The sequence below is a fragment of the Macaca mulatta genome, chromosome 10 (genome assembly GCF_049350105.2).
Source record: "Macaca mulatta isolate MMU2019108-1 chromosome 10, T2T-MMU8v2.0, whole genome shotgun sequence".
Classification (NCBI taxonomy): Eukaryota; Metazoa; Chordata; class Mammalia; order Primates; family Cercopithecidae; genus Macaca; species Macaca mulatta.
Genome location: NC_133415.1, coordinates 21,096,121 through 21,218,393, shown reverse-complemented (window position 1 = coordinate 21,218,393; position 122,273 = coordinate 21,096,121). Strand labels below are relative to the sequence as shown.

The 122,273-nt window shown below is 51.5% G+C and overlaps 6 protein-coding genes, 1 long non-coding RNA gene and 1 other non-coding gene across 29 annotated transcripts; 5 read left to right on the top strand and 3 right to left on the bottom strand.

Moving 5' to 3' along the window:
- Nucleotides 1-5,460: 5,460 nt before the first annotated feature.
- Nucleotides 5,461-28,898, bottom strand: SF3A1 (splicing factor 3a subunit 1). 2 transcript variants are annotated; one of them, NM_001257699.1, is given in 16 exon segments: nt 5,461-7,673; nt 8,443-8,514; nt 8,629-8,730; nt 10,027-10,181; nt 10,691-10,898; nt 11,796-12,041; nt 12,137-12,258; nt 13,230-13,415; nt 13,728-13,845; nt 14,724-14,917; nt 15,235-15,385; nt 15,840-15,914; nt 17,981-18,238; nt 19,333-19,540; nt 25,475-25,596; nt 28,718-28,898. In NM_001257699.1, coding segments are annotated over 16 exon segments (2,382 nt in total). In that variant the 5' UTR covers nt 28,781-28,898; the 3' UTR covers nt 5,461-7,571.
- On the top strand, nt 22,560-25,153 carry LOC144331821 (uncharacterized). The gene is made up of 2 exons (XR_013399342.1): nt 22,560-22,833; nt 24,661-25,153. It is a non-coding gene; the product is annotated as an uncharacterized LOC144331821 (long non-coding RNA).
- Nucleotides 28,619-47,926, top strand: CCDC157 (coiled-coil domain containing 157). Of its 9 annotated transcripts, none has more exons than XM_077950058.1 (13): nt 28,619-29,120; nt 34,556-34,707; nt 38,846-39,104; nt 40,128-40,235; nt 40,684-40,855; nt 41,545-42,166; nt 42,855-42,932; nt 43,279-43,469; nt 44,770-44,937; nt 45,071-45,245; nt 46,622-46,806; nt 47,377-47,465; nt 47,551-47,926. In XM_077950058.1, the coding sequence occupies exons 3-13, from the start codon at nt 38,857-38,859 to the stop codon at nt 47,843-47,845; spliced, it is 2,331 nt and encodes a 776-aa protein (XP_077806184.1). In that variant the 5' UTR covers nt 28,619-29,120; nt 34,556-34,707; nt 38,846-38,856; the 3' UTR covers nt 47,846-47,926. The 9 variants fall into 9 exon arrangements, with proteins under 9 accessions (XP_077806184.1, XP_015005625.3, XP_001109143.4 ...); XM_077950060.1 differs by lacking the exon at nt 40,128-40,235 and adding an exon at nt 31,117-31,236 and having other exon boundaries at nt 28,973-29,120; nt 45,041-45,245; nt 46,601-46,806; XM_015150139.3 differs by lacking the exon at nt 40,128-40,235 and having other exon boundaries at nt 28,940-29,120; nt 46,601-46,806.
- Nucleotides 47,927-49,852: 1,926 nt separating this feature from the next.
- RNF215 (ring finger protein 215) lies at nt 49,853-58,427 on the bottom strand. Of its 5 annotated transcripts, none has more exons than XR_013399340.1 (9): nt 58,034-58,427; nt 57,622-57,765; nt 57,072-57,143; nt 56,906-56,991; nt 55,337-55,493; nt 51,296-51,415; nt 51,063-51,219; nt 50,725-50,827; nt 49,853-50,636 (listed from the first exon to the last, which is right to left on the bottom strand). XR_013399340.1 is itself a non-coding variant. In XM_015150143.3 (9 exons), exons 1-9 carry the CDS (start codon nt 58,319-58,321, stop codon nt 50,614-50,616), a joined length of 1,137 nt encoding a protein of 378 aa, XP_015005629.1. In that variant the 5' UTR covers nt 58,322-58,427; the 3' UTR covers nt 49,853-50,613. The 5 variants fall into 5 exon arrangements, 4 of the variants coding, with proteins under 4 accessions (XP_015005629.1, XP_077806200.1, XP_015005627.2 ...); XM_015150143.3 differs by having other exon boundaries at nt 51,076-51,219; XM_077950074.1 differs by having other exon boundaries at nt 51,076-51,219; nt 51,296-51,412.
- On the bottom strand, nt 58,405-64,975 carry LOC144331820 (uncharacterized). Its single transcript, XM_077950075.1, has 3 exons — nt 64,824-64,975; nt 62,652-62,710; nt 58,405-58,688 (listed from the first exon to the last, which is right to left on the bottom strand). Exons 1-3 carry the CDS (start codon nt 64,926-64,928, stop codon nt 58,541-58,543), a joined length of 312 nt encoding a protein of 103 aa, XP_077806201.1. The 5' UTR covers nt 64,929-64,975; the 3' UTR covers nt 58,405-58,540.
- A 3,857-nt stretch (nt 64,976-68,832) lies between these two features.
- On the top strand, nt 68,833-96,553 carry SEC14L2 (SEC14 like lipid binding 2). 8 transcript variants are annotated; one of them, XM_077950069.1, is made up of 13 exons: nt 68,833-68,995; nt 69,572-69,691; nt 71,211-71,286; nt 78,105-78,148; nt 78,874-78,933; nt 79,197-79,385; nt 80,962-81,057; nt 81,199-81,259; nt 82,361-82,444; nt 87,488-87,594; nt 87,677-87,816; nt 87,964-88,133; nt 94,269-96,553. In XM_077950069.1, the coding sequence occupies exons 4-13, from the start codon at nt 78,137-78,139 to the stop codon at nt 94,397-94,399; spliced, it is 1,050 nt and encodes a 349-aa protein (XP_077806195.1). In that variant the 5' UTR covers nt 68,833-68,995; nt 69,572-69,691; nt 71,211-71,286; nt 78,105-78,136; the 3' UTR covers nt 94,400-96,553. The 8 variants fall into 8 exon arrangements, with proteins under 8 accessions (XP_077806195.1, XP_077806196.1, XP_015005633.1 ...); XM_077950070.1 differs by having other exon boundaries at nt 69,386-69,691; XM_015150147.3 differs by lacking the exon at nt 69,572-69,691.
- LOC114670652 (U6 spliceosomal RNA) lies at nt 92,718-92,821 on the top strand. Its single transcript, XR_003720350.2, has one exon. It is a non-coding gene; the product is annotated as a U6 spliceosomal RNA (small nuclear RNA).
- Nucleotides 96,554-97,597: 1,044 nt separating the features above from the next.
- MTFP1 (mitochondrial fission process 1) lies at nt 97,598-100,971 on the top strand. 2 transcript variants are annotated; one of them, XM_015150151.3, is made up of 4 exons: nt 97,598-97,890; nt 98,662-98,789; nt 99,119-99,351; nt 100,382-100,971. In XM_015150151.3, the coding sequence occupies exons 1-4, from the start codon at nt 97,824-97,826 to the stop codon at nt 100,452-100,454; spliced, it is 501 nt and encodes a 166-aa protein (XP_015005637.3). In that variant the 5' UTR covers nt 97,598-97,823; the 3' UTR covers nt 100,455-100,971. The 2 variants fall into 2 exon arrangements, with proteins under 2 accessions (XP_015005637.3, XP_015005638.1); XM_015150152.3 differs by lacking the exon at nt 99,119-99,351 and having other exon boundaries at nt 97,686-97,890.
- Nucleotides 100,972-122,273: the final 21,302 nt, after the last annotated feature.

Below are 122,273 nucleotides of genomic sequence, written 5' to 3'. Positions count from 1 at the left end.
ATTCTCCTGCAGTCTTTTCCCCAGCAGTTTTATGGAACATAAACATACCATAAATTCACGTTTAAAGTGTACAAGATTTTTAGCATATTTACAAAGTTGTGCAGCCATCACAACACTCTAATTTTAGAACATTTTCATCACCCTAAAAGAAACCCCTACCAGTTAGCAGTCACTCCGCATCCTGGCTTCCCCAATCCCTGGCAACCACTAATCTGCTTTCTGTTTCTATAGATCTGCCTTTTCTGGATATTTCATATAAATGGAATTATACAATATATGGCCTTTTATGTCTGGATTCTTTCTCTTGAACATTTTCAAGGTTCATCCACATTGTAGCATGTATCAGAGCTTCTGGATTCACATCTGCCCCAGGTATGTCTGGCTCCACCCCTCCCTTTCCTGGGATAGGCCCACACTGCCATGAAAGACCCATACTGCCCCTCCTGGGAGCTGGGACTAGACCAGATTTTGTTTTTCCATTCATCAGTGATGGTCATTCGCGTGTTTTCAGTTTTTAGCCATTATGAATAATGCTGCTCTGACCATTCAGGTACAAGCTTTTGTGTGGGGGCCTATGTTCTAATTTCTCTTGGATAGATAAGGAAGAGTGAAATTGCTGGGTCATATGGCAACTGTTTAACCTTTTGAGGAAGTGACAAACTGTTTTCCAAATTGGTTGCAACATGTCTTGTAATCTCTTAGCAATGAGATATACACCATTATTAGTCCCATTTTACAGCTAAGGAGACTGAGGTAAAGTCAGGTAAAGTCAGTTGCCTAAGGTCCAAGAATTGGCTGTGAATAGAGCCAGGGTTCGAACTTAGCTCTTTTTTTTTTTTTTTTTTTTGAGACGGAGTCTCACTCTGTTGCCCAGGCTGGAGTGCAGTGGCACGATCTCAGCTCACTGCAAGCTCCGCCTCCTGGGTTCATGCCATTCTCCTGCCTCAGCCTCCTGAGTAGCTGGGACTACGGGCGCCCACCACCACGCCTGGCTAATTTTTTTGTATTTTTAGTAGAGTCAGGGTTTCACCGAGTTAGCCAGGATGGTCTCAATCTTCTGACCTCATGATCCACCTGCCTCGGCTTCCCAAAGTGCTGGGATTACAGGCGTGAGCCACTGCACCCGGGCTCGAACTTAGCTCTTACCAACTGCTTATATTTGGAGGGATAGGCCAATTTTATCTGTATGGGCTTAGCCCCTAGCAGCTAACTTCTGACCCTAGAGATTGTCAACTCTTGGATCTATAATGATAGCTCCTCACTTATGTCTAGTACTTTATGGTTTACAAGTCACATTCTATTGTCATCTGACACTCCCTGTAGACCTGTGGGAGAGACAGGCCTAGAGAGGGGAGGGGACTGGAAGACTCAGGCCTGGCTGCAGGGCCTGGGACAGACTGCTCAGGACCCCAAGGCAAGCCCCAAGAGGGGGCCTTGAGCCTTGAATGATTTCACCTTGATGCCATGTGGCCCGGACATTCTTGATGACGTCATCGTACAATCCTCACATTCCATGAGCTTCTGACTTTCCATAAACAAGGCAAGAGCAGACATGGGAGTGGGCACAGGCTATTTTGGTCTTAAACCCTCAGTCTGGGAGGATGTTCCTTCTCTTCAGTGACTGCAGACACAGTGGTGGGCTCCTGGTCCCAGCTCCCGGGAGGGGCAGTATGGGTCTTTCATGGTGGTGTGGGCCTATCCCAGGAAAGGGAGGGGAGGAGCCAGACATACCTGGGGCAGATGTGAAGCCTCAAGTACAGCAAAGAAAAGTATCCATGACCCTTTGACTTCATAATTCTATCCCTAGGGTCATATCCTAAACATGTTCTTACTCAGCTCTGTGAGGGCACAAATATAGAGACGTTCACCCCAGGGATATTTGGGGAGGGGGCAGATTAGAGACCCTGAGTGTTCATCTTTAGGAGATTGTATAGATGTTACCCCACTGATGCTTCAGCTTCTAATTTTCTTTAATCAAACCTCCAGGATTTGAATTTATGCTCTGTGATCTTGAGCAAATTACTTCTCTCTGAGCCCATTTCCTCATCTATAAATTGGAAATTGTGAAAAAATTCTTCCTTGGAAGAGCTGTTCTGAGACTTTAGTGGGACAGTATGCGCTAAACACCTGACACATGGAGAAGCCCAGTAAATAATGGCCAGGAGCTAGGCTCATGCCTGTAATCCCAGCACTTTGAGGCTGAGGCGTGTGGATCTCTTGAGATCAGGAGTTCGAGACCAGCCTGGCCAACATGGTGAAACCCTGTCTCTACTAAAAATTCAAAAATTAGCTGGGCGTGGTGGCAGGCACCTGTAATCACAGCTACTCAGGAGGCTGAGGCAGGAGAATCACTTGAACCCGGGAGGCGGAGGTTGTAGTAAGCTGAGATCATGCCACCGCACTCCAGCCTGAGTGACAGAGCGAGACTCCATCTATAAATAAATAAATAAATAAATAAATAAATAAATAAATAAATGCCAGGAGTGGTGGCATTTGAAGCTTGCAAAAGGAATTGCAAATTCATTATTGTCTTGCGTGTTCCCCAACACAGCCTATGGCTGCACCGGGGGAGTCTGCCCAATTTAATCTATGGCACATGGCTTGGGAGACTTCACTTCGTGGCTATGCCCCTCAACAGCTGGGTGTTCTTGTGTGAAATTGCTAACTTTTGTATTTTTTTGTAGAGACTAGGTCTCACTATGTGGCCTAGGATAGTCTTGAACTCCTGGGCTCAAGTGATCTTCCCACCTTGGCCTCCCAAAGTGTTGGGATTACAGGCATGAGCTTCCATGCCTGGCCAAACTCCAGAGTTCTTCATTTAATACACCTATAATGAGCCAGACATTAGTGCAGGGGTGTCCAACCTTTCGACTTCTCTGGCCACACTGGAAGCAGAATTGTCTTAGGCCATACATAAAATACACTAACAATATAGTTGATGAGTTGAAAAACATTGCAAAAACAAAAATCTCATAATGTTTTAAGAAAGTTTACAAATTTGTGTTGGGCCACATTCAAAGCTGTCCTGGGCCGTGGGTTGGACAAGCTTGCTCTGGTGAATAAGAGATGAAGTCCTGGCCCAACAGAGTTTACAGTCCAATGGAGGAGGGACATCATGAATAAGCATAGAGCATCTATCAGGCAGTGAGAATAAGAAAATAAAGCCAGGTAAGGTGTGGAGAATGCTGGAGTAGGGGTTGGGGAGGTGGTGAGGGCCGAAAATGAGGGAGACCTTCTGCAGGACTGAGAATAGTGTACAAGAAGCATGGCAGCGGATGCTGTTTCCCCTTGAAGGAGAAGCAGCCTGTGTTGTTAGATTGGAGTGAGAAAGCAGGAGGAACAGTGAACCAATGAATGAACGATCAAAAAGCATCTCTGCAGTATCACGTGGCTCACTGGAATACACAATTTCAGAGGCCTTAGGCAATGCTGTGGAACATCCTGGTGAACGTGCTGTTGTAGACATTCTTTTGAAGATAGAATGTGTTGATATACCAGAGTCTCATCCTGCTGGGGTCATTCCCAACAGCTGGGCTTGAGCAGCTCACATAGGCCCCTCTCCTGGATCCTGGAATGTGCAGTTGGCATGTACTCAGGAAACCTGTGAGCACTGGCCATGAGCCAAAAGTCCAGATGCCATCTTTTTTTTTTTTTTTTTTTTTTTTTGAGACGGGAGTCTTGCTCTGTTGCCCAGGCTGGAGTGCAATGGTGCGATCCTGGCTCACTGCAACCTCTACCTCCTGGGTTCAAGAGATTCTCCTGCCTCATCCTCCCAAGTAGCTGGGATTACAGGCGCCTGCCACCTGTAATGACAGTATTCTCTGTAATGCTCTATTTTAATTTTAATTAAAAGAAACTTTTTTAGAGATGAGTTCTCACTATGTTGTCAAGGCTGACTTTGAACTCCCTGGCTCAATCTTCTTAGCCTCCCAAGCAGCTGGAACTATAGGTGGGCCATTGTGCCTGGCAGCAGTTTATCTTGTCCTGCTTCATGGATTGTAGCATCCAAAAGTACCTAGAACTGTTGACTCACATGCTGGGAGCACTGGCAGGGCATGGTGTCAGGGAGTGGCAGTGCTCTGGTGGCAGGGCACTCACCAGGCGGAGTGTTCTTTTATTTAACAGTGCAGAATGTGTGTGTGTGTGTGTGTATATTTTTTTCTTTTTTAGACGGGGTTTCTCTCTTGTTGCCTAGGCTGGAGTGCAATGGTGCGATCTCGGCTCACTGCAACCTCTGCCTCCCGGGTTCAAGCGATTCTCCTGCCTCAGCCTCCCAAGTAGCTGGGATTACAGGCATGTGCCACCATGCCCAGCTAATTTTGTATTTTTAGTAGAGATGAGTAGGAGCTGGGATTACAGGCATGTGCCACCATGCCCAGCTAATTTTGTATTTTTAGTAGAGACAGGGTTTCTCCATGTTGGTCAGGCTGGTCTTGAACTCCCGCCCTCAGGTGATCTGCCCACCTCAGGCCTCCCCAAGTGCTGGGATTACAGGCGTGAGCCACCATACCCGGCAACAATGCAGAATTTAAAAAATGTAACAATGCCGGGCGCGGTGGCTCAAGCCTGTAATCCCAGCACTTTGGGAGGCCGAGATGGGCGGATCACGAGGTCAGGAGATCGAGACCATCCTGGATAACATGGTGAAACCCCGTCTCTACTAAAAATACAAGAAAATTAGCCGGGCGAGGTGGCGGGCGCCTGTAGTCCCAGCTACTCGGGAGGCTGAGGCAGGAGAATGGCGTAAACCCGGGGGGGCGGAGCTTGCAGTGAGCCGAGATCGCGCCACTGCACTCCAGCCTGGGGCACAGAGCAAGACTCCGTCTCAAAAAAAAAAAAAAAAAAAAAAAAAAGTAACAATGCAGAATAGTTACGAGCAAATCTCTGTATCTGGTAAGAGTTAATGAGCTGAGATCCGGCCACTGCACTCCAGCCTGGGCGACAGAGCGAGACTCCGTCTCAAAAAAAAAAAATAAAAAAAATAAAAAAAAATGATTGTATCTCCAAGATCTTACATTTTGCTTTTATTTTTAAAAAACTTCTAAAAATCTTATACACTGGTATGCATACCCATGAGTAGAGCTATATTATGCTTTCTTGTCCAATTACAGGATAAGTGAAATATGACGATTGCTAATAGTACATGTATTTCCATTCAAGTATATATCCTAACATAACCCAATATAACCACTTAATATATTCTCTAATACAATATATTAATTTTAAAGTAAAAGGGTTCTGATCATTACTGGCCTCCTCTAAGAGTACATGACAAGTACTTAAGTAGTGGGTAGAACTGAAATTCCTTATCGTCTACAATTCCTGGAGCCCTCTGTGTGCAGGTCTTCAAAATTATGGTGACTTAAGTGCCACCCCACCCATTTTCCCAGCAGTCCTGCAACAGGAACATTTATTCCTATTTCATAGTGTGGTCTGGTGGAACACAGCAGACAGTGTGGTCCCCAGAGCACTCACTGGCTACATGACCTTGGGTATTCCACCTCATTTTAAAAATGGGGCAGATAATCCTCAGGAGATTGCAAGAATCCGAAAAGCTGCTGCGCAGAGCAGCTTTGTATTATAAACACCAGGATGCTACCTACATGCTGCAGGTCCTAAACTAGTACAGTGCCAGGCAGCATACTGGGCCTGTGGCCACTGATGTTTGCAAGGCCTCATGGTCAATGGAGCTTCTGCGTCTGAGCAAACCAGGACAGATGTTCATTCAGAGCTCCAGGAAACGATTTGCTCTCTAGAGGGCAGCTCAAAGGGCCCATTCACTCACATTCCACCCAACAGCATTCCTGGCCTCCGGTCACAGCCTCAGCCACGGAAGTTCTGCAGGGTTTGCCAGTCTGTGGGGGTGAGTGCCCTGACACCATGACCTGCCCACTGCTCCCAGAAAGAAAGAAGAGCTTGGAGTATGAGACTCCCCAGGTCTCCTGACCCTGTTCCTTCTTGGAATGAGACCCAGTGGTGCTCAGGGGTATTTCTGGTGTTGGCCACTGCCGGGGAACCACAGTGGGCTCACTTTAGGCACCCAAACCACAAAGCCCACCTCAGGAAGCCAAATTTCAACTCTGGCCCCTGGGACAAACTTCTAGCAACCAGGCCAGAGGCAAATGTCAGACAGGATAAGGGGTGACATCCCATCAATCAAGTTGAAAATGGGAGGGACCCAGCAGTTGGTAATAAAGCCATAAAACTGGTACTGACTCTGGGTGAGAGGGAGAGGCAGGGGTAGGCTGGTGACTAGAGAGCTGATTCTGTGACCTTGGGAAATGGTCTCACCCCTCTTGAGCCCTGGAGATGACCTGATGGGGCAGCTAGGAGGGCCAAATGGAAGGACTGCAAATAAAAGGCACTGGAAATTCTCAGGGGCTACACACACGTGAGATCTTCCCAATGAAATCAGCCTTAGCTTTAAAACCAGGAAATTGTTAGCAACAGGCTCTCACCTTCCTCCCTCAACACCCACAGCATCGCCTATCTTCCTGTGATAGTTTGATTCTAAAGATAACAGCCTGCCTTTACTCAGAAACCAAGACTGTGACGTGTTTTGCACACATTCTCTTTTCACTTTCATAGTGTGTGACTATGGGCATGCAACTTATGTTCTCTGTGCCTCAGTTTACTCAAGTGTTAAGCAGGAATACTCACATGAGGGTTACGTGAGTTAAAATGGATAAAATGCTTAAAATAGTAAATTATTTAAATTTTATCCCTTGGCACATGACCTTAGTACAATTAAGTATCTGTTAAATACATTTTAAAGAAACCGCATCATATCTACACACCTATGAGGCACCTGCGCAGGACCACAGAGCCAATCAATCAGGTGATGGGATTCCAGGCCGACAGGAAACCACCGCCCACTGACACAGGGACTGCACCATCTATCCTTGGTTTTCGTGGTGCCTGCCATGCTTCCTGTATTGCTGTTAAATACAAGGGGCAGGCCTCTGCAGGATCCCAATGTTTTAAAAGGGCAATACGAATATGATTCTAATACATAAAAAGCATGAGGGCAGCAAGAATTTAGTTACAAAGCCCAAAAATCCTCAGAGAGAAGCCACATGGCACTCTGCACTGTTACCACTGCATCGAGTCTGGGCAGGGCACAGGTGACCAAGGGACAAGTCTTATTTAACTGATTTCACAAGGGTCCAAGAGTTTTATTAGACAACCCATGTCAAGGTACAAAATGATTAATGACAATAACAGCCATATTCTATTAGCCAAGTGCCACTTGTCACTATGAAACTATCCTGTAGGACATCCCTGGGCTCTCAGTTGCTAATTGGCTGCTTGAAGAAATGAATGTCCTCAAATCAAGACCCTAACACAAAGAGATTCCAGAGAGTGGCTTAGAAAGCCCAGCTACTCTTACCAAGGTGGGGAAAGGGTCAGGGGAATGAACCTCTGCAGAACAATTTGAATTCCCAAACTGAATTAAGAGGGAAACAAATATGCAGGCAGGGCAAGGCCTCAGGGGGGCTCCTGGGTCTGGGACAGGGGGTGGGAGACAGGAGAGGCAAAATGGCAGGGACTTGACAGCAGGTTCCTCTTGTCTACTTCTTCCTCCCGCCTCTCTCCTTGAGGGCCAGGTGGATGACTGCGCCATTGGCCATGTTGTAGTAGGCCAGTGAGTTGGAATCTTTGATGAAGATACCCTGGAAAACAGAGAGCATGCCTTAGCATGGGGCAACCCAGCCTTGGGCATACTGCTGCAACCTTACAACTGTGCACCTGGTCCGTTTGCGCTCTGGACTGAGCAAATACAGGAGCTTGCGAGAAGGTAAGGTGTTGGGGATTAGAGGCCTCTCATTCCTCCCACTGTTTCCTTTCTTCCCACCAATTACGCTCCTCCCCTTTGTCAACATTTGACTCAAAAGCTCAACTCCCCAAAAAGTTGGCCCTGACCAACTCCATGGAGCACTGACTCTGAAATCACAAGACCTTTAGGGATCACTTAGCCCAACAGCCTCAATGTATAGAGATAATTGAGGCCCACAGCGGGGATTTGTTCAAGTTCAGAGAGGAAGAACATAACACCTCCGTGTGACCTGGCATCAGGTGGGGTTACACTATCACCTCCAAGTCAGGCTGCCTGAGGTCGCACCGGCAGGGATGGCCCAACCACTGGATCAGGAACCCACCAGAGCATGCCTAAGTCTTGTCCCTAAATCTCTATGCCCCGTCATTGAGGCAAAGAATCTTACAGATCCCACACAAAACTCTACTGTGACCCCACCAGAGCCCTGCATTGTTGGGCACACCTGCCCCAGCACTCCCAGCCACCATCATGACTTCTAGGACGGATTCAGATGGCCACACCCAGATACCACTTCACTCCCCTTTTGGCTTCCATGAGAGATTTAGCTTCTGTGAAAGCAGAGGTGTCAGGACGCAAGGGGCAGGTCTGTGGACAAACTGACTCACCTCATACTGTAGCTTCTGTTTCCCTGCAGGCATGCCTGTGGCTTCATGAATCTTCACCTTAATGACAGAGACCTGTGGGATCAAGCAGCAGTCATTCAACTCCTTGGTAAGGCCAGCTAGAGGAAGCTTTCCCCTGACTGCTTGGTTCCCATGCACCCGATGCCAGTTTGTGGCAGCAACCCATACCTGGTCCGTGAGCGGGAGAGTGAAGACCAGCACCTGCCCATTCAGTTTCCATTCTGTCTTATCCTGCATGTTGGGCACCTGGACTTTGATAGACACTGGACCCTATAAAACAGGAGGTGGTCATTATGCCGAGGGAGCCCTGAGCCAATCAATAACTATCCTCTGCTATCCCGAGACCTGTCCAGACAATGTCACCCGTGCATCTGGGCTCCTGGACTCTGGCCTGATTCACCACTGATACCACTTGTACGGTTGTACAAGTCACTACCCCCTTGCAAGATTAGGTTTCTTTTCTTTAAAACAATCTCTATCTTGTCTCCTGCTGAGTCTGGAGCTAAAGTGAAGAACTTTGGTGAAAATACTCTGCACATCCCAAGGGAAAAGAATATGACCTGCAGGGTCAGAAGACCTGGATTCCCAATTCAGCTTCCCAGCTAACAAGGTCTGTCTGAGCCTCAATGTCATTATCCATCAGAGAGAATTAATGACTGTTTTGAGTATTGAGTGGAAGTATCTGTAAAGTACTTAGCTCTTTCCTGGTACTTGAGTTAAGCATTTAAGAAATGGGAACTATTATTAAAAAACAAACAAACAGGGTGGGCGCGGTGGCTCACGCCTGTAATCCCAGCACTTGGGGAGGCCAAGATGGCGGATCACTTATGGCCAGGTGACAAGCCTGGCCAACGTGGCAAAATCCCCTCTCTACTAAAATACTAAAAATACAAAAAGTAGCTGGGTGTGTGATGCACACCTGTAATCCCAGCTACTCAGGAGGCTGAGTTATAAGAATCACTTGAACCCGGGAGGCAGAGGTTGCGGGGGAAAAACAAACAAACAAACAATTTGGTCAAAGACATTGGGGGAGCAGAAGCTGGGGCTGTTTCTGTATCCTCACTGCAGCCTGACAGCTTCTCTAGGGACTGGCAGTGACAAGGTCCCCACCTCCCCTTATTGCAGGACCCCAACAGGATCCCACCCAACAGGCAGACCTCCTAAGGGCTAGAGCTGGGGAGGAAGGCCACAGTAAATTTTAAAACACCACACCCAATTTCCTCCAGGGGTCTAGGGTCCCTCTCACACCTGAGTTGTGCTGTCCGTGCAGCTGGGTCTCCCTGTTGGCCTGTTAAGTCTACACCAGAGGGACCACCACAGTTACCACCTCTGCCACCACCACCATCACCACCACCACCATCACCATCACCACCAATGCTCTCTGCTCCTCTAATTTTTGACCCCACATTCACGGTGTGCTCAGAAGCCCTTAGATGCCTCCAGCGGCTGACCTACGCCCCAGAAGCCAAGACTGGGAGTAAAATAGGGTCAGTCTGGGAAGTGTACGACAGGGGCGAGGCTGAACCCTCCAGCTAGAAACTTGAGCAGCATTCTGGGATCACATACCTTGTTTCTGCGCAGGAACTCCTCCTCTGGCATGAGGCTGTCTTCTGTCTTCAGTTTTTTGGAGGTAGGCTCATCTTCCATGGGAGGTGGGGGATGAACAGGGGGCATTGGGGCTGGAGCTGGGACAGGTGCCACAGGTGGAGCAGGCACAAAGGCTGCAAAGATAAGAATAAGCAGCCCCATGAGAGGGCAGAATGGGCCCAGGACTCAGGGCTGATGAGAAGTTGAGAGAGGAGGTTGCAAAGGTTTCCTCTAGTCAGAGGTGTGAAGTGCTGTTCCCTGATGAGTCTGGCAGCCAGCAGGTTCCCCAGCAGGGGGACCTGGGAGGCTGCCCAGATTGGATAGCAGAGGACTGCAGGAGGGGCAGGACTGACGGATGGAGCTAGTGCCAGGCAACAAGCAACTCTCAGGCCTCTGAGCCTGTTAGGGACCTGATCCCTGAATGCAGACACCGGCTACATCATTTTAGCCTCCCATTTCTACCAGGAATGGTAGCTCCCAGCTCTAGGGTTGCGGATCTTTCACACAGGAAGCCAGGGCCTCTCCTCTGGGCTGGACACCCTGCTGGAACAGCTCGCACTAGCATCAGCCACAGCTCTGTTGACAGTACTTGGCCTGTGGTCCCTGACCTAATGGCCTGGAAAGTGATGCAAGAGATACTGACCTGTTGGCACAATCATAGGGGGTGGGCGGGGGGCCATGATAGGAGGGGCCGAGGGAGGCATGGGCACCACGTTGATTCTGGGCGCGTGGATGATGGGCGGCATGGGGGCGATCACTGAGCCTGGGGGCAGCCGAACCACAGATGCCATTGGGGGCCGGGGCATGACAGGTACTGCAGAGACAACTGTAGTACGAACTGGAGGTGGCATCTGTGCAGGAAAGAGACCCACAAGTTACAGGAAGCCAAAGTTGGACTCCAAGGGCACACACAGTTGGCAACTGGCCGCCTGCAGCTCTGAGGATGAAGGTTAGACAGCTCCGTCCTGGCCCCCTGGGACTGAGAAACTGTGGCCTCACACTGGGCGTCCAACAGGAACTGAGCTACTGAGAGCCTGAGAATGACACTCTCTCTGCTTGGGACTTGGCAGGTCAAATTCGACCAGCTACTTTGGCAATCACTGAAAGAGTCACTAAAGAGGCTGAGACCTTGGCTGGGCACAGTGGCTCATGCCTACAATCTCAGCAGTTTGGGAGGCTGAGGTGGGCGAATCACCGGAGGTCAGGAGTTCGAGACCAGTCTGATCAACATGGAGAAACCCTGTCTCTACTAAAAATACAAAATTAGCTGGGCGTGGTGACGCATGCCTGTAATCCCAGCTACTTGGGAGGCTGAGGCAGGAGAATCACTTGAACTCGGGAGACGGAGGTTGCGGTGAGCCGAGATCGTGCCACTGCACTCCAGCCTGGGCGACAAGAGCGAAGCTCTGTCTCAGAAAAAAAAAAAAAAAAAAAAAAAAATAGGGAGAGGAGCTGAGACCTCGACTAAATCTCCTGGAGACAGGCCAGCAGTCCTCACAGACCCAATAAGCCCTGCAGCCCTTCTCTGACGCTAACTGGTTTCTCACATTTGCCTCTCACCTCCCTCCTTGTTCCAACCCTCCTCCACAAACAGATTAAGCTAGAGGTTCCCACTTGCATTTAAAGGGCTCTTTCTCTTTCAAACTGACCCACCCCACACTGTAAGGCAGTTGCCCGTCTCAGCCAACACTGTCCGACCTCAAGAACAAAGCTCTAAAAAGTCAGCTTCAGGGTAGATGCTGGCTTACTGTGGGTGGTCGGGGCACTGAAGTGATGGGTGGGGCCGAGCTGGGGATGTTGGTGGCTGAAGATGGTGGCGGTGGCTGTTGAGGGATTTCATTGGGCTTGCTGGGGCCAATCTTCTCTTTGGTGTCATCCTCTGGCACCAGGCCTTTGGCTTTGTGAATGGCCTCAATCTGCTCCTGGAGGGTGATGTTGGCCTGGGCAGCCTGCTGGGTCCGGGCCATGCTGCCTGAGTGGCCATCCCAGGTCACCTGCAAGTGAAAGCAAAGCCACAATGCTCCTGGAACTAAGCCCAAGTGTGAAAGACTGGGGGCAGAGAAGACACTAGGTTCCACTTTAGCCGCACCTTTTCCTCTGGCTTCTGGATCTCCTCCTCACCGATCTTCTTACCAATAGCTGTTTCCTCTACACCGAAGATGTCAGTACGCCGCTCAGCCAACTGCTTCAAGCTGCTCTCAATATCCAGACCTGTACAGTCACAAAACAGAGGTAGAGGATAGAAACAGAAAATAAACCAGGTTTCCTGATAAGAGAGCAGCTTTTCTGGTGTGCAGGGAGGAGGCCGGTTCCATGGAATGAGGGTGACTCAGGGTCCCAACACAGCACTCTTGTCCTCTGGGCTCGGGGAAGGCTACCCAATCAGTACTAAGCCTACAAACCCAGTGCTTGTGCAACCCCTCTGACTTAGAAAAGAACAGTAGGCCGGGCAAGGTGGCTCATGCTTGTAATCCCAGCACTTTGGAGGCCAAGGCAGGAGGATCACACCTGAGGTCAGGAATTCGAGACCAGCATGGCCAACATGGTGAAACCCCATCTCTACTGAAAATACAAAAATTATCTGGGTGTGGTGGTGCGTGCCTGTCATCCCAGCTACTTGGGAAGCTGAGGCAGGAGAACTGCTTAAACGTGGGAGGCAGAGGTTGTAGTAGCCAACATGGCGCCACTGCACTTCAGCCTGGGAGACAGAGTAAAACTCCGTCATTCATAAAATAAATAAATAAATAAATTAATTAATTAATTAAATAAGATGGTGAGTCAGAGAGGGCAACTGTGTGGAAAGGGCCACATGGCCTAAGTGGCAGAGTCAAAACTAGAAGTGCAGTCTCCCACCTCTGGCACAGTCCCTGACGCATTCCAAGCAGCTCAGGGTACTCCAGCCATCAGTGCTTTCCTTCTAAACAGCCACAGGAAGCCCTCCCAGCTAAAGCCAGAGCTTTCTCTGGGATTTTAACAGGCACATGTCCTCTCCTTCAGTGTCTGCCTTTGGGGAATTTCTATGGGGAGTCCTCTGGAAAGTGGGGAGTTCTCTTGCAATATCATAGGGTACAACTCTCCTCAAAAGCTTCTGTTGATCTCAACTGTTGCTTTCTATGTTTGCTTAGAAGAAGTTGACTGTAATTTGGAGATCATCATGGGCTCTCCTGGAACCCCCACCTCACCTGGTGCGTACACCTCGTCATCACTCTGCTTCTCACGGATGGAGCGATCCCGCTGCTCCAGCCAGCGAGGGTCAAGAAGTCCAATGCGCATGTGTTCTTGCATTTTGCTGGCAGGGATCTTCTCACCAGTAATGGGGGACACAAGATACTCATCTGGAGCAGGGGCTGGAGGCAAGGGCTTGGAGGCTAAAAGGAAACAGATGTTTCAGTAAGAACACTGGTGGGCAGCCACCTGAGTTAAGAGGGTGGTATTTCATTCATGCATCATTCATCAAAGCATCTATTCAGTGCCACTCTTGTACCTGGCACTGTGAAAGGCACTAGGGCACCAGAAATGACTGGGCCCTGTTCCCCACCATGAAACCTGTAACAGATGGGCTTGCAATGCTTTTACAATTAAGCTGCACCTCAAGCCCTCCTAGAAAGACGGGTGTGAGGAACACACAAGGGCACACAGGATCTTCCTGGGCAGGCCGAGGGTTGGGAAGCAGGCCCTACCTTTGGGATCATAGTCCTTGCGGACAATGACTTGGTCTGGAGTTGGGGGCAGAGGTGGAGGCATGGGCGTCTCTGGGGGTGGGGGTACTTTCTGCCCTTCTTCTTCATCATCTGAACCCTGAAAAGCAAAGCAATGGCAGGACTCAAAGAGGGGCTGAGGCCACATCCCTGTAGCTGAGCCTGGCAGCTCTCTGGGTGGCAAGGAGCCTTGGCCTCTGCCAGCCAGCATCCATGTGCTAAGCCTCCGAGGGCAGCTGAGGCCAGCCGGCAGCAGGCCAACCTGCTTCCTCACAGCATGAATGGGAGCGCTGGGGCCATGCTCCTAGCACTCCTCCCAGGCATTTCCAGCAGCTGGCACCAGGCAGTCCCAAGAGGCCAAGGGCACTTAAGATGCTGGGGGGGCAGTGCTGGGGGAGTGGCAGAGGGGGGCAAGTGGGCAATCAATGGTAGCCGCTCATACAGCAATGCTGGGAGGGAGAGAAAAAGTCATTTCCCACAGACAGGGGCCCTTTCTTCTCAGGCTGTGCACAAATTCTTTCCGAGAGGGGGAGAACAGTCTGGTTCTGGAGACTCCATGCCTGCTTGGAGGGCCTGGCTTGAAGGGGGTAGGGATGCCTGAAAGGAAGTGTGGGCTACATTTAGAAAAGCTCTGGGAGCTTGGAGCCCAGCTGAGAGCTCAAAAGAGAATAGGGTAATGCAGTGAGTTCCCTAACTGAGGGCTGGCACGAGGCAGTGAGAGCAGAGTGTCCGGGCCAGGGAGAAGGCCACAGAACAGGTCAACACAGCTTTTAGATCCTTGCCTATGAATGAATCTTTGTTGCCGGAGCTGGAAAGAGGCTCTGTACTGCCTGGGCTTGGGCAGCTGTATGGCCTTTTTCAGGACCCACGCCTCCTTTCAAGGCTCACCAGGGAGCTGGATCTGACTGGTGGAGAGCACTTCGATCTCCTGGGGTGTCAGGAGAAAAGGTCATCCCGCAGGCCCGCCCAGCAGCTTACCTCATCCATGTCTTGTACTTGGGTGTCCTGGTCCAGCTGGGAAGGAGGTTCCTCTGCCTTCTCCTGTTTGTCATCGTCCTCATCAGACTCGACCTCCATCTCAACTTCCTCACTCTCCCCAAACTTCTCATAGCGCTCCTGAATGAGGATTCGGGCCCCCAGCTCCTCCGGCGTGGTGGGGGGAGGGAAGTTCCCTAGAGGGTGAGCCAGAGGCAAAAGTATTCCTTATCAAAGATCCATCTATTTGCCCTGTCTGAGCTTCCCAAGGGCTGAGGCTATGTCTGTTTTCTCTCCAGCTATCTTCAGAGGCCCATCTAGGGTCTGGCAAGTAGCTACTGAATCTAACTTGGGCAAAGCGGTAGAACCAAAGTCTTTTGGGAGCAGGGAAGAAACAGACACTGATAAAGTCCTCTGAGAGATTCTGCTGCTCTCTAGGAACGCTTGCACAAGGCCTCCTGGGAAGTCTCAGAGTTCATGGCTCCCCATCTGGAGTCACTCCTCACAGACCTACCTTGCTCATTGGGTTGGAAGTCCACTGTTTCCACCACCACAAAATCATGCCAGTCAATCTGAGCATAGGCCACCCGCTCCTTCTCCTTCTCCTCTTCTTCCTTCTTCCTCTCACGTTCCTGGAATTTGGCCCATTCCACTCGGTAACACACCTACAGAGATGGGAAACAGCTCGGTGCTAAGCTGAAGCAGGGTCTGCTCCTGATGAGGCTACCACCTCCAGGGCTTTCATCAAAGCCAGCGCCTCCTTCAAAACAGAATGGAAGTATGGTTCCAAACTATGGCATTTGCACCGGGTTCCACCCAGGCGCAGAGTTCGGATAGAATGAAACCTCCATCCTCTGATCTGCTTGGCAGCTGGCCTTCTGCCTTCTAGTTAGACTGGAAAAGAGGGAGACATATTGAGGCTGAGAGCAAAGCAGAAAGTTGTGGTATGTTGGGAAGCATCCGGACTCCAGGTTTCTTTGGCCTTTGTATCTAACAAAGCCTTTTCTCCCACCATTCCTGTGACCGGAACATAACAAGGTCCTGCCTCAGGGACTGTTTTCAAACATAAAACAGAACCCAACATCAGTAACTGATTGCAAGAAATCCTATTCAGTTTACCTGATCCAAAACTTCTCGGGGGTTTTCAGCCTCTTTCTTGAGCTTTGAAAATAAACCTTTGGGTGGAATCAAGATCTGAAATACAGAAGAGTTAAAGCAACTGTCAGTGCTTTACAATGCGGTACAGAGAGGCAGCTTTCCTGGGTCTGTGATAAAGCACAGCAGATAAGGAAGCATGGGATTCTGTGTCCCAATCCCAGCTCCACTTGGCTGTGGGACTTTGGGCAAGTTATGTCACCTCAGTAACTTGATTTCCTTCTCCAAAATAATGGCACCACCACTCAAAGTTGGCACCATGAACTTAAAAAGGCTGCTTCAAGGATTAGCAGGAAAGCATGCAAAGCACTAGCAGATTACCCAGAACATGGTCAGTACGAGATGGCTGCTTTCATGAGACTGACCTGCTCTTATCCTTTCAAAAACACTGCACAGGTCTCCCCTGACTATCCTATTCAGAACCGCAGTCTACCTGCCCCACCTCCCTCTATTTCTGCCCCCTGCTTTCTTTCTCTCCATAGCATTTAGCACCATGTGACAGACACTAACAATGCACCTGACTCCTCCTCACTAAACTAGAAATTCCACCAAGACAGGGATTTCTCTTCTGTTCACGATTACATCTCCAGTCCCCTGAATAATGTCTGACAATGAATATTTACTGAAAGAACAAATGTTGCCTTTGTTCTAAAGGGCCCAAAAAGCTTCTACTGCCACTGGCAAAGTGGCTCAGCCCTATCCCAGTCCCTCCTTATACCTTTACCCCAAGAATCCATCTGCTCAGTCTTCCATGGCTAGAATCAGACACCAGTACCCTCAAGTTACAGTGGTAAATGCCAATACCCAAGTTCTGAAGAAGAAAAAACAGGAAAGTAACAGAATAAAAAGTGATCTGGGACCTTTAACCCTGGAAGCAGTCCACTGGCAAAAATTAATCCAGGGCTCCTTTAAAATTGATATTGCATATTTATAGTAACTCTTTGGCCTTGGGCCTTCAATGATCGTCATTTAAGCTACCATACTAGCTTCTGGATTTGGTCATTTTTTAAACACACACATTTTTACAATTCTTTGTAATTATATATTTAAAAGTGAGTGAAGTTAGGAAATTCTCAAGTCCTTTCAAGTCAGATCTTTGAGGTGTTGTTTCTGGATATGAAGAACAGATGTACAGACCATCCCACTGAAAACAGAAGGAAAACAACCTCCATGATATGTGTAGCAAGAAAAATGTGCACAGGCAAAGCTATACCAGTACACTTTGCAATACATTAATAATCTAATTATTTTAAATGCCAGAACTGACTTGTCTAGATTCTTGATTGCAGCTCTGTCACATGATAACTGAGCTCTTAGGGTCTGGAGTAAAAATGCCAGAGCTCAAGCCCCAGCCCTGCCACCTCCTAGCTATGTGACCCTGGCCATGTTAACTTCACTGCACCTGTTTTCTCTTCTGTAAAGTGAACATAATAAGAGTGGCTACCTTACAGGCTACTGGAGATTAAATGAGAAGATGCTGCACACATAATTTCTTAGTGATGTTAGTTATACTGACTTGTATCACATCAAAGCGTCTCTCAATGCCTATTTAAATTCTATTTCCAATTTAAGGCACTTTTTAAGCTGAAGAACCAAAGTTTTAGGGTCAAATGTGGTTTAAACCTCAGCATAGCTACTTACTGACTGACAAACCTTGAGTACATGACTTCACCTTTCTGAGCCCATTTCTGCTTCTGAAAGATGGGGAGAAAACACCTCATGGCTTCTTGTGAGGACTAAATTAGGTAAAAGGAGGCAACTGTTAAAGGCTGACTTCTTCTCAGGGGCTTACTAGGCAACTGAAAATGGAAATGTACTTAAAAGCAGCAAGCACCACTTGGCCTTGTCACATAGCAGGCAATCGCCTAATGGTAGTTAGCAAGCATGTACTTCCCTTCTCTTTAGAAACAAGCAGTCTGTGTTGCACTGAAATAAATAACTGAATAGAAATCAAGGTTTTACATTAAACTGGGATTCAAAACATGTGCTCAGAGGCCCCATGGAGAAGCCATGTCCTTGCAGACAGTGAGTGGACACAGTGCTTCCAAGGGTAAGATGTTTTCCTTTCCTGGGCCCAGGACCCCAGCCCCATCCTACCCAGGCACCTTGGTGTACTGCTCCACTAGCTTCGTGAAGTAGTTAAAGAGGCTGTGCTGTGGGCGGAGAAAGTCAAACTGGTAGTTGCGCTGCTCTTTCTGCATCAGCTGGGTCAGAAACTGGCGCCCATTCCTGGCCACAAACTGAGCTGTCAGCTTCACCACATCCAGGTCGAAGGCTGAGATGGAGGGGGGATCAGCAATAAACTCAAACTCAGGAGGAGGCTCTTTGGGCACGATGGTCTCTTGGATTACTTGGGCTTGGACCTAAGATGCAAAGGGAGTATGAGGCAAGCGGCATAGGAGTGAACAGGCTCCAGGGGAGGGGAGGGGACATGGGTATACCCCTCAACAGGATGCTGTGAACCTCTAGACTTCTGTTAATTATGCACACACCACTAGCACTTGGTGTGAGAGAATTCTAAATCACAAGAGCACTGATTTCCCAGCCAACTATGGCCTCAACTCCCTGAATGGCTCTGAGTGAGAACCATTCCCCTCTGTACCTCTGCTCCTGCCTTGAAATTGAGGGCCAAAACTGGGTGACAGAAGATCCAACAGGAATATGGCTTATTAAATCCCATCCCAGAGGGACAGAAGTGCAGAAGGCCTACGTGTGTGCAGAAAACCCCACTGTACAAAATGTTTCCATGACCTCCGCATGAATCGTGAGGTAGAACAGGTACTGTGAATCCTCTTTATAGATGAAGAAACTGAGGTAGCCTGAGGCTCTAGGAGTAGTACACTACAATGCAAGGTCTTAGAACCTGACCTCAACCTTTATATCCCACTGCAAAAGGAGGAGCTGCCTTTTCCACCATGGTTCAGGAGTACAGAAGGCAGGTCTGGACAGGAGGAGTAACATGTCAGCCTCTCTCTTCATTCATAACCCTAATAGTCTCTAGTGCTGGGCCTCAGTACAGGGAAGTGGTATTAGGGGAGGCCAGATAGAAGGGTCCTGGGAAGAAGAGAGAGAAGGGAAGGGAGAGCATAAGGAGGAGCCCACAGGCCACACTGCATCCTTCAGCACAGCCAAGTAGGAAGTCCTTCACCCAACATGGCACTGCCCTCACACCCTCACACTTCCCCCGACTCTCAGATTCCTCATACAGCCTCTGTGATGGGTCAATGAGACAAGACTCCTGAAGTTATAAGCAGAGTCTGACAAGCAGTGCTTGGGAAATGCCAACTAACATCAGTACTTTGCTGTCTGGGTCTCAGTCTGCCTCTGAGAGATGGGGATAACAACCTTACTTCTCTCCCTGGGTGGTTGTGAGGTTTAGAGTTATTTGTGTACCCCCTCCCTATCCCTGCTTCCCTCTCAAGCCCTGCGTAAGTGAAGGGGGCACTGGGCTCCAAACCTTCTGGGGCAGCTGCTGCTGGGTGGCCTGCTGCTGCTGCTGCATGACCTTGGGGATGGCAGCTGACGGCTCCTGAGCCTTCCCCTCCTTGAACTCGCTGACCTTGTGGCGGTAATAGGCATGGTAAGGGTCATTGGGGTTCAGAAAGTTGAACTTGGGGTTGTTGATCTCATTCTGTCGGATCCTAGCTTCAAATTCAGGCCCATTTCTAGAGGGAGAAAAAACAGCAAGAATAAACACCACATCCCTTGTGCCTGCTGAGATCTAGGACACTGCCCATTGGAACGTCCTTTTTGCCACCACCCACTGCTCAAACCAGTCCAGCCCTCAGCACAGCAGATGTCCTCCTCCAGCCTCCTGGCATTGGCAATCAGTGCCATGTGCCTCATTCAGCTCGAACCAGGCCACTTCTACCACGGGGTCTCCCTGAACCCAGTCATTCCTTACCTCCTTTTCCAGTTCTGCCATTTCCAAAACCACCTAGGCTATCGCTCATTTATTTTAGGTGAATATGATGAAAACAAAGTAACACTGTCAAAGTTTAGCTGGAAGTTTGCTGAGACTAGTTCTCTTAGTTCAAAGGGGTAGCAAGTGCTGGAGAGGTGTAAAAGGTACGTGAACACCAAACCTAGACTTTGTCCTCTGAGTAACGAGAAAGACTGAAAGACATGAAAATTTAGTTGATTTGAGCCTGGGCAACAAGAAAAGACCCTAACTCTACAAACAATTTTAAAAATAAATTAGCTGGGCATGGTGGCTTGTGCCTCTAGTCCCAGCTACTCAGGAGGCTGAGGTGGGAGGATCACTTGTGCCCAGGAGTCTGACGCTGCAGTGAGCTAGAACCGTGTCAATGTACTCCAGCCTGGAAAACAGAGTGAGACCCTGTCTTTTGTTTTTGTCTTAAGAAACAAAAACAAAAACAAAACAAATTAGTTGGTTTAATGCCTTGTCCAAGTACTGCCTAAAACCACCCCAATTATACTGGTGAGGCCCACACAGGAAACATGCTCAGCAAGGACCCAGCCTCGTACAGCTGTATAAGGCACCTTCAGATGACAGGGGTGTGGTAAGATCAGCAGGGAGGTCTCCAACCACTGTCTGTACTTGGGATGGTTCCCCAGATATGCCCCATGTCCCCAGCAAGCCTTCAAAACCTCAGGATAATGAAAAAATGTCCCTGTAATGATATTTAGGGAACCCTGATTTTTAAAATGTCCCAACAGTAATACTTCAACACCTGTGTCAGTAAGAAAATACACGGACCTCAAAGACACAAGATATGAACACATTCAAGTTGCAGGTTCACTACTGACTCACTCTGACCCAGAGCAAGTTACCAAACTACTCTTTGATTCCATTTCCCCATGTGTAAAAAGCAGCTAACACCAGTTTCCCTTTCTACCTTAAAACATTATTGAGGAGATGCCAAAGTCTTCTTTTTGTTTCAGAGACAGGGTCTCACTCTGTCACCCAGGCTGGAGTGCAGTAGTACAATCTCAGCTCACTGCAACCTCCACCTCCTGGGCTCAAGGGATCCTCCCACCTCACCCTCCTGAGCAGCTGGAACTACAGGCATGCACCACCATGCCCGGCTAATCTGTTTTATATTTTGTAGAGATGGCGTTTCGCCATGTTGCTCGGGCTGGTCTCGAACTCCTGCGCTCAAGTGATACACCCGCCTTGGCCTCCCAAAGTGATAGGATTATAGGCGTGAGCCACTGAACCCAGCCCTTAAAGTCTTTTCAAATCATACAGTAGCCTGCAAATGCAAGGGGCTAGGAGGGGTTGTTCCATAAACATCGTCTGTGGGGCCTTCCATTGCTCCTCTGGTGAGAACCTTGTACTTAGAACTGCCCCAAACACACCAAGGCATGGCCCCAGCATCTATCTAGTGCCAGCCAGCCGGCTCCACTCTCTTCTGACTTTCACATCCCTGGCCTGTGAGTTTAAGAGGGGGTGGGAGCCTGGCACAGTGGCACACACTTGTAGTCCCAGCTACTCAGAAGGCTGAGGCGAGAGGATCACTTGAGTCCAGAAGATCATATCCAAGCCTGGACAACAAAATGAAATTTCATCTCTTAAAAAAAAAATTTTTTTTTTAATTTTAAGAGAGACGCAGTACTGTACCCCAGATCAAGCAGTACAGCAATATGTGCCACACTAGTGATCAACACCCAGCCTGGCTCCTCAGCAAGTCCTGGTCATACCCTGCCGTGTGACTAACATCATGAGGTCTCAATTTGACAGTACATTAGTCTAACTGGAACCTCATGCTTTGGAAAAAAAATTCTCCCTACTCCTTAAATAATGCAAACCACACATAAGAATGAAGGTGAATGCCCACTTAAACCCTGCTCAACTAGGCCACTATACCCGGCAAATGCCTCGGGCAGACAAAGGGCTCCTGGAAAAGGGGGACCTGGTTGTCTCCTGTACCACTAGCTAGGCCATAACTTTACCCCATCTGGGAACAATCTGAAAGATAAAACAATGAGAAGGCTTGGCATGTTCATTCCAAACTATTCTGTTGCTTTAAATTAGCTTAACGTTAATTTTAGAATCATACTCTCCACCAGAAGGAATAGATTTCAACAGAAAAAAACATGATTCTGACTCAACCCAGCTGCTGGGACTTTTTAAGGGTAATTTCCACTTCAGTTTCTTGCAGGAACATGCAGGAAACGAAAGGCCTAACCTAGTGAAAAAACTTTTGGAAAACTGCTCAGTTGTACATTTCTACTGCATGCTCCATAAATACACATGAACCTAGGAGAAGTGAACACAGAGTTCTGCATGTCTGCTTTAACTCGGATATTGGTCTCTTTGTTGCAATGTAAACCATAAGTTCACAGATTTTGTTTATTTACTTTTGAGGCGGAGTCTCATTCTGTCACCCAGGCTGGAGTGTAGTGGCACCATCTTGGCTCACTGTAACCTCTGCCTCCCGAGTTGAGGTAATTCTCCTGCCTCAGTCTTCCAAGTAGCTGAGACTACAGGCGCCCGCCACCACACCCAGCTAGTTTTTTGTATTTTTAGTAGAGACAAGGTTTCACTATGTTGGCCAGGCTGGTCTCGAACTCCTGACCTCAGGTGATCCGCCCGCCTCAGTTTCTCGAAGTGCTGGGATTACAGGTGTAAGCCACCACACTGGCTCACAGATTTCAGAAATGCCTACAAAAGCAATCACCATAGCTAAAAATCAATCTAGGGATGTGCATGGTTTTGGATTTTTTTCTTTCCTTTTTTTTTTTTTTTTTTTTTTTGAGACAGGGTCTTGCTCTATCGCCCCAGGCTGGAGTACACTGGCATGATCATAGCCTTGACCTCTCAGGCTCAAGTGATCCTCCCAAGGGGCTAGAACTACAGGTATGCGCCACCACGCCCAGCTAACTTTATTATTTTTTTGTAGAGACGGGTCTCACTATGTTGCCTAGGCTGGTCTCCAAGTCCCGGGTTCACGCAATCCTTCCACCCTGGCCTCCCAAAGTGCTGGGATTACAGGTGTGAGCCACCTAACCTGGTCATATACATTTAAAGGGACCTTGGACACACTCATTTCTTTAGCAGCAAAGGATGGCACAAAATTATTGGAAAGCTGCTTGGCAAAATGTTTAAGAAATCTTTCAAAGATGCTCTTTTAGCCAATAATGAGCCACACAGAATTTTCTTCTAAGGAAACAATCTAAAAGGGAAAGAAAATGCTCAGAGATTTCCCCACAGCTTACTTTGCCAAAATGAAATGTTGGGAACAGGCCAGGTGCAGTGGTCATGCCTATAATCCCAGCACTCTGGGTGGCTGAGACATGAGGATCACTTGAGGCCAGGCGTTCACGACCAACCTGAGCCACATAGAAAGACCCCATCTTTACAGAAAAACTAAAAAAATAAAAAATTAGCTAGGTGTGGTAGCAGGCACCTGTAGTCCTAGCTACTCAGGAAGCTGAGGTGGTAGGATAACTTGAGCCCAGGAGTTCGAGGTTGCAGTGAGCTATAATCGTGCCACTGCACTCCAGCCTGCATGTCAGAACGAGACTCTGTCTCTAAAAAAGAAATGTTGGAAACCTCCTCCTCTAAGGAAAATACAGAAATGGTGGCCAAGTCAAGGAAAGTATTTCACCTCTACATGATGCATCCTCTTAATAAAGGATCACAGGGCATTATGAAGACTATGGAGCACAATGGAAAAATGCTTACAACACAGACTTGAATGTGAAAGTATCTTTGCTAATATTACAAGGATCTAAAAAAAGACGCCAAGGACAGAAGGAAACAGAAAAAACTGAAAACAGCTGGTAGACACTATTCTGGTAACAAGAATATGGTGATTCTTCACCCAACTCCCCTTTTCTGTATATTCTGTTTTTAAAATACCAGGGGAAAAGGGGAAGCATGAACACGGCTAAGAGCCATTAAACATTTATCTTAAACACAACAAACAGTCTAAATCTGACATGACCCAATCATCATCATAACGTTCAATCAAGCACAGAGCAGCTTTCAACCTAATACTCAGGGTAATCAAAGCCCTTGAAATGTAATGAGATGAATCTGCAGAGCTGACGCAATGAAAATCTAACAAAAGTAGGCTGGCGCCATGGCTCATGCCTGTAATCCCAGCACTTTGGGAGGCCCAGGTGGGGGGATCATGTAGTCAAGAGATTGAGACCAGCCTGGCCAACATGGTGAAACCACATCTCTACCAAAAATACAAAAATTACCCGGGCGTGGTGGTGCATGCCTGTTGTCCCAGCTACTCGGGAGGCTGAGGCAGGAGAATCACTTGAACCCAAGAGGCGGAGGTTGCAGTGAGTTGAGATTGCACCACCACACTCCAGCCTGACAACAGAGCGAGACTCCGTGTCATTTAAAAAAAAAAAAAAAAAAGTCTAACTTAAGTAATCTTTAATTTTATTAGGTTGGGAAAGGAAGGAACATCCGTTAAATGATGTATACTGACTGAGACACTGCCTCAGGGGAGTGACGTGATCCCTGGAGAACACACGCTGATTGAGCCTGCTTCCACACACTAAGGAGCTGTCCAGAAATCCAGACTGATTGTGAAATCTCATTTTTACTTGTTTTGGTTTGAGACAGGGTCTCACTGTCACCCAGGATGGAGTGCATAGCTCACTATAGCCTCAACCTTCCAGGCCCAATTGATCCTCTTACCTCAGCCTCCTGAGTAGCTGGGACCACAGGCCCATACCACCACAGCTAGGTAACTTTTTTTTTTGTAGACGGGGTCTTGCTATGTTGCCCAGGCTGGTCTCAAACTCCTGAGCTCAAGTTATCTTCCCATTTTGGGCTCCCAAAGTGGTAGGATTACAGATTACAGACAAGAGCCACAACACCTGGCCTCCTCATTTTTAAATACTAGCAACAAATTGAGTTTTAAAAAACTTACTGTGAGGACAAACAAAACATCTGTAGGCTGGACACGACCTGAGGGCTGCCAAAGGAATACCTTAAATACCCTAGAGGATGTATTGACCTTTGGAGTCAAGGGGCCATCAGAAAAATTCCATCTAAGGACGTGAGAGTAAGTATGAAAGACAGGAGGAACTCTGAGCAATTCCCATTCCATCTGAGGAGACAGCTAGCACCTGCACGGAACTATGGGGAGACATAGGAGGAACTTGGAGCAATTCCCATTCCATCTGAGGAGACAGCTAGCACCTGCGTGGAACTGAACTGCATGTAGCCCTATGACCTCGCTCCTGCTTCACAACTCTGAGATGGCATTTTGTTCCATTTTGCAGATGAGTCATTTGAGGCTCTTGGAATGTGGTGTTTGCACAATGAGAATAATAAACTCCCCTTTTTATTTTCCTCAGGCCAGCAGCTCAGGTACAGACACACACCATCTGTGACAAAGCAGCTTTCCGGGCATTTCCTCAGGCCAGTTTTGGCAGCAGAGGCTCCTGGTGACTGCAGGGCTAAGTCTGATCCTCACTTTGGCTATTGCTATGCTGTGTCAGGGACACCAGTCCTACCTATTGCCTACCCCAATGCCATGCTGTGGTTTTTTATGAACTAAAAGGCCCAAGCCAACAACATCTCTTTAAAACCCTTTGTGCTGATTCAGTGCTGAAATCTCTTCATGCTGAAACCCACCTCTGACCCACCCAGGTAGCTCTGTTACCTGGCCACAAAGCTGGCAGTCTTGTCAACAATATTTCTGACCTCTGGAGGAGGGTAAATAATCCCCACAACTGGCTTAGAAGGTGCAGAATCCTCCTTTGAAGATGCTTCTTCTTCTGTGGGCTATGAAAACAGGAAAAGAAATAAGGTTTTAAAGTCCCTGGTTCAGAGCAGGTTCTCCACTATTACACTCCTCTAGGATATCATTCAGAGTAGACTTTCACTCACAGACTTCCCTCAGGTTAGAACCCTCTGCTTCAGAAAAGCAGTTCTCTTAAGTTCACTGCACCTGCGGGGGCTGCTCCTGGGGACCCAGGGAAACAGCAGCTTCCCTGGCTCCTCTCTAGTTGGACTGTCTCAGTGACACCAGGAATCTGCATTTTTACCAAATGCCCAGGTGATTCAGATGCAGGGACTCCGACTACATTCTGAGAAACCATGTTCCAGAATCCAGGCCATGTCTGGACTCCACGCACCCAGCGATGGGCTTGGCATGTAATTTTTAATGATTGTTTGCTGAATAAAGAAATGGGAAACTATTTGATGACAAATTCTTCTGCCCTGGATGCCCTCGCTCTTTGCCTCTACTCCACTGTCAACCAACATTCAATGCTCAGGTGTTTTGTGAAATTCCACTGGAATGTTCAGCATTAACTATGCCATAAGTACCAATATTTTTTCTCCAGCAGCTTCTTCCCCTTAGTAAACAAAGGGTCAAATCTCTTATCTTAGAAAAATGAAGTTTCTCCTCTGCCTCCATGTTCCTTTCTGCCGCTGCCTTCTCCCGCCCCATCCTCTGGCAGCTTAACATCCTGAGTTCTCTTCAGTTTGCTGATCCCACTTCCCTGCCTCCCATTTGGTCCCCATTCATTTTAAGTGCTCTTGACAAAGTCAAAAACGACTGCCCACAGCCATTATCTGGGTGTGAATGGTAACCACTCCTTCATGAAAACTCTCAACTCCTAGACCCCATTCTTACCTGTCTTCCCATCTTGCTCACCATTCCATCCAAGTTTCCTTCCTGGCCTGTTTCACCTCCTGCTCTGTGAAGTTGGAGATCCCCGCTCCCACCGCCCAATTCTGTTCTTGGTTCTCTTCTCAGTTTTGACAGTGTCCTCCACTTCCCCTCCTGCCTCTATACAATCTGGCCCAAACTGATGTCCCAGAACACTCTTGCGTACTGAACAGCTTCGGGTCCAGCTAACTACTGGGCACTTTCATCTCTAACCTCTTTCCTCAGGAATAGCTACTCAGTCGTCCATGCCACAAAGTTGGGGCTCCTCTCTCTTCCTCAGCTTCCACACTCAATAATAATAACATTGATCAAGTTGGGCACAATGGCTTGCACCTATAATCCCGGTGAGTCAGGAGGCTGAGGTAGGAGGATTGCTTGAGCCCAGGAATTCAAGGCTTCAGTAAGCTACGACTGCACCACTGCATTCCAGCCTGGGTGACAGAACGACACCCGGTCTCTTAAAAAAAACTTTTATCAAGCACTGAGTAGATTCCAGGTATTTTTCCCAAGCACTTTAAATATACTAATTCTTATAACTCTTATAAGAAGCCTATAAGATTAAGTACTCTTTTTTTTTGAGACTCTCTCTTGCTGTCGCCCAGGCTGGAGTGCAGTGGCATGATCTTGGCTCACTGCAACCTCCGCTTCCCAGGTTCAAGTAATTCTCTCCCGAATAGTGGGGATTACAAACATGCACCACACCTGGCTAATTTTTTTTACTTTTAGTAGAGACAGGGTTTTGCCATGTTGGCCAGGCTGGTCTCAAACTCCTGACCTCAAGTGATCTGTCTGCCTCGGCCTCCTAAAGTGCTGGAATTACACGCGTGAGCCACTGGGCCGGCCAAGTACTCTTAATATCTCCACATTACAGATGACAAAACTGAGAGATGGAGAGCTTAATGTCCAACTGGCAGAACCAGAATTCTAACACACCACTCTGGCTGGAAAGCCTGCCCACCCCTCTGCCCTAATCTAGGCCAGGCCTTCAGCCCCTTGGAATAGCGTGACTGGCCTCCCCTCCTCGTAGTGACTCTCCACATGCCTGCCTACCTGAATTTCTGAAACACAAATGTCACTATTTGGCTTAAAACTCTCCCTTTTCTTCCCATTGTCTACAAGGAAAAGTTCAAATCCTAAGAAAGAATTGCATCTCCTGTCACCACGCTCTATGCTTCAACACTTGTTCATTTACTCTTGATCAGAGACACCGTTTGATTCTTAACTCAGTGTCTTTGTGCATATTATCTGGCCATTACCTTATTTTCTCCCAACGCCTGGGAAAATGCCAGGGACACACAGGTACTTAAATATCTGTGGAAAAGGCATGGCTTCTTCAGTCATGTCCCCCTCATTCCAAACCCAAAGCAATGATCAGCATATATGCTCAATAAATATTTGCTGGATGAATAAAGGATGTTATTTCCCTTCCCTAGTCACCTGCCTGGCAAACTCCCATTCCTTCTTCTAAAAGAAATTTACCTCTCACTCCCGTGGGCTTCCCTACCTTAATATCCCTTCTACTCCAGCAAGCAATGTTGACTAGATTTGTACCTGAAACTTCTATCACAGGGCATATCACACCGTACTACAATGGTTTATACACATTTGAGATTCGAGAGGTTTATTAAGGGCGGGCTGACACTGTATCATTGACGGCCATCGGAACAATAAACATTTGGTGAGCATTCTCGTGTATCTGTCTTCTCGTTAGCCTGTGAGCTCCCCGTGCCCCATTCATTCCGGTAACGTGGGAGCGTGGCACGGTGTCTGGCTTGGGGCAGACACCGAAATAGATGCTGAGAATTAACATCCAAAGATGTACCGCCCAGGCTGGGAAAGTGGGCATTACTGGGGAAAGGCTGGGGCCGGTGGCCCCAACTGCCACAGAAGATCACAGGATGGGCTGGATCAGCGCCTCTCACACTTACAAATCAATCACCTTAGGATTTTGTTCAAATGTAAGATCCCTATTTAAAAGGTCTAGGGCGGAGACTCCACATTTCTAAGCTCTCGGCTCGTGCCGACGCGGCTGCTCCGCGGACCACTTTGAGAACCCCGTTCAGAGCAGCTGGTTTCGTTACCAGAACCACCACCATAGCGCGGGAAGCGCGCAGCCTCCTGGGATTTGCAGTCCCTCCAAGCCCTTCATAGCGGCCGCTTATTCCCGCTCAAGTAAGTAGCGCCCAGGCCCACGCTCCGGCTGCAGGTTGAGGGGCGGGGGAGAGGTACCTGTTTGGGCTCGGTGGCCACGGGCGGCGGCGGGGGCACCGCCTGCACGGGTCCGGCCGGCATGACTGCGACGCTGAGGGCTGCCAGTCCGCCTCGGTGTCGGTGAGGAGTGCCGCCTCAAGACAGCCTCCCCGCTCGAACAGTACGACGAGCTCGCAAAATGGCGGCAGCCGAGCGAGTTGTGGCCGCGAAGGTAAGACTGACGCACTTCCGGGACCGCCCCCTCGCCGTGGCGCGCTTCCTGCTCCTCCCCGCGGGCACCGCGGCGTCCGACGCCGTTGTCAAGGCAGCGGCTGGAGCTCCGGGCTAGGGGTTTCCGGGGTTCCCGGGAGCCGCAGGCGCGCCGGGGGCAGTTCCCGGGGCTGACCGGATACAGAGGCTGAAACCGCGACGCCGAAGACAGGTGAGATGTTCTACGTCACCCGCCGGACCTCCGCCGCACTCAGCTCGCGCCTCCTTTACTCTACAGTGCCTCGCTCAGTGCCAGTGCCTCGCTCCCTTCGACACCGCCTTCCAAGAGCCCAGCTCCCTCCCATTGGCCTCTCATTTCGGAGAGCCCCTGTGCCCTAAGGCTCGCCGCCTCAGAGCCCCGCTTCCCTATTCCCTTAGTCCCCCCTTTCATTTCAGGCCCACATCCTCCAAGCCGCTCTTCCAAATCCTACGCCCTTAATTCCCTTTTCCCATAGGCCTGCCTTTTCTTGCTTCCACCCCCTGCCTTCCGTAGTCCTGATCTCAAGCCCCACTGGGGCCTCCCTCTCAAATCAAGGCTGCTGCTTTTTCTTTCTTTTTTGTTTTTTTCTGAGACAAGGTCTTGTTCTGTCACCCAGGCTGGAGTGCAGTGGCGCGATCTTGGCTCACTGAAACCTCCGCCTCCCGAGTTCAATCGCTGAGTTCAAGCAATTGTCCTGCCTCAGCCTCCCGAGTGGCTGGGACTACAGGCGCCCACCACATCCGGCCGTGTGTGTGTGTGTGTGTGTGTGTGTGTGTGTGTGTTTTGTAGAGACGGGGTTTCACCACGTTGGCCAGGCTGGTCTCGAACTCCTGACCTCAAATGATCCTCCCGCCTCGGCTTCCCAAAGTGTTAGGGTTACAGGCGTGAGCCACCGCGCCCGGCCAGTTTTAAAATTTTTTTTGTAGGGACGTGGGAGGACGTCTCCCTATGTTGCCCAGGCTGGTCTCAAACTCATGGAGTCAAGCAATCCTCCCACCTGGCCTCCCAAAGTGCTGGGGTTACACGCATGAGCCATCACTCAGGGCTGCTGCTTTAGGCTTCACCCCTCACTCTCACAGGTGCGCCCCTGCAAGCTATGCAGCTCGCTCCCCAGAGGCCTACCTCGACTCCTGCCGGCTTTCTCTCCCTCTCCTGAGATCCCCACCCCCTTCCTCCCCTCCTCAACTCCGGAAAGCCCGGAGCTGGCTGGGAACCTTGCCTGGCTTTCAGTTTCCTCACCTGTGAAATGAGGGAGTGATAGGAAGGGTTGCTCTCTCCAGTCTTCCCCCTCCCCCGCACACATCGTAGTTGTGTGTCATGGTTGTTATTAATGTAGAATAATGATAGCTAGGATGTATTGGTCATTTGCTATGAGCCGGATCCTGTGCCCAACACTTCATGTATTACGTCATTTATTCCTTATAGCACCCTATTTACAAATGAGGACAGTGAAGTTTGGAGTTGGTAGAGTGGGAATGCAAGCTCAAGCCAGTCTTATTCCTCTACTAGTGCAGTTAGTTATTCTTTTGTCCTCAGTCCCTTCAGCGTCCCCAGGGATCCAGGCAATTAACAATCTCATGTTTGAGACTGGCATCTGCCACATAGCTGGTTTTAGAGTTTCCCATGTTTTCGTGGTGGTGACTTTGAATCTCAGCAGTCACCCTGGCTGGGAAGTAGGCGTCATTTTTACCAGTAGGTTAGGGTACTAGGTCTCAGAGAAGGTGCTGGAATGTTGAACGGAAGTGTAGGAAAGGCTCCTGCTCTTCTCTGGGAGTCAAAAGTCCGCCTTGAGCCCCAGGAAATTGAGGAGAGGCAGAGATAGCTGCTGCTCCTTCCTAAGGGTTCAATTAGTGCAGTCACCTATGTGTTCCTGGGTACAGTGCAGGGCTGGCAGCCTCAGACTGAGGGTTCCACTCAAGAGCGAGGAATTACAGAGAGCTCATGTCAAGTGCTTTTTCACTTGACATGCACGTAAGTACTTCTTTTTTTTTTTCTTTTTTTTTTTTTTTTTTTTGAGACGGAGTCTTGCTCTGTCGCCCAGGCTGGAGTGCTGGAGTGCAGTGGCACAATCTCGGCTCACTGCAAGCTCCGCCTCCTGGGTTCACGCCATTCTCCTGCCTCAGCCTCCCGAGTAGCTGGGACTACAGGCGCCTGCCACTATGCCCGGCTAATTTTTTGTGTTTTTTAGTAGAGACGGGGTTTCACTGTGTTAGCCAGGATGGTCTCGATCTCCTGACCTCATGATCCACCCGCCTCGGCCTCCCAGAGTGCTGGGATTACAGGCGTGAGCCACCACACCCGGCCGCACGTAAGTACTTCTTAAACCATGCTTGTATCTGCATGACTTGAATTTTCAGAAGAAGCAACATAAGGTCATCTTGGATTTTCCTGAACTTGGGCATTTGCTGCTGCTTATCTGAACCAGGATCTAGTGGGAGTTGATATCCAAAATTGCCCCATAGGGCAGCTGTAGTTATTTGAAGGTGAACAGATCAGTGTTTCCTGGTGCCTTCACAAGCACACTTATGAATTCCAGGTGCTTTGCCACCTGAATACACTTCCTCCCAGGTTGGGACTTCTTGATTGCTTTATTTCCTTCATGCTCTTTTCAGGAAGGAAACCCAGAATACTTCCAAGTGTTATTTTGCCTTTGTTTCTGCCTCCCTCCTTGGAGACATAAAATCTCTTGGGCAGCAGTAGTTCATGAGAAGCAGCTGCCAAGACAACAGGAGTGTGGGATGTGGGCATGTGTATTGTGAATGTCATGGGGCAGACACGTATCACTTGGGTGATATCCCATGGGTGAAACTGGCACACACAAGCTTACCCCTTGCAGAGACCCTCAGATATCGTTGGTAGTTCCTGGAGGACAGGGCTCCTTGTGCCCTGATGTGTTCCTGGTCTTGCCATAGTGCCTGGGATGGAATAGATACTCAGTCCTCATTTACTGAATGCACACACAGCATCCGACCCTCTGCACCATCCAGTACCGTATCTACCAGCCGATACGGCTTTTGAACATTTGAAATGGTTTCTGGTTCAAATGGCCATGTGTTGTCAAACAGGCATTAGATTTTGAGACTTAATACCATAAAAATGTTTAAAATCTTAATAATTTTACATTGGTATGTTGAAATGGTAATGTTTTGGGTATATTGGGTTAAATAAAATATGCTATTAAAATTGACTCTTTTTTTACTCTTTTTAATGTGTAGGGGAGAAAAAGTGATATCTTTTCCTCACTCATTGCAAGTTTAATAAAAGACAGATTAAAGTGGCTCACACCTATAATCCCAGCATTTTGAGAGGACAAGGCCAGAGGCCAAGAGGCCAGGACCAGCCTGGGCAACATAGCAAGTCTCTGTCTTTACAAAAAATAAAAAAATTAACCAGATGTGGTGGCACCCACCTGTAGTCCTACCTACTCAGGAGGCTGAGGTGGGAGGATCACTTGAGCCCAGGAGTTCGAGGTTACAGTGAGCTATGATAGCACCACTGTACTCCAGCCTGAGCGACAGAGTGAGACCCTGTCTCTAAAAAATAAATAAATGAAGTAAAATTTTAAAAACAGATTAACAAGAGAAAAGCATACAAATGTATTTTATAAAAGTTTTCCCTGACATGGAAACCTTCAGAAATGAAAACCCAAAGAAACAAGGAGATCTGTTTTTATGGACAGTGTGCAGAATTATGATTGGTGGACCAAAAGGTATGATCTAGAGGGGCACGGTAGTTCACACCTGTAAACACAGCACTTTGGGAGGCCAAGGAGGGTGGATCACCGGAGGTCAGGAGTTGGAGACCAGCCTGACCAATATGGTGAAACACCATCTCTACTAAAAATACAAAAAGTGGCTGGGTGCGGTGGCTCACACCTGTAATCCCAGCATTTTGGGAGGCTGAGGCAGGCGGATCATGAGGTCAGGAGTTTGAGACTAGCCTGGCCAACGTAGTGAAACCCCATCTCTACTAAAAATACAAAAATTCGCCAGCTGTGGTGGCACGTGCCTGTAGTCCCAGCTACTCAGGAGGCTGAGGCAGGAGAATCACTTGAACCCAGGAGGTGGAGGTTGTGGTGAGCCAAGATCACGCCACTGCACTCCAGCCTGGGCAACAGAGCGAGACTGTTTCAAAAAAATAATAAAAATAAAAATAAATAATGAAAGGCTGGGCACGGTGGCTCACGCCTAATCCCAGCACTTTGGGAGGCCAAGGTGGGTGGATTACGAGGTCGGGAGTTCAAGACCAACCTGGCCAACATGGTGAAACCCCATCTCTACTAAAAATACAAAATTTAGCCAGGCGTGGTGGCACACCCCTGTAATCCCAGCTACTTGGAAGGCTGAGGCAGGAGAACTGCTTGAGCCCAGGAGGCAGAGGTTGTAGTGAGCCAAGATCATGCCACTGCACTCCAGCCTGGCCGACAGAGCGAGACTCTGTCTCAAAATAATAATAATACAAAAATTAGCCGGGCATGGTGGCATGCACCTGTAGTCCCAGTTATTCAGGAGGCTGAGACGGGAGAATTGCTTGAACCCAAGAGGCGGAGGTTGTGGTGAGCTGAGATTGCGCCACTGCACTCCAGCCTGGGTGACAGAGCAAGACTCCATCTTAAAAAAAAAAAAAAAAAATGTGCCAGGCGCGGTGGCTCAAGCCTGTAATCCCAGCACTTTGGGAGGCCGAGACGGGCGGATCACGAGGTCAGGAGATCGAGACTATCCTGGCTAACACGGTGAAACCCCGTAAAATACAAAAAACTAGCCGGGCGAGGTGGTGGGCGCCTGTAGTCCCAGCTACTCGGGAGGCTGAGGCAGGAGAATGGCGGGAACCCGGGAGGCGGAGTTTGCAGTGAGCTGAGATCCGGCCACTACACTCCAGCCTGGGTGACAGAGCAAGACTCCGTCTCAAAAAAAAAAAAAAAAAAAGGATGATCTAATAGTAATAAATGAGGGAGGGCGTGGATTTAGCAAGGCCTGTTTGCTCAGATTCTTCTTGGTGTTCCTGTGTGACATTTCTCCCCATCTGGGTATAGGGCAGGACACCTGTCACATGAGGGTCTTCAGGGGAGAAGGAGGGGAGAGGTCACAGACTGACCTTCCTGGCGGCCTGCTTCAGAGAAGAAGGATGAGGGGAAGATGAGAGTGGCCATCCTGCTTCTGCAGTTTTTTGCATTTCTAAGGTGCCATATCTTGGGGTAGCATTTCCTGTACCCCATCAGTGGCTAGTAGAAAAACCTAAAATCCCATGTGTGGCTTGTATTATATTTCTTTTAGACACTGTTGCTCTAGAAGTAGCATGGCCTGAGGACAGAGCAGAGATGGTGGACTCAGAATCTCAGCTTCCTGAGAGACCTCGGGCAAGCTCCCTAACTTTTCAGAGCCTCAGTTTCCTCCTCTGTAGAAATGAGGCAGATTCAGGGAAGTGGCACACAGTAGTTCTTCAGTCCAACCAGCACTATTGAAGAGTGCCCTCTGCTCAGGCTGGAGGCAGGCAGCCCACCTGCCCCTTCTCTCACCTCCTTCCTCCAGCCTGGAACCCCTTCTCCTTCCTGGATAGCCTTCCACCCTGCTCCCAGGAAGCCCTGCCTGACTGTGCTTTCACTCACTGGCCCTGTCATCCCTTCCCAGGGTCTGAAGAGCTACTCAGGGCCAACCCTGCACTGGAGACAGGAAGCCGGGCACGTGGATGAGCCTCTGACCCAGAGCCCTGGAGCCCACAGGCTCATCTGAGAACTAGACACTCAGTCACTCCGGCTCCACGGGCAGGCACCTGCACAGAGGTAAGGAGAGGGCCCCGTCCTCTGGGAGGTTGAAGAGTCCACCACCCTTCCCCTGAGTGCCTCTGAGCTTCCCAGCACCTGTGGGCACAGGCTGGCCCTGAGTCCTCTCAGCCCAGGTGACCAGGTCATACCACACGCTCACAGGGAGACAGGCTGCCAACCACAAATAACTTCGCAAATAATGATTCCATTCTGGCGGTGGCGTATGCTGGGAAGAAAAAGAACAGGATGCTCTGAGAATGTGTGACAGGGAACCTCGCCCGACCTGGGGCCCTGGGGAGTTTTCCTGAGGAGAGGATGTTTGGCGGGGGGGCCTGAGGGAGGTGTCTTATCTAGAAGAAGTTTGGGGAGGGGCGCGTTCTGGGTGGGGAGACACTGAAGCTGGGGCAGGCCACACAGGGCAGGAGCCCCAGGAAGCATTCCAGTCTTGGTGCTCTAGAAAGAGAGGAAAAGGCTCCAAGCAGGGGTAGGTTGCCTTATTAAACAATCACTCTGGTTGCCATGTACAACCAAGAGGGACCAGGTGGTACAGGGCAGAAGAGAAGTGGCTGATCCCTCAGGGAAGCTCTGGCAGTGTCTCGGGAGATGATGGGGTAGGAGCAGTGTCGATGGAGAGAAATGCTGGGTTCCCAGTGTGGTCTGGATGTAGGATCTGCAGCACTGGGTCCTGGGACATGGGGGTAGAGGAAAGAGGGAACTCAGGAAATGCCTAGGCTAGGGCCAAGCCAGGTGCACTCAGTGGGATGTCATTTTCTGAGATGAGGGAGGTTGATGGGGAGGTTAGGTTTGGGAGAACAGTTTTTCAGCCAGGCCTGGACTTGCTGGAGGCAGAAGGGGCCATGGCCTAAATGCTGCCCAAGCAGCCTCTGCTTCAGGGAGGGGCTAGTGCAAGGAGGTACTTCCTGCACTGAGAAATTCACCAAGGACAAGGGGCCCCTGCTGGCAGGTGGAGAGGAGCTGGAGCTCAGCATCCGCATAGCTGCCTGACTCCCAGCAGAATGCTGGATCTGAAACAAGCTGCCAACTCACACCCCAGCCCTGCTGGAGGGTGACAAGCCACAGGAGGGACCCGGGCAGTGTCTCGCTTCTCCACTTTCTGAGTCAAGGGTCACAGAATGTTCAGATCACCACTTTCAGATGTCCACAGGTGGCAGAAGATGGACCAGAAGCGTTCTGTGTGGGCCGCAGGGGAACTGGGGAAGAACGGGAGCCAGGCACCCACACAAGACAAGGATGGACTTCGCTGTGGTTACTGCTAATAATATTATTCATAATAATAATAGTTAATATTGGTTGAGAACTTTTACTGGTGCCTTGCATTGGACCAAGCACCTTACTCATGATCCCTTTAACGCCTTCACAACAACCTGGCCTGCTTGGAGACAATGTCCCCATCTTACAACTGGGCCTCGGTGACTTCTCTGAGGCCAGGAAGGGGCAGGACTGGGATTCTCTGCATAAAAATGTAGCAGCAGGCCGGGCGCGGTGGCTCAAGCCTGTAATCCCAGCACTTTGGGAGGCCGAGACGGGCGGATCACGAGGTCAGGAGATCGAGACCATCCTGGCTAACACAGTGAAACCCCGTCTCTACTAAAAATACAAAAAAACTAGCCGGGCGAGGTGGCAGGCGCCTGTAGTCCCAGCTACTCGGGAGGCTGAGGCAGGAGAATGGCATAAACCTGGGAGACAGAGCTTGCAGTGAGCTGAGATCCGGCCACTGTGCTCCAGCCTGGGTGACAGAGCGAGACTCCGTCTCAAAAAAAAAAAAAAAAAAAAATATGTAGCAGCAGTCCTAGTGTTCAATAGATCAGTAGGGTGACTAGTTTATACTGATCTATTGTACATTTCAAAATGGCTAGAAGAAAATAAATAGAATGTTTCTCTTTTTTTTTTTTTGTAAGACAGTCTCGCCCTGTCACCCAGGCAGGAGGGCAATGGCGCGATCTCGGCTCACTGCAGCCTCCACCTCTGGGTTCAAGCAGTTCTCCTGTCTCATCCTCCCAAGTATCTGGGATTACAGGTACCCGCCATCATGCCCAGCTAATTTTTGTATTTTTGTAGAGATGAGGTTTCACTATGTTGGCCAGGCTTGAACTCCTGACTTCAGGTGATCCGCCTCGGCCTCCCAAAGTGCTGGGATTACAGATGTGAGCCATTGTGCCCGGCCTCAAATGTTTCTTAGCATAAAAAAAAGACAGGCTGGGTGTGGTGGTTCTCACGTATAACCCCAGCACTGTGAGAGGCCAAGCCTTTCAGAGAGGACTGCTTGAACCCAGGAGTTTGAGACCAGCCTGGGCAACACAGTGAGATCCCATCTTTACAAAAAAATTTTTAAATTGCCAGTTCAAGATGTTACCCCCCAAAAATAATAAATAATTAGCTAGGTATAGTGGCACATACCTGTAGTCCCAGCTACTTGGAAGGCTGAGGCAGGAGAATCACTTAAGTCCAGGAGGTTGAAACTACAGTGAGCTGTGAGGGCGCCACTGCACTCCAGCCTGGGTGACAGAGGCCATGTCTCAAAAAACAAAACAAAAGGAAAAAAGGAAAGACAAATTTAAGGTGATGGATATTCAAAGTACACTGATTTGATCTTTACAAATTATATATGTATTAAGTAATTCTGAAACTAGGTACCTTGAAACTATGGACATCTATTATGCATCAAGAAAAACAAAAATTGTTTTAAATATATATATAATGGGATTGAGTGTGGTGCCTTACGCCTGTAATCCCAGCACTTTTGGAGGCCAAGGTGGGTGAATCACTTGAGGTCAGAAGACCATCCTGGCCAACATGGAGAAACCCTGTCTCTACTAAAACTACAAAAATTAGCCAGGCATGGTGGCGGGCATGTGTAATCCCAGCTACTCGGGAGGTTGAGGCAGGATAATCGCTTGAACCTAGGAGGCAGAGACTGCAGTGAGCTCAGATCACGCCACTGTACTCCAGCCTGGGCGACAGTGCTAGACGCCATCTCAAAACAAAAAACAAAAAACAAAAAACGTACATATATATAATGGGTTCCCTATCACCAGAGTGATGACAATAGGTCTCAATGCAAGTTTTCACATTTTCCTCTCTTGCACTTTAGAAGTCAAGTGCATTTTAAATTTTCTTTGCAATTCTTTTTCTTTTCTCCATTCAATCACTCAGGCATTATTTGCCAGTGAGCATCTACAGTGGGCCAGGTCCCCAACTGGCCACACTGGGGACACCACAGGGGCTAAGATGGCTCGGAGAGAAGGCCGTTCCAGCAGACAGCAATCAGAGCTGAGATGGGGGAAGCCCAGAGGGAGTATCTAAGCCAGCATGGAGGGTGCTTAGGGAAGCCTTCTTGGAGGAGGTGATATCCAGGAACCCTGAAGGATGAGAGGAGTTAGCCATGTGATGGGAATTGGACAGGGAAGCATGATTCTGACAGAGAGGACAGATGGGCGAGGATTTAGAAACAAGTGCCTCGTGTGCATGAGCTGCTACTGGTAGCTCATGGTGGTAGGAGGGAAGACTATGAGGTAGAGGGGAGGGGACTAGAGAGAGGCGAAGCGAGGGATGTGTTCAGAGGTGGCTTTTCTTCCATAGGCCACAGGGAGTACTGAGGCATTGTGGCCAGTATGACATGGTCCAGTAGAGTTTGGTCCAAATCTCTGGAGCTGAAATCTCTGGAGGCCTGCCCTGTGATCCAGCTGGAACCTGCTGCAGTGGTCTAGGCAGGATATGACAGTGGCCTGGTGTGGCCCAACACTTGCCATCACGCTGTCGCTGTAACTCTCAGTTGTGTGTGCCCTGTTCAAGGGTTCACTCTGCGAGGAAAGGATGAGAGGCATGTTCTTGTTCATAGCTGTATCCACCCAGCCTTGAGCAGGGGACCTGACGTGTATGTAAGTCCTTAGGAAGGACTTGTGGAGTGATGGACTCTGCAGTATGTGCTCAGGGTAGTGGGACTGAGAGGCTGTTGAGGCCACCCAGAACCAGGTCCAAAAGGCCTTGTCACCTGGGGCTGGGAAACAGACTTCTCCCCGGGGTCTGGGGTGAACTTCTGGCCTAGTAGCCCCTGGGCAGATGAGGGTTTCAGGGAGTTTCCTCTAGCAGCAGCCACGTGACTCTGGCTGGCAGGGCTCTTCTGTGCTCACCCCAGGAGCTGTGAGGATGGCGCACCTGCTGGGCAGCCAGGCCTGCATGGACAGCCTGCGCACAGACCTCACCGACCTGCAGGGTGCCATCGTAGACGTCTTCTCCCGTGCCGGGCCTGTGCGCTTCCCCTCCTGGAAGTTTCCTGACTGCATGGCCTGTGACCTCGACATGGTGGCCCTGCTGGAGCACTATGACCATGTTCCGGGTGACCCCGAGTTCACGCAGCTGTCCCATGTTGTACTGCTGGAGCTGGTCATCGACAGGTGAGGGCCTTGACCAAGCCTGGTCATCTCAGGATGCCGGCTCCTGCCCCTGAAACCAGTGGCAGCTACAGAAGCCCCTCCAGAGGCGGGGGTGATGTTGGAACAACAGTCACCATTGAGTACCTGTCGGGGCCACATCAGCTCAGGACTTTCAAAGTAGTCTTACCTTTTATCGTTTGTCTTGTGTTGTGTGCTGTGCTATCCCGTGTTAGGCTCTCCTAGCCTGTCCACCTTAGGCAGTTGATTTCCACTCCATCGGTCTCTGTGGCACCACATCTGTGACCACGGTCTCTCAGCTGCTCCCAGCTGCCTCCTCAGGGTTTCTGTGTCGGGGACCCCATAGTTGTTTCTCAGAGTTTCCATCCCGGCCTCTCTTTCCTGTTGTCCTGTGGGTTGTGCTGTTCCCTCTACATATCACAAGGCCAGAGACGGGATGTATTTTTCCAAATCCTGACCCGCTGAGAAGAGCCTCGTGGATTCTCCTGCAGCCCCATCAATTCTAAGCTATCATTAAAGTTAACGTGGTTGACCGGGCACGGTGGCTCATGCCTGTAATCTCAGCACTTTGGGAGGCCACGGCGGGTGCATTACTTGAGGTCAGGAGTTCAAGACCAGCCTGGCCAACATAGTGAAACCGTGTCTCTAGTAAAAATACAAAAATTAGCTGGGTGTGGTGGTGCGTTCCTGTATTTCCAGCTACTCAGGAGGCTGAGGCATGAGAATCACTTAAATCTGGGAGGCAGAAGTTGCAGTGAGCCAAGATGACAGCAATGCGCTCCAGCCTTGGTAATGGAGTAAGACTGTTTCTCAAAAAAAAAAGTGAAAATAAAAATAAAGTTAAGATGGCGTGCCAGGCACGGTGGCCGACACTTGTAATCCCAGCATTTTGGGAGGTTAATGGGAGAATCATTTGAGAGTTCAAGACCAGCCTAGGCAACGTAAGGAGACCCCATCTGTACAAAAATATTTTAAAAATTAGCTGGGTGTGTTGGTGCATGCTTTTTTTTTTTTTTTTTTCCGGAGTTTCGCTCTTCTTGGAGTGCAGTGGTGTGATCTCAGCTCACTGCAACCTCTACCTCCTGGGTTCAAGAGATTCTCCTGCTTCAGCCTCCCAAGTAGCTGGGATTACAGGTACCCACTGCCACGCCCGGCACATCAACCTGTGGCTGTGGGCAGGCTCTTCCCCTTTCTGGGTCTCAGCTCTGTCATCTGTCAGGTGGAGGCTCTGGGCCACTGAATGAATGTAAGGCACCCAGAACTTTTCAAGGACTCAGGATACAACTGAGGCAAGGCCAGGCCTGGCTTCACAGAGCTCCCTAGTCCAGTGGAGAAGAGCCAGGCAGAAGTCCCACCCAGGAGATGCAGAAGAGGCTCCCAAGCTGAGGTTGTGGCCAGGGAGGGCTTCCTGGGGGAAGTAACCCCTGGGTTAGGTTTGAAGCTGGCCCAGCAGAGCATATTCTGAGACTCTCCAAGCCCTCGATGTCTGGGCCAGTTCCGCAGAGCCAGAGCTGCGGTTGTATGGTCTGAGGGTGTGTTGGCACCAGCCTGGGCCCCAGCAACCTGGCATCTCTGCCCTCAGGCTCCTGCTGCTGCTTCAAAGCTGCATGAGCTACTTGGAGAACCTTGGCTCCGAGCAGATGATGCCCCCTGCACGGGCTACGGGGCCCTGCATGTCCGTGGGGCTCACGGTGCGGCGCTTCTGGGATAGCCTGCTGAAGCTAGGCACGCTCCACCAGCAGCCACTCCCCCAGGTGGGTCCCAGCCTCTGTCTCCCCACTGTGGTGGCCTTCACATCTTGCCCCAGCTCTGGCTTCCTAGCCTACCACTGTGTGCACCGCCACCTTCACTGGCTCCCACCGCCCTCCCAGTCAAGCCCCACACAGTGTGGCGGTTAAGAACACAGGCCTTGGGGGTCATGCCTTACTCCCTGGCTCTAACATCCCTGTGGGACTTTGGAAAAATCTTGCCTACTCCAAACCTCAGTTTCTTCATCTGTACAATGGAGATCATGTGAGCCCCGTTTGTTATGGGCTATCCCATAAACTATACAACCACCCGCTGGGGAAGGACCACTGTCACCGTGATGGGAAGGAAACTAAAACTGAGAGTGGTTATGGTGACACAAGAGCAGGCACGTCCACTGATCAAGAGCCCAGTAACCAGCAGCTGTGATGTCACCATCACTCAACACCATGCGTACAATCAGATCAAGGCTGGAGCTTGGGGTGTGGGCCGCAGAGAGGAGACCTGGGTGTGGTAACTTGAGTCAGAGTAAAAAAGGGAGAAAGTTCTCTCTTATTCACGTCGGTGTCAGAGAACATCTGAGGGTCTGCGTGTCAGGCAAGGCTGTCACACTGTCACAGAACATCCCCAGAGAACCAGTCACCTCCCTCTCTACTTTCTCCCTCACCTGCTTTCCCTTGTCTTTTTCTGAACACAGAAAGGGGCAAACCAAAGAGAGACTCCCACCTCCAAGCCCACCAAGGGCGAGCCACCCAGGAGCCCTGAATGTCTGCCTGCCAAGTTCATCAAGCCCTCCTCCCCAGTGCCAGGCCTGCCCCAGACCTGCCAAGAGCCAGAGAGCATCCCTGTCAGAGCCTCCCTGCAGTTCCCAGCCACGACCTCCAGGAACACCAGGAGTGTCTACTCCCAGACCATTGAGACGGCCCTGGTGCCCTGTGACGCATGCGCCAGCGTCCAGGGAAGCCTGCAGAAGGTGGGCAAGGCGGTCATCAGCCTGTGTCAGAGCCAGAACTTGCCTTCATCCTTAGGCCAGTTCCAGCAACTGGTACAGGACAGCATGGGGCTCAGGCCACTGCCAGCTGCCACAGTGGGCCGCTGGGCAGCAGAGCAAAGGAAAGACCTGAAGCGCCTCAGTAAGCATGTGGAGGCCCTCAGGGCCCAGCTGGAGGAGGCCGAGGGGCAGAAGGATGGCCTGAGGAAGCAGGCGGGCAAGCTGGAGCAGGCGCTGAAACAGGAGCAGGGGGCGCGGCGGCGACAGGCAGAGGAGGATGAGCAGTGCCTGTCCGAGTGGGAGCGTGACAAACAGCAGCTGCTCACAGGTCTGTGCCCCAGAGGCCAGACGCCTGGTGCCAGGGTCTCTGCCACAGCCTTTGCATGGATGTTTGTGAGACAGGACTTCCAGGGCAAGTGGTTTGTGTGGAAGAACCCAGGCTGGGACACAGGCAAGAGGCAGGGAAGGGAGGGCAGCAAGGAAGGGTGTGTTTGTCCGGTGGTGACACTGTGATTGCAGTCCCGCTGGGGCTAGGAACTGGGCTAGGACACTTGCCCAGACTCATCTCTCAGGGAGGGAGCCGAGGTATGTATCCACTTGCGCTGTCAGTCATTGAGGGCTACTTCCAGAGAGTTATTCCCCTGGCACTTCCAGCCAAGCAGAGCAGCCTCTCTGGTTTTGGCAAAAGCCATTGGAGACGTAGTTCCTGGCACCAGAAGTTGGTCAGTGCTCACTGACGGGAGGCCGGAGGGATTTGCCCTTTCTGAGCCTCACAGTTGCCTCCATGGACGACATCAAGGCCCAGAGAAGTGTAGACACATGGCAGCCAGCACATGAGAAGCAGGGTGGACAAGGGCCCAGCCGCCTCCACCAACCTCCCCAGAGCTCCTCCCATGACCGCAGGCGGCCTCTCTGCAGGCGATGGGCTGCCTCCACTCCATGGGGCACACTGGGCATGAAGGCCGCCGGCCAGCTCCATGGGACCCTCTGAAGGGCCTCTCTCTTGGCTGCCATAGAAACAAGTGACCTAAAGACAAAGATGGCCACCCTGGAGAGAGAACTGAAACAGCAGCAGGAGTCCACGCAGGCTATGGGTAAGGAACCCCGTCATAGGCCCCGATGCCACATCTCAAGCCAGGGGTGTGGCTGGACGAGCATCGTCCATCTCTGTCCCCTGAGCATCCAGAGCGGAGACGAAGGGTACCAGCCACAGGCGGGTGGGCCTGACCAACCACACTGTTGGGCGATGACCAAACTGGGGTGCCACCTCCTACCCAGAAAGCACCTTCTATTTTCCAAACCCACCTCAGGCAGGGTCTAGAGCCCCATTTTGTTCCTGAGGACTCTGAGGCCCAGAGATGGGATATGAGCTCCTGTCCTGGGTCTGAGGTAGTACAGCGCTCCCCTGCCCTACCATCCCACGTCCACTCAATGCTGCAGAGACAAAGGCCCAGCAGCTGCAGGAGGAAGGCGAGCGCAGGGCGGCAGCAGAGAGGCAGGTGCAGCAGCTGGAGGAGCAGGTGCAGCTGTTGGTGGGTCGGCTGGAGGGCGCTGGCCAGCAGATCTGCTGGGCCAGCACGGAGCTGGATAAGGAGAAGGCCCGTGTTGACAGCATGGTCCGCCACCAGGAGGTGAGGCCGGGGCCCTTGCCAGCCTGGGCACCTGCAATGTAGGCTGCAGGGAGAGAGGGCTCCACTGTCAGAGAATGGGGGCTCATCTGTATTGGGTACCTGCTCCATGAGATACCTCCAGGTGTGGGGGTTGACTCATCTTTACAGAGAGTCTGCCCTGAGCCAGGCACTGGGGGAACAGTGATCCAGGGACAGATACTGCCCAGTGAGGCCTCAGTCTGGAGGAGTGCCCTACAAGCAAAGATGAACAGGTGTGCCACACTCTCCTGCCAGATGGCTAAGGGGTGCAGGGAGGGATGGCCACATCTGCCATGGGAATCCAGAATGGCTTCTAGGAGGAGGTGGCCTTTGAGCTGGACGCCCGTGACAGGCAATTAACCCATCAGCCAGGGGAAGGATAGGGTGGGCAGAGGGTGAGCCAGGGCCCACAGCTGTGCTCTGGGCAATGGAGCCTCACAGGAGTCCTCAGAAGTGTGGTTGAGGGAGTAGGTGATCTGTTGCCCAGTGAAAGGGGCAGGTCTGGGGGCTGTCCTGGCTGGGTCCACCCTCAAAAGCTCAGCAAGGAGCCAGGAGTTCAGTTGAGAGTTCCCAGGGTCAGACATGGGCCCAGGGTAGGGGAAGCCTTTCTACCCCAAGTGGGTGCTGTTCTCTGCCTTGTAAACTGTCACAGCCACCATGTATCAGGTGTCTGCTGTGACCCAGGCTTCAGGAGCCACAGACTCTGATGCTTACTCCTCGCTACAGCAACAGGAGGTAGATACTATTGTCACCCCCATTTTACGAATGAGGAAACTGAGCCTTATTGAGGTTAAGGAAGTTGCCCAAGGCCACATAGCTAGTGAGAGATGGAGCCAGGACTCTGAGCAGTCCAGCATTAGTTCTTCCTGCTTTCCATTCAGTGGGTATTAGGAAATGTGGGCTTCAGTGACATGGGATGATGTGACACTGGAGACCCAAGGAGAAGAAAAACTTAGTTCCCAGAATTCCTCTCCAAGTGGGGTCTCCGTGTGACTGGAAGGAAGTGGGGGTGAGACCTCCAGAGTCAGCCAACTACGTTCCAAGGGCCAGGGTCTTCAAGCTGGGGTCCTGCCCTTGACCAGGTCTGGTGTGCATCTGCCTGCTGCCAGCTTCCCCCAACCCCTGCCCTTCCATGTGTGTGACCAATGTTCCCTAGACACAGACACACGCCCCAGGGGGGTAGCAGCGGGGGGGTAGTAGATGCTATAGCCTCCTTAGTTCCACATGGCTGGGCCTAGCCCTGTGGGTCTCACAGCCTCCCTGCTTGTCTGTTCCTGCTTAGTCTCTGCAGGCCAAGCAGCGAGCCCTGCTAAAGCAGCTGGACAGCCTGGACCAGGAACGTGAGGAGCTGCAGGGCAGCCTGAATGAGGCTGAGGCCCAGCGGGCCCACGTGGAGGAGCAGCTGCAGAGCGAGCGGGAGCAGGGGCAATGCCAGCTCAGGGCCCAGCAGGTGAGAGTGGGGGTCTTCCTTTTTGCTGGAGAAGTCTCTGGCCAACTGAGTGCCTGCAGGGGACGGTGCCCCAGGGGCGCTTAGTGCCATGTGGCTCATTCAGGAGCCAGGCCTGAGCCTCCCCCTGCCCCAGGAGCTGCTGCAGAGCCTGCAGAGGGAGAAGCAAGGCCTGGAGCAGGCAACTACGGACCTGCGGCTAACCATCCTGGAGCTAGAGCGGGAGCTGGTGGAGCTGAGGGAGCGGGAGCGGCTGCTGGTGGCCTTCCCAGACCTGCACCAGCCCACTGAGACCCAGATCCAGATCCATGGTAGGGGACTGGGGATGGTGCCAAGGGCATGCTGGGGCTCAGGGCCGGCAGCTGAGGGCTTATGTGGCCAGGACACTGGGGACTGCAGTTCCCTAGCGTGCAGCAAGGGTGGAAAGCCGGGCGGCCAGCAGTGCAGCCCCTGTGGACCCACCACAGCACGCAAGCGCTTCATGCGTCATCCACTCTGCATAGAGAGGGATGTGAAAGCCCAACTGTGATGTGACTGCCTCTAGCCACAGCAGCCAAACCCAGACACAGGTCTGGTTGTCCCCACAGACCATGCTTTTTACCACATCACATGCTAATTCTTGCTTGACTTCTCTGTGTCCCCCTTCTTGGTTCTTGGAATGGGTCCCCAAACCATACCATGGGACTAGTCCCAAGGACACAGCCCCCAGCTGCCCACTGTCCTGGACCCCATGGCACAGGAGTGCTAGGTACCCGTCTTGGCACAGGATTGGATATCAGGTGACTTGGATTCTCCCAGCCTCTCCAGACCCCTAAAGCGCTGGGGCAAATCCATTTGCAGAGCTGGCAGGAAGATCTCCAGTTAGCTGCTCGTGAGACATCATCCAGGCCCTTCTGTCCCCTTCTCAACCACCCTGTGAGGCAGGTCATAGCCCCTTTTTACAAAGCAGGAAACTGAACCAGAAGGGGCAGCAATTCCCCCAGGCTCATGGAGCCAGAAGGAAGCATCCATCACAAAAGCAGGGGAAGCGCAGCCTTGCCATTCCCACGCTTGAGCTGGCCGTGTGACCTTGGACAGCTCACTTTGGCTCTAGCCTGTCCAAAACAGGGGGCCTTGTCAGAGAGATTCACTCTCCTCTCCTGCTTATTTGCTAAGTCTTTTTTGTTTTGTTTTGTTTTGTTTTTTTGAGATGGAGTCTCACTCTGTCGCCAGGCTGGAGTGCAGTGGCGCAATCTCAGCTCACTGCAACCTCCGCCTCCTGGGTTCAAGTGATTCTCCTGCCTCAGCCTCCTGTGTAGCTGGGACTACAGGCGCCTGCCACCACACCCCAGCTAATGTTTGTATTTTTTAGTAGAGATGGGCTTTCACCATGTTGGCCAGGATGGTCTCGATCTCTTGACCTCATGATCCACCCACCTCGGCCTCCCAAAATGCTGGGATAACAGGCATGAGCCACCGCGCCCGGCCTTGCTAAGTCTTTTGAGAGCTCTAGGTCCCACCCAGCTCTCAGATTTTATAATATGGTCATCTTCCCAGCAGGTGAGGGGAGAGGGAAGGGGGAATAAGGCCTCTGGAGAAGGAAGATGAGCTGGGAGGCCTGGTGCACTACACAACTCCCTTGCGCCTGCCGGGCCACCCACCCAAGCTGGTGTGCCTCCCTTCTAAGGTCCTGTCCCATTGGGCACAGGAGGCAGATCCAGCAGCGTGGAATCCCAGATAACATGTCCCACAGACTCTGGCAACGTCACAGATCACATGGAGAGGCAAGTGCAGGCCAACGACATCCGCATCCAGGTCCTACAGGAGGAGAACGGGCGGCTCCAATCAATGCTGTCTAAAATCCGGGAAGTGGCCCAGCAGGGTGGCCTCAAGGTAGGCCTGAGAGGGCGGGCCCTTGGAGACCAGGAGGAAGCCTCTGCCCGGGGAACTTGTGGAGAGCCCACCTCATCACATGAGGCCTTAGGCTGTGCTTTTGTGAAACATTTTTCACATTTCCAGAAGGCGTGAGGATGATCCAGTGCCTTCCAGTCCCACATCCCCTCTATAGCCATTCATGCCTTCAGGTGCAACAAGAAGCTTTGTCAGGGGTCGGGCGTGGCAGCTCATGCCTGTAATCCCAACAATTTGAGAGGCAGGCAGATCACTCGAACCCAGGAGTTTGAGACCAGCCTGGATGATATGAGACCCTGTTTCTAAAAAAAAAAAAAAAAAAAAAAAAAAAAAAAGCCATGTCAGAAAGAAACCTCCCCTTAATTGCTGCCTGCCTGAGGCTCTGCAGCTGAGAACAGGCCCTGGAAGGCTTCCTAGGCCCCGCCCCTAGGTGGAAGGGCCCATAGATACACACCTGGCCCTTCCCTCCCCATCCCTGGCTCCGACACCCTCTCTGAACAGTGGGGAGGGGACTCCTGAACCCTTCTAAGACTGGCTTTTTCTTTTTTGTAGCTGATCCCGCAGGACCGGCTCTGGTCCCCTTCTAGCAAGGGAACCCAGGGAGCAACACAGCCAGTCCAGGCCCAGAGCACATCCCCAGGGTGAGTGAGGCTTTACCGGAGGTGGGGCAGCTGGGTGGAGCATCCCCCGCACTCACAGGGGATCTTGGATCTGGTTTTCCTTCAGGCCCTTGGGCAGACAGCACCTTCCTGGCAGCAAGACGGGCAGGACCCTGCTGGGCCAGCCCTGCGCATCCCCACCTCGGCAGCAGCCCTGCGCATCCCCACCTCGGCAGCAGCCCTGCGCATCCCCACCTCGGCAGCCCTGCAGCCAGCCCAGCAAGTCCTTGCTGGAGGGTGTGACCCACTTGGATACCTGCACCCAGAACCCCATCAAGGCCTTGGTCAGGCTGAGGAAGAGACTGTCACCTGGCCGGGGACAGGCCAGCTCTGCACACCAGCCCCAGGAGCGGCCCATGTAGCCTGTGGCAGTGCTGAGGCTGGATGGCAGGTGGCTGGCAGCCCACCCGCCGTAATAAAGCCCCGGCCATTGGCCCACAGCAGTCTTGGCCTCACAGTATGACTGAGCCAAGGAAAGAGCCCTTTCTTCCCCGTCCTGGGCAGGGGCCACTGAGTCCCCAGCCATGCAGTTCAGTCAGTCAGCAGAGTCCTGGCACTATGCGCCCTCAGTAAAAGGGGCCTTCCTGCTTCCCTCCCGACAGAGGCTGTGGGATAGGAGAGTACACCCAGGGCAGAGGAAGCCCCTAGGGCCTGGGCTAGGTGAAGGGCCGTCTTTCCCCAGAGCAAGGGACGAGGGGTGAACCTGGGCTCAGTGGCCTGCACTGACTCAGAAGGGGGTCGGGTGGGAGTGGACAGGGGAAGGGCCAGTGAGGACATCTGAATCAGGCAGCGGGCAGCGACACCTTCAGCCTCCCACCCTGGTTCTGGACCTGTGCTGGCCACATTAAGGACCCAAGAGGTCACGCCTCCTTTCACTGCGGAACTCCTTGCCTTGAGGAAATGGTGACCGTCATGAAGGTTTCTCTAAATCCTGGAGGTCATAGCCCCAGGAGGCCACTGAAGGCAGGGCAAGGCCTCCCCCAAGTAGAGGACACCCTGTCTTTCCCATCCCTGTCCCTTGGGGGTCTCTTCAGCCCAGAATGCCATGCGGCCAAGACTCTGGGGTTTTCCTCATGAAGCCACCAGCCTGCCCTGAGCCACTTCACCTGTGAAGGACAGTCTCCAAAAACTTGCTGAGGCCTTCTCAGGGTACATGCTCCCAGATGCCTGAAGCATTTTCCCTTCAGAGAGAAGGGTTCAGAGAGAAGGGTTCAGAGAGAAGGGTCAAGAGGGGCCATGTATATAGCTGAGCTACCACAGCCTTGGTCAGCCCAATTTCCTGCTTCTGAGGGGCCCGGGAGATCCTGAGGGAGGCTGGGGTGCCCCGGGCACCCCCCTCTCAGGGGAGCACCAACCCTCAGCACCCTGAGCCAGGAGGCCTGTGCCCAAGTCCAGGGGTAGGACCTCACCAACTCCGCAGCCATGTATTCATTAGCTCCCAGTTCTAGAGGTCACAAGTCCAGATTCTGTGTGGCTGGGTATTTTTGCTCGGGGTCCCAGAGGGCTGAAATTGAGGCATCTACCAGATTGCGTTCCTTTCTGCCGGTTCTGGGGAAGAACTGGCTTCCGAGCTCCACTTGGCAGAATTCTGATCCTTGCAGCCATGGGACTGAGGTCCCCGTGTCCTCGCTGGCTGGCTGTAAGCCAGATCCTCTCTCAGCTCCTAGAGGCTGCCCACTTACCATGGGGCTCCCTCCATCTTCAAGTCAGCAACAGAGGATTTCTCATGCACTGAATCCCCTACATGCTTCAAATCCCTGACTTCCTCCTCTTCTACCAGCAGAAAACTACTTTGAATAGGCTCATGTGGTTAGGGCAAGGCTCACTCAAATACTTTCCCTATCTTCAGGTCAGCTTGCCATAAGACAACCCTACCATGGGCGTAAAATCCCTCCAAGAAGCCGGGCGTGGTGGCTCACGTCTGTAATCCCGGCACTTTTGGAGGCCGAGGCAGGTGGATCACCTGAGGTCGGGAGTTCGAGACCAGCCTGACCAACATGGAGAAACCCCATCTCTACTAAAAATACAAAATTAGCTGGGCATGGTGATGCATGCCTGTAATCCCAGCTACTTGGGAGGCTGAGGCAGGAGAATCGCTTTAATCCGGGAGGCGGAGGTTGCAGTGAGCTGAGATCGTGTCATTGCACTCCAGCCTCAGCAACAAGAGCGAAACTCCATCTCAAAAAATAAAAATAAATAAATAAAATCCCTTTGAGTCACAGTTCCAGAGATTATATTAATGCAAGACATGTTCACGGCAGGTGGCAGGGGGACATCTTGGGGGCCATCTCAGAATTCCCTCTACCACAGGCAGTAGAACCTAAGATAACTTTAAAATCTTAAAACACCCATACACATTTTACATCTTATGTTAAAATATAGCCACGTTTATTTTACTATTAAACCTTCCCTACCCCAACTCTTTGAAAAAAAAAAAAAAGGATGCCCCTGGATGAGGCACTACATTGATCCTGTGGCTTCGAGTATCCCGGTCGGCAACACAAAGCCGCAGCCAAGGAGTCCAGAACAGGATCTAAGGCCTCTGGTCCTAGCCAGGCCCAGGAAGGGAGCCAGGCTGGACGGGCAGTGGCACCCATGGCTCCCAGTGCCCAAGGACCAAGGGCAACAGGCAGACAGCCTTGACCAAGACGTATCCTGAAAGACGGTCAGGCCAGGGTACCCCAAGGCCAGATAGCTCCTCCCTCAACCCACCCCCCAATAAATAAGCACAAAACCTGGCCACTGTAGTCTCAGCCTCCAGGGATTCCCAGACAGGCCACAGGGAGCTCCCAGAACCCTGGGAACAGCTACACTGGCCCCATATTCTCCTTCCCTATTGACCTGGGAGCTGCCTGTGAGGAGGGCAGACTCATGTCACAGGATTACAGAGAAGGTCCTAAAGTGACCTCTTCCTTGACTGACAGGTCCCGGCCCTAGATCCTCAGCCTGTAGCTGTGGAGCCCCCCTTCCCAGTATGGACACAGTGGGGCCCTCATCCTTCCTCCCACCCAATGGGCTTGCTGTCCTGTCTATCCTGCTGTCCCATCCTGTCCTGTCCTGGGAGCCCAGGCTGAGGACCGGGGAGCAGGCAGGAAGGGTCCATCCCCACGTGCAGAGTCCAGCTGGGCAGCTAATCATCAGAGTAGCGGTTCCCTGCAAGGGAGAGGAAGAAGAATAGGGAGGGAGGCATCAGGTGAGGAGCAGGCGGAGTAGGCCAAGGGCCCCTGCCCCTGGTGCTCACCCAGGACGTTGAATTTGCACAGTGGGCAGGTCTGCTGGAGCATCAGCCAGGGGTCCACACAGTCTCGGTGAAACTCGTGCTTACAGGGCAGCACCCGGAGCCACTACAGGGGTGGGAGAGGAAGGTCTCAGGCCACTGAAGCAGGACTCCACATGGGGGTGCCTGGTCCCATGCCCCTCGCCTCAGCTGGGGAACTGAAACCTCACCGCTTCCCCCACCCCACTGAAATTCTGCTCTGTAGCCCTGGGGGCTGAAGGAGAAGGGCCTGGTGGGGGTGGTTCCAAGGTCCTGGGAGTAAGGTGGGAGGCATCACAGGTGAGCTGATGGCTGGTCTCTACCCAGGGCACTAGCCTGCTTGTTGCAGAAGTAGTCCAGGCACACGGCACAGGTCTCAACACCCGGCTCCGGGAGGCCCTGCGCCGCCCTGCTCAGCCGGCAGCGCCGTGTCTTGAGGGATGCCAGTCTCCGCACCACGCGGCGCTTAAACAGGTCCACCTGTGGGGAGAGGACAGGCACGGTCTTGCAGGCCCAAGGGCTAAGGGCTCTGGGGCTCCCTGGGGCTGGCTCTCACCTGGCCTCCGAGCTCCCGCTGGCTCTGCCGCGACGCCTGCCGCTGGGCCTGGACCACGAGGCCTGTGCACAGGAGCATGGCCACCAGTAGGATGGCATTCCACAGCTGCTGCAGGGGCTTCTGGGGAGGGAAGCAGTCATCAGGGACACGGGGCCGCCCCCACACGCCTCCCTTAGGAACATCTACCCCCAGGAACGCCAGGGAGCAGGCAGGTAAGGTGTGCTGATGGCCTCTGTGTCCCTGCAGTCCCCAGCTTCCTCTTCCGAAGGCTCCGTCCCTCCCACTGTGTGCTTCTCAGGATCACTCACTCTGCCCTACACGTTTTCCCATCCAGCTTCAAGAGGAGCCACATCCATTCCCAGCCCAGGGCTCTCTGGGCAACAAACCTGATGTTTTGCACACACAGAAGCTTCTATCTGGTAGCCTCAGAGACTCCCCAACCCAGCACCCAGCAACCTAGCACCCACCCTGGGACCTGCTCACTCTCCCACCCCCATCCTCCTGCACTTCCTCCTGATCGGCTTTCTCAGGCCCTGCCATCACCCACTCACCCATCCAGCCTGAACGTTCACACCCCCCAGTACGGGAGGGAGCCAGCCCCCAAGGCCTATTGCTTTGTTCTCCTGGGTTGGGGGGTGGTCTCTCATGCCCTCCTTGCCACCCATTTCCCACCCACAGCCAGAGGGTTCTCCCCTGTACACCAGGCCCCGCAGCTCCCCTGCCTGAGCTCCTTCCCTGTAGTGCCACCTGCCTCCTCTCAGTGTCCTGTGCTCCTGGCTCCCTCCCGTGTCTGTGCCTCTCCATACTGTTCCCTGTCTTGGGAACCCTCTTCCACCTTATCCCTTTTCTCAGCTACTGCCTCCACCACATCTTGCTCTAGAAGCTCCCTGACCTCTTACGGCCGGGTGAATGTGCCCCCTAACCTCCGGCTGCCCCGCCCTCCTCACACCTGCTCTACCCAGCGTTGTCTTGCAGCTGCCCTTGGGGGTCTGTGTGCTCCTATCTGTGGGAGGTAACCATAGCTGATGTGGCCACCACTCTAACCCAGTACCTCCCATCATCTTTGTGGAATGAGTGAATCTGGAAAGGAAATGTGACTGAGAGAACACTGTAAAGCCTGGGGGCCTCAGGCCCCTGGGCAGCCTCAGAGTGACTGAGGGAACAACAAGGATCTTGACTCAACTCGCCCCAGATGTGGTGTGGCTGCTGGGCTCTGACTACTCAACAGCTGGCTCACGAGATGGTGCGGCGGAGTAAGCAAAACACAGCACGCTCCCTCAGGTGCGCCTCTGCACAGGGTCTGTGGATGTCTTAGGACTAATACACACATTCACTTCAAAGCTCTCTGCAGCTGAGTGCTGCTCTGCCATCGTGTTCTTCCCTGACCGATGCTGAAGTTCATCTACCGTCATGTGGGGAAGAGGGGCTGAGAAATGACCTGATGTGAAGAGCTCACAGCTCTAGACAAGCCTGGGTGCTGCTAGTGCCACAGGCCATTGCTCTGCTCAGAGTGGAGGTGCTCTGGGGGCCCTCACTGGGAAGTGTCTGTGAGCCCCAACTCCCCTCTCCATCCTGCCCTCTTCTCTCCTCCAGCTGCAGCTGGGCAGTGCCACCTGTTCTAGGAAGCTGTCCCCAAGCCCCAGGCTGAGTGCCTTTACCATGCCCTAGAGGGTCCCGGGGTCACCACCAGCTCTGTGCTCACCCCAGCAGTGACAGCATGTCTCTGGCCTATCTCCTCTCCAGACTGGGCCCCCATGAGCCCAGGGCTAGAGCAGCCCAGTTGGCCAACACCTGCTGGGGGCTGTATACCAGGAGACTGGGGCGTCACTGCATGGCAGAGAAGTAACTCAAGAAATGCTTGTGGGCCGGCCGCGGTAGCTCGCAGGCCTGTAATCCCAGCACTGTGGGAGGCCGAAGCGGGCAGATCACCTGAGGTCAAGAGTTCAAGACCAGCCTGACCAACATGGAGAAACCCCGTCTCTACTAAAAATACAAAAAATTAGCTGGTGTGTGGTGGCACAGGACTGTAGTCCCAGCTACTTGGGAGGCTGAAGTAGGAGAGTTGCTTGAACCCAGGAGGCCGAGGTTGCAGTGAGCCAAGATTGCACCATTGCACTCCAGCCTGGGCAGCAAGAGTGAAACGCTGTCTCAAAAAAAAAAAAAAAAACCTTGCGGACAGAATACCCTTGAATGCCCTTGATGCCAAGTGTTGGAAATCCAGGGATGATAAAACATAGCCCTGGCTGTCAGGAGACAAAGTGACACTCCTGAGCCCCATGCCAGGACTGAGTGGCCATTATGGCGTAAGTTCTCCAGGGCAGAGCCTGCTCTACAGCTCCATGCCTCAGAGCAGCCAGCTGGCTGGGCTGAAGGTATGGCCAGCCTGAAGCTCTGCTGCAGTCCAGAGACCCAGCCTCGCCAGGCTCACTGCATCCTGGGGAGCCCTATGTGCCCCAGGTTCAGTGCATCTTGGGGAATGTACCTTGTAGAGCCCCAGGTGAGGATGGAGGGCAGGAAGAGCAGTAAGAACGGTTCATTAGCCAGGGATGGTGGCTCACACCTGTTATCTCAGTACTTTGGGAGGCCAAGGTGGGCAGATTGCCTAAGCTCAGGAGTTCGAGACCAGCCTGGGCGACACAGCGAAACCCCATCTCTACAAAAAATACAAAAATTAGCTAGACATGGTGGCATGTGCCTGTAGTTCCAGCTACTTGGGGGGCTGAGTGCTGAGTGTCACCTGAGCCCAGGAGGTCAAGGCTGCAGTGAGCCAAGATCGTGTCATTGCTGTTCATCAGACCTTCCTGATACATGAGTGTTGCTGCTCTGGACTCCCAGAGGCTGGAGGGATGGTGACTGGGCCCTGGGGTCAGGACTGAGAGCCCAACACCCATCAGGCCAGCCACTGAGATGCCTACTCCAGCCACCCGTCAGACACCTCAGCGGCCATGGCCACCCAATAATTGGGTTGGGACCACCTTGACCTCGGCCTGCAGCCTGGCCAAGGCTGCTCAGCTCTGCCCTCTGGAGCAGCCAGACCGACATGCAGACTGCACACAGCCCCACCCCAGGCCTCTCACCAATGCCTGACCTGTCCAGAGGCCTGTGTGGGCTACCCATGACAGGGATACACAGAATACCGTCCCTGTTCACAAATGAGGAACCCGAGGCCAGAGAGGTGAAACTCCCAGCCTGAGATCAGTCAGCTAATGTTTCCGAGCCAGGATTCGATCCCAAGATTGCCCCACTGGAAGTTGCCCTGCACAGCCCACGGTGGCCAACACCTGCTGGAGGCTGTACACTAGGAGACTGGGAGGTGACTGCCCAGCAGTCCAGGGACTCAAGAAATGCTTGTGGACAGAATACCCTTGAATGCCCCGATGCCAAGCGCTGGAAATCCAGAGACGATAAAACACAGTCCTGGCTGTCAGGAGACAAAGCAGGATGGGCTGTCCCAAGAAGCCCAGGAACAGCCTGACCACGCCTTGCTGTGATACAAGAGGCAGAGAGGGGACTTCAAGCTGGGCTGTAAGCGAGGCTTTCCAAAGAACGGTGGCAGGATGAGTTGTGAAGGTTCTAGCTAGACTAGGACGTGTGGACACAGAGAGAAAAGGTGTCCACGTCTACAGCCAGGCGTAGACAAGGCCCAGTGGCAGAAGGCCAGGGCATGTGTAGTCATTGGTACAGGGTGGCCAGAGCATAGGAAAAAGGACTAGAAAAACAGAGTGAGTGAGTGATGCAGAGAGCTGTGAAAGGCACGCGAAGGGGTCTGAACTTTATTCTACAGACAGTAAAATAAGGCTTCCCAATGACTGCAGAACGTGAGGACAGCAGCTAACACTGACTGCACGTGACCTGGCCCAGGCACCCCACTGAGCGCCCACCTGCACCATGTCTCTGAACACTCACAGGACTCCTGTGGGGTGGGACAGGCCGTCCTTGCCACCACGGTAGGGAGAAGCCACAGGATTTGCAAGACAAGGCCATGTATGTGGCCCCATGAGCCTCCTTTCCCTAGGCCCCATGTCATCTGCTAGCACCCACCTGCTCCTGGGCACGACTGCCTCCCAGGCAGACCAAGTCCTGCCATCCTCCATAGCCATCCTTGGAGAGGCCACAGGTGGTCCATAAGGTCAGCTTCCACTCAATATTGGCAGACAGGGACTCTCCGCTGGTGATCTCAGCTGTGGCCTGGGTCCTCCTGGGAGGGCCAGATGGAAGGACTCTTGGAAAGAGAGGCCCAGACCCACCCAATCCCAGCTCTGCAGGAAAAGGGTACCTATGACTATCACCCCTGTTGGCCTTCCACTTTACCCCAGGCCTTTTCTCTCTATTGGTTTTTCCAGTTTTCACACCAGCCAGGCCAGGGAAGCCTGCAAGCCCAGGGAGTCCACCTTCCTCCTTGCTGGGGCCAGTCCCCTCTGCCCACAGAGCCACCTCCTTGCTCCAAGCTCCAGGCTCTGGCACCTCCTTCCCATCCCCTCACCCAGTTTTCAGCCTGGGAAAGGGCAGTCTTTTTTGTTTGTTTGTTTGTTTTTGAGACAGGGTCTCCCTTTGTCACCCAGGCTGGAGTGCAGTGGCACAGTCACATTTCACTGCAGCCTCTACCCCCAGGGCTCAAGTGATCCTCCCACTTCAGCCTCCCGATTAGCTGGGACTACAGGCATGTGTCACCACACTCAGCTAATTTTTGTATTTTTTTTTGTAGAGACTGAGTCTTGTCATGTTGCCCCGGCTGGTATCAAACTCCTGGACTCAAGTAATACTCCTTCCTCGGCTTACCAAAGTGCTGTGATTACAGGCATGAAACACCATTCCCAGCCGAAAGGGCAGTCTTAAAGCTAACAGTTGGCCAGGCGCGGTGGCTCACGCCTGTAATCCCAGCACTTTGGGAGGCCGAGACAGGCGGATCACGAGGTCGGCAGATCAAGACCATCCTGGCTAACACGGTGAAACCCCGTCTCTACTAAAAATACAAACAAATTAGCCAGGCATCGTGGTGGGCACCTATAGTCCCAACTACTTGGGAGGCTGAGGCAGGAGAATGGCGTGAATCCAGGAGGTGGAGCTTGCAGTGAGCTGAGATCGCGCCACCGCACTCCAGCCTGGGCAACAGAGCGAGACTTCATCTCAAAAAAAAAAAAAAAAAGAGCTAACAGTTAGGCCGGGCCCTACCAGGCCCAGTCACAGCGGCAGCAGGGGCAGCAGCAGCAGTAGTGGCAACGGGGGCTCACGCCTGTAATCCCAGCACTTTGGGAGGCCGAGGCAGGTGGACCTGAGGTCAGGTGTTTAAGACCAGCCTGGTCAACGTGGTGAAACCCTGTCCCTACTAAAAATACAAAAAAGTAGCTGGGTGTGGTGACACATGACTCTGATCCTAGCTACTTGAGAGGCTAAGGCAGGAGAATCACTTGAACCTGGAAAGCAGAGGTTCCAGTGAGCCGAGATTGCACCATTGCACTCCAGCCTGGGCAACAAGAGTGATACTCCATCTCAAAAAAAAAAAAAAAGGCTAACAGGTAAGACCCTGGTCCCAAGCCCCCTCAGCCCATGGGAGAGCCAGGGGCTCTCTGTACCCAGGGTCAGTCCTTTGAAGTCTAAATGCCAACTCACTGCAGCAGTGCATCCAACAGCTTGGTGACATTGGAGGAATAATGGAGGACGATCACTGGCCTAAGCAGAAGCTGGGATATGTCCAGCTGCAGGGAGACAAGGAAGTCAGCAGGCCTGGGTCTCCCTTTCCCCAGCTTGCTTACCCTCACCGCCTGGTCTGATTTACCTCTCGGACCACGTTGTGGTTCAGGATGAGGAGAAGCAGGGCAGAGGCTCCCAGGAAGAGGGCCCGCCGCATCTGCAGAGGGATAGAAGGCAAGAGGCTAACATATACCCTGCCTGCACACCTGTCTCACCACCTGCAGCCCCAGCTGCTCTTAGTTCCTGGCCCTGCAGTGAGCAAAACTCTGGACAGACTAGCCATAAGCTCCTGGAAGTCAAAGGTGGAAACTGCTTCCTTCCTCCTGCCTCCCTTCCAGAGGCGCTGTGCCTTCCCGGGTCCTAGCAGGGCAGTCCCCACAGTGGCTGCTAGCAGCAGCTCCCCCCGCATCCCATACTCTCAGAGCTTGGTCAAGCTTCCCAACCTCTCTCTGGCCTCTTCTCACCTCCCTGCTTCGGAGCCGTACTGACTCCATTCTTCAAACTGGGGTGCCGTGACCCACCCAGGCCTAGAGCTTCTCTGCAAGCTCTTAAGGGCCCATCTAAGGAGGGCCTGGCTCTAGCAGATGCCTTGGAATCCCTTCCTCCAGCCCCTCCCCCCTAGACATCCCCTGCACCTGCTGGACCAGGGCCTTGGGATAGGCCTGCGGGCCACTGCCCTTATTCTCCTGGTGGAACTGGGCCACCTGCTCCTTGCCCACGTATGCCACTGCAATCCAGCCTTCCACCGGCGCCTCCTGCTCGGCATCCACGATGTCCATCTGTGTGGCAAGGGGCCATGAGCAGCGGGAGGCAGGGTGTTGGGGAGGAGGGAGCCGGGGTCATCACAGTGGATGCAAGGCCAGAGTTCGGAGAGCATCTGGCTCTCAGGTTTGGGAAGCCTGAATGCTGGGTGCCTGGGGAGCCTGGGGAGGGGCGCTGGACTGTCAGGGCTTGGTGGAGGATGAACGTCGCTTCTGGGTGCGGGGTCTCTAGGGAGGGTTGGGAGAGGGGTTTAGTGATGCGGCCAGAAGGCTCAGCAGCGCTCACCAGCAGCAGGCGACCGCCCAGCAGGGGCGCCGGGTCGGCTTCCGAGCCGATCCTGACGCCCTCCAGGACCAGAGCGTCCTGGCGCGGCAGTCTCACGTCCACCCGCACGGCGCGGGCTCCGCCCCGCCCCGCCCCGGCCGCCGGCTCGCTGCCGTCCGCCGCGGCCCCGGGCCCCGCCAGGCCCAGCCACAGCGGCAGCAGGGGCAGCAGCAGCAGCAGCGGCGACGGGGGCGGCGGCGGAGGCGGCGGCGGCGGCGATCTCAGCGCGGGGCGAGCGGCAGGGCCCATGGCCCGACCCGACGAGTTGGCGCAACAGTGGGGCCGGGGGTCCCGGGCGCGGGGGGATCGGAGGGAGAGAGGCCGCTGCCGGACGGGGCGGGGAGCCGGGAGGGGCGGGGCCGCGGCCGGACGGGGAGGGGCACCAGGAGGAACGGGGTGGGCGCTTGGCGTCTCCCGCGCCCAGACTTGGCCGCGGGCGCCCCCTGGTGGCCGCGGAGAGCTTAGGCGCTAGCGGCCGAGGGTGCTGGAGAGGGGCGGAACCGGGATCGCAGCAGGAAGGCGGGAAGTCAGAGAGAGGAGGTTCTCGCAGCCAGCGGGGTGTTCCGGCGGCGGACGCGTCAGCGGGGCAGACAGGAAAATAGTTGAAAAGGGCGACCTGGGGGAGCAGAGACACGATCAGAGCCCGAGAAGGGCAGGAGCAAGGGATGTCTAAGGGACCTGGTGGCAGGCCCTTATTCTGCGGCAGCCCCACTGACCCACGGGGTGGCCAGGGCCAAGTCACGTCCCTCTCTTCCCCGGTCCTCCCTGTCTCGACCCCACTAAACAGCAGGAGGCAGAGAACCAGAGACTGGCATGGGAAGCCGACGGGGGAGATGAAGGGGCAGGGGAAAGGGGCTGGGGGCCAAGGCAAGATGAAGCAGGCAGGGACCCAGTGCCTCAGTAGGACTGAGAGGCTGGGTCACTTCCCTCATCTGTGAAATGGGCACCATAGGCCGGGCGCGGTGGCTAACACCTGTAATCCCAGCACTTTGGGAGGCCGAGGTAGGCAGATCACCTGAGGTCGGGAGTTCGAGACCAGCCTGATCAACATGGAGAAACGCCCCCATCTCTACTAAAAATACAAAATCAGCCGGGCGTGGTGGTGCATGCCTCTAATCCCAGCTATTCAGAAGGCTGAAGCAAGAGAATCGCTTGAACCCGGGAGGGGGAGTTGCGGCGCCATTGAACTCCAGCCTGGGCAACAAGAGTGAAACTCCGTCTCAACATACATACATACATACGTACATACATACATACACATATACATACATACATAAGGACCGTGTAAAATCAACCCTGCCTCACCCCCAGCAAATAACTCAAATGTCTACTGGAATGTGGAAGTCCCACTACTGTCCTAACTACTAACTACTGTCCTAACTACTAACTACTGTCCCACTATTGTCCGTTTCTCCAAGGGTTGGGGCTGCTGGGAGCTGGCTCAATCTGAAACCTGAGCCTTTAAAAATTGTATGGTGGGCCAGGTGCGGTGGCTCACGCCTGTAATCCCAGCACTTTGGGAGGCCAAGGTGGGTGGATCACGGGATCAGGAGATTGAGACCATCCTGACTAATAAGGCGAAACCCCGTCTCTACTAAAAATACAAAAAATTAGCCGGGTATGGTGGGGGGCACCTGTAGTCCCAGCTACTCGGGAGGCTGAGGCATGAACCCGGGAGGTGGAGCTTGCAGTGAGCTGAGTTGGTGCCACTGCACTCCAGCCCGGGCAACAGAGCGAGACTGTCTCAAAAAAAAAAAAAAAAAAAAAATTGTATGGTGATATAAGGGCAAGGGTCAGATGAGCCACAACCTCTTTTTTCTCCAGAAATATTGAAATAATTTTACAGTGAACACCTGTATGAACACTGATATGGGATGACCAAGTTGCTCCTGAAGAAGCGTGAGATGGGAATATATGACAGCCCCCGATATCGGCCTAAAGACAGACAAATGGAACATGAAATAGGCCAGAAACTGACCCACACATCTAAAGATGCTGTACGTCAGAGGAAGCACTGTGTTTGTGGAGATAGAAGGAGGCAGTATCATGGACTGTTTGGTAAATTGTGCTAAGAAATTCAATTAGCCATTAGGAAAAGAAATGAAATTAGACCCCTATTACATACACATCATATACAAAATATGAATTCCATATAGATTAAAGACATAAATAAGAAAAGTAAAAGTTTAAGCATCAAAAAATTATTTATGTATTTGTTTATTTTTGATACAGGGTCTCTCTCTGTCGTCCAGGCTGGAGTGCAGTGGTGCCATCTCAGCTCATTGCAACCTCCACCTCCCAGGGTCAAGGGATTCTCCCTCCTCAGCCGCCAAAGTAGCTGAGACCACAGGGGTGTGCCACTATACCCAGCTAATTCTTTTTTTTTTTTTTTTTTTTTTGTAGAGACAGGGTTTCGCCATGTTGCCCAGGCTGGTCTCGAACTCCTGGACTCAAGGTATCTGCCTGCCTCAGCCTTCCAAAGTGCTGGGATTATAGGCATTAGCCACTGCACGTAGCTAGATTCTCTGTTCTGTTCCATCGGTCTACAGTAGTCTCCTCTTACCTGAGGTTTTAGTTACCTTCAGCCAACCAAGGTCCAAAAAAATATTAAATGGAAAATTCCAGAAATAAACAATTCGTAAGTTTTAAATTGCATGCCATTCTGAATAGCGTGATGAAATCTCTTGCCCTTCCTCTCTATCCCACTCTGGATGTGAATCTTCCCCACGCTGTAAATGTTACCACCTGTTAGTCACTTACAGGCCTCAGAGTTATCAGATTGAAGAAACACAGTAGGTGTTCAGCACTACCTGAGGTTTCGGGCATCCACTGAGGATCTTGGAATGTATTGCCCAAGGATAAGGGATCACTACTTGGATACGTTACTAACCTTTTTTGTTTTTTGTTTTTTGAGATGGTGTCTCGCTCTGTTGCCCAGGCTAGAGTGCAATGGCATGACCTCGGCTCAATGCAACCTCTGCCTCCTGGGTTCAAGCGATTCTCCTGCCTCAGCCTCCCGAGTAGCTGGGACTACAGGCGCCCGCCACCACACCCAGCTAATTTTTATATTTTTAATAGAGACGGGGTTTCATCATGTTGACCAGGATGGTCTCGATCTCTTGACCTCGTGATCCACCCACCTCGGCCTCCCAAAGCGCTGGGATTACAGGCGTGAGCCACTGCGCCCGGCCACTAATGTTCTCTCATACGTATGAAATCACTCTTCATAAGCTACAAAATGCACCGTGGAACCCCTGTGGTGCCTGTGGAGAGGCTTGCTTCTCCAATTCTGTGACTGTTCCAGCCCATCTGTCAGCCCCAACACAGGGTTGCAAGGATGCACCCGGTAATCAGCCAGGTCTTTGGCTCCATGTTCTGCCTGCCCCATCCCCACTTTCTCCCTACCCCTCACCCCACGGACCTAGTCACCCCTCAACATACACACTCCAACCAGATGCAGGTCCTTGTTCACGCTTGTCCGCCACCTAGAACACAGTTCTGCTTCCCCACTAATATCTACATCCTAGCTTTCCATCAGTGGGAGCCGGAGCCCCCTTGCAAACTTGGTGGGTAACCAGTTCCCTGTGGTGTGTTCTTCCATGGGGTAACCCCTGGTTATCCCAGAAGGGACAAGAGCTGGAAGATGTCATCCCAGTGTGGGTGGGTGTAGCTCAGCCCAGCCAGGGGCTTTCTGCTGCTTTGGGGGTGAGGAGGGTTAGGGGGTGAGGAGGGTTAGGGGGTGAGTAAAGAAACAGTGAAGATTGGAGCCAGTGCTGGCGGGGGGCAGGGTACAGTGTAAGCCCAGGAAATGAGGCCGCCAAGGATGGGAGATTGACTGCAAGGAGATGAGTGACCTTGAGGCCCTGCCTAGGAGTGGAGTGTCTGAGTAGGAGGGGACTGGAGGACCCCAGAAGGGAGGGAAGGGATGCCAGCTAAGAGACAAGCAGGCCGCCCTGCTCCCAGGGATGGACGACAGGATGCTCAGCCCTGTGGGCTCTCTCTGGAGTAGCCCAATCCACAGATCCAAGCTCCCAAGAGAGGGTGGGGAGCTAGAGAGGACAGGGCTGTCATTCTCTCGCCATGGGCCTCTGGGCAAGCCACTTCCATTTTCTTTGTTTTTTTCTTTTTTTTTTTTTTTTTTTGAGACGGAGTCTCGCTCTGTCGCCCAGGCTGGAGTGCAGTGGCGTGATCTCGGCTCACTGCAAGCTCCACCTCCCGGGTTCACACCATTCTCCTGCCTCAGCCTCCCGAGTAGCTGGGACTACAGGCGCCCACCATCACACCCAGCTAGTTTTTTGTATTTTTAGTAGAGATGGGGTTTCACTGTGTGAGCCGGGATGGGATGGTCTCGATCTCCTGACCTCGTGATCCGCCCGCCTCGGCCTCCCAAAGTACTGGGATTACAGGCATGAGCCACCACACCCGGCGACCCACTTCCATTTTCTTGGCCTTCGTCCCCAGTTGTAAAATGGGAGCCTGGACTAAATGACTTGGGAGGGCCTTTCATCAGACATGCTGTGATTCCAAGTAGCTTGTTTCTTGGGATGCAAGGTTTCCTGGCCCTGGGCTGGGCAGAGACCTGCATGGAGAAGGCCCCAATTTCTCTGTCTTTCCTTGCTCTGTAAAGTTGCTGGGGACCTAGGAAGAAATAAAGCTATTAATGAAAGTGCGAGGCATGGATTATGTTAGCTCAGCGGTGGAAGCGGGTGGTGATGAGGATGAAATGTTTTAAAATTGGTACCAGGAATGGGGTGTATGATAAGGCCAGTGAATTTTGTGAACCTGAGCCCTCTGCTTCTCTTCCTTTGCTGTGAAATGAGTTATTTGGTCACACACCAGGCTGTGCAAATGCCATACAAATGGATGAGGCATTCCATGAGTACACAGATGGTGATGCTGGCAGAAGGATGAAGGGCAGGGAAGGCAAATCCACATCTAGAGTATGTGTCTGTTCCAGTGAGCATGAACCTGGGCCCCACCAATGAGGAAGAGGCCAAGGTAATCAAGCTGCCACCAGGTGGCAGGCTGGTCCCTGGGGAATGTGGCCACATGGGGCCCAGTGGCTTCATTTTGTACAAAAAGGGCCTTGAAGAAGACAATGCCTAACTCGACGGAATGTGTCACCATCAGTGGGGGCTTCAGCCCAGTGGCAACAGGGACGGCCAGGCCTGAGGTGGTGGTATTTTTAGAACATGGAGGTCCCTAAGATCCCTTTACCTTATGGACATGAGCTCCAGCACATAAAATAAGTTGTCTTCAAAGATCTTAAAGTGTCCCTTGATTGTTTAGTTCCATCTGCCACCTCCCTCCACTCACCCAGATGCTCAGAGGGTCGACAACTCACTCAAGATCACACAGGGCAGATGCAAAGTAGCCGCAGCGTAATTGTGGCATGGGCTACAAAGTCTAGGGATTCCTGCTCCTTCCTTGGGCCCAGCTCTCAGGGACAGGGTGAGTGTCATTCCCACAAATGGATATCAAAGGTCTTCTCGGTGCTAGGCACTGGGCATGGAGCAGTGACCGTAACCAGCAATGGTTTCTGCCCTTGAGAACAGATAGAAAACCATAACCACATACACAAGCAAGATCATTTCGGGCCACAGTAGGTGCCACAGGAACGAGATAAAATAGCATCAGAGAGGTGCTGGTGGCCAGAGGCCACTTCAGCCTCATTACCAGGGAAGGGAGACCCCTCTAAGAGCTGGTGTGTGGGCTAGCACCTGAATGGCAAGAATATTCAAGAGAAGGAACAGAAAATGCAAGTCAAAACAGTTGATACCAGCTGGGTACAGTGGGTCACACCTATAATCCCAGCACTTTGGGTGGCCAAGGTGGGAAGATCACTTGAGGCCAAGAGTTCAAGACCAGCCTGGGCAACATAGTGAGACCCCCATCTCTAAAAAAAAACCCACAAAAAATTAAAAAAAAAAAAAACAAAAAACCAGCCAATAGCTTCACTGTGTTCCAGGTACTCTTCAACGTTCTTTTTATGAATTAGCTCATTTAATCTCATTCCAATCATATGAGGTAGTAAGATTATCACTGCCACTTTACAGATGAGAAATTGAGGCAGAGGTCAAGTAACTTTGCTAAGTTATAGAACCAGGACCCAAACCCAGGTAGTCTGGTTCCAGAGTTGGTGGGCCCACCCCTATGCCATTCTGCTCTGAGAGGTCACTGGCGTGGGAACAAGCTTGCCTATGGAATCTGGACTCTATTTTAGCTCTATTTGGGGTGGAAATGGCAACCCATCCTTCCCAAGGGAAGTCTCCAGGCCCCTGCCAGCTAGCGCCAAAGCCACAGCAGGGGCCCCCAGCACCCCTCCGGCCCTCCCCTCCCCTCTGGGGGAGTCCTGAGGTCCCAGCTCCCTGCCCCCTGCCTCTGTGCTCACAGCTATCTGGGCCACATCATTCTAAAGGGATTTGGCTCTTGGAGACAACTGGAGACTGGTGAGAAAGGGCTTAGGGATTAGACAGTGATACCCAGGAAGGTAAAGGACTTAATCAGGGGTTCAACTGTGGGAAGTGGGGTGGGGAGAGGATTTTGTTTCTTTGCAAAGCCAGGCTGGACTGCGGAAGTGAGGAGGAAATGGGGCTCAGGGGAGGAGCCAGACAGGCTGAGTTTCTCACTCTCTGATGTGCCTTCAGAAGCAACACAATAGTCATAATAATCCCTCACCTGTGTGCGCCCACCTCTTCCCCAGCCATTACTTCACTTGCAATTTTCACAGCGATGGGATTAGTTCTCTCACCAGATCACAGACACCCAGAGGAGGCAGGTGACTTGAGGCGGCTGCAAGCCCCACAGGGCTGGGCTGGGAGGAGGGGAGGAGGCTGGGGCCAGGGCTTTTCTGCATGGCTGCCTGCAGGCACAAGGGCTTTCCAGAGAGTTCGTGCTGCCCTGGCCCCGTGGAAGTGGAGTGTTCCACAAATATTTGTTGAAGGGTTTAAAAGACTGTTCTTTCCAACTCTCAAATCACAGAGCCAATCTCTTTGCCACCCCCTTCCCCCTGGCACCACAGATTTTGAGGCCAGGGCACGCAGGAGGCCTCTGATCTCAAGGCCAGTGCCCTCATTTTAGTGAGGAAACAACCAAGGTCTAGAAGGCACGGGCCAGCAGCCCTGAGGAGACCCCCAAATGTGCGCCTTGCAGAATAGTCACGGCAGCACATTAAGCAAGGACATGGTCTCCAGTTCACACACCGGACTCCCAGTCCAGTGCTCCTTTCTGTGCACAGAGCTTCCCCCCAAGAAGAATCTGAAGCACAGGGCTCTGTCAGCACTAGGACTGCCACCCCAACGCTTCTCCTAGATCTCTGCGTGCCACCAGCCTTCTTTAAGTTGTTCACACTCTGTGTTCCCCTAACCAAAGTCCCCAGCAAGATATATCCATCACAGAAGGCTCTCCCCTCCAGCCTGCCTGACCCGGGAGACCTGGTTCTTCCTGTTGGGCCACACTGTTCCCTGATAGTTGCCACTACAATGCAAAATAGTCCACACCAAGGCCAGGAAAGGGGACATCTGGTTGGCAGAGGGTAGCTCAGGGAGAAGCTCCTGGAAACAGTATTTGATCAGAGTCTTGAGGGCTGGGGAAGACCTGGCAGGAGGATACAGGACACAGCAGCAACTCTCACAGAAGCAGGAGTGCAGAGGTATGTCTAAAGGACAGTGGGAAGCTTCTCAGACTGAAATAAAGTGTGTAGAGGGGGCAAGTGGCCCTTGGTGCCACAGGGAACGCTGGGATGGGGTGGGGGTAGGCCTCAGATGCAGATCAGTGGGATTGAGTTGACTCAGGAAGGAACCAGGGAGCCATTGAAGATTCTTGAGCAGGGGTGCAACATACCTAGCAGGGAGGAAGAACTGTAGGGCAGGGGTTAGGGGATAGAGAAAAAGTGGGGATGGGAGGGAGGGACTCTCTCTCGGTAGCCAGCTCCAAGGACTTCACCAGATTATTTATTCAGGTTTTTTGTTTTGTTTTGTTTTGTTTTGTTTTGTTTTTTGAGACAGAGTTTCACTCTTGTTGCCCAGAGTGGACTGCAGTGGCGCAATCTTGGCTCACTGCAGCCTCTGCCTCCTGGGTTCAAACAATTCTCCTGCCTCAACATCCCAAGTAGCTGGGATTACAGGTGCCCGCTACCAGGCCCGGTTAATTTTTGGATTTTTAGTAGAGATGGCGTTTCACCATGTTGGCCAGGCTGGTCTCAAGCTCCTGAACTCAGGTAATCCACCTGCCTCGGCCTCCCAAAGTTCTGGGATTACAGGCATGAGCCACTGAGCCCAGTTAGTTGGTTTTGTTTTGTTTTTTTTTTTTTTTTTTGAGACAGAGTCTTGCTTTGTTGCCTAGGCTGGAATGCAATGGTGCGATCTTGGGTCACTGCAGCCTCCACTTCCTGGGTTCAAGCGATTCTCCTGCCTCAGCCTCCCAAGTAGCTGGGACTATAGGTGTGCGCCACCATGCCCGGCTAATTTTTTTTTTTTTTTTTTTGGTATGTTTAGTAGATACGGGGTTCACCATGTTGGCCAGACAGGTCTTGAACTCCAGACCTCAGGTGATCTGCCCACCTCGGCCTCCCAAAGTGCTGGGATTACAGGCATGAGCCACCCAGCCTGGGCCTATTTAGGATTTATATGATCACATTAACTAGCTGTTTTACGGTGGGCCGGAGGTAGGTTAAGTCTCAGTGGAGGAAGAAGAAAGAGGCAGCTGTTGAACCTGGGAGGCACAGGCCTGGGGAAGGGTTCTTTACTGAGGCTTTTATTTGGGTAACTTCAGATGCGGGGAGGGCTGTATCCTGTTGGGTGAAGGTGATCGTGTACTTTCCTGGGTAACTTCTGCAGGCAGTTCCCAGGCCCGTCCACACCTTGGCCTGGGAACATTCGGCCTAGAAACCACAAACTTGGGTTTAAGTCCCAACTCTACAAGTGTCCACCTATGACCACCTCTCCCTCAGGCTCCTCAATGAGTCACCTGACCTGCCTACCTTACAGAATTGTCCCATGCTTAAGTGACAAGCTAGATCTGAAGGTACCTTGTGAACTGTAAGTTGCTGAACCAATATAAAAGGCTGTGTTTCTTTTCTTTTTTTTTTTTTTTAGAGGGAGTCTTGCTCTGTCACCCGAGACTGGAGTGCAATGGCATGATATCGGCTCACTGCATCCTCTGCCTCCCGGGTTCAAGCAATTCTCCCACCTCAGCCTCCTGAGTAGCTGGGACTACAGATGCACACTACCACACCTGGCTAATTGTTGTATTTTTAGTAGAGATGGGGTTTCACCATGGTGGCCAGGCTAGTCTCGAACTCCTGACCTCAGGTGATCTGCCTGCCTTGGCCTCCCAAAGTACTGGGATTATAGGCATGAGCCACCGCTCCTGACCAAGATGGTGTTCTTCTATAATAGTTTCCTTTGAGTAGGCTCTACCCTGGAAAGAACATCCTGGCCCTGGAAGGGTCTTATATAAAGATCTTAGCCATATATCCAGTGAGGAAGGCAGCCCTGTCCTGCCCCAGGCCAGAAGCCAGTGAGACTAACCAGGGCAGAGCTGCCTGAAAACTCTCTGCAGAGGTGGGCACTGGGGGCCTCAACCCTCACTCTGCACCCTGCAGCAGACCTCTATGGTGGGGGCCACACCAAGGGCAGAGCAAAGTCCTTAAATGTCTTTAACAGGCCTGGTGCCTTTGCCTCCGGGTAAGGAGAGAGACTGGGGACATTCTGCTTTCTCTCTCTCAGAGACTTGAGTGTTGAGGGAGCCGAGGTATGGCTCTGGGAGATGAGATGCCCACAGACTCCTCGGCCTAGCTCTGCATTAATTCCAGGCCATAAGGGGAGGGCACAGCTAAGCACTTTCCATGTGCCAGGCAATGGGCACTCCACATCTGTCATGCCACTAACAACTTTGGATAAGCCATGCCTTGTCTGGGCCTCAGTTTCCCAAGCTGTTAAATGAGGTAAGTTGCATGATCCCTGAATGATCTATATTTCTCTCTCCCTCCCAGGGTTCTGCCAGCACCAGGATCTGTGGCTCTATTGGAGCGTTTCTTACATTCATTCATTCATTCATTCATTCATTCAGGAAACATTTATTAATAATCCCTGTAGGCCAGGCACGGTGGCTCACACTTGTAATCCCAGCACTTTGAGAGGCTGAGGCGTGAGGATCACTTGAGGTCAGGAGTTTGAGACCAGCCTGGCCAACGCGGTGAAACCCAGTCTCTACTAAAAATACAAAAATTAGCCTGGCATGGTGGCGTGCACCTGTAATCCCAACTTGGGAGGCTGAGGCAGGAGAATAGCTTGAAATCGGAAGGCAGAGGATGCAGTGAGCCGAGGTCGTGCCACTGCATTCCAGCCTGGGTGACAGAGCGAGTTTCCGTTTCAAAAAAACAAAAACAAAAACAGAACAATCCGTGTGCAGGATGCTGTGCAGTCCTGCACTATGGGAGCCTGGTTAGAAGAGCTCATTAGATAGCACCTTTCAATCCCTCCTTGTTCAGAGGCCCAGAGAGCTCAGGTGCCTCGCCCAAGGTCACACTATGAGCTAAGAGTAAATTTGGAACTAAAACTGAGACTCCCTGCCCTTCTGATGCCCACTGGCCTCAGTCCCGGTGGGCGCACTTGCTCGCTTCCTGCCTGGGTTTCTGACTTCAGGAGGGCAGAGGGGGCCCATGTCAGAGCCTCCCGTGCCCCAGTGCAGCGCTCCCTACCCCGCCCCTCGGGATCCTTTAAGAGGCGGGGCTTGGCTGCCAGCTCCGCGGCCCGGGCAAAAGGCTGGGACTTTACCCCGGGTGGCGGCGAGGACGAGTCTGTGCTCCATCAGCTGCCGCACCCGCCGCCTCCCGCCCCCAAACCCCATCCCTGCGGTTGAGCCACGATGAGCGGCAGAGTCGGGGATCTGAGCCCCAAGCAGAAGGAGGCACTGGCCAAGGTGAGCCCTAGCCCTGGCCCGGGCTCCCGCCCCGGGCTGTGGCCCTCGCCCTCCTGCGGCAGCGAGAAGGGACGGGGCTGGTGGGGGCCGAGGGTCCGTGGCGGGCGGCAGCGGGAGCAGAGGCGGCTGCCCCAGCCTGGCCTGCGCCCCGGATGGCTCCTTCCTCCCTCTGCCACCCTCAAGATCCCAGGAAGTTTGGCCACCCCCCGCCCAAGCTCCAAGCAGCCGTGGCAGTGCCACCTGGGAAGAAGTGGTTGCTTGTGAGTCCCCAGAGGCCGCTGAGCGCACAAAGGCAACATTCATCCTTGGGACTGGCAGCCGGGCCCTGGGGCAGGGGCAGGGGCAGGGGCCCAAGTTTTCTCCCATTTCCGGGAGGCTTTCTTCTTGCAGGGGCAGTGGCACGATGGAAAGGGCTCTGGATAGCTCCTTGGGAGACTTGGATAGCTCCTGCCCCAGCACCAAGCCGCTGTGAGACCTTGGGCAAAACCCTGCCCTTCTCTTTGCTCCTTGATGCCATGGAATGAGGAGGTTGGACCAGATGATGTTGAAGGGAACACCTCCACGTGTGAATTCCAGGCTCCCCCCATGACGCACTGGGTTGGGGTTAGTTTGAACTGAGACCAGCCGTCCCGTCTTGCATCCCAGACCCCTGCCTGGCTCAGGACTTAAGGTTTATGCTCCTCAGAAGGCAAGAAGGTGAGCCTGGCTTTGCCTTGGCACCTGTGACAAGGAGGGGGCAACAGTTTGAGGGCTGGACCTTTCTCTTCACCAACTAAATCTCTTCTCTGTCACTCCTGGGGAGTGAGGAGGTCGGCTGTTCTCTGGGCAAGAGCCGATTGGGTCTGGCCCCAAGATTTGGAGGCTCCACAGCTGGGGAGTTTTCCATGGCTGGGAAAGGTGGGGCGGGGGGCAGATGTCTCCTGCCACTGACAGCAGTGGGGAGGCACCAGCTCCATGAAGGCTTTGTCCCAGGCTGGGCCTCCCCCATCCCAGGAAGTCTGGACAGGGAGGCTTCAGATTTTACTGCTGACTCGCAGGAGAGGTCAGACAGAGAAGGGATTAGGTGGTGATTAAACTGGAGAGCAGGGGCTGGTTAGGGTCCTTTTTTTTTGTTTTGTTTTATTTATTTATTTATTTATTTATTTATTTATTTATTTATTTTTGTTTTGGTTAGGGTCCTTAGAGAGGGGTAGCTTCATGCCTGCAGTTTGGAGGAGCAGTTTCCCTGGAGCATTGGGAGCTGCTTTGTGGGGTGGGGGGGTCTGAGTCCCTGGCCGACCTAGGCAAGGGGCAGAGGTGGCCAGTCCTCGTTAGTCTCCTCTAGGACTGCCCTGTAGGTCAGTGGCCAGGGAAAGGTCAATGGCTGGGAGCAAGAGGCTCAGGGAGGGCATATGGGGGCCCGCTCACCTACCAGGGAGTGAGAGGTTGGAGGTAGGTGTGGCTGTCCCTTGAGGTCAGTGTCCACCTCCTTTGTTTGGCACTGCCTGCATTTTCCCATTTCCTGGCTTCCCCTATTGGAACCGTTCCCTCCACCTGAGTTGCCCGCCTCCCTCCCCCTGATGCCTTCGAAGTCCTCCAAGCCCAGCACAAATGCCAAGTTTTATAGGAAGCGATGTGAGACCACCTCTTTCTTCCCTCTGCTCCCCAGCAAACTCCTCACCATTCCATGGGGCAGAAGACCATGGTGGAAAGAGCATGTGCTCTGGACTCAGAGAGACCTGGGTTTGCAACCCAGCTCTGCGAATGACTAGCTGTTTGACCTTGAGCATGTTACTTAGCCTCTCTGAGCTTTAATTCCTTCATCTGTAGAATGGGGACAATACTTCTACAGGTTGTGAGTGAGGAGTATATAAGCTACAGTGCCAGGATCAGCGCTGGGTGACAGGGAATGCTTGGTAAACTGACAGTCTTTACTGTAGTCCGTACCAGAGTGCCTACTATCACGATTAGCTGGGAACACATCTGCCTGCCCCCAGACTGGTGTGTGGGAGCCCTTGTTGTGGGGCAGGGGCAGTGTCTCACTCCTTTCCCACCTCCTGCCCTGCTACCTGGCACCCCCTGACAAGAGAGTACTCCAGGCAGGATGAGTGCCCAGGTAGTGTCTGCAGAGTTGAACCATGTTAAAGAGGGGTCCAGCAAAGACCTCAGTGGAGAGTCCTGGGCAGAGGGCAGTCAGGGTGGGCCCTACCACTCACCCCGATGCCTCTCCCTACAGTTTCGGGAGAATGTCCAGGATGTGCTGCCGGCCCTGCCAAATCCAGATGACTATTTTCTCCTGCGTTGGCTCCGAGGTGAGGGAAGAGGGGCTGCGGGAGGCTGCGGCAGGGGCCTGTTCTGGGCAACAGAATGGCACCCTCTGAAAACCCTGCCCCTGGCAATTGGGGCATCTGGAGTGTCCAACCTTTAGCGCCAAAAAGCCCTTGACAATGACATAAGCTCAACCTTCCTAGTGGATAAAGACACTGAGGCTCAGAGAGGTGAAGTGACTTGCTCCAAGCCACACAGTGAGCGAGTTGCAAGCAGAGAAAAGGGGAGAGTCCAGGTCGGCTGACCCTTGGCCCACAGCCTTTTCCATCCACTCGAGAAATCTGCTCTGCTGAGGGAGTTGGGGAAATGGGCTGAAGAAAAAGTGAGAAAGGCCCCAGCCATGTGGGTGGTCAGAGACAGAGCCGAGTGTAGAACCAGAGTCCTGGCCCCTGCTATGCCCTGGTGTGATGGCAGATCCCTACAGACCACAGTTTAGGCAACTTGAGGGAGGGACAGAGTGCATGGGGAACCTGAGGGGCACAGCCTGACCTAGGGTGACAAGAGTCTCCTCAAACCACCACCAGGCTCTAGAGCCCAGGTCCTGGTTCCAGCTCTTCCCTGGCCTGGCTGTGGTGCCTGGTTCAGAGTAAACAGTTCCCTAGGATCCTCCTCTGGAAGAGCAGGACAAAACCTGCCTGCTGCCAGACGTGGCATGACAGAGCTCTGCATGTGGTGCTGAAATGCACACATTTCTACTGGCATGAGGGTCAAATTCAGCCCGGTTCCCCAATCCCTGAGATGTTTCCATTCTTTCCCCTCCTCTCCTCTCCTGTGATTCAGGTCATGTGCCACCCTCCCTGATTCTTCTGACACTTTTTTTTCCCCCTCTATATAGAAATTTTATTAACAGACATAGAAATAATAAACAAAATTCCACTATGGCCAGGTACGGTGGCTCACGCCTGTAATCACAGCAGTTTAGGAGGCTAGGTGGGCAAATCACTTGAGGCCAGGACTTTGAGACCAGCTTGGCCAACATGGTGAAACTCTTATCTCCACTGAAAAATACAAAAATTAGCTGGGTGTGGTGGCAGGCGTCTGTAATCCCAGCTACTCAGGAGGCTGAGGTGGGAGGGTCGCTTGAACCCGGGAGGCAGAGGTTGCAGTGAGCTGAGATTATGCCACTGCACTCCAGCCTGGGTGACAGAGCAAGACTCCATCTCAAAAAGTAGGCTGGGCACAGTGGCTCATGCCTGTAATCCCAGCACTTTCAGAGGCCGAGGTGGGCGGATCACGAGGTCAGGAGTTTGAGATCAGCCTGGCCAATATGGTGAAACCCCGTCTCTACTAAAAATACAAAAAAATTAATGGAGGTGGGCCGGGCACGGTGGATCACGCCTGTAATCCCAGCACTTTGGGAGGCCAAGGCAGGCGGATCACAAGGTCAGGATATTGAGACCATCCTGGCTAACATGGTGAAACCCTGTCTGTACTAAATATACAAAAATTAGCCAGGTGTAGTGGCGGGCGGCTGTAGTCTCAGCTACTTCAGAGGCCGAGGCAGGAGAATGGCGTGAACCCGGGAGGCGGAGCTTGCAGTGAGCCAAGATCGCGCCACTGCACTCCAGCCTGGGAGACACAAATTTGAGATTCCGTCTCAAAAAAAAAAAAAATTAGCAGAGGTGGAGGTTGCAGTGAGCCAAGGTTGTGTCACTGCTCTCCAGCCCGGGTGACAGAGTGAGACTCTGTCTCACTACTTTTTTTTTAAGTAGAGACCTGGGTTTCACCTTGGCCAGGCTGGTCTCAAACTCCTGGCCTCAAGTGATTCGCCTGCCTCGGCCTCCCAAAGTGCTTGCATCACAGGTGTGAGCCACTATGTCCAATCAGAAAATTCCACTATGTTCTAGCAGAGCTTAAGTTGTGGTGTAGAATCATATCCTAAAATATTAAAGTACAAATTATGCCCTATTATTTTAATTTTAATTATTATTATTTTTTTGAGATAGGGTCTCACTCTGCTGCCCAGGCAGTGGGCATGATCATAGGTCACTGCTGCTTTGAACTCCTGGTCTCAAGTGATTTATTTATTTATTTATCTATTTATTTAAAGATGGAGTCTTGCTCTGTTGCCCAGGCTGGAGTGCAATGGTGCAATCTCGGCTCACTGCCACCTCCATCTCCCAGGTTCAAGTGAATCTCCTGCCTCAGCCTCCTGAGTACGTGGGATTATAGGCTCCCACCACCACGCTGGCTAATTTTTGTATTTTTAGTAGAGACAGGGTTTCACCATGTTGGCCAGGCTGGTCTCGAATTTCTGACCTCAGGTGATCTGCCCACCTCAGCCTCCCAAAGTGCTAGGATTACAGGCGTGAGCCACCGCACTTGGCCGTTATTTTTATTTATTTATTTTTTTTTTTTTTTTAAACGGAGTCTCACTCTGTCACCCAGGCTGGACTGCAATGGTGCGATCTCAGCTTACTGCAACCTCCGCCTCTCAGGTTCCAGCGATTCTCCTGCCTCAGCCTCCCAAGTAGCTGGGATTACAGGCACATGCCACCACGCCCAGCTAATTTTTTTTTTGTATCTTTAGTAGAGACAGGGTTTCACCATGTTGGCCAGCCTGGTCTCGAATTCCTGACCTCACGATCCGCCCGCCTTGGCCTATTTTTATTTTTGAAACAGGGTCTTGCTGGCCTCAAACTCCTGGGCTCAAGTGATCCTCCCACTTAGCTTCCTGAGTAGCTTGGATTACAGGTACACACCACTGTGACTGGCCCTATTATTTCTTTATGGACACATAAAGACATGCACATGCACACCCTAGGAGTCTGGGGGCAGGTGAAGAAATGTATTTTCCTTTTCTTTCCAGAAATTTCATAGAGCTGGCATGCTCCTGAGAGGCTGCCTGTAAACATCTGAGAGCAGATGCATCCAGGAGCCTCTGGAAGTGTCACTTGCCCCTTTCCCCAAAAAAGCTTCCATCCCATCCCCCTACCCCAGTCTACCGCCCAGAGAGGGTGGAGGGGCAGTGTGGGGGCGGCAATGGAATCAGTCCAGGCTGGAGGAAATTTTGGCCCAGCATTTGCTGAAGGGCTGCAGCTAGAAGCAGGTGGGTGGAGAGAGTGGGAAGATAGTAGCCTTCTTAAAGGGCCAGTTGCAAAACGATCCAGCAGACTAGGGAGCTGCTGTTCCGGGGAGAAGCATGGTTTCTGAGAGCCATTGAACAGCAATAACAGCTCTCTTACTGAGGCAGGGGCCAGTGAGGGGTCCTGGCAGCTGGTCTGTCGATTCCTGGGGAGCCTCATACTTCAGGCACAACCTACCCCCTCACAGTGGCGGTCATTCAAAGAGCGTGGTCATTCTCATTTGCCAGATGAGAAAACAGGCTCAGATTGGGGAAAGGACTTACCTGAAGTTACACAGTTAATGTGAAGCAGAATCAGGGCAGAAACCTAGGGCTCCAGCCTCCAGGCCAGTATCCTTTCCAGGAAGCCACCCCTGCTCCTTAAAGCCAAGCTCAGCTTCTTACAACAGAGGAAGTGTCTCCTCTGCATTTCATTTGTGCCTCACATTTCCCGGGCAGGAGCTCAGGCCTGGTCAGAACCTAATATGAATCTCAATTGGTTTTTTTGTTTGTTTGTTTGTTTTGTCCTTAAAAAAACACAAAACCCAAAAATTAACAACAAAAAACCAAGGCCTGGCATAGTGGCTCATGCCTGTAATCCCAGCACTTTGGGAGGCCAAGGTGGGAGGATCACCTAAGCTCAGGAATTCAAGACTAGCCTGGGCAACACAGCAAGACCCTGCCTCTACTTAAAAAAGAAAAAGAAAAATTAGCTGGGTGTGGTGGTGTGCACCTGTAGTCCCAGCTACTCAGGAGGCTGAGGTGGGAAGTTGCTTAATCCAGTAGTTTGAGACTATAGTGAGCTATAATTGCACAACTGCATTCCAACCTGGGCGACAGAGCAAGATTCTGTCTCAAAGAAAACAAACAGCCTTTTCTCTTTCTCTCCTTCAATCTGACAGAGACCTTTCAAAAAAGCCACACACCAGCAGAATGTCTGTCCCTAACCTAGGTGTGGGCTTGGGGCTCCTCTTCCTCCCTTTCTCCACTGAGGGCTTTAGTTTTCTGCTGGCTTCCAGGCGCGGAGAGCAGGTCCACAAGTCTCCTCTGCTTCCCCCTGACTAAGGCTGAGCTCTGGGCACCCCAGCAAGAAGGATCAGACAGCAGGATAAAACAAGGATGTGGTGGAGGCCCTGGGAGGAAGGCAGAGCCAGTCTGAGTCTCTGCGTTTTACAGGTCTAGGGAATGAATGAACCACCACCACCCCGACGGCTGTTCCTGAGCTGGGTTCTCGCAGTGCCCCAAGTCATGCTTTGAGTTGCCCCTGACCAGGTCAGCAGGAGCCTGGAGAAGCCTCAATCAGGCATGGGGAGGCCCCAGGTGTGGTACTGCCAGGAGCAGGTAGCAACTCTGGGAGAGCCCTCACAGAAGATGCTGGATGTTGGGCCTTGGCAGATAAGGGTTAACTGGATAGCCTCCCCACGATAAGGGGCTCACAGTTCGCCACCACTCCTGTTTCCTAGGAAGATAAGGGTTCTTCTCACAGTAGTGGTGTCCTTCCTATGGAAGATTCTCATTTTCATGGTCCAACTCCCCCATCTTGAGAGGACAGTGCCTTGCATCTTCCAAGTGTTTCTAGCTTATCAGATGATTTGGTCAGAGGTGCACAGGATCTCGTCCAAGGTCAAGCAGAGAAATGAAGAGCTGGGAAGCAAACCCAGAAGATATTCCTCTAAAAGCTGTCCCATGCTATCACGGCAGCACACGAAGAAGGATGGGATTCAATTCTGCCAGGATGTGTCTGGCACCTGTGATGCGTGTGGCGTTGGTCAAATCTCTTGAGCGAGCCTATGGGCCCGGGAGAAGGGACTGATTTTCGTAACAGCAGAGTCAGGGAATGTGCTCGGCACTCCCAGAGAGCGATGGTTAAGGGACCAGTGACAGTCCAGAGGGCAGCCTGTCTGGCCCAGGTTCCAGGGCTGTCAGCAGATCTAGATGCCAAATCCACAGAGGACATACAACTGAGAGGGACAGTTCATAGGTCAGATGGCAAAACTGATCAGAATCTGGATCTCAAAACTGTTTAAAGGATGGACTGAAGTTGACTGTAACATGAGGAAATTTGATAGGGAAGGATCTAAGGTCTCTCCTCTCCACGTATGCAATGGAGGCGTAGCAGTGGCACAGGTGAAAAGGATTGGGGGGGGGGTTCAGTGCCTATTAGCTCCACCTGAGTTAAGGGTGTGCCTGTTGACAAGAAAGTTCTTAGGCCGGGCACAGTGGCTCATGCAATCCCAGCACTCTGGGAGGCCCAGGCGGGTGAATCATCTGAGGTCAAGAGTTTGAGACCAGCCTGGCCAACATGGTGAAACCCCATCTCTACTAAAAATATAAAAATCAGCCAGGTGTGGTGGCACGTGCCTGTAATCACAGCTACTCAGGAGGCTGAGGCAGGAGAATCGCTTGAACCTGGGAGGCAGAGGTTGCAGTGAGCTGAGATCGCACCATTGTACTCCAGCCTGGGAGACAAGAGTGAAACTCTGTCTCAAAAAAATAAAAATAAAAAATGAAATAAAAGAAAAAGAAGGTTATTAGACAACACCTGGGGCTCTGTGTGGCTCTTAAGAGCACACTCTGAGGGGGCCCTGGAAAACTGGAAAACATTCAAAGGGAAGTTATTTGCATGGACTTGAGACCAAGCTGTGGGGCTTGGTAAAGGCTCCAAGGATGGGCAGCATGATGGTAGGGGAGATGCAGGGTGACAGCACAGAATTTTCCAGTCTTAGAAGTGTTGTCATGTGGCTAAGGAGGCGATCCTAATCTCGGAGTATCTCTGAAATGAATCTCAGCTCAGTATATCATGACAGCTGAGTGCAAATTGCAGCTATGATTACCTGGGAGTAAGTGGCCTTGGGGGTCAGTGAGGTCTTTGTGTTCAAGCTGGAGCAGGACAACTTTTGGGGCATCATGCATAAAGAGGTGACCCAGGTGAAACTGAATTCTGAAACTTGTCAGGAGCCCTGGGAGGCAGACCCTTTGTGTGGCTTTAGGGAACGTGTGGGCCCTTTGAGGACAGGACAAGGTTGGGTGGAGGCTCATCAACTCCTCTATCCCACCGGGCTGTTCTGCCAGCTCTGCCACAGATTACAGGGGCAGCTATATTCATCTTTGTTTTTTGTTTTTCTTGGGCCGGGATCTTGCTCTGTCACCCAGGCTGGAGTATAGTGGTGAGTTCTCAGCTCACGGCAATCCTCCCACCTCAGCCTCCCAAGTAGCTGGGACTACAGGCACATGCCACTACCTGTGGCTAATTTGTTTTTGTTTTTGTTTTGGAGAGACGAGGTCTCACTGTATTGCCCAGGCTGGTATGTTCATCTTTGAACCATGGTGTCAAGGTCTCAAGATTGGATGTGAGACTGTGGAAGAGATAAAGTTTGCCTGTGTAAGGGGGAAGGCCGAATGATAAAAGGATCCAGGGTTCATTTTCGCTGAGAGGAGAGAAGACCTTTAAGTTGATTTTAACACTGGAGTAAAGCTCTTTTGACCCTGAAGTTACAATGGCTGCCCCCAGCTGCCCTGAACTTTGACCTGCTCTCCTCGCAAACCTGGGGCCTCTGGTGCCCCAGAAGCTCTCAGTAAAGGCTCTCATGTTAGCTTCTGCTTGTGGGATGGTCTGAAGGTTAGCTGGAGACATGACTGAGAGGAACTGGCCCTGTGATGGGAATATGGGAATCTCCCCATCCTTGGACACCCAGTCCTGCTAACCTAACCCTGACCAGAACTGTTTCCCTGTTACAGCGAGAAGCTTCGACCTGCAGAAGTCGGAGGCCATGCTCCGGAAGGTGAGACACGTTTGACTCTGAATCCCACTGTTGCCTCAGTTCCTCCCCATCAGAATCACTCCTTGCGTGGACTTCTTTTGCTGCACCTCCCATCCCGATCACAGCTTTTGGCTTTGAGTATCAGCTGACCACTGTTGCCTTATCCCTCTGGGACAAACTGCATTCCCTTCCCTGGCAACACAGGCTTTCATAGCTCTGGGCCAGGCAAGAATGGTAATCTGTTCTGCTAGGACCTCTAACACAGGCAGGGCCTTCTTTTCCATTCCTGCCTAATGCCTTCTGGTGACCACTTACGATCTGGTGGTCCATTCACATTGTTGCTTATTGCTACGTGCCTATTAAACCTCCCCCACCATCCCTGCTTTTTGTTTTCTTTTCTTTTTTTCTTTTTGGAGACAGAGTCTCGCTCTGTCACCCAGGCTCAGGCTGGAGTGCAGCAGTGGCACGATATCGATTCACTGCAGTCTCCACCTCCTGGGTTCAAGAGATTTCATGCCTCAGCCACCTGAGTAGCTGGGATTACAAGCGTGTGTCACCACAGCTGGCTAATTTTTCTATTTTTAGTAGGGACAGGATTTTGCCATGTTGGCCAGGCTGGTCTTGAACTCCTGGCCTCAAGTGATCCATCCACCGTGGCCTCCCAAATTGCTAGGATTACAGGTGTGAATCACCATGCCCAGTTGTCCATCCCTCCTTTTAAAAATTTCCCCATTGTGTCTTTGTAGCACGTGGAGTTCCGAAAGCAAAAGGACATTGACAACATCATTAGCTGGCAGCCTCCAGAGGTGAGCACAAATTATCCCACCTCATCCCTATGCTAGGCCTTTCAGACCCACAACCTGGGTCCTGGGTCCACTGGATTTGGATCCTTAGAGGAAAGGTCTGACAATGCCCACTGAGCCCTGATGGTCTCCAGAATGGGCATCTGTTGGTACCCAGGGGAGGGAGATAGAGAAAGATACTGATGAACCTGGAGTTCACTGACCCTGTGGTCCAGGCAAGGCACGGGTGCCTGCTGACCAGGCGGCTCCTCTGTGTCTTTGCCCAGGTGATCCAACAGTATCTGTCAGGGGGTATGTGTGGCTATGACATGGATGGCTGCCCAGTCTGGTACGACATAATTGGACCTCTGGATGCCAAGGGTCTGCTGTTCTCAGCCTCCAAACAGGACCTGCTCAGGACCAAGATGCGGGAGTGTGAGCTGCTTCTGCAGGAGTGTGCCCGTCAGACCACGAAGGTGAGTTGACCACAGTACAGGCATTCCAGCAGAAGCTGGGATGTCACACAGGAATATAAACACAGCTTCAGGGCCAAGGCCCAGAGTTTTTTGTTTTTTGTTTTTTAGTTTTTAAAACATTTTTAGTAGAGATGGGGTTTCGTCATGTTGGCCAGGCTGGTCTTGAACTCCTGACTTCAAGTGATCCACCCACCTCGGACTCCCAAAGTGCTGGGATTACAGGTGTGAGCCACTGGACCCGGCTGAGGGCCAGGCTTTGGGATTTCCTAGACCAGTGACATTTCCAAGTTTTAGAATATTCCCATATGTCTATTTTGCCATGTAGGGACTTTAAAACAATGATCATCTATTGTGGCCATCATTAACACCCAAAACTATAAGAATGGCAATAATCTCAGATTAAAAAGGAGTCTTTTAGGAGGTTGCAGTGAGCCAAGATCATGCCACTGCACTGCAGCCTGGGTGACAGAGTGAAACTCCATCTCAAAAAAACAAAACAAAACAAAAAAAACAGTCCTTTACATTGAATAAATTTAGCTTCATAAAAAACTCACTACGTTTTTGTTATTTTTCTCATTTATCTGGGGACCCAGTGAAATCTTATTGTGGACCAACCCATCCTTGAGCAAGTATTTGAGCACCACTGCTGCAGATGATCTCAGATTCTTGCTTCTCTAATTCTGTATTCAAAAAAGATAAGGATGGCTGGGTGTGGTGGCTCATGCCCGTAATCCCAGCACTTTGGGAGGTTGAGGTGGGCAGATTGAGCCCAGGAGTTCAAGACCAGCCTGGATAACATGTCAAGAGCCTGTCTCTGCAAAAAAAGTAAAAAATTAGCTGTGCATAGTGGCACATACCAGCTACTAGCGAGGCTGAGGTGGGATGATCACTTGAACTTGGGAGGTCGAGACTGCAGTGAGCCGTGATCGCACCACTGCACTCCAGCCTGGGCAACAGGGCTAGAACCCTGCATCAAAAAAGATAAGGATAGCTGATTCCCTTACTGAGAAAAAGGCTGAAGAACAAGCAGGAGCTGCCACTTCCCTCCTGCCCTCCTCTCAGCAGTTGTAAAGATCCAGTGAAATGATGCCATAAAGTCCAGGAACATTCCCACATTCATCTGCAAACGTTCACAGAGAGCCTACTGTGTGCAGAGACCCTGCGGAGCTGGGGATGCAGGAAGCATTAGACGTGGATGCACCCGAGGGTTCAGGGTGCACAGAACATCTGTGCTCGGGCGTTTAAGTGGCTCTATGGGTACCGTGCACAGAGCACACAGTGACTCAGGAAGTGGGAGGCCATCAGGCCAAACTGCAGAACCAAAGCCATCTCAGATGTCATCTAGATCCACCCAGTCATGTACTGGATAAGAACACAGAGACCTAAGCAGGAAGAATGACTCACCTAGGCCACAATTCTGGCCTGGGGTGATTATCTCAATTTGGAAAACTCTAGGTCCGGCCCTAACTAGCTCTGATTGCTCTATGGGTGCACAGTGCAATCATTTGCCTTGGACTGGAGTGGGCTTCTGAAGTAGGACAGCCTGACAAGACTTCCTGCTCTCTGTTCCCTGCAGTTGGGGAAGAAGGTGGAGACCGTCACCATAATTTATGACTGTGAGGGGCTTGGCCTCAAGCATCTCTGGAAGCCTGCTGTGGAGGCCTATGGAGAGGTGAGGGGCAGGGGTGAGGAGGAAGGGGGCAGAGGTAAGGGGAGGACTAGTGGGCCCCTCTGCTAGGCTGTCCTGTGGGATGGGTGAGGCGATGGGGGCAGATTCTGAGCCTGCTGGAATCAAGAGTGATTGTTTCCACAGTTTCTCTGCATGTTTGAGGAAAATTATCCCGAAACACTGAAGCGTCTTTTTGTTGTTAAAGGTAAGTTGGGAATTTCTTGTGATAAAGCCAGATGGAAAAGAGGGGTCAAAAATATGACTGGGGCAGATGGAGGGCCAAACAGTGAGCCAAAAGAGGGGTCTAAGGACATGTTCAGAAGACTGCTGCCCCTGCTAGTGTGCTGGCTCACGCCTGTAACCCTAGCACTTTGGGAGGCCGGGGCGGGAGGCTCTCTTGAGCCCAGGAGTTTGAGGCCAGCCTGGGTAACATAGCAAGACCTCATCTCTATAAAACAGTTAAGGAAATGAGCTGGGTATGGTGGTGCATGCCTGTAGTTCCAGTTTCTCAAAGCTGAGGCAAAAGCATTGCTTGAGCCCAGGAGTTTAAGCCTGCAGTGAGCTATGATTGTGCCACTGCACTCCAGCCTGGGTGACAGAGCAAGTCTCCGTCTCAGAAAAATAAAAATAGGGCTAGGCACAGTGGCTCACTCCTGTAATCCCAGCACTTTGGGAGTCTGAGGTGGGCAGATCACTTGAGGTCAGGAGTTCAAGACCAGCCTGGCCAACATAGCAAAACCCCATCTCTACTAAAAATATGAAAATTACCTAGGTGTGGTGGCCCACACCTGTAGTCCCAGCTACTCAGGTGGCTGAAGCACAAAAATCACTTGAACCCAGGAGCTGGAGGATGCAGTGAGCCAAGAGCTCACTGAGGCTGAGGCAAGGGCACTGCTTGAGCCCAGGAGTTGAAGACTGCAGTGAGCTAAGATTGTGCCACTGCACTCCAGCCTGGGTGACAGAGCAAGACAGTCTCAAAAAAATAAAATAAAAAGACTGCCTTTCACATATGCAGACTACTTTACAGCTCACAGAGCTTTCAGTATTTATGACCTCCTTTGAGCCACCCAGCCTGATGAGATAGGAAGAAACCATTTGATTATATCCACTCTACAGATGGGAAGGCTGGACCTCAAAGATGCCCATGCTGAGCTGCACACCCTGGGCTGCCTACGTGGGGTCCACAGCCCTCGTGAACATGTGGCCCAGCATGGGCTGCTGGGAGGGTAAAAGGTGCTGCAGAGGATGCTGCCAGGGACAGACTGGGCACTGCTCCCGGCCTCACATTATCTGGTCTCTGTTCCAGCCCCCAAACTGTTTCCTGTGGCCTATAACCTCATCAAACCCTTCCTGAGTGAGGACACTCGTAAGAAGATCATGGTCCTGGGAGGTAAGTGGTCCAGACTGTTCTCAACTCCAAAGGATGGGCTGTAGCCTAAATCGGGTCCAGCTTTAGGGGTGTGGCCGTAGCCACCATGGCGAAAGCTCCCCCTGCTAGTTTGGGAGCAGTGGGACCCAGGAGCAAGCTGGGGCAGAGCTAGTGTGTTCGTCTGTTTTCCTAAGAACTCTTTCTCTCAGACACTCTAGAAGCAAGCACTGGGCCCATTATTGTACATTCAAAGATGAATGAAACTCCAGTTCTTGCCCTCAAGGAACTTACAGTATAACAGGAGACAGAAGACCTTAGAAAGAGAGGCTGGGTGCAGTGGCTCGTGCCTATAATCCCAACACTGGGAGGCTGAGGTGAAAGGATCACTTGAGGCCAGAAGCTCAAGACCAGCCTGGGCAACAAAGCGAGACCCTATCTTTACTAAAAAATAAAAAATAGCTGGGCATAGTGGCGTGCACTTGTAGTCTTAGCTATTTGGAGGCTTAGGCAGGAGGATCCCTTGAGCCCAGGAGTTCAAGGTTGCAGTGAGCTATGATTGTGCCACTGCACTCCAGCCTGGGCAACGGAGCAAGACCCTGTTTTTTAAAAAAAGACCTAGAGAGAGAAAGCTATGATATAAACTAGAAAAGACAGTAGAATAGTCACAGAGAGGGTGCCACAGAGGTTGCAGGAGCAAGGTTGCTTTCAGTTGCGGAAAACTAGGAGCAGCTTCATTTGACAAGCACATAGTATGAGCCAGGCCCGAGCTAGTGCCAAGACTACAAAGATGAATAAGACAGAGTCCTGGCCGGGCACGGTGGCTCATGCCTGTAATCCCAGCACTTTGGGAGGCCGAGGCAGGCGGATCGCTTGAGCTCAGGAGTTCGAGACCAGCCTGGCCAACATGGTGAAACCCTGTCTCTGCTAAAAATAGAAAAATTAGCCAGGTGTCGTGGTGGGCACCTGTAATCCCAGCTACTTGGGAGGCTGAGGCAGGAGAATCGCTTGAACCCAGGAGGTGGAGGGTTGCAGTGAGCCGAGATTGCGTCACTGCACTCCAGCCTAGGCAACAGAGACTCCCTCTCAAAAAAAAAAAGGGGGGGGGGGTCCCTTGAAGGTCTTTTGGCCTCTCTGGGAAGGCAGACACAAACAAATCTGTCAGCATGCTATGGTAAATGTATGGAAGGGGAAACCACAAAGTGCATGGGAGCACTCAGCAGGAGCATTCACTCCACCTGAGCTAGGCAGGGGGTGATGCCTACCTAAGCTGCATGCTATGGAATAGTAAGAGTCTGCCAGATGGAGCAAGGCAGGAAGCTGCTTGGCAGAAAGAAGAGCATTGAACAAAGACCTTACATAGTATGGCAGAGGCAGCTGTTATAGAATGTAAGGCAGGGTATGGCAAGGTCTGAGGCTGGAGAGGGAACCAGGAGTCAGGCCCCAGAGAAGCCAGGGCACTAGGTTGAGAAGTGGGACATGACTCTACAGGCCACTGGGAATCAGAGGAGTTTTCAGCAGGGGAGTACTACAGATTTTAAACTGAGACACTGTACTAGCAAGATTGCGAAGGGTGCCAGTTTGCACACTGTTGCCACAGTCTATGCAAGAGGTATTGCAAGCCTGAATTGGGGCAGTGGCAATAGGGATACAGAGGAGAGGATGGATTTAAGAATTATTTAGGGCCGGGGCCGGGCGCAGTGGCTCATGCCTGTAATCCCAGCACTTTGGGAGGCTGAGGCGGGCAGATCATGAGGTCAGGAGATCGAGACCATCCTGGCTAACACGGTGAAACCCCATCTCTACTAAAAATACAAAAAAAAAAAATAGCCGGGCGTGGTGGCGGGCGCCTGTAGTCCCAGCTACTCGGGAGGCTGAGGCAGGAGAATGGCATGAACCCGGGAGGCGGAGCTTGCAGTGAGCGGAGATCATGCCACTGCATTCCAGCCTGGGCAACAGAGTGAGACTGAATAAAAAAAAAAAAAAAATTATTTAGGGCTGGGCACAGTGGCTTAGGACCATAATCCCAAACACTTTGTAAGTGTTTGGTGCCACTGCACTCCAGCCTGGGAGACAGGGCAAAACTCTGTCTCAAAAACAAACAAACAAACAAACAAAACAAAAAAAAAACCAAAAAAACTACTTATTTAGGAAGTAAAACAGCAGAACTCAATTGACTAGATGTAGGAAGTAAGGAAGAAAGAAATCTAGAATGAGCTCCTAGTGTCTGGCAGAGGTGACTGAAAGATGGTGATGATTAGTTCAACTGGGGAAAACAAAAAAGCTTGAAGTTGAGCCTAAGGAGTCTTGAGATATAAAAATGTTGGGAATACCTGAGTTTGAAGCTTAGGAGAAAACTCTGGTCTGGAGATTTGGGAATTATCAAATAACAGCAGCAGCTAAAACCTTGTCAGTACGTAAGAGTGCCTACAGAGGAACAGAGGTGGAACCCTGAGGAATATCCGAGCTCAAGAGCAGGCAGAGAAAGAGGAACCCACCAGGAAGACTGAGAAGAAGTGATTAATGAGGTTGGCAGAGAAGCAAGTCAACAGGGAATGGATATGCAGGGAAGTAGGGTTAACATCAGGGCACAAGGCAAAGTGTGACCCAAAACCCAGCAAAGCGGACACACAGGCATCAAGCCAGCCAAGGACAGGCAGGAGTTCAGTTTTGCTGAAGTGGAGTGGAGGGAGAAAAGGCTAGAGAGGTAGATTGGGCAGCCAGGTGTCGTGGCTCACACCTGTAATCCTAGCTACTCGGGAGGCTGAGGCAGGAGGACCATTTTGAGCACAAGGGTTTGAGACCAGCCTGGGAAACATAGTGAGACTCCATTTCAAAAACAAAACGAAAAGGTATATTGGGACAGGCTCATGAAAGGGTGAATGCCACCTATGGCACTGAACTTGGAGGGTAAGTAAGTGGGATACGGAAGGCTTCACAATGTTCACCTTTTGGTGACACATCATAAGTGGAGATTTTCCAAATGTTTGCTAGTAAGGCCCGGGGAGTGAAGTGAACTCATCAGGGAAGTGTAGGACTTCTGGGTTCCAGACTTAGCTCTGGCAGCAACAAGCTCAAGCTGTGTTTTTTTTTTTTTTTTAATTTAGGTCCCCACAAAAGCATTCTTCTTTCTTTTTTGAGGGAGTCTTGCTCTGTTGCTCAGGCTGGAGTGCAGTGGCGTGATCACGGCTCACTGCAGCCTCAACTTCCTGGGCTCAAATGATCGTCCCGCCTCAGTCTCCTGAGCAGCTGGGACTACAGCCAGCACACCCACCTAAATTTTTATTTTTGGTAGAGATGGTATCTCACTATGTTGCCCAGGTTGATCTTGAACTCCTGGGATAAAGCAATCCTCCTGCCTCGGCCTCCCAAAGCACTGGAATTACAGGCATGAGCCACTGCGCCCAGCTAGCTCTCTGCTTTTTGTTGCCTCAGTTATTCTCTCCGTAAGACGGGAAGAATCCTCCTGGCCTTATCCCAACTCTCCAGCTGGACTCGGGGAAGAACTATAAAAGCTGAGCAAGAGGTTTTTATGATTTTTGTTTTTTCTGCTGCTGCCACCCACCATGGGCATGAGACGGTTTGGTTTCCTGGCAGCAGAGCTGTGTAGGAGGTTCAGTCTGTTCCCCTACCCACACCTAAAACTCTTTCAACCAAACCTGCCTCAGGCTAGGAAGGTACAGGATCTTCAACAGAGGGGGGAAATTCACTTGGGCTGGTCACTGGAGCTTAGCAGTGCAGATTAAATCACCTCAAGACCACAGACACTGTGTTCTCAGGAGTTGCATGGTCTTTGTTCCCTAAAAATCTGAGGGCTGGCAGACTCTGGACAGTTTCTGTGGGTTTCCAGCTTGCATGACACTGGCTTGTACCCCAGGGCCTGGAGCTGCTGCCTATGTATGCTCTATACAGTAGGCATGGGCAGGTTTTAGTGTCAAAATATTGTACCTGGCTTGTATTTATGAATTTGGATTGGTGGAGAAGTGGTTCTCAGCACTGGCTGTGCTAGAGTCAAACTCTCCTAGACAGGAAAGAGCTTGGGTATTTAAAAAAAAAAAAAAAGAGCCAAATTACTGGTGGCTCAACAGCTGAAAACAATAGGAGCAGAAGTGAAATGGTGGCTGGGGTAAAGCCAAGGAATCCATTAAAGGGGTGACTCTACAGAAATGCATTTATTTATTAAGTCACGACTTAGCTGTAGGGGAAGGTGGGGGAAAGACGCACAGATCTGTCCTCACAATGTTCAGTCTAATCAGGACAGGGTATGTGCATTCAGGCCTTCCTGCCCGCCACACGTGCTGTTCCCTCTGCATGGAATGTCCTTCTCCCCTTTCTTTGTCCCCACCCTGCTGTACTTCAATGTATCACCTCCCTGGGGTAATAACATACTCTTACATGTGTAAGGCACTTTATGGTTTAAAAAGCCCTCTCGGCCAGGCGCAGTGGCTCATGCCTGTAATTCCAGTACTTTGAGAGGCCCTTGTGGGTGGATCATCTGAGGTCAGGGGTTTGAGACCAGCCTGGCCAACATGGTGAAACCCCGTCTCTACTAAAGATAGAAAAAATTAGCCAGGTGTTGTGGCAGGTGCCTATAGTCCCAGCTACTCAGGAGGCTGAGGCAGAAGAATCACTTGAACCCGGGAGGCGGAGGTTGCAGAGGTTGCAGTGAGCCAAGATTGCGCTACTGCATTCCAGCCTAGGCAACAGGTTGAGACTCTGTCTCAAAAAAAAAAAAAAAAAAAAAAAGTCTTCTCAAGTACTTAGTTCATTTCACTCCCACCATAACCAGGCAGGGCAAGAATAAGGTCACTTAGCTGTTCAGACACAATGAGGACAGGAACCAGGGTCTCGATTTCTGGCCTGGGGCAGAGCCATCCTCTGGCTCCTACTGAACCCCCTGCAGTATTATGCATGCACTGTGTGCTCCTAATGCAGGAATTTGAGGCGGGGTGTTGGGGGTGCGATGGATGGGTTTTTTCTGCCTCTTTAGTGTACACCACTAGGGTTATGGTGAAATCTTACCTAGTGTTGAGATACATCTCTATCCTTCCTTCCCTCTCCTGCCAGCAAATTGGAAGGAGGTTTTACTGAAACATATCAGCCCTGACCAGGTGCCTGTGGAGTATGGGGGTACCATGACTGACCCTGATGGAAACCCCAAGTGCAAATCCAAGGTATGAGCCGCCAGAGGCTGGAAGTGAACAGGGATGCCTGGCTCAAATGCATATTCCAGTTCACTCCATGCCATGCTTCTAGATCAACTATGGGGGTGACATCCCCAAGAAGTATTATGTGAGAGACCAGGTGAAACAGCAGTACGAACACAGCGTGCAGATTTCCCGTGGCTCCTCCCACCAAGTGGAGTATGAGATCCTCTTCCCTGGCTGTGTCCTCAGGTAGGGGCCTGGGCCCTTCCAGGAGACCCGAGCTTTCATCTATAGGTCCTGATAGGTGGGCTGGGATAGGAGAAGCCCTGGTGCCAGGACCCCGGAGAGGGCACACACAGACAGAATTATGTTATAAACTGGTGATGTCCCCTGCAGGTGGCAGTTTATGTCAGATGGAGCGGATGTTGGTTTTGGGATTTTCCTGAAGACCAAGATGGGGGAGAGGCAGCGGGCAGGAGAGATGACAGAGGTGCTGCCCAACCAGAGGTACAACTCCCACCTGGTCCCTGAAGATGGGACCCTCACCTGCAGTGATCCTGGCATCTGTAAGTATCTCTTACTTGGCAATGCCTTGAAGCCCCATGTCCAGCTTTCTGCCTGTGAGGTTCTTCTTCCTCCATGGATTTTTGGCTCTCAGAGTGTTAGAACTAGAAGTGGAATGCCATCAGTTCAACCCTCTCCTTGCTAGATGAAGAAATCTAGGCTTGGAGACTTGTTTATGGTGACCCAGCTGGTAAACAGCAGGGTGGTGGGACTTTGATCTCATACTCCCAGTTATGGGTGAGTCACAGTCCTAGGTGATCACAGGGGTTCAACACGTCTGCTTTCTGGTCCAGGTCTAACTGGGTCTGTGACTGGCCAGATATTTCTTGGGGATGCTCCTTTCCAGAGGTCACAGAGGCAGAACTGGCTGGGTGGGCATGGGATCACAAGGTAAGCGGACTGCTCAAAAGTCCAGCCTTCACTCCTGAGTTTCACTCCTCTCCCGGCTGACCAAAGAACAGATACAGATGATGAGCAGGCAATTTACACAAGAATATAAGAATGAGAAACAGACATCAGAAAAGGTGCTTAATCTCTCTTAACTTTGTAATACCGTTAAAATTCCCCTTGACTCAGCAATTCTACTTGTGAAAATTTATCCTACAGAAATACACAAATACACAAAGATATAGGAACAAGGATATTCCCGGCAGCCTGGGAAACTGGCAGTAAACCATATGACCATAATAAGGTCTGTTAATAAATTAGTCCATCCGTACAATGTTAAAGAGAATAAACTGACATGTAAAGTATCTGAGACATATTAAACAAATAAGCATGAAACACAGCATGTATGGTATGTACTCACTTTGGTTAAGGAAGTGTGTACACAGAAAATAATTCTGGGGAAATTTATGCTAACTCTAACAGTGGTTATCTCTGGGGTGATAGGATGTTTATGGAGGACTTTCATTTTTACAGTATTTCTGCAAATATATTTTATGATGACTATGTATTAATATTACATTTATAAGCAGAAAAACCATACCTACACCCCCCCCCAAACACCCACAATCAAATCTCCAGTTCTTTTTGTCAGAGCCAATGGAAAATCAATGAGAGCAAAGGCTTTATCATCAGAGCTGAGCTGGACTTGACTAAAGGCTAGCTCCATGGCCTTAGGCAAGTAACAAAACCTAAGTTTCGGTTTCCTGACTGCTACACTGGGGGTATCTCACAGGGATACCTGATGATTCAATGTGATAAGTTCTATGAGGCACTTAGCATAATGCCTGGCATAGAGCAAGCACTCAATGCACTGTAGTCACCACTATTATTGTTAGGACGAGGCCTGTGGGAGAAGGGCCATCCTGGAGACAATGCCGGGAGATGGGAGATGCCCTGTGCCCCATTTCTATGGCAGTACCACACTACCAGGAGATCTGAACTAGCCTCACAGATGTCTCGGCTGCTCTGCTTGTCCACACTGTCACCCAACCTGAGATTTTGCCTCCTTCCTCACATCCCAGGCATTCTTCATCTCCACCGCCCCCTCCTCACAGATGCTCTGTGGTACCATATAGCTCCTGGGGGAGGGGGAATATTCTTATTAGTGAGCAGCCAGGTCCTCGGGAAGAAGGCGTATACTGTGCGCTTCAGCAAGAACAAGGCTTAGCACCAGCTCAGACAATGTCACCCACAGAGGAGAAAGCACTTAATAGATATAAGCTTGAATTTTTTTGTCTGTTTCTTTGTTTTTAGTAGAGATTAGGTATCACTGTGTTGCCCAGGCTGGTCTCGAACTCCTGAGCTCCCAAAGTGCTGAGATTACCAGCATGAGCCACCATGCCCAGCCTTGAATTCTTTTTTTAACGGATGGGGAAGCTGGGGCATAGAGAAGGGATGTTCTCTGTCCCATAAAGTAGCTTGTGTAGACATCAAGACAGAAGACATCAGAGAATCCTAGAGTCCTGATCCAGAACCTCTTGGCCATTGACTGTCCTGGATGTGACAGAGTGTGGAATCCCAGACCAGGGAAGTAACTGACACAAGGTCACAGGGCCAGTAGGAGAGCCCCAAACCATTTTCTAGCATCTGTCCATTACCCCTGTATCTTCTCTTTAGTATCTGAAGGACACTGCCCAAGAAGGGAACATGAAACTTTTAACATAATCAGGTTGGGCTTGCAAACCGCCAAATTTATTTTAGCTCCTTCTGGATTTATTCCCAACCAGAACCTTTACCTGCCTGCAGGGCCTTGTCGGATCTGCTCCTTGCCCATTCCCAAGGGGAGCAGAGGCAGGCCACAGGATCCGTTCCCCCTTCCCAGGTATAAAGACAATGAAGTGGGAATCAGCTGTTACCCGGTGCCACACTAAGGTTAGATGTGAGCCCAGAGAGAACCCAGTATTAGCTTGCAAGTTCATGTGCAGGAGGGCAATGCCCTTGGAGAACCAGGAGACCCCTGGAAAGCAGAACAGTCATCCAGTGGAGAAATTAAAACTGTGCCAGCCTCCAATGGCAAGAGCACATTAACCTTCCCCATGCTTCTCTGGTCCTTATCCCAGTGCACTAAATTACCGAGGAGGAGAACCAAATTTTGAATTGATTTCACTTTTGTTTCCTCACCTAATATTTACCAAGGGCCTAATGAGTATAGAATACTCAACTAGGAATAAAAAGATTCCCAGAGAAAGATCTGGACTTTGTCCACTAGAAGTGCACAATGTGGTCAGAAGACTGGAAACACTGTAGAAAGGGTCAGCAGTGCTGTGGTGAAAACAGCCCAGCCAGGCACCAGGAGGCCTGGTTTCTGAGTCCAGCTTTGCCAATAACTCTTCCAGTGTTTTCAGCAAGTGTCTCTATTAGGTTGGTTTTCCTTCTCCTTAAAATGACAGAAGTGATGGCCGGGCGTGGTGGCTCATGCCTGTAATGCCAGCATTTTGGGAGGTCAAGCCAGGTGGATCGAGGCCAGGAGTTCGAGACCAGTCTGGCCAACATGGCAAAACCCCGTCTCTACTAAAAAATACAAAAATAAGCTGAGTGTGGTGGCACATGCTGGTGATCCCAGTTATTTGGCATAAGAATTGCTTGAACCCGGGAGGTGGAGGTTGCAGTGAGCCAAGACTGCACCACTGCACTCCAACCTGGGTGACAGAGAGAGACTCTGTTTCAAAACAACAACAACAACAACAAAAAGAGAGGAGTAGACCAGAGCAGATTTTAATCTGGGGTCCCCCAGAGCAGTGGTTCTAAATCCTAAAGACCAAACACTTCCTCTTTACAGCAAATAGTGTCTAAAATGTCCCCTTTACTATTCTGAAGTGAAATTCAAAATACAGATATTCTGAATATTATATCCTGATAATATAACCTATCCTACCTACACACATAATTTAAAAATCAATATAACCTCCTATGGTAATAGAAAAGAGATATAAAAGGGAACTAATTTAGAATATATATTTTTTCAATACATAAATGAGAGGGTAAGGTTGTACCTTTCCCACTGGGAACCATGGCCCCAGAAGGTCTACGATGGGTTCCAGGAAATCTAAATTTTTTTTTTTTTTTTCTTTTCGAGACAGAGTTTCACTCTTGTTGCCCAGGCTGGAGTGTAATGGCTCGATCTTGGCTCATTGCAACCTCCGCCTCCCGGGCTCAAGCAATTCTCCTGCCTCAGCCTCCCAAGTAGCTGGGATTACAGGCATGGACCACCATGCCTGGCTAATTTTGTATTTTTAGTAGAGACGGGGTTTCTCCATGTTGGTTAGGCTGGTCTTGAACTCCCGACCTCAGGTGATCCACCTGCCTCAGCCTCCCAAAGTGTTGGGATTGCAGGCGTGAGCCCGGCCAAATTGTGTGCTTTCATCAGATTCTCAAGGGGCTCAGTTACCCAACTAAAGTTAAGGAGCCTTATCCTGGAGGGTGTCTGGGGGCTCTGTGAGTCTATGATTAGTGTCAAAATGAACCATGCGGACTCTGGAGCTGCAGTGACTCCACTTCCCTCAGGCCTGTGGCTCTCTGATCAACCCCTTTCTTGCTTCTGAGGCCAAGTATCTTGCTGGGCAGGGCCATTATCCACCTAGTACCTGGTCCAACCAATGCAAAGGACCTCTCCTCCAGCATGGTTGATTCTGGTTGCTAAGGCTCTATCATCGAGGACAGAGATGAAGCTTCACTCTTGCTAGAGGGACTATTGGCCCTGAAAGACCTCTAGTACAGAGAAAAAAATAGATGACTAACAGCTTACACCATGAGGAAAGAGTGGGTGGTGTGTCTACCCTTTGTCTAAACTATGCATTTTGTCCAGGGTCAGGAAAAGGTTAAGTCTTAGGATTAAATACAGAGTATTTTTTTTCTTGCTGGGAACAGTGAGAGAAGACCAGGGTAGGGATGGGGCAGAGCTAGTGTTTTTGTTTTCACATTCAGTTTTCCTGAAGGGGTGTTTGACTGAAATGGAACAACTTCTCAAAGGAACAGGGTTAGATTAAAAGCAGCCTGTTCCTCTGCCAAAGTGTGGAAGCTTTCTCTGCCAAGTGCATGCCCATTTTCTCTTTCCAGAGGAAACCACTGCTGATGTCTATTATCCTATCAAATATCTTCCATCTAGTAGCATTACGTTTCCATAATAAACAGGGCATACAGTGCTCGCTTCGTCAGCACATACACCAAAACTGAAACAATACAGAGATTAGTATGGCCACTGCGTGAGGATGACAATCAGATTATCTTAAATAAATACATAGAAAACAGGACATATACACATACATATATTCACAGGAATTGTCTGTCATTCACTGTATGTATGAAGGAATTCTCAAACTGTCAAACTCATCACAGGATTTGAGGAAACTTTCCCATTAGGACAAGCACCAAAGTGGTATCATCAGAGAATCTGGGAGTCTAAACAGACCAAGCGGTAAAGCCAAAAATATTTTTACGTATGTATTTACAAAAATGTTACAAACTGCTTACATACTGTTCTGCAACTTGCTTTTTTGGCCTCAGGACACATTGTGGACAGTTTCCTGTCACTTCTATGGAGCTAACCTCTTTTTTAAAAAAAATATATCAGTATTCTGTCATATGGATTACAATATAAAATTGTTGAAGCAATTCTCCTTTGATGAACTTTTGAGTTTTCCCAGTCTCTTATTAATACAAATAGGGATGCAACAAGCATCTTTGTCCATTTATCTTTTTGCAGGATAAATTCCTGGTTCAGAAAGTTTGCACATTTTACCTTTTGTCAAAAACTGAACAGGGCCAGGTTTTCCAGGGTCCAAGTCAGGCAGAACAAAGGCAGCAATGTGGACCAGACGGAAACTCCAGTTCTGTCATTTCCTCACTGTGTGGCACAAGAGTCACACCAACTCCTTTTTATCAGATATAAAACAAGACTACTGCTGAACTCATAGAGTTGGGGGGAAGAGTGAGATAACATATAGATTACCAACCCAGTGCTCAGACACACAGCTATTACTGTTTTTTTTTTTTTGTTTTTTTTTTGTTTTTGTTTTTTTTGAGACGGAGTCTCGCTCTGTCACCCAGGCTGGAGTGCAGTGGCCGGATCTCAGCTCACTGCAAGCTCCGCCTCCCGGGTTCACGCCATTCTCCTGCCTCAGCCTCCCGAGTAGCTGGGACTACAGGCGCCTGCCACCTCGCCCGGCTAAGTTTTTGTATTTTTAGTAGAGACGGGGTTTCACTGTGTTACCCAGGATGGTCTCGATCTCCTGACCTCGTGATCCGCCCGTCTTGGCCTCCCAAAGTGCTGGGATTACAGGCTTGAGCCACCGCGCCCGGCCTGGCTATTACTGTTATTATTACAACTGCTACTGCTGCTGCTAATTCTCCTCCCACCTTTCAAAGTTCAGTTCAAGCTCTTAACTCCTTTAAAAAGCATTTCACATGATTTCAGTCTACCAGGCCATCTTCTTCCAAGCTGGTCCAGACGAGATGGTCTCTGTCACTCATCTGGCACTTGACATGTTCTGCCTATTTTTCTCTCTCCATGAATGTCATGTCAACGCAGCTAAATTAAGATTCAGAAGGTCAAGGATCATTGCCTAGGCTACCTTCATCCCCATGACCTGCCACACTGCCTTGCTCAGTCAATAAACATCAACAAAAATCGCTATCCCCAAGCCCTTTGTCAGAACTGCCTGAATGTCTGTCTGGTTTCTGCCTCCCCTCAGATGTCCTGCGGTTTGACAACACCTACAGCTTCATTCATGCCAAGAAGGTCAATTTCACTGTGGAGGTCCTGCTTCCAGACAAAGCCTCAGAAGAGAAGATGAAACAGCTGGGGGCAGGCACCCCAAAATAACACCTTCTTCTGCAGCAGGCCTGGCCCCCTCAGTGTCTCCCCTGCCAATTTCTACCCCTTGTAGCAGTCATTTTCGCACAACCCTAAAGCCTAAAGAAACTGGGCTAGAGGATAGACCTCAGGAGCTTTCATTTCAGTTAGGCAGAGGAAGAGTGACTGGAGTGGGTCTCCTTGTCTCTCAAATACCTAAGGAGTCCCCAGGGGCTGGCCATTGTGATAGGATCTGTCTGTCCTGTAAAGTGTGCCAACTTCACCTGTCCAGGGACAGCGAAGCTAAGGGGTGGGGGGTACCACAGGGTGGCAGCAGGGAAAAAAATTAGAAAAGGGGGAAAGATTGGAACGTAACACTTCAGGGGAGTCAGCTGCCGGGGAGAAACTTGCTCCTAAATGAACACCTAAGTTTAGATCGCAATGAGAAGTAGCAGGGTAGCTGGTTGCTAGAGTTACGGTGGGGATCAGAAGCTCTTCCAAACTTTTTAGCACTGAGGCTGGGGTAACTTTTGGCTTTTCCCAGGTCTCAGGAGGTGGCCTGAGTCAGCACAGATCTTTCCACTTAGGGGTAGACAGGCTGGCCTCTCCCTCACTTTGAGACTTTAGCAACTCCTGGGCCACACAGCCTGCCTCTTTGATTACTAATGATTGGCAGTGACTCAGAGCTTCCTGGGACTTCGGGTACCCACCCGCTGTTCTCCATGCAAACAAAGCACAAGGGAAATGACCCCCAGGGATCACAGCTGCAGGGAGGGCCAGGGAGGTTAGGGGTGGGAGTGAATGCTAAAAGCAGATCTTCCAGTGCCCTTTTCAGTGCTACCGGCCTCTCACCAAACAGTCCTCCATGTGAGCAACCCCGAGGGAAAAGCTAAGTGGGATCAAGAGAGCAGCACTCGGAGAGGGTGCCCACCAACCCGCTTCCTGACTGACCTGAGCAAGGTCTTAGCAGTCCCACCTCTGTGGGAAGCATACAACGCGTGCAGGGAGTTCAGATGCCGGTCGGCGTAGCCAGGCCTGGAGGCCCCCCAGGCAGGAGGCCGCCCAAAGGCGGGGCCAGCGTCTCGCAGACCAGGGCCTGGGGGCGGCCACAGACGGCCTCGAAACCACAGCCCTTACCCCAATCCCACGAGCCCCGCCAACGAACCACAGGTGCTGGGCTGTACAGAACATGGGAAGGCGGCCCTAGACCTGGCGGGAACGCCTTTCCCTCAGAGCCAGGCCCCGGCCCCGGCCCCGCCTGGGAAGCTCATTTTGCGAAGCTGAGGGAGCTCGGGGCAAAGGCCGGGCTAACGCGGACCGGAAGGGGCCGAGGCTACACGGGCCTCTGCCAGACGGCTCAGGACATCCCGGCCTGGGTTTACAACGCTGTTAGGAAAATTAACCAGTGAATAAAACAACATTCAGTGTGCAGGGAGTGAAATTCAATGCCCACCGCTTGGCTCCTCGCTGCCTCTCACTCAAGAAGCCCAAACTTAGGCGGCCTAAGGGACCCAGCAGCTGCTTCACGCCAATAGGTTGGGCGCATGCGCAGAAATTCTCTTCGGCTCTAGCGTGAGCTTTCTCAAGGGGCCACGTCCAGCTTGCCTTTTGATTGGCCCAGTTGGTGGGGTGTCTTCCGCCATCTTTGATCAGGGCACTAAGAATGCTCCTGATCGTCTTCACAATGAGGGCGGAGGCCCCGCCCCGCCAGCTGCTCAGTACGTGCCGCGTAGCCCGTGCGAGCCAAGTGTGAGTCGGGGCGAGCGCCTGCGGGGCTAGCAGTGGGCCGAGAGTGAGAGGGCGGCGGAGGAGCAGCGATCACGTGGTTTTAGGGACTGTCTAATAATTCCACGCCAGCATTGCCGGTGTTTCAAGGGGCTGGGGACCGCTGAGTTCGCCACCAACTTTTCTCCGACGAACTACCCTCCCCAACCTACAAGCCCAGTTCCGCTTGAGGTAACTGCTGACGAGACTGTCCTATACAGCCCTACAAGACAGAGGCGCCTGGGGCTGAAAGCGGGGGGCCACAATAGGGAGCCAGTGTTATTCATTTTCCCTACCTTTGATGAAAATAAGAACTAATTCTTAATGAGGCCTACTGGGTATCACGCAATACCCGGTAACCCTGTGCTTACTATTATACTTTGGTTTGTTGCAAAGATTAAAGGAAATAAGCCGTGCAAAGCGCTTAAGAGCTTGGTATAAGTAAGTGCTCGTCGATGTTGGCTACTCTTATTTTTTGCAGACGTGGGAACTGGGGCTCAGGGAGGCTAACAGCCAGTAGGCGGCACAGCTAGGATTTGAACCCAGGATTTTCTCCAACGCCGCTCAATTATACCCGCCAAGGAGTCACAGAGACTTAGTGAAATATACACATTGCTCACCTGGGTAAACTGAGGTCCACCAGGGGAAGGCTTCCTCCTGTTGTAATCACTAACCCCAACTCTGTCTCCCTTGCCCGATTCATTCATTTGTTCATTCGTTCAACACCCTGTCCCCAGGAGGCTCAGTCTGGGGACATACTGATCCAGTTAGATGCGAGTGCTTCCTAGTTATACATGGCGCCTGCTGAGAAGGCACTTCAGAGTCCAGGCACCCACCTTCCAGGCGCTTACGGTTCACTCCTCTAGCCTCATTTAGAGCTCACATTAAGAGCACGGGATCTGGATCCATACTGTTTGGATTCAAATCCCAATTTCACCACTTGGCAGCTGTGTGTTCTGGGAAAATGACCCACCTTCTCTGTGCCTCCATTTTCTCACCTGTAAAACGGAGTCCCAGGCTGGTGGGAGGGTTTAAGGTGTAAGCCATGGAGAGCCCTTTAGCGAACATCCAGACTGGCAATAAACTCAATAAATGGTGACTTATAATTAATTCCTCGGAAGCATCCTAGGGAGTGGACACTATTGTGTTCCCCATTTTAAATATTACTTTTTTTTTTTTTTTTAAGTAGAGACGAGGTCTCGCTATGTTGTCCAGGCTGTTCTTGAACCCTTGGATTCAAGCGATCTTCCCGCCTCCGGCCTCCCAAAGTGCTGGGATCACAGACGTGAGCCAACGGGCCCAGTCTGTGTCCCTCCCTCGTTTTTACAAATGAATAAAGAGCGGCTGGAGAAGCAGACTCTTGCCCGAGGTCACCAGCTTTGCAGTGTAGCATCCCCCGATTTGATCTCCTGTCTCTTTGGCTCCAAAACCTACACTCAGTCCTGGGGGCGGTTAGCGGCAACCGCTCAGAGAAAGCGTGACGAAAACCAATCTGTAAAACCCTAGCCTGGGAGAGGGGCTTCGGTGCGCGGGGGAATTTGCAGACGCTCCCTGCTGGCGGAGATTTCTTGAACTGTCCTTCGGCGCGGGACTTTCGGCGGGTCCCGGCCGGGCCGACCAGAGTGCCTGCGGCGGAGACTGCAGTGGAGCCAGTACAGGCTACAGTGGCCTAGGCTGTGGCGGGAGAGTCATGTCAGAGCCGCAGCCGCGGGGCGCAGAGCGCGATCTCTACCGGGACACGTGGGTGCGATACCTGGGTGAGCGCGGGGCGACTGGCGCGGCGACCCCACCACCACTGGACTGGGGAAGCAGGGGTCGCCGGACGCCGGCCCGGGGCCTAGAGGAGGCGGGAGGTTCTTAGTTCTCATTCTGCTTTTGGGCCGGAGACTGGGCTCAGATAGGGCTAGGGACTTGCCCAAGGTCACACTACCCTGGTGGGCCGCCCAGGGCGGAAGCTCGCATGAGGTGAGCGGGCTGCCAGCTCTGGCATGCGCTCTGGCTGGCTGTGGAGTTGAGATCTCCACGCCCATTTAGGTCCTGACACGCACTGATTCTGTCTGAACCTCAGTTTCCTCCTCGGCAAAAAACAAAAAACAAAACCAAAAACAAACCAGATGCACACGAGGGCCTCTGTCATTGAGTGGTGGTTGCGAGGGTGGAATGGGATAAAGCGCAGAAAGGCCTGGCACTTGGCGAGCGTCCAGTCAGTGGCGCTGCCCTCGATCACTGTGCCCCTCTGGGTGCCTGTCACCTCATTAGCGCAGTTACTCCTGGGACCAAGACCAGGAAATCTAACCAACAAGCAATGGTAATGGTGACTCTGTGCTCAGCCCGCCCTCAGTGGCCTGAGTCCGAGGTGGGCATCATAGCACCAGTTTACATCTTGGAAAGGCAGGCTCAGAGAGGTAAAGTCACTTGCCTAAGGTCACCCAGGGACTGCTTAGCTGGCTAGGATGAGAACCAGCCTGCTCCAGCGCCCCCTTGTGGAACAGTTCGTGAACCCAGGAATTAAATGTTCCCTCCCCCAGGCTATGCCAATGAGGTGGGCGAGGCTTTCCGCTCTCTTGTGCCAGCGGCGGTGGTGTGGCTGAGCTATGGCGTGGCCAGCTCCTACGTGCTGGCGGATGCCATTGACAAAGGCAAGAAGGCTGGAGAGGTGAGTGTTAGCCTATTTTCCAACTCCCCACCCCAGCTCTCTTCCTGTGTGGTTCAGTCCGCAGCCTTGCATGTGATAAAGTCCCTGTGGGACACTCCGGTGCCTACAACCTTGCCTAGTGCAGTCCACAGACAGTCCTGTTTGTAGGACAGTGTACCCCCGCCCCCACACTCTCACTCCCAGACCTGGATGTGGCAGACTGTACCCCACTCCTGGGTGTGGACAAGTCCACTGGCCACTTGCCCCCCCCCCAGGTCTAGCCTCATGCCCCTTGTTGCAAGATTTCCTGCCTCTGCCCCAGCTGGATTAAGTGTCTCTACGCCCACCAGGTACCGAGCCCCGAAGCAGGCCGCAGCGCCAGGGTGACCGTGGCTGTGGTGGACACCTTTGTATGGCAGGCTCTGGCCTCTGTGGCCATTCCGGGCTTCACCATCAACCGCGTGTGTGCCGCCTCTCTCTATGTCCTGGGCACTGCCACCCGCTGGCCCCTGGCTGTCCGCAAGTGGAGCACCACTGCGCTTGGGCTGTTGACCATCCCCGTCATTATCCACCCCATTGACAGGTGGGTGCCTTCCTGGCCTCAGGGATCATCCACTCTCCAGGTAGAGCTACCCTCTGCGAAGTGTGGGTCATGCCCACTTTGCTGGAACAATAGCAGGGACAAGGCTGGCACTTGGCTCCTGGGGTAGAAAGGACAGCCTGTACCCTTGTCATATGGTCTGGCAGGTACTTTAGCAATAAAAGAAGAGGGGTGCCTCGAGGGTATGGGACACAGGACAAGTAAATTCCCAGAAAGAAAGCCTAGTGTTACAAAACAACCAGAGGGAGGCGGGAGCAGGCGCACCCTGGAGGGGATGCATTTTGGGAGGTATTGGTGACAGAAGCCTAACTCAAACTGAAAGTTTGAATAAAATGGAGTAAAAGTCCAGGTTTGTGTTGCATTTAGGCATGGCTGGATCTAGGTACCCAAATGATATCATTAAGGGTCTGTGTCTCCCCATCCTGCTGCCTTTCTCCCCACCCCACCCTACTTCTTGCTGGCTTCACCTGCTTTCTCCTTGTGGGAGCAGAAATGGCCCTAGCAGCTCCCAACTTCTATCCCACCAGCTTAGCCTCCCCCAGCAGAAGCTTTTAAATAGTAACAACAAAAATCCCAAGTAAGGGTGTCGGTGGTCCATTCTGGACTGCATGCCCACCCTATGAGCCAGTTTCCCTTTGTTGATTGGCCAGACTTGGGTCACATGCTTGGTCTTAGAACCAGAGATGGGCTCAACCCAACCAGACCAACGTAAGAATGAGAGGAGGAGTCTTTCTCCAGAAGAAGATAGCTGACCCTGAGGCCCTGAGCAAGTCTTTTACCCAGTGCCTCAATTTCCTCCTGAATAAAGAAGAGGATGGCTTCTATTCTGAGAATTTGAGTCTAGCTTCCCCAAGTAACCCAAGGTGGGAGGATCAGGATAAGGGTGGGTCTCTGCCTGTATGGCATTTGTATCCTGAATCTAAGCATCTCTTTCCCTAACCCTGGCCTTCTACCTTCTGTTCCCTCATGAACACCCTTGGGCACCTGCTCACCACCATCTTACTCCCTACAGGTCAGTGGATTTCCTCCTGGACTCCAGCCTGCGCAAGCTCTACCCGTCAGTCAGGAAGCCCAGCTCCTCCTGATCACACGCTGGTACCTGGCCTGTGCATCAGCCTCCTGCTTCATGTCAACCTCCCACTCCTGCCAGGGGATGTGGACACCTGGTTCCCTGGGGTCCAAAGACCCTGGCACCTGAGTGGGTTTGAGCCGGACAGAAGCTTAGAGACAAAGGCTTCAAGAAGCAGTGGCTGCAGAGTCACAGACGGGCGGGCCCTGAACCCTGTCTGCTTCCCCTTAATCCATGAGGCTGAGTGGAAGTGGACCCTGGGTGGGCCCAGCCCTGTCTTTTTCAGGAAAATTACATCCTCCCATGGAGGATGAGAGACTGAGGCTCAGGGAGGGCAAGGAATAGGCCCAAGATCACTTGGCAAGCTGGGAATCCAGGACTCCCAGGTGCTTGACAAAGTCACCCCACGGTGGCACGGCTGAACAAGGAGCGGCAGACAACTCAGGGAGAAACTCAGGAGTGCAGTACCAGGGACACCTCAGGACAGATTCTCTGGCCAGGCCCTTCCCTGACCCAATAAATCCTGACAAGGCTGTTGTGTCTTCATTTCTGTTTGGGATGAGCAAGGATGTGGTGGTGGGGAGGAGGGATGGGTAGCAGCCTCCCGCCCATCAGTGCTTCCCTGCAGGTACCTGGTGTCCCACATTGGTGCTGCCAGCCTCCTTTGGGGTAGGCATTAGCCTTTACTTACTTTTAATAGAGATGGGGTCTCCCTATGTTGCCCAGGCTGGCCTTGAATGCCTAGGCTCAAACAATCCTCCCACCTCAGTGGGATTATAGGAAATGAGCTGGGATTATAGGAATGAGCCACTGCACTCAGCCTGGCATTGCCCTCTTGTTGCAAGCCTTCTAAAGCACCGACCCCTCTGGGAGGGGACCCTGTTAGGCAGATACCATCTGAGCCTGAAGGTGCCCAAGATGGTAGTGGCAGCCCTATATGAGGGTCACATGAGACCTCCTCATGAGGGGACTCAGCAGCCTGCAGAGAAGGAAGTGACCAGGGGGCTTCTTAGAATCAGGGAATGGCCTGTTTTCCTTGTGGCTTCCCCTGAGCTGCTGGGCTCGATCCTGGGCCAGCTCCCTCAACAGCTCAGAGAGACAGAGAGGTGGGAGCACAGGGCCAAAGCACACCTGGGCCCCTCAGCCCTGCCCCAAGCCCCAAATCAGCTCCTGCCAAGACCCTGGCCCCACCCCTCGCAGCCCAGGTGCAGTCAGGTAGGCTGACCCTGCCCTGGTGGGACTTGCCTGCACCTGGGCTGGGACTTAAAGGGGCTGCAGGGCTGGGTGGGGGTGCTGCCAGCAAGACAGGATGGGGGCTCCGGGGTGGTGGTCCCTGCTGCTCTGGGAGTATCCATGGCTACAGGATGAGTGTGATGTGGGGTGAGCCTTTCTCTGCTACTCTTACCGTCCCACACTGGCAAGGTCCCCTTCCCAAGCCCCTATGGCCTCTGCCCGGTCACCTGCCGCTCCCTCCCAGCTCCCTTAAAGGTTCTAAGCCCCGCCTCGTTCTCTAGCCCCCCCTCCCCACCCCCCATTCCCTGTCTGAGCTGGCAGTCACATCCTTCTCCAGTCCAACATTTTCCCAGCTCATCTCCCCCGGCACTCCCAGTCCCAGGCGGGGCACGTTCACACCTGCATCCCTGTGACATCTCCTGGCATCTACCACCAATTCCTTGCTCACTCACTCTCCACCTTCCAGTCTGCAGGCTCTCCCTAAAGCTGGGAGCTGCCCAGGCCACATGCAGGCTTTGTGCTCATGGGCACAGCCTAAGCGCCCAGCCTTGTCCTCCCCATCACCTGCCCTCCTGTGCCTCTATGCCTTTCCTCACAACACACTGTTCCTCAGCTGCAAATCCTTTCCCTCTTGGCCAGCTAGGAGCATCCTTCTGAACCAGCTCCAGGGCCCCTTCTGTTGTTGCCGCTTACTATGCCCTACTGTGGACCCCCTCTGCCCTTGACTGCCCCACTGGCGATGCCTTGTAAGGAACTACTGGGGCGCAGGTTTGCAGATGCCTGGCACATAGTAGGTGCTCACATAAAGGGCTTTCAGGCACTCCCAGGCCAGGCTGATGGGGATGAGGTCGGTGGACATCCTGTCTGTAGGGGGAAACACCACCATCCCTACAACACCCCAACATTTTACCCTGCTCCATTATTGTTATTATTATTATTATTATTATTATTTGAGACCGAGTCTGTCACCCAGGCTGAAGTGCAGTGGCACAAACTCGGCTCACTGCAACCTCCCCGTCCTGGGTTCAAGCAATTCTCCTGCCTCAGCATCCCAAGTAGCTGGGACTAGAAGTGCATGCCACCATGTCCAGCTAATTTTTGTGTTTTTAGTACAGAAGGGATTTCACCATGTTGGCCAGGCGGCTCTTGAACTCCTGACCTCAAGTGATCTGCCCGCCTTAGCCTCCCAAAGTGCTGGGATTGGAAGCGTGGGCCACTGTGCCGGCTCCCTGCTCCATTCTGGAGATGCAGGGAATTAATTGAAGGTGGGGGATGCTGGGGGAGGTTTTGGGGCACCCTCTGCTGGCCATGTTCTCACTGAGTCTGGTTCTCCGCCTGAGCTAGCCTGGGCTGGACTCTCAGGAGACAGCCTCCTGCAGGAATGTAATGAGACAGACGTCCTCCTGGCAGTGAGGAAGGAACCCCAGGTGGATGCTTGCCACCTGTGCCTTGGCACCTACCTGCCCTCCCTGGTCCCTGTCATGCCTGGCTATGAGGTCTTCACTACCCCATTTAAAGCTAATGGCTTCATCCAACTGGTAAGGGGGCTGTTGGAGGCTCATGAGGACAAGGCTGCCAAGAGCCAGGGGGTACCCAGGAGATTCGGGGGAGCAGAGCTGGGGTGTCTGGGCTGGAGAGAAGAGTAGAATCAGATCATACTGATTTGCAAGTCACAGCCTCTCTGAGTGTGAGTCTTTCTCTGAAAGATGCAGAGCACTGTATCACTGCAGAATTCAGTAGCTAAGGATTTGATGCAGATTTGCCATTTAGCATCTGTGTGTTTGCACATGCCCTTTACGTGCATTTGTTTCTTGCATCCTCAACAGCCTCGTGAGGAGATAAAACCATCATTCCCATTTCCCACATGAAGACACTGAGGCTCACAGAAGGGAACACCACAGTGTCTACCACCAAATACATCGTTCTTCAAAGCAGAATTGGCTTTTTTTTTTTTTTTTCCCTTGAGACAGGGTCTCGCTCTGTTGCCCAGGCTGGAGTACAGCGGTGCAATGATGACTTACTGTAGCCTTCACCTCTCAGGTCCCTGTCATGCCTGGCTACGAGGTCTTCACCTCATACTGGGAATGGAGACTTTGGACTGTGACCTAGACCCAGGTTCAAATCCCAGCGCCAGCTCTTGCTGGCTGTGACATCATGGGTAAGTCACTGACCTTTTGTTAGCCTCTGTTTCTTTGCTTGTTAAATGCAGGTCTGGTCCATGCCACCCCCAGTTCCCATCTCTGGTGCACTGACCACCCCCGTCCCTGACCTCTAGGTAGGAACTTCTGGATGCTGCCCTGGGAGTATGTGTAACGGTTGTGAGGTTACCTGCCTGGCCCCCTGGTTACCCTATCAAAGGTCCTTGGCAGGTAGGAGGCCCCAGATTTGGGTGTGGAGGGTGGAGGTAGGCTCTGAGGCAAGGGAGGCAGCTGGCCAAGGAAACCAGTCACAGCCTTGCATGAACAGGCTTATAGAAGGCATCATCTTACTACTAAAGGCCTCTGAGGAAACTGACACTGGCCTGGGCCACAAAGACCCACTCGAGGTACCCATTGATCAGAACCAAGGTCCTGGCTTCTGGACCCTGTCTGGAGAGGCTCCTACTGTGTGGGACCTTGGGCAATCCTTTCCATTTCTGGGCCTTGGTTTCCCCAAGTGCAAAATGAGAGCATTAGATTGGTCTGCCACTTTTGAGGCTCTCATCTAATCTTTATTAAACAGATATCTGGAGACCCCTTCATCTCCACCCACATAACCCTTGATATATGCCCTTCTGAGAGTTTCACAGAGGAGAGAGAAAGCTTGTAGTCACTCACACCATAGTATAAACAACATGTTATCTTTCTCTCCTTAGGAAAAAAATAGCTTCATATTCTCTCAACTTTCAGCATCAGTAAGCAAATAGTAGAAGGTCAGAAGTTTACAGCTCTGTATGTTGGGGGAGTGAGGGCATGTTGTGTTTTGGCTTAAAACTGTCTTTGATGTCTTTGGCTTCCAGATTACAATCAGGCCCCTGAGAAGACTTCCAATCAGGCCCCTAAGAAGGCTTCCAATCAGGTGACAGAGAAGGCTGACTTGTCCTCTGAGTTGAGTCAGGTTTCTGACTCTAGGGGGCCTGGAGACGAGTGAGGGAGGCCTCTCCTGTAGCCTGGGCTCTTCTCCAGGTCCCCTTCACAGTGAGAGACACTGGGGCCCCACATCCAGTGGTCTTTGGCTGTCCCTGTAGAACCAGGCTCTGGCTTCCTCCTTCTCCCCTCCCCCTCCTCTCTGAGCCCCCATTTGTGGCCTGCCAGGGCAGAGCCTGAAACCTCAGGCAATCTGGCTATGAGCTTGCCTACCTCATGACCCTGGAAGCCACTTACCCCTTTAAGCCTCCTTATCCAGAAGAACAGTAACTGCTGCCCACTGGATATTGTTAATAAATGCTGCCTTTGTTGCCTATCTGCGAAGGGAGGGGCCAGGGCTTCCATTTTTCTGTTTAATCCTCCCAAGAATCCTCCCAATAATCCCATGCAGTAGACACAATCAGATCCCATTCTATAGATGAGGAAACTGAGGCTTGAGGTCACGTAGGTACCAGTTGAGGCCGGAATCCCTGCACCCTCTCCCATGTGAACAACATGGTTCTGGGTAATGGGGGCTGTCATCCAGTCTCCTCCCTGCCCCTGCTAGTACACTTCCTGCCTCTTCTGGTGCATTTTCTGCCCCCGCTGATGCACTTCCTACCTCTGCTGGTGCACTTCCTGGCTCTGCTGGCGCACTTCCTGCCTCTGCTGGTTTATTTCCTGCCCCTGCTGGTGCACTTCCTGCCGCCGCTGGCACACTTCTTGCCTCTCCAGGCCCTAACTAGCCTCTCCCTCTTATATATGGAAGTCTTCCCAGCTCACTGACACTCGTAACAGGGACTCTGCTCTTGGTGTTGCTGTCTGCCCTGGGGATGGACATCTGTGTCTTCCTTTACTACTGCTGGCTCAGGACCCAGAGCTTTGAAACATGTGCAGATGCAGGTCCAGGCAGCGGAGTCTAAGGAGCCCCCACACCCACCAGCGTTTTCCAATAAAGAGATGTTCACCAATGAGTTTAGCTCTCTGGTTTTCCTGAGGAAGGGCTGAGAACATGAGGTCCCCAAAACAGGGGCCACTGTTAGGGGATACTGTCTTAGGCATGGCAGGACTCAGGCAGGGGTGGGAGGGGTGGAAAGAAGTGCATTTTTCCTCCAAAGCTGTGGCTGCCTTGGGTAGGCTGGGCTCAGAGCACTCCTGCCTTTGCCCCTTAATGTTTGAGAAGCCAGCAGCCCCCTAGGGCAGAGGTTGAGCCTCTTGAGGATGACAGAGAGGAGGACCCATTGGAGGTTTACTTTGCACATCCTCTTGCTTGTAGACCAGTGAGTGGCATGTCACAGCTGGCTGGTAGGGATCACAGCCAACTGTTAGCTTTTCAGGAATTTTATGAGCTCATTGTTAGACACAGCCATTATTAAAAATTAAATAATGTAGACTGGGTGTGGTGGCTCATGCCTATAGTTCTAACACTTTGGGAGGCCAAGGTAGGTGATCGGCTTAAGCCCAGGAGTTCGAAACCAGTCTGGGCAACATAGTGAAACCCTGTCTCTACAAAAAATATAAAAATTAGCTGGGTGTGGTGGTGCACACCTGTAGTCCCAGTTACTCAGGAGGTTGAGATGGGAGGATTGCTTATGCCTGGGAGTTTGAGGCTGCAGTGAGCCGTAATCATGCCACTGCATTCCAGCATGGGCAGCAGAATGAGACCCTGTCTCAAAATAAATAAATAAATAAAATAAAATAAAATAAAATAAATAAACAATATGAAAAGATAAATGATATAAACTTAGATTTAAATACATTGTACTAAAAACAAAGTAAATGCTCAAAACGTATTGCCTCGTAATCATTTTACCACACTTTACTATCATCTATGCTCTTGGGAGCTTATTTACAGCTATTCCGTTTGGCGGAAAGACCACATTATCGTGTGCCACTGTGTATCACTTTATGTGGGAAGCCTGAAATAAGCCATGATGGACACATTTATACCATGGAAACTGACAAGGCAGGGTCTCTCTACTCTGGGAAAGCCTGTGGTTTACCACCATTCTTCTGACTCTCTTGCTAACCCAGGGGGTAGGTAGTGTGAACCAAAAGTATCTGAGACAGGTCTCAATCAATTTAGAAAGTTTATTTTTCCAAGGTTAAGGACGCATCCATGACAGCCTCATCCTGATGCCATGTGCCCAAGATGGTTGGGGCACAGCTTGGTTTTAAACATTTCAGGGAGACATGAGACATTGATCAATGTGTGTAAAATGTACATGGGTTTGGTCTGGAAAGGCAGGGCAACTTGAAGTGGGGCGGAGGCTTCCAGGTCATAGGTAGATAAGAGATAAAAGGTTTAGTTCTTTTGGGTGCTTATCAGCCTGTCACTGAATACACAATTTCCATGTGAGCAGGGGTTAAAGGAATAGTCACTTAGGCTTTAGTCTGGTTCAGTGAAGCTGCATTTTTACCTAAACAATAGGGCAGAGGAAGCAATCAGATATGCATTTGTCTCAGGTGAGCAGAGGGATGACTTTGAGTTCTGTCCTTTGTCCCGTACTTGTGAAGATCAGCTATCCATTTACACTGCCAGGGTGAAACCCAGCAGAACTGTTTTAGGGTAAAAATCTTGAGGCCCACAAGGAATTTCCTTGTGGGCAAAATGTGCGTGAGGTATGTAGCTTTTTAATCTTTGTAGCTATCTTATTTAGGAATAAAATGGGAGGCAGATTTGCCTGACGCAGTTCCTGGCTTGTCTTTTCCCTTTGGCTTAGTGATTTTGGGGTCCCCAGATTTATTTTCCTTTCACAGTGGATAACACTGCTCCCCATTCCAGACTTACATTCTAAGGATCAGAGAGGGCAAGTGACCTGGCAAAGGCCTCCCAGCATATATGGTCACAGGTAAGACTCAAGCCTGGTCTATTATTCCCTCCCCAAAACTGCCTGGGAGGGAGAAGGGAAAGTCAGCCTCAGCTGTGTCTCCTGGCTATCTGGAGCTCTCCCTCCAGATTTCTTTCTACCTCTCTGGCTGTCACCACATTGCTAAAAGCTTGGGCTCAGGCCCTCCTCTGTCTGCCCTGGCTGCTCCCACTCATTCTTGTGGCTTCTGTCCCCAATACTCTGGCACCACATCTCCTATTTATCTCCTCTAGACGTATATCACGGTAGCAGCCTCTAGCCTGTTCCTCTCTAAATGTTCTCTCTGGCCAACCACTTCTTAAAATGTTCAGAACAGAGTCCAGACCCTCATAGCGGCTCTCATGGACCCTGGTGATTTGGATAACGCCCCTATCATACACACCCTTCTCACTGCCCCACCCCAAATCTTCATTTCAGCCATTCTGTCCTTTTTGGGTCCTTAGATCTGGTGTTTCTCCTGCCCAGGCTTTCTCATATACTGTTCCCTCCTATTGGGAAACTCCCTTCCATGCCTTTCCCCCAGCCTGTCCTGCAGGTCCACCAGCCCTACCCTGATTACAGCCCCCTCCTCCCTCAGTTCCCGCTCCCCAACCCAAGGTGACCTCTGACCCCCTCTAACTGGCTTGGGAAGCTCCTCTTGTAACCACCCGGTGGGTTATGAAGGCAGGGGAATTGCAGTGGAGAAAGAGTTTATGCAGAACTGACTGAACAGGAGACCGGAGTTGTTTTTTTGTTTGTTTGTTTCTGTTTTTCTTTTGAGATGAAGTCTCGCTCTGTCATGCAGGCTGGAGTGCAGTGCCGTGATCTCGGCTCACTGCAACCTCCTCCTCCCAGGTTCAACCCATTCTCCTGTCTCAAGGAGACAAGTAGCTGGGACTACAGGCATGTGCCACCACGCCTGGCTAATTTTTGTATTTTTTAGTAGAAATGGGGTTTCACCATGTTGGCTAGGCTGGTCTTGAACTCCTGACCTCAGGTGATCGACCCGCCTTGCCGTCCCAAAGTGCTGGGATTACAAACAGAAGCCACCGAGACTGGAGTTTTTTTGTTATTCAAATTAGTCTCTTGGAGCATTTAGGGGCTAGGGTTTTTCAAATGTAGTTTAGGGGAAGGGTGGTGGGGGCGGCTAGGGAATGGGGCCTGCCGCTGACTGGTTGAGGCTGCAATGATTAGGGTGTGGGAAATGATCCTGCATGCTGAGTCACTTCTGGGTGAGGCCGCAGGAGCAGTTGGCAGGTCCAGCTGGAACCATAGGTGTCAGACATACAAAAAACCTGAAAAGATACCTCAAAAAAGGCCGGGCGCAGTGGCTCACACTTGTAATCCCAGCACTTTGGGAAGCGGAGGTGGGTGGATCACCTAAGGTCAGGAGTTTGAGACCAGCCTGGCCAACATGGTGAAACTCCTGTCTCTACTAAAAATACAAAAACTAACTGGACGTGGTGACGGGCGCCTGTAATCCCAGCTACTCGGGAGGCTGAGGCAGAATTGCTTGAACCCAGGAGGTGGAGGTTGCAGTGAGCCAAGATTGTGCCATTGAACTCCAGCCTGAGTGACAAGAGAGAAACTCCATCTCAAAAAAAAAAAGATATCTCAAAAGGCCAATCTTCCTGAAGAGCCAGGGGTTCCACAGGCGAATGGAGCCCCAGCAGCCCCCTCAGCCCTGTGTGCCCATGTTCTGGTCTTCTTCCTAGCTCTATACTCAGTGTTCAAGGGGCTGCAGCAAGACGGGGCTTGGGCCACGGAGCTACACCTGGCTTTGCTGCTCCACAAGGGCACTGTGGCTGTCAGCCTGTCCCTGCAGCTGCTGAAGAGCCCCTTGGGGTTACAGGTGGCTGGCTGTGGGATCCACTTCTCATGCATGACACTTCTAGGCATCCGGATGGGTGCGGCTCTAACAGTCAGCAGGGCCTCTGCGCCAGCTGGCCCAGTCTGTGCTAGAGGGCATGGCTGCTGGCAGCTTCCTCTATATCACCTTTCTGGAAATCCTGCCCGGGAGCTGGCGACTTCTGAGCAAAGGATCCTCAAGGTCATTCTGCTCCTAGCAGGCTGTGCCCTGCTCATTGTCCTGTTCTTCATCCAAATCTAAGGGGCTTTGAAAGAGAGGCCCTTGCCTCTCCCTCCCTGCCCCAGTGTGTGGGGAAAAGGAAGGAATGGGAAGGGAGGTTCTGAGGACCAAAGCTTTCTTTAGGAGCTAAGGATGGAGCCTTTGGGACTATCTGATCCATGAGAGGGAAGTGGGCAGGCAAGAGAGACTGGTCCCAGCCCCAGGAAACAAGAGATAGTTTAGTCACTAGAGACATGATTGGGGACATTAGTGTTACTAGAAAGGGGTCTCAATCCAGACCCCAAGAGAGGGTTCTTCGCTCTTACACAAGAAAGAATTCGAGGTGAGTCCATAAAGTGAGAGCAAGTTTATTAAGAAAGTAAAGGAAGGCCAGACGCGGTGACTCACACCTGTAATCCCAGCGCTTTGGGAGGCCAAGGCGGGCAGATCACAACATCAGGAGATCAAGACCAGCCTGGCTGACATGGTGAACCTGTTTCTATTAAAAATACAAAAATTAGACGGGCATGGTGGCGCATGCCTGTAATCCCAGCTACTCGGGAGGCTGAAAGCAGGAGAATCGCTTGAATCCGGGAGGCAGAGGTTGCAGTGAGCCAAGAATACGCCACTGCACTCCAGCCTGGGTGACAGAGTGAGACTCCGTCTCAAAAACGACAACAACAACAACAACAACAATAACAAAAACCAACTAAAGTAAAGGAATTAATGAATACTCCACAGACAGAGGAGCAGCAGCATGGGCTGCTTGACTGACTATACTTATAGTTATTTCTTGATCATGTAACTACCCAGCGTGTTCTCCTTGCCCACTGCCTAGACAGAGCCAATTGATCAAGACGGGAATTGCAATAGAGAAACAGTAATTCACACAGAGCCTGCTGTGCGGGAGACTGGAATTTTATTATTACTCAAATCAGTCTCCCCAAGCATTCGGGGATCAGAGTTTTTAAGAATAATTTGGTGAGTAGGGGCCGCCAGTGAGTCAGGAGTGCTGATTGGTTGGGTCAGAGATGAAATCACAGGGAGTGGAAGCTGTCCTTTTGTGCTGAGTCAGTTCCTGGGTGGGGGCCACAAGATCACATGAGCCAATTTATTTTATTTTATTTTATTTATTTATTTTGGAGATGGAGTTTCACTCTTCTTGTCCAGGCTGGAGTGCAATGGCACGATCTCGGCTCACTGCAACCTCCGCCTCCCAGGTTCAAGCGATTCTTCTGCCTCAGCCTCCCTGGTAACTGGGATTACAGGCATGAGCCACCACGCACGGCTAATTTTGTAGTTTTAGTAGAGACGGGGTTTCTCCATGTTGGTCAGGCTGGTCTCGAACTCCCGACCTCAGGTGATCCGCCGCCTTGGCCTCCCAAAGTGCTGGGATTACAGGCATGAACCACTGCGCCCGGCTGAGCCAGTTTATTGATGTGTGTGGTGCCAGCTGATCCATCAAGTGCAGGGTCTGCAAAATATCTCAAGCACTGGTCTTAGGCTTTACAATAGTGATGTTACCCCCAGGAGCAACCTGGGGAGGGACAGAATCTTGTAGCCTCCAGCTGCATGACTCCTAAACTACAATTTATAATCTTTTGGCTAATTTGTTATTCCTACCAAGGCAGTCTAGTCCCCAGGCGAGAAGTAGGTTTGTTCTGGGAAAGGGCTGTTATCTTCTTTGTTTTAAACTATAAACTATAAACTAAGTTCCTTCCAAAGTTAATTCAGCCTATGCCCAGGAATGAACAAGGACAACTTGGAGGTTAGAAGCAAGATGAGGCTGGGCATGGTGGAGCACCTGTAATCCCAGCATTAAGGGAGGCTGAGGCAGGCAGATCACTTCAGGTTGAAGTCAGCAGCTCGAGACCAGCCTGGCCAACATGATGAAATCCCGTCTCTACTAAAAATACAAAAATTAGCTGGGCATAATGGTGGGCATCTGTAATCCCAGCTACTTGGGAGGCTGAGGCAGAAGAATCACTTGAACTCAGGAGGCGGAGTGAGCTGAGATTGTGCCACTGTACTCCTGCCATGGTAACAAAGCAAGAGTCCATCTCCAAAAAAAAAAAAAAAAAAAAAAAGCAAGACGTACTTGGTTAGTTCAGATCTCTTTCACTGTCTCAGTTATAATTTTGCAATGGTACTTTCAAGCATAAGCCAAGCGCGGTGGCTCACGCCTGTAATCCCAACACTTCAGGAGGCCAAGGCAGGTGGATCACCTGAGGTCAGGAGTTTGAAACCAGCCTAGCCAACATGGAGAAACGCTGTCTCTATTAAAAACACAAGGCCGGGCGCGGTGGCTCAAGCCTGTAATCCCAGCACTTTGGGAGGCCGAGACGGGCGGATCACGAGGTCAGGAGATCGAGACCATCCTGGCTAACACGGTGAAACCCCGTCTCTACTAAAAAATACAAAAAACTAGCCAGGCGCGGTGGCGGGCGCCTGTAGTCCCAGCTACTCGGGAGGCTGAGGCAGGAGAATGGCGGGAACCCGGGAGGCGGAGCTTGCAGTGAGCTGAGATCCGGCCACTGCACTCCAGCCTGGGCGGCAGAGCGAGACTCTGTCTCAAAAAAAAAAAAAAAAAGAAAAAAGAAAAAAAAAAAAAAAAACACAAAATAATTAGCCAGGCATGGTGGTGTGCGCCTTTAATCCCAGCTACTCAGGAGGCTGAGGCAAGAAAATCGCTTGAACCTGGGAGGTGGAGGTGGCAGTGAGCCGAGATCATGCCACTGCACCCCAGCCTGTACAACAGAGTGGGACTCCATCTCCAAAAAACAAACAGACAAACAAAAAGCATATATTAAACAATTACTCATCAGTTTTCTTGGAAAGAAGCGGGCAATTCCCATAACTGATGGTTTCTCCCCTTTTTAGACCATATAGGGTAACATCCTGATGTTGCATTGGCATTTGTAAACTGTTGTGGTGCTGGTGGGAGTGTCTTTTAGCATGCTAATGTATTATAATTAGCGTATGATGAGCAATGAGGATGATCAGAGGTCACTTTCATTGCCATCTTGGTTTTGGTGGTTTTTGGCTGGCTTCTTCACCACATCCTGGTTTTTTTTTTGTTTTTTTTTTTTCAAGACAGAGTCTTGCTCTCTCACCCAGGCTGGAGTACAATGGTGTGATCTTGGCTCACTACAACCTCTGCCTCCCCAGGTTCAATGACTCTCCTGCCTCAGCCTCCCGAGTAGCTGGGATTACAGGCATGTGCCACCACGTCCTGCTAATTTTGTATTTTTAGTGGAAACGGGGTTTCACTATGTTGGTCAGGCTGGTCTCGAACTCCAGATCTCAAGTGATCCACCCACCTCGGCCTCCCAAAGTGCTGGGATTACAGGTGTGAGCCACCGCACCTGGCCACTACATCCTGTTTTATCAGCAAACTCTTTGTGACCTGTATCTTGTGCCAACCTCCTATCTCATCCTGTGACTAAGAATGCCTAACCTCCTGGGAATGCAGCCCAGTAGGTCTCAGCTTTATTTTACCCAGTCCCTACTCAAGATAGAGTCACTCTGGTTTGAAAGCCTCTGATATTAGGATTGGGGAAGACACTTGACTGCTAGAATCAGAGGTCGGATACTATACATAGGGACAGGCTGATATGGGAGGCTGCAGGTAGGCACACGGCTGCTGTGGGATAGAGGGATAGAGAGGGCATAAACCCAGAGTCAGTGTCCTGTTGGTTCTACCCCATTTCAGCACCTGTCACTTGGAGCAGAGCCCTGGTGCTTTTTTAGCTCCTACTCTCATATCTATCTCCCTCTTCCCTTCTCCCAGGGGACTAGTGCCACATGGTCTCTCCCTGCCATTTTGATATCTTCTCTGCAGTCCTGCTCACTCTCTCTCTTTATTTTCTTTTCTTGAGAAGGAGTCTCACTCTGTCACCCAGGCTGGAGTGCAGTGGTACAATCTCAGCTCACTGCAACCTCTGCCTCCTGGGTGCAAGTGATTCTTCTGCCTCAGCCTCCCCAGTAGCTGGGATTACAGGTGCCCGCCACCACGCCTGGCTAAATTTTGTATTTTTATTTTTTGTATTTTTATTTTTTATTTTTTTTAAGACGGAGTCTCGCTCTGCCACCCAGGCTGGAGTGCAGTGGCCGGATCTCAGCTCACTGCAAGCTCCGCCTCCCGGGTTCCGGCCATTCTCCTGCCTCAGCCTCCCGAGTAGTTGGGACTACAGGCGCCCACCACTGCGCCCGGCTAGTTTTTTGTATTTTTTAGTAGAGATGGGGTTTCACCGTGTTAGCCAGGATGGTCTCGATCTCCTGACCTCGTGATCCGCCCGTCTCGGCCTCCCAAAGTGCTGGGATTACAGGCGTGAGCCACCGCGCCCGGCTAAATTTTGTATTTTTAGTAGAGATGGGGTTTCACCATGTTGGCCAGGCTGGTCTCAAACTTCTGATCTCGTGATCCGCCCACCCCGGCCTCCCACAGTGCTGGGATTACAGGCGTGAGTCACCGCGCCTGGCCTTGCTCACCCTATTTTTAAAGTGCCAAACAAATCCCCTCCCTCTTTCTCAAAGCACAGTGATGTGCCACTGAGCCCTGCCCAGCACCTCAATGGAGGGGGCTGCTTGCTCTTTCTTTCGGTCCCAGATCCTGGGGTGGGAGAGAAATGTTTGCTGGGCCGGGGTTGGGAGAGGGTTGGAGAGTTGCAGCCACCTACCACTGCTGTACCCCAGGAATACGGGACATGGACATGGTACCCCCCTGCCCAGATGATAAACATGAGCTCCCAAAACATTCTTCTGAATAAATTCGAGGAGCCCAAGGGGGAAAGGGAATGCCTATTCCCAAAGGTTATTTTCGGGGAGGGAAGGCTGTGCATAGAGCCATATTCTTTAGAATCTATTTTATTAACTGACCTGTGTTGGAACATGTTACCCAAATGAAAGGTGTTTCTAAACAAAACAAGACAAAAATAACAACAAAAGACCAATCTTAGGTTCTAAAATAGTGATGTTATCTGCAGGAGTACTTGGGGAAGTTGCATATCATCTCACCTCTGGAATAATGACTGGCTATCATTTATGTCTACACCTCAGGAGAATTCAGCCTTCTCTGTTCTCCTACCCAGGTGGTCTCTTATTAGCTTCGCAAAGGTGGTTGAGTTTTGGGGAAGGGCTATTATCATTTAAACTATAAACTGTCTCCCTAAGTTAGCTTGGCCTAAGCCCAGGAATAATTAGGGGCAGCTTGAAGGTCAAGGGCAAGATTAGGACTTGGCTAGATCAGATCTCTTTCACTGCCATAATTTTCTCACTGTTACGATTTTTGCAAAAGTGGTTTCACTCTGGGCTCCCTTTAGGCCAACACTCCCTCCATTGCTGTAGTAGCTGCCTGTGGAGGTCTCTGCTTCTCCTCTGTGAATCCGCATCTATCCTGGAGACTGCACACATCACCTGTGTGGCTTTCAGACGCCATTGGCCTCATGGTGAAGTGGAGCTAGCAACAGAGACTCCTCCCACCAGCTTGGGAGGGCTGAAGTGAGAAATCCCAGGTTCCTGGCACAGAATGGGTAGTTGCCCCCTCCCAGGCAGCCCAGCCCCTGCCTCTGCCCCAAACTCCCAGGGGCAATTGCTGAGTTTAGCAAATAACAGGGTGCTTAAATGTGAATTTTGGATAAACAGCAAAGGATGTTTTAGAAGTGTGCCCCTAACATTGCATGGGGCATACTTATACTAAACTGGGCATCCTGTATTTTGCCTGGCAACCTTACTTGAAGGGGCATCCACAGAGCTGGAACACCTCCTCCAAACACTCTAACCATGTACAAGTGGGAAGCCCTCTCTCTAGGGAAAGCTTGCCTCTTTCCTGGGCAGGGAACCAGAGGCAATTCTTTGTGGCTATCAGTTCTGTGCTAAGTTATTAATATGGGTGGGGAAACAGGTGCAGAGAGGTCAACCAGACAGAAGGTTGTGATGGGAAATCACCATCCCCTGTGTGAGAGGATGGAGCAGACCCCAGCTGGGATGGGGCAGGGTCTTTTCCCACCCCCAGGTTTTGTGGCCTTTGTCCCAGAGCATGCTGGGAGTTGGGTGCCAAATGGTCATCTTCACGCAATACTAGCAATAACCACAAGGGGGGAGCACCTCCCAACGTGCCCACGTTGGCCGATTCAAACTGGTTATTGATAAACTCTTAGTGAATTGCTCATAGTGGACACCGGGTCCTGTTCTAAGCAATTCATGCGATGTGACTCATTTAATCTTAACAACCTTCAACAGAAACTTGGTACAAAACATAATAATAATCCTCATAAACTCATCTTGAGATGGATGTTGTTAGGTCTCTGTTTCCTAGAGTTAGTCACTGACCCAAGCTCACACAGTCCTCCAACTCCTGATATCTCCCCTAGCCTAGGACTACTTTTGCCCATTGCCCTTCCAGCCCATGACCCGCTACACAGTCGGGGGCTGATTCATAGGCTGTGTGACCTTAGGCAAGTTACCTAGCGTTCTGAGCGTTGGTTTTCTCGCTGCATAGTTCTCTGTAATGACCTAAAGGTGTTATGAGGATTACAGACAAAATGATTCACAAAGCATCCAGGCAGCGTGGGGCTCACAGCAAGAGCTCCACAAATACTGGCCATTATTTTTGTGGCAAGAGACATCCTCTTCGAGGGCAAATGATTGAATTGTTCCATCTGTGTCTGACCCAGATATAAAAAATGCCAATTACATGGTTCAAGGGTTCCACTTTTAAGAATTTATTTGGAGGAACTAATTGAACAATTGTCCAGAGATGTGCATCTGAGGATTGTTGGAGTCTTATTTGTGTGAACTAAAAGCTTTGGAATTCCTTAATTGCCCAATGCATAAAGAAACATTCTGATCTGATCACACTGGTGGCTGAATCTCTCCAAGTCCCTCCTCTGTCCTGATACCTTTCATGGCTCATGACAGTCCCCAGGATCCAGTCTGAACACCTCAGTCTGGCACTCAAAATCCCCTGGCCTCATCTCTCACCACGACACATCCCTGCACCCATGCTATTGCCTCCCCTGAGTTCTCATCAATCTCTGGATGTGCCCTGCACGTCCTGCCTCTCTGTCTTTGCTCAGACCATGTCATCTGCCAGGAATGCCCGCCCCCCATCCCATTTCCCTTTTTTACCAGCCTTCAAGGTCCAGATCTAATGGTACCCGCTCTGTGAACCCTGCTTGGCTCTCTCCCCAAGACAGAATCATCTTGTCCTACAGTCCCCTCCATCACGCGCTCAGCCCTCCCCTTGGACACCCACAGAGAACGTGGATGGAGCTTTTTCTGTGTGCCATACACTGAGCTAAGCATCGCATTATGTAGCCTCATGAGACAGGTGCCATCATTATCACCTTCCTGCAGATGAAAAAATGAAGCCCACTGTGCAGTCACGCTTCATCAGCATTAACTCTGTGAATCCAAAAGTATCTGAGACAGGTCTCAATCAATTTAGAAGGTTTCTTTTGCCATGGTTAAGGATGTGCCCATTACACAGCCTCAGGAGGTCCTGACGGCATGTGCCCAAGATGATTGGGGTACAGATTGCTTTTGTATAATTTGGGGGGACATAAGAAATCAATCAGTACATGTAAGATTTATATTGGTTTGATGTGGAAGGATGGAGCAACTCCAAGCGGGCACTTCCAGGTAATAGGTAGATTTAAAATTTTCTGATTGGCAATTGGTTGAAAGAGTTATTATCAATAGAAAGGAATTATCAGTAGAAAGTCTGGGTTAGTGGGATGTGGAGGTTGCAGTGAGCTGAGATCGCGCCATTGCACTCCAGCCTGGATGACAACAGCGAGACTTCATCTCAAAAAAAAAAAAAAAAAAAGAAAGTCTGGGTTAGGATAAGGGTCGTGGAGACCTGGGGGTTTTTGTTTTTTGTTTGTTTGTTTGTTTTTGTTTTTTTGAGACAAAGTCTCGCTCTGTCACCCAGGCTGGAGTGCAGTGGTGCGATCTTGGCTCACTTCAACCTCTACCTCCAGGTTCAAGTGATTTTCCGGCCTCAGCCTCCTGAGTAGCTGGGATTACAGGTGCCCGTCACCATGCCTGGCTAATGTTTTTATTTTTAGTAGAAATGGGGTTTTGCCATGTTGGCCAGGCTGGTCTTGAACTCCTGACCTCAGGTGATTGACCCGCCTCGGCCTCCCAAAGTGCTGGGATTACAGGCATGAGCCATCACGCTGGGCCAAGACCAAGGTTTTATCATGGAGATGAAGCCTCCAGATAGCAGGCTTAGGAGAGAACAGACTGTAAATGTTTCTTATCAGACTTAGGGTGGGGTCTGTGTTGATGTTCATATTGGTCGGCTTTTCCTGAATTCCAAAAGGGAGGAGGTTACCATGCCGCATGCCTGACCCCACTCCCTTCCCATCATGGTCTGAAGTACTCTTTCGGGTAAACTTTGCAATTCCCCTGGCCGACAGGAAGGGTCCATTCAGATGGGGGGGGGTTCTTAGAATTTTATTTTTGGTTTACAACTCTTACAGGTGTTAGTAAATTCAACATGAGTGAGGAGGACTTTGGAGCCTTTCTTAAAATCAGGGTCATTGCAGATAGGTGTGTGTGTTTGGCAGGGTGGGGGTGGGTGTCGCTGGTAGAGGACTAGAGGATTGTGGAAGTGTTTGGCCTGGGCCCGGCTCAGCCATGCCCTAGGCTTGCCTGTGGGCTCCAGGTTCCTTCCCCAGCCTCTTCTGGGCCTATTTAAAGAGGCTTTGGGGGTGGTGGGCAATGTTGTTGGTTTTCTTTTTTTTTTTCACGATGGCTGCCCCCAAGGGGCTTCTGCTGGTTGCTCTAGTCTTGCTACTTGGTAAGTTCTGGGCATGGGCCTCCCTTGGGAGATGGGGTGGTGGAGCAAGGGCCTTCCTCCTACTCTCTCTGCGCATGACCAAGCCTACCTTGGCCAGCTGTGCACCTGGTAAGGCCGCTTCAGGATAGCCGCCGCCGCAGGCCTGGGCTGCAGCAGGAGCTGGTCTTGGCATCCTGGGGATACGAGCAAGAGACTTCCTTCCTCATAGCCTGCGAGTCACTCTGCCGGGTACCCCCTGACAGCCCCACCCCTCAATGCCCCTGACCCCTGGGGTCCCTTGCTTCTTCCCCCAATGAGATCTGAGACCACCAGGATCCTGGGTCAGTCATTTCTCTTCCTTGAACACCACAGTGCATCTCGGGAGCCTTTCAGGCTTGTCGCAGGTTGAGCAGGGGCCTCTTGGGGTCCAGGGCAGTCCTGCTTCCTGAGGCTAGGGCTCCCCAGCCAGGCCAAACGCCAGGTGCAGGGCTCACTCCTATCCTGCTCTCCTGGCCTCTTGGGCAGAGCTTGGCATGCAGTAGATGCTCAGTAAATGCTAAACAAATGCCTTACATTCTCCTAAAAAAAAAAAAAGCCTAGACCAGGAGAGGTGGCTAACACATGTAATCCTAGCACTGGGAGACCAAGGCAGGAGGATTGCTTGAGGCCAGGAATTTGAGACCAGCCTGGGCAATGTAAGGATACCTCATCTCTAAAAAAAAAAAAAAAAAAGCCAGGCATGGTGATGTGTACCTGTGGTCTCAGCTACTCAGGAGGCTGAGAGGGGAGGATCATCGAGACCAAGAGTTCGAGGTTGCAGTGAGCTATGATTGCACCACTGCACTTCAGCCTGGGCTGTCTCTAAAAAACTTTCTCTAAAAAACAGATGAATCTCCAAAACTTCTTTCCCTTCCTTGGTTTGCCCTAGGCCCTCTGAGTATAGATAACCCCTCTTAGAAGCAGCATGGCAAGGTGGTCAGGAGCCCAAATGAGAAAAAGAATTAACTGGGGACCATGTAAGGGTTGAGTCCCTTTACACACAGGCCAGTTACTCACACAGACAAAAAGTAGTTACTGGCAGGGAGAGGGTAAAGGCAAACTTAGCTTGCATTGTTGTATCATTTGGTATGCCATCCCTTGTGAGTTTGAGTCTGAGTTCTGTAGCTCATGGCTGCATGCAATCACGGGCAGATAATAGCAAGACTTCTCAGACTCACTTTCCACATCGGTAAAATTGAGGTGGTTATGAGGCCCGCAAAGGGTACATAGAATGGCCCCTAATGGCAGCTACAGTGATACTCACGGCTGGTCAAGGTTATCTGAGGGGCATCCCTTCCACCCTTCCATTCCCACTACCCTCCCCGGGAGAACTTGCCCAGGGCTTGCCCTCCAGTCTGACTGGGTGGATGTTGGATCCCTTTGATCTGTGGCCTCCCTTCCCCTGCAGTCCCTAGCCCAGGCCGCTCCTCAGGCAAGAGGCGAATAGTCTGTTGCAGCCAGCTCTCCAAGGAGCCCTGCCCCCCACCACAGAGCCCTGCAGCTGGCCCTCCAGATACCACATAGTGAGTCCTAGGCTAGGGTGGATGGGGATGGAGTGTGGATCTCCTGCAAGGATTGCCTGAAGCAGAGGAGGGCAGAATGAAGATCACCTATTGGCTCCTGTTGCCCGATGAGGGTGCACCATCCTCTTTCTGGCGTGAGTCCTCCGCCCTTGCTGGGACAGCACCCATTTGTCAGATTGGAATGAGACCACCACTTCTCCTGTTGTCCTTTCTAGCTTTTCCCCACCTCCCCTTTTCCCCAGTTTATAAGACAGGAGAAAAGGGAGAAAGCAAGAAGTTGGAAAGAAACAGAAGGAAGAGAAATAGCTAGATGACCTTGGCGCCACCACCTGGCCCTGGTGGTTAAAATAATCATATTAACCCCTGACCAAAACTACTGGTGTTACCTGTAAGTTCCAGACATTGTATGAGAAAGCACTGTAAAACTTTTTGTTCTGTTAGCTGATGTATGTAGCCCCCAGTCACGTTCCTCACGCTTACTTGATCTATCGTGACCTTTTCATGTGGACCCCTTAGAGTCGTAAGCCCTTAAAAGGGCTAGGCATTTCTTTTTCGGAGAGCTCGGCTCTTAAGATGCAAGTCTGCCGACGCTCCCGGCCGAATAAAAAACCTCTTCCTTCTTTGATCTGGTGTCTGAGGAGTTTTGTCTGCGGCTCGTCCTGCTACAAGATAAGACTGGGATAAGCTGGATGCAGGGGCTTACACCTGTAATCCCAGCACTTTGGGAGGCCCAAGTGGGAGGATCGTTTGAGCCCAGGAGTTTGAGACCAGCCTAGGCAACATAGCAAAGTCTCATCTCTACAAAAAACCCCACAAAACCAAAACCAAAACCAAAAATTAGCCAGGTGAAGTGGCACGTGCCTGTTGTCCCGGCTACTCTGGAGGCTTGAGCTCAGGAGGTCAAGGCTGCAGTGAGCCATGATTGTACCACTGCCCTGCAGCCTAAGTGACAGAATGAGACCCCAACTCGAAGAAAAAAAAAAAAAAGGCTAAGATAAAAGAGCCGAAGTTTAACCTCCTCTCTGAGCCTCCATCATTCGACCTATAAAATAGGCATAACAAACACCTTTAGGACCATTGATGTATCAGTGGAATTATGGCTGTGACCTACCAGGCACGCAGTACATGCTTGTTAGAGGATGGCCCTGGCTACTTGTCAGGGACAACCCTCTTCCTCCTTCTCCCTCAGGTGCCCTCCCACCTCCCTATGTGGGAGGCTTGTGGCTGACCCTACCTAGAAGCCCACATCTGGCTAGTGTCAAACTGGACCATGAAGGTCTACACGGATGAATGTGTGAGCTCCCAGAACCAGCCCTGAACTGCCTCCAGAGGATGTACACCCTTGTCTTCAACTGAGGGTCTGTACAGCTGCCAGAGTTGGAGGGCGCAGGAGAGGATCTGCTTACAATGAGGAGCCCACCCCAGATTTTCCCAACCCCAGGGTCTTGCTTGGCTGGGCCACCAGAGTGGAGGTCTGCCTTGTTGCACTTGGTCACTGGTGATTGACCTTTTTTGGTATCTGGTCTGATCTTGATTGTGTCTGGACCTGCCCACTTGGGCTGTGTGAGTGACCAGGTACCAGGTTTTTTTTTTTTTTTTTTTTTGAGACAGAGTTTCACTCTGTTGCCCAGGCGGGAGTGCAATGGTGTGATCTCGGCTCACTGGAACCTCTGCTTCCCGGGTTCAAGTGATTCTCCTGCCTCAGCCTCCCGAGTAGCTGGGATTACAGATGCCCACCACCACGCCCTGCTAATTTTTGTATTTTTAGTAGAGATGGGGTTTCACCATGTTGGCCAGGCTGGTCTCAAACTCCTGACCTCAAGTGATCCACCTGCTTCAGCCTCCCAAAGTGCTGGGATGACAGGCGTGAGCCACCGTGCCTGGCTGTGACCAGGTACTCTTCTCAGCTGTGGAGTGACTGCAGTGGCCTTAGAGTCTCGTTATTCATGGCTGACTTTGTAATATCTGCTCTTTGCTCAGGCCAAACACTTCTGTCCCCAAACTCCAGTGACAGGGTGAGTGTTTCATGATAGGGCTTTGAGGAGCAAGAAGATCCCATATGAGCCTCTCATGGCTTCCCAGGAAACCTGTTCTTGCGGGTCTACCAGCCAATGGTCCCCCTGGCCTCCTTGGCAAGCCCCCAGGTGCCTCTCAATGGGCCCCAGGTCTGGCTCTTGGTCTCGGCAGGATAATGAGACACTGCAGTTCAGCATGAAGGCCTTTGTGCTCCACAA

Bases quoted from the DNA above. Each gene is read 5' to 3' on its own strand.
- SEC14L2 (XM_015150145.3), top strand. From the start codon at position 68,942: ATGAGCGGCAGAGTCGGGGATCTGAGCCCCAAGCAGAAGGAGGCACTG. The intron at 78,934-79,196 runs GTGAGCACAAAT...GTCTTTGCCCAG, and splicing joins TTAGCTGGCAGCCTCCAGAG to GTGATCCAACAGTATCTGTC. The intron at 81,058-81,198 runs GTGAGGGGCAGG...TTGTTTCCACAG, and splicing joins CTGTGGAGGCCTATGGAGAG to TTTCTCTGCATGTTTGAGGA.
- RNF215 (XM_015150141.3), bottom strand. From the start codon at position 58,321: ATGGGCCCTGCCGCTCGCCCCGCGCTGAGATCGCCGCCGCCGCCGCCT. The intron at 57,766-58,033 runs GTGAGCGCTGCT...CTTGCCACACAG, and splicing joins TGGGCGGTCGCCTGCTGCTG to ATGGACATCGTGGATGCCGA. The intron at 56,992-57,071 runs GTAAATCAGACC...GTCTCCCTGCAG, and splicing joins ACCACAACGTGGTCCGAGAG to CTGGACATATCCCAGCTTCT.
- SF3A1 (XM_077948805.1), bottom strand. From the start codon at position 28,780: ATGCCGGCCGGACCCGTGCAGGCGGTGCCCCCGCCGCCGCCCGTGGCC. The intron at 12,042-12,136 runs GTGCGGCTAAAG...TTTCACTTGCAG, and splicing joins TCCAGAAGCCAGAGGAAAAG to GTGACCTGGGATGGCCACTC. The intron at 8,515-8,628 runs GTATGGGTTGCT...TTGATCCCACAG, and splicing joins CTCTCCCGCTCACGGACCAG to GTCTCTGTCATTAAGGTGAA.
- LOC144331820 (XM_077950075.1), bottom strand. From the start codon at position 64,928: ATGCAGAAAAGCCCTGGCCCCAGCCTCCTCCCCTCCTCCCAGCCCAGC. The intron at 62,711-64,823 runs GTGAGAGAACTA...ATTTCTTCCTAG, and splicing joins CTCTGGGTGTCTGTGATCTG to GTCCCCAGCAACTTTACAGA. The intron at 58,689-62,651 runs GTCTCTGCCCAG...CTGCTCCCCCAG, and splicing joins TTGGGGCCTTCTCCATGCAG to GTCGCCCTTTTCAACTATTT.
- CCDC157 (XM_077950058.1), top strand. From the start codon at position 38,857: ATGGCGCACCTGCTGGGCAGCCAGGCCTGCATGGACAGCCTGCGCACA. The intron at 45,246-46,621 runs GTAGGGGACTGG...CATTGGGCACAG, and splicing joins GACCCAGATCCAGATCCATG to GAGGCAGATCCAGCAGCGTG. The intron at 46,807-47,376 runs GTAGGCCTGAGA...TCTTTTTTGTAG, and splicing joins CCCAGCAGGGTGGCCTCAAG to CTGATCCCGCAGGACCGGCT.
- MTFP1 (XM_015150151.3), top strand. From the start codon at position 97,824: ATGTCAGAGCCGCAGCCGCGGGGCGCAGAGCGCGATCTCTACCGGGAC. The intron at 98,790-99,118 runs GTGAGTGTTAGC...TACGCCCACCAG, and splicing joins AAGGCAAGAAGGCTGGAGAG to GTACCGAGCCCCGAAGCAGG. The intron at 99,352-100,381 runs GTGGGTGCCTTC...TACTCCCTACAG, and splicing joins ATTATCCACCCCATTGACAG to GTCAGTGGATTTCCTCCTGG.